General features: G+C 40.7%; 3 protein-coding genes and 2 pseudogenes across 4 annotated transcripts; 4 read left to right on the top strand and 1 right to left on the bottom strand.

The window, feature by feature from the left end:
* Positions 1 to 13,550: 13,550 nt before the first annotated feature.
* On the top strand, positions 13,551 to 15,143 carry LOC129525239 (steroid transmembrane transporter SLC22A24-like; annotated as a pseudogene).
* A 7,036-nt stretch (positions 15,144 to 22,179) lies between these two features.
* On the top strand, positions 22,180 to 24,580 carry LOC109025037 (casein kinase I-like). Its single transcript, XM_055354351.2, has one exon. The coding sequence runs from the start codon at positions 22,653 to 22,655 to the stop codon at positions 23,898 to 23,900; it is 1,248 nt and encodes a 415-aa protein (XP_055210326.1). The 5' UTR covers positions 22,180 to 22,652; the 3' UTR covers positions 23,901 to 24,580.
* A 14,120-nt stretch (positions 24,581 to 38,700) lies between these two features.
* LOC109028718 (G1/S-specific cyclin-D2-like) lies at positions 38,701 to 39,639 on the bottom strand (annotated as a pseudogene).
* SLC22A25 (solute carrier family 22 member 25) lies at positions 39,139 to 109,815 on the top strand. 2 transcript variants are annotated; one of them, XM_063710669.1, is made up of 10 exons: positions 39,139 to 39,304; positions 43,692 to 43,999; positions 44,707 to 44,839; positions 52,614 to 53,459; positions 54,145 to 54,248; positions 64,959 to 65,113; positions 65,212 to 65,380; positions 98,561 to 98,684; positions 101,662 to 101,777; positions 108,242 to 109,815. In XM_063710669.1, the coding sequence occupies exons 4-10, from the start codon at positions 53,058 to 53,060 to the stop codon at positions 108,372 to 108,374; spliced, it is 1,203 nt and encodes a 400-aa protein (XP_063566739.1). In that variant the 5' UTR covers positions 39,139 to 39,304; positions 43,692 to 43,999; positions 44,707 to 44,839; positions 52,614 to 53,057; the 3' UTR covers positions 108,375 to 109,815. The 2 variants fall into 2 exon arrangements, with proteins under 2 accessions (XP_063566739.1, XP_063566738.1); XM_063710668.1 differs by having other exon boundaries at positions 43,581 to 43,999.
* On the top strand, positions 108,806 to 113,470 carry LOC134756503 (solute carrier family 22 member 25-like). The gene is made up of 4 exons (XM_063693707.1): positions 108,806 to 108,871; positions 110,006 to 110,264; positions 111,671 to 111,779; positions 112,232 to 113,470. The coding sequence occupies exons 1-4, from the start codon at positions 108,806 to 108,808 to the stop codon at positions 112,437 to 112,439; spliced, it is 642 nt and encodes a 213-aa protein (XP_063549777.1). The 3' UTR covers positions 112,440 to 113,470.
* Positions 113,471 to 115,579: the final 2,109 nt, after the last annotated feature.

Below are 115,579 nucleotides of genomic sequence, written 5' to 3'. Positions count from 1 at the left end.
TACCAATCACACTTTTGGACCTCAGTGGAATAAAGTTTAAAAATCATACCAAGAAGCTCTCTCAAAACCACACAATTACATAAAAATTAAACAACTTGCTCCTGAATGGCTTCTGGGTAAACAACAAAATTAAGGCTGAAATTTAAAAATATATTTGAAATAAATAATAACAAGGACACAGCATACCAAATCTGGGACACAGCTAAAGCAGTAGTAAGAAGAAAGATTACAGTGCTAAGCATCTACATCAAGAAGTCATAAATATCCCAAGCAAAGAATATCACACGTAGAGGAACCAGAAAAACAAGAATGAACTAACCTCAAATTGAGCAGAAGAAAATAAATACCAAAATCAGAGTGAAAATGAATGCAATTCGGACCCAAAATTTCATACACAGGATCAAAAAAACGAAAAGCAGATTCTTTGAAAGAATCAATAAGATTGAAAGACCACTAGCTAGACCAATAAAAAAGAGAAAATCCAAATAAACACAATCAGAAACGATAAGGGTGACATTACAACTGATCCCACTGAAATACAAAAAATCTTCAGAGACTATTATGAACAGCTCTATGCACACAAACTACAAAATCTAAAGGAAGCGGATAAACTCCTGGAAACATACAACCTCCCTAGACTAAATCAGGAAGATATCAGAACCCTAAACAGATCAATTTTTTTTTTTTTAAGATGAAGTCTCCCTCTGTCACCCAGGCTGGAGTGCAATAGCACCGTCTTGGCTCAGTGCAACCTCCACCTCCTGGGTTCAAGCAATTCTCCTGCCTCAGCCTCCCCAGTAACTGGGATTACAGGTGCATGCTACAACTTTGGATGTTTTGACTCCACCAAATACTGTTGTAGCTCTACAGCAATGGTCTCCAGCTAAAATGGGGGCACAGAGATGACAGATGCAGTAGAGACGGTGTTTCACCATGTTGGCCAGGCTGGTCTTGAACTCCTGACCTCAAGTGGTCCACCCACCTCAGCCTCCCAAAGTGTAGGGATTACAGGCATGAGCCACCATGCCTGGCGAAGTTCTGAAATTGAATCAGTAATTAAAAACCTAGCAACAGAAAAGACCCCGGGACCAGAGAGATTCACAGCAAAATTCAACCACATTCACAAAGAAGAACTAGAACCAATCCTGCTAACACTATTCCAAAACATCAAGGAGGCATGTTAAAGGAAAATAAATCTCAGGACCAACCCCAAAATCACTAAGCCAAAGGGAAAAGTCAAGCTTGGAACCATGGCAGGCAAACCTGCCTCCCATTCTATTCCTAAATAAAATAGCGATTAAAAAAAAAAAAAAAAGGCTACATACCTACCACACAATTTGCCCACAAGGAAATTCCTGTGGACAAAGAACAGACAGAACTCAAAGTCATCCCTCTGCTTGTGTGAGACAAATGCGTATCTGATTCCTTCTTTTGCCCTATTGTTTCACGAACCCAGACTAAGACAAGAGTGACTGTGCCTGTAAATTGTGCATTCAGTGAAAGCCTAATCAGAAAAATGCAACCATTAGTCTCTTATCTATCCATGACCTGGACTCCCCCTCCCTGCTTCGAGTTGTCTTGCCTTTCTGGAGTAAACCAATGTACATCTTATACCTATTAATTGATGTCCCATGTCTCCCTAAAATGTATAAAACCAAGCTGTGCCTATGTTGTCAGGACCTCCTCAGGCCATGTCATGGGCACCTCCTTAACCCTGGCAGAATCAACTTCCTAAATTGATTGAAACCTGTCTCAGAAACTTTTTGATTTCCAGAAGGGACTCCTCCAAAACAAATTCTATGAAGCCAGCATCAGTCTGATATAAAAATCAGTTAAAGACAACAAAAATAGGAAACATCAGGCCAATATCCCTGATGATAATAGATACAAAAATCCTCAACAAAACACTTGAAAACTGAATCTAGCAGCACATGAAAAAGCTAATCCACCATGATCAAGTAGGCTTTATTCCTAGGATGCAAGATTGTCTCCACATGCACAAATCAATAAATGTAATCCATCACATAAACAATTTTTTTTAAAAAAATTTCAATTATCATCTAAATAAACACACAAATAGCTTTTGATAAAATCCCTTTTTCTTTCATGATAAGAGCCCTCAACAGACTAGGCATCAAAGGAATATGCCTCAAAATAATAAGAGCCATCTGTGAAAAGCCCACAGTAAACATAATATAGAATAGTCGAAAACTAGAAGCTTTCCCATTGAGAACTGGAATAAGACAACTATACTCACTCTCACCACTCCTATTCAGCATAGTACACAAGTCCTAACCAGAGCAATCAGGCAAGAGAAATAAATAAAAGGCATCCAAATAGAAAAAGAAAATTTATCTCTCTTCACTGATGATATGATTCTATACTTAGAAGACCCTAAAGCTGCCACCAAAAGGCTATTAGAGATGATAAATGACTTCAGTAAAGTTTCAGAATACAAATTCAATGTACACAATTTACTAGCATTTCTATACACCAATAACATTTAAGCTGAGAGTAACATCAAGAATGCAATTCCATTTAAAGTAGTTGGGAAAAAAACTAGCTTGGAATACATCTAACCAAGGAGGTGAAAGATCTCTACAATGAGAATTACAAAACACTCCTGAAAGAAATCATAGATGGTACAAACAAATGAAAAAATCCCATGCTCATGGATCAAAAGAGTCAATATCATTAAAATGGCCACAAGTCCCAAAGCAATCTACAGACTCAACCCTACTCCCATCAAACTACCAAGGTCACTTTTCCCAGAATTAGAAAAAAAAAAACTATTCTAAAATTCATATAGAACCAAAATAGAGCCTGAATAGCAAAAGCAATTCTAAACAAAAAAGAACAAAGTTGAAGGCATTACACTACCCAACTTCAAACCACATTGTAAGGTTACAGGTACAAAAACAGACACAGACCAATGGAATAGGATAGAGAATCCAGAAATAAACCTGCACCAACCAAATCCAGCAGTACATCAAAAAGCTAATCTACCATGATCAAGTAGGCTTTATCCCTGGAATGCAAGGTTGGTTTAAGATACAGAAATCAATAAATGTATTCACCACATAAACAGAACTAAAAACAAACACCACTTGATCTTTCCAGAAATTATGGGTCCAACTGGCTGCAAGTCCATAGATATCCCCAGGACCTGTTGTTCAATCAGAGAATAGCAGATTTCAGCACCCTTCCATAGTTGTGACCAAAATCCTAGGGGAACTGCTTTCCCATGCTGGACTTTCCAGAGGTCCCAACTGGTTCCCTTAGGGCTTATAGTTACATCCAAAGACTTTGGTATCCCCAAAGAAACTATCAAAAGAGTAAACAGACAACCTGCAGAATGGGAGAAAAATATTCACAAACTATACATCTGACCAAGGTCTGATCTCCAGGATCTATAAGGAACTTGTACCCCAAAGGGGGTAGCCTAAGGCTTGTGCCTGAGCCCCTAGTATTTTAGCCTTCTCTAATGCCTCATCTTGCTCCTTATGCAGTACCAACTAGTTCCATTTTTCACTAGTCTGTATAGGGGACACAAAGAGCTAAATATGGACAAAAAGCCTACAAATATCCCAAAAGACCTAAGCAACTTTGTAACTGATTTTTTAAGTGTGGGAAATTGTTGTATTTCATTAATGGCTACACCTGGGATAAGGCATGTCTTACCAACCAAGTGACCCTGAGGAACTTTACAAGAAATCCTGGGCCTTGTATCTTTTGGGAATTAATGGCTCATCCTCTGGATTGCAGAACGGTGTACAATGAGTCAAGGTGTTGCTGTAGCACTGACAAGTCTTCAGAGGTTAGCACAAATCATCAATGTAATGAAACCATTTAATGGTAGGTGGCAGTGGGCATAAAGTTAAATATCTAGAAGTAATTCCATGACAAATAGTGAGGCTATGTAGAAAACCCTGGGACAACACATGGAATCTCCATTATTGACCATTCCAAGTAAAAGGGAATTGATCCCACGTGTCAGGGTATAAAGCAATAATGAAGAAAGCATTGGCCAAGTCTAATATAGCATGGCAAGTGCCTAGAGTTTGTATTAGTTGTTCTGTCACTTGAGCTATATTAGGAATACCAGCATGTATCTCAGGAATCACCTTATTTAATTTCTGGAAGCCTACTCTCATGTGCCAGGTGCCGTCAAGTTTCCTTACCTGTCACATAAGACTGAAAGAACTCAGCTGGCCATATAATATTAACTTCAACAAGCTTCTGTACCATGGCTGTAATCTCTTCCATCCCACCAGGAAGATGGTAGGTATCATACTGATAATGCACCCTAGGGGAGGGATGTATATAGGTTCCCATTTTGATTCCCTTCTCAAAATAGCTTTTACTGCCCAAACTTGTATGGAATTGTCCCAAAGATATTTGTAAAGTTGAAGCCAAAGTCTAATCTTTTTAGTCACTTGCTTCTTATTGATTTTTTTAACCCACACAGCTGAAAGCCATACTGCTAAATGCTATAACTTGGTCTTCACTAGCTTCCTTATAGATAACACCTCTGATGTATATGTCACCATGGTAACAATTGTTTGCTTTTTCAGGAACTTAGGGGCAGCCTTTGTCCAGCTTCAACGGGTTGAGACCACCAACCCTTCAACTGAGTCTGTTCAAATGCCCAAGTGACCTTTTAATGTCATAGGGCCAAAAACTTCTCCCTCAGATCCTGCTAATACTGCCATTTTCTGAATATGTGTCCTATGAAGATCTGTGAACTCTGAATGTGTTTGCACAGATTACCAATTACCTCATTTACCTCCATTGCCAATCACCTTTTCCCACACCTGAGACCATTCTGCTTTTTTATCCCATAAATATTCCAAGCCCTATCTACAGAAAGGCAGATTTGAGAGCTATTATCTCATCTCCTGACTGGGTGGCCCTGTGAATAATTCTTTTCTGTATTGCAAAACTCACTAATCAGTGATTGGCTTTCCATGCAACTGGCAGAATGGGCCTAGTTTTGTATCAAAGTTCATCCTAAAAGGATGTCCATACCAAAGATATTTTCTGGAATAGGTGAGATTAAAACAGTATACTAACCAGGAGGGACTCCACTCAACACCGAGGAGAGGAGTTTGTTTTACTCAGATTGTTCACCCCTGTAATAATCTATAGCTTCCCAATTACCAGGGTATATCTCTGCATTTCCATGAATTAAGATACAGTCTACATCTGTGTCTACTAACGTTAAGGTTCTTTGCTTTTTTTTGAAGTCCACTAGATTTTGAGCTTCATGTGGCACCTCTAGTTGCCCCCTGTTGCTCACAAATGGAAGCAACCTTAGCACCACCCCTAGTCTCTAGGCTGGGGAGGCTTCCACCTCTGTAACATGGTAATTGAAGTAATTTTATGTAAAGTTTCTTTTCTTTTGGTGGGGCACTAAGAAGGAGTCTAAACTAATGATCAGGAGGAGGTCTTTCCAAAGGCCCACTAATATGGCATTGGGCTGCTGGTCTATGTTTTTCTTTGTCTAGCACAGGTGAGATCAGATCATAGCACATTTGTTTCCTGGTAATCCGATCTGGGCCTTTTAGACCTCCTTTTTTCAGGCTGACAGGTTTGGCTTCTCCATTTTTTCCTTTTTGTTTAGTAACCAGTTGGACCTTATCTCTTCACTTTTCAGTTTCTCCAGGATCAGCTATAGCTTCCTCCATATTATATACATCTTGTCTCACAAGGGAGCTCAAGAAGGATATGAAAGAACCATGGCAATCATAAAGGGCACTTTGCAATGACTGACTTTTATGCCCATGGCAAACACAACTTTATCTGGTCCTAAAGTTGTTAGGCATATATGACCTGATGCTTGTCAAACTCCCATAAATTGCCTTGTGCTTTCTCCAGATATTTTCATGCTGAAATCTGACCCAGGAAGTCATTTGGCCAAGCCTCCATCATAGCCAAGATAATCCAGTCCGTAAGACTATGATTGCCCTCAAGAGTTCTAGCATTATGCAAATGCCTCCTCAAAGGAGGATAAGAGGTTATATTACTAATTTTTTCAGCTTCACTCCCTGCTAGGGAAATGCCATCCACACCAGTATCCCATACTGCACCATCCATGTGGCTATGCCTTCTCTCAGCAACTATGCAAACATTTTTCCTATGTACAATAATTCTGCCAAGATGTACTCTCAGACAGTTAAGTTTTCTGAAAAGGCTGTCTGATATTGCCCAGCTGCATGTGTTAGGCATTTGCTTTCTGCTGTATGAGCCGTCTTGCTCTCAAAAAGGGAGGTTGATTATCCTCTCCCTCCCTGAAAGAACCTATGTGTCTTCATCTGACTCACCAATTGGTCCCCACAAATTTCAGGTCTTAACATACCAGTCCATAGACCTTAAAACCATAAAAACCCTAGAAGAAAACCTAGGCAATACCATTCAGGAAATAGGCATGGGCAAGGACTTCATGTCTAAAACACCAAAGCAATGACAACAAAAGCCAAAATTGACAAATGAGATCTAATTAAACTAAAGAGCTTCTGCACAGCAAAAGAAACTACCATCAGAGTGAACAGGCAACCTACACAATGGGAGAAAATGTTTGCAACCTACTCATCTGACCAAGGGCTAATATCCAGAATCTACAATGAACTCAAACAAATTTACAAGAAAAAAACAAACAACCCCATCAAAAAGTGGGCGAAGGATACGAACAGACACTTCTCAAAAGAAAACATTTATGCAGCCAAAAAACACATGAGAAAATGCTCATCATTACTGGCCATCAGAGAAATGCAAATCAAAACCACAATGATATACCATCTCACACCAGTTAGAATGGCCATCATTAAAAAGTCAGGAAACAACAGGTGCTGGAGAGGATGTGGAGAAATAGGAACACTTTTACACTGTTGGTGGGACTGTAAACTAGTTCAACCATTGTGGAAGTCAGTGTGGTGATTCCTCAGGGATCTAGAACTAGAAATACCATTTGACCCAGCCATCCCATTACTGGGTATATACCCAAAGGATTATAAATCATGCTGCTATAAAGACACATGCACATATATGTTTATTGCGGCACTATTCACAATAGCAAAGACTTGGAACCAACCTAAATGTCCAACAATGATAGGCTGGATTAAGAAAATGTGGCACATATACACCATGGAATACTATGCAGCCACAAAAAATGATGAGTTCATGTCCTTTGTAGGGACATGGATGAAACTGGAAACCATCATTTTCAGCAAACTATCGCAAGGACGAAAAACCAAACACCACATATTCTCACTCATAGGTGAGAATTGAACAATGAGAACACATGGACACAGGAAGGGAAACATCACACACTGGGGACTGTTGTGGGGTGGGGTGAGGGGGGAGGGATAGCATTAGGAGATATACTTAATGTTAAATGATGAGTTAATGGGTGCAGCACACCAGCATGGCACATGTATACATATGTAACAAACCTGCACGTTGTGCACATGTACCCTAAAACTTAAAGTATAATAATAATAAAATTTAAAAAAAAAACAAAAAAAATTCCAGTCCAGTTTAGCAAGGACCACTCACACATTTGGCCAGTGCAGCTTCCTTCCTCCCTGGAAAACACAGCAGCAGGCTAGGATTTCCAATTGTGACTTTGAGTTTCGAGCTTATCCATCAGGTTAGATGCTAACATAGATGTGAAATTTCTCATTTTTTTTCTAATTGTAATACTTCCTCTAGCTTTTGTACCTTCATTTCAGCTGGTAACTACACTTCTGTGGCCACTTGCAAATCTGTAACAGTGGCCAACCTACTGTTGACACCACCTAGCAACCTTCATTACCCCAGTGGTCAGACAGCTTTCCACTAGCAAGCGTTCTAGACCCGTTGGCACTTTTGAGGTGTTTCCCTACTCACACAGTGGTCTATAGGCATCTAGTAAACAGAAAACATCATTCCATATAGATGAAGAGGACCACTCTGGAATTTCTTCTACTGATGTGTCCTTACTCTTGCCCAAACTTTGGTTCCTAGTCTCCTCCTGCATGGATTTCCAATTATTTTGTGAAAGGAACATATATGCAAAATGACCCCCCAAATGGGGAAGGAGCCATAAAACCAAAGAACAAGGGAGACAAATCCAGTTTGTTGGCAGAAGATGATTTACCGGGAAACTTATGGACAGACATATGGTCTTCAGTGGCAGCAAGACAGACAGATCGTCACATGGTTATCCCCAGGGCTTATAGACAATAGAGAAAGACTGTATGTGCTCTATACAGACAATTAAAGGTGATGCTCCAGAACAGACAAGAATGCTATGTCTGTCATGGCCTATCATTCGTGTGATGACATTAAAATTGCTTTGATCTGGCCGGGTGCAGTGGCTCATGCCTGTAATCCTAGCACTTTGGGAGGTCAAGGCGGGTGGATCATGAGGTCAGGAGATCGAGATCATCCTGGCTAACACAGTGAACCCCATCTCTACTAAAAATACAAAAAATTAGCCTGGCATGGTGGGACACGCTTGTAGTCCCAGTTACTTGGGAGGCTGAGGCAGGAGAATCACTTGAACCTGGGAGGCATAGGTTGCAGTAAGCTGAGATCATGCCACTGCACTCCAGCCTGGGCAACACAGCAAGATTCCATCTAAAAAAAAATTGCTTTGATCTAAGGGCAGGATACATGATGAGTACATGTTCTTACACGAGAGATGGTAAATAAAGTAGAAATCAAGAGACATACCCAGGATTGGGGTTAATCAGCAGTCAACATGGCAGATTAGCATCCAAGATGAAGTCACTTTTATTTCCACAAGTTGGGAGACATCTCTGTCTGTCTGTATGTCACGAGTTTGGTGATCCTTGGATGAAGCTTATCTTACAATACAGAATTCTTTTGCCTGTGTCCTGGGTTATCTTGCCTCCCTAGAAGGTAAAGAAGGTTCTGATTCAACTTATTTACTGGGAGGTATATTCAGATTTGAGGGCAGCATCTTCCTAGGGCATCTTTCTATGCAGACTTGTTGAAGAGGCCTCAGTTTTTACAGCAGTATTGCCCTACCAAAATTTCTCCAGTGATTCAGTATACAGTTTGCTTCCACTAAGCAAATAGAGATGTGAATACTAGTTTTGCCCCCTTGCAATATTGAAAGGTATCAATGAGATCAAAGGAAAGAACTGAGCACAGTAACAAATCAATTCAAACATCTTACAGAACTTAAATCAAGTCAGCAAAACAACTAGTAATGCTGGAAGGAAAGAAAATAATAGATGAAAATCAGAGCCCATAGGCACAAAAAACAGGGATAGCAGTGGTGGTGCCCAGTGGGAATTTGACTTCAACAAGAAAGTGAGCAGCTTTCCTCTTTCTTCCACTGAAAGAGTGAAAGTGTGAAAACTCTCATTACAGTACCTGGGCTTCTTTTGTCCAATTAATTCTAGAATCTGTGAAACAGAAGAAGCCTGGGTGCCATGAGGGTGGAATGAGAATTTTACAGGTGAGTGTTTGTATCATTACTCATAGTTTCCTAATTGCCACCAGCCTGATCCTCCACTGTGTACCCAACACTGGACTCCCTGCCAGATTTTGTTAGTCTTTATACAGTGTTCACATCTTACTATCCCAGTCAACTTAATGGGGCATATTACAAGATTTCTCCATGTTACATTTCCCTGTAAACCAAGGAGGGTAATATCCATCTCACCGGGTTGTTGTGAGGAATTAATAACGCATGCACAGAAATCACCCACCCCAGTATGTGGCACATAGGAAATGTCAATATATTACTAGTGATCATTATTATCTTTACTAATGCTTTTTTCTCTGCATGCTTCTTTACATCCTTATTACTCTAGGGATACATCACTATTTTGATCTATAGAGCATTCATTCTCTTTCCTTTTTGTATCTATACTTGGTCATCATGGTACTTACTAATTTCCTCTCCTTTGGATTTTCTGTGTTTCATGGGAGATTTAGGGGATGGGGCACAATGGTTTCAGCTTCTTCTCTTCCAGCCATCTTGACTCTAGATATGCCATCATTGTTTCTGAGCATAAAAACAATCATTTAATTAATGAGATGAAAATAAGTCATTTATTAAAGTGAGTAAGACGCTTTTCTTTGGAGTTAGACTACCCTGGGTCCATATTTTGGCTCTACCACTTACACTCCGTATATCCTTTGACAAATTATTTAGTGTTCCTAGGCCTCTGTTTTCCCAGGGGTAAAATTTAGATAATTTAGTGAGAACTGAAGGAAAGAATACATTAAAAGTGCTTACAACAGAATTGAATACTCAGTGAATTCACAACTGTAATCATCATTTTTTTTTTTTTATCATTTTACTCATGTGGCTCTGAATGGTTTGCTTTGCTGGAACATTGACTTCTCACTATTTTTAGTGGTCGGTAATTTTAGTAAAATAGAAACCTGATTTGTGCCCCTTCAAAATTCCTATGTTGGAATCCCGACCCCTAATACCTTAAAATATAACCATATTTGGTGATAAGTTAAAAGGAGGCCCATATGGTGGGGCCCTAATCAATACAACTGTTCTTCTTATAAGAAGAGGAAGAGAGCCAGGTGCGGTGGCTCACACCTGTAATCCCAGCACTTTGGGAAGCTAAGGCAGGCGGATCACCTGAGGTCAGGAATTTAAGACCAGCCTGCCCAACATGGTGAAACCCCATCTCTACTAAAAATTAAAAAAATTAGCCAGGCGTGGTGGCACATGCCTGTAGTTCCAGTGACTCAGGAGGCTGAGGCAAGAGAATCCCTCGAACCCAGGAGGCAGAAGTTGCAGTGAGCCAAGATTGCGCCATTGTACTCCAGCCTTGGCGACAAGAGTGAGACTCCATCTCAAAAAAAAAAAAAAAAAAAAAAAAACCCAGAAGAAGAAGAAAGAAGAAGGAGAAGGAGAAGAAGAAGAAAAAGAGACACCAGGTATGCACATGCATAAAGGAAAGAACATATGAGGACACAGAAAGAAGGCAGCTATCCACAAACCAAAGAGAGAGGCTCAGAAGAAATCCACAAACCAAAGAGAGAGGCTCAGAAGAAATCAAATCTGTTGATACCTTGCTCTTAGACTTCCAGCCACCAGAACTGTGAGAAAATAAATTTTTGTTGTTTAAGTCACCGAGTCTGTGGTATTCTGTTATGCAGCCCAAGCAAACTAAGACATTTCTAACAATTTACAACAGCATCTCACGATTCCTTAGATTTAATCTTTAGAATGAATCCATCAAAATCGTTTCCTGAAAGAGAATCCTTGCAGGCTGGGCAGAAATCTGCATTTTAAGATGTTTCATGGATGATCATTTTGAAATTCAAGGATAAGAACCTCTAGTTAGTCAGCCTCCCCGCCCGGCCAGCCACCCCGTCCGGGAGGGAGGTCGGGGGGTCAGCCTCCCTGCCCGGCCAGCCGCCCCGTCCGGGAGGGAGGTGGGGGGTCAGCCCCCGCCCGGCCAGCCACCCCGTCCGGGAGGTGAGGGGCGCCTCTGCCCGGCCGCCCCTACTGGGAAGTAAGGAGCCCCTCTGCCCGGCCACCACCCCGTCTGGGAGGTGTACCCAACAGCTCATTGAGAACGGGCCATGATGACAATGGCAGTTTTGTGGAATAGAAAAGGGGGAAAGGTGGGGAAAAGATTGAGAAATCGGATGGTTGCTGTGTCTGTGTAGAAAGAAGTAGATATGGGAGGCTTTTCATTTTGTTCTGTACTAAGAAAAATTCTTCTGCCTTGGGATCCTGTTGATCTATGACCTTACCCCCAACCCTGTGCTCTCTGAAACGTGTGCTGTGTCCACTCAGGGTTAAATGGATTAAGGGCGGTGCAAGATGTGCTTTGTTAAACAGATGCTTGAAGGCAGCATGCTCCTTAAGAGTCATCTCCACTCCCTAATCTCAAGTACCCAGGGACACAAACACTGCAGAAGGCCGCAGGGTCCTCTGCCTAGGAAAACCGGAGACCTTTGTTCACTTGTTTATCTGCTGACCTTCCCTCCACTATTGTCCTATGACCCTGCCAAATCCCCCTCTGCGAGAAACACCCAAGAATGATCAATTAAAAAAAAAAAAAAGAAAAGAAAATTTTCTTTTTCATTTTTAGCCTCAAAAATAACAATTTTGGCTGGGCATAGTGGCTCACGCCTCTAATCCCAACATTTTTGGGAGGGTGAGGCAAGAGGATTGCTTGAGGCCAGGAGTTTGAGACCAGCCTGGGCAACATAGCAAGACCCTATCGCTATTATTAAATAAATGAATAAATAACACTTTTATGCAAGAAAAAAAAAAGAACCTCTACTTAGTCTGCAGAATAAATTCTACAGGCTTTGCTTGTTTGGTTTGGCTCTTCATTCAATCAACCTACCTTCTCTCATTAATACCCTTCATGTTTTGCAGCTTCCAGCTTTTCAATATCCTATAGGTGCACAGTTATACCACACCATTTTGTTATAACTGTACACTTATTCCCTCATTTAGAAATTGGCTTTTTTTCATTCACTGTTTCATTGTCTCAAGAATCTTCCCCTAAGAATAGGTAAAAGTTAATTTCTACAGTGACGACTCCTTTGTCCCATGGCACCTACCCAGGAATCATTGAACAGTTTCTCTTTAATTCTTCCATAGGACACTGTCTATTTTCTTTATAGTTATGACATTACAGTATAATTATTTATGTACCTGTCACTTATTAACTGGAATATGAAACTTTATAACATTGATATATTTTACTTATAAACATATAAACATTTTACTTATAAACATATAAACAGATTAAGTGTATAAATAAATACCATTGCTTTACAGCAATAGCAGCAGAAAGTTCAAAATGCTATTCGAAAAAATCAACAAATTTGGTGAAATAAACTATCACATAAAGACACTATTCCCTTCCTGTCTACCTCTTATCTTTATTTCCCTATTTCAAAAATCTTAACATCACTGTCACTGGTATGATTTGAACTGAAGCAGAACTTCAGTTACCAAAAGTCAATGTTTATACTTAGCATTCCACCTGCTTTAATTAGACAAGAGCAAGACTCTTGTGTTCATTAGTGTTCACTAACTTTTAGTCAAAAGTCAGTCCTCAGCAAGAAAAAGCCATTCTCTTTGCACAAAGCATAATAAAGCAGTACACTTTTAAGTATCCAATATCCCTTTTCTGAAAAGAATGGCATACCATTGATCAGGTATAATTTTAGGTGTATTTTAGGTTGTGTGGAAATTATATCCACCTGAAAGTCCACTGTTGACTTCTCAGAAAGCTCAGAGATCAGGATCTTTCACAGAGTAGTCCTTTAAGAATATTCAGTTGTCAAAAGATAGATGTATCTTTGCCAAATAATTATATCTGTGACTTCGCTGAAACTATCTAGCTGCCTAAACTCAAAGGACTTGAGGAAAGTCCTTCCATTGCTCTTCTGCAGTGGTGTAACAGGGCCCACTGAGAAGAAAATGGTGTAAGGATCCACATGGCACTACTGTGACTTTGTGAAAGGGAACACTTTCTTCTTCTGAACTTATCTCTACAAAGTCATTGTGCTTCCTCTTGGGGATCACCTGTTCTGTCTCGATGGGTTTTGATATGCTTCTGGATCAAGTGGGTGGCCTGGGGAGATTCCAAATCTTTCATCTGATTTTCCTTACAATCTCCATCATTATACATTATCCTCATCTTCTATTGGAGAATTTCATTGCATTCATCCCTGGTCATCACTACTGGGTCCACATCCTGGACAATGACACCGTCTCTGACAATGACACTGGGACTCTCAGCCAGGTTGCCCTCCTGAGGATTTCCATCCCACTGGACTCAAACCTGAGGCCAGAGAAGTGTCATTGCTTCATCCATCCCCAGTAGCATCTCCTTCACTTGAATGTGACCTTCTTAAACATGAGTGAGCCAAACACGGAGCCCTGTGTTGGTGGCTGGGTATACCACCAAAGCTCCTTCCTCTCCACCATTGTGACTGATGTAAAGGGACATGTTTAGATCTTCTGTTTATATGATCAAGATGTTTGGAGGTAACACAAAGAACAGACTTGCTTTATACCCTTAGTCCTCAGATGGTTACTGTTATCAGCTCTTTCTTCATTCCTTCAGCAGGTAGCAGCAATTGCTCACCAACTCTACAATACAGTCAAGTGCATTAGTATTGAGTGAATGGACCGAAAAAACTAAACATGAACCTGCTATTATATCATCTAATTTAGTGAGAAAGACCTACAGTGTTTAAAGTAATTGAAATACTGTTTGGCAAACATTATGCTAGGTTAGTGTTCTCAATACTCATTGCAAAACTGATACCCACAGCAAGTAACCTCTGAGTACAGAATCCAGGGATCAGTATTTTTGAAGCACTTCAAGCAATTCAATGTGTGGCCAAAAAAAAGATAGTTATTATAGTAGTTGAATTATAAACTGCTAAGTGAAGTCAATGGCAAGGCCCTCATGTGGCCTACATGATGAAAAAAAGCCTTCCTGTAAAATTATGGGTTTCTAATATATTTTTTAAATTTAGGTAACTGAAGTTTTTTTTAAAAAATTGTGTCCTTATATGTTTTTAATTATAATACCCAAAGAATGTGTATAACAACACAATAAAAGGTGGTCTGAGGGGAAAATGAATAAAGACATGTAGACACACGAATACAGACTGTTGGAAGGCTGGGAATTGAGAGGGAGAGGCAGCTGCATTTGAAAGCCTGAAATAAGTTTAGTTTTAGAATTTGGGCTACTAGAGCATAGTGTCTATAGATGAATCTAGAGAGGGAGGCAGGACCCGCATAGCTGAAGACTGTGTACATATGTCGGTGTTTGGAGTCAGTTTCCATTAAAGAGCTGAAACTCTTCTCAAGCTCTGCTATGCTGATTTCCTTCTCTTCTAGTGGTACCTGGTATGTGAATCTCAGTGACTAAAATTAATCGGGTGGTAGTGGCACACTCCTGTAATCCCAGCTACTTGGGAGGCTGAGGCAGGAGAATTGCTTGAGCCTGGGAGGTGGAAGTTGCAGTGAGCTGAGATCGCACCACTGCACTCCAGTCTGGGTGACAGAGTGAGACCCAGTCTCAAAAAAAAAAAAAAAAAAATTAATGATTCAATCCCTACTTAGGGCTGGGTCACTGCTGGGAGGTCTAATATATGGCCATCTTTCAGACAGGTGAGTGTCATTTAACTTTCTCTGGGGCTATTTTTCAGGTGATATATTCATTTCTTTATTTTATAAATATTTAGTAAGCGCTAACTGTATACATTGCATTGTGCTATGTGCTGATCTCTCTTTCTGACTTCAGGAAGCTACAGCTGATTAAGAATACTTGGTGTTTGAATTAGAAATTATAGTTGGATATGATCTGTTCATTGTACTGCATCAACAAGGACAGAAAAAGACATTTAATAGGATTCAAAGAAGTTTCAGGAAGGGATTTTTAGAGTAGTTTACAGGATTTTACGTTTACATATAGAAGTTAGCTCAATACAGGGAGAGGAAAGGGGTTTGAGGCAGAAGGTCCCTTCCTGTTTGAAAGCACAAATTTGTGAAACAGTGTTATTGGCCTTGAAAATATTCTTAGCCACCTAGATCCTGTGAGATAAATTATTACAGACACTTTTAGACTGGCCATATTTTCCTACCTGCAGTGTAAGTGCTTATGTGCAGTGGATAGTCATTATAAAATCTGAGGGTTGTGCAAGCACTGTGGCACTCACAGGATTGGAAGACATTGCATCTCTAACCTGGATGCTGATCCTGTGGAATAGCTTTAATAGGTAATTTTTGCAAAGTAAGAACCCAGGATGACTTGGCTTAAGGATGAGATATTTAGGGCTTTCTGTGTCCTGGCAGAGCTCCTTCTGGAGGAGGCAGTCAACCATGGCTGTCACTGAAGCATGTCACCCACAAGGACACTGAGAGGAGTTTAGATGCTCAATGCCATCTAATAGTCTCAGTTAAAACTTCTGACCTTTGAGTCTATCTCACATATTACCTATATATATTTCTGGGTTAGAGAGGTCATTTTCCCCTTGTGTTCAGACTTAGGCCTCTGTGCCATTAATTCAAATAGCAGAATTAATTAATTAATTAAACATTCAAATTTAAAAAGTGAATAAATAAGGTTTCTCAGGTCATAGGTCCAAGTTAATATCCATTAACAGTAAAAAGAAGGGCAGAGGGGGCCAAGATGGCCTATTAGAAGCAGCTGCAGTTGGTGGCGCCCACCAAGAAGAGCAAAAATGGTGAGTGGATCCTGTGCCTTCAACTGAGGTATCCAGGTTCTCTCATTGGGACTGACTAGGTGGTTGGCATGATCCACTGAGAGTAAGAAAAAGCAAGATGGAACGAAGGCCCACCCAGGAGCTGCATGGAGTAAGGGGAGCCCCACTCCCAGCCAAGGGAGGGAGTGAGTGAGTGTGTTACCCTGCCTGAGAAACCACGCTCTTTCCACGGATCTGTGCAACCCATGGATCAAGAGATCCCTCGTGAGCCCACACCACCAGGGCCTTGGGACCCAAGCACAGAGCTGTGCAAACTCTCGGTGGCTGCTTAGGTTGCAGCCAGTGGCAGCAGGACAGAGACTGCCTAAGAAGACAACCATCACTGTGGCTCCAGTCTGCTGTTCTCCCCTGCTGGTGCCAGGAAGACTGGGCAGTTTGGACCAGCAGGAATTCTCCACAGCACGGAACAGCAGCTGTGGCAGATTGTGGCCAGACCCTCTGGTCCCAAATGATTCCATCCCTCTGATGTGCTACATTATCATGTGTGAAATGTCCAGAAAAGTATTATTTCATTATAGCCTACGCTCAAAGTCCAGAATCTTAACATTTAAATGAGGTTCAAGTGTAAGTGAGACTACTTACATGGAGTTCTCTGGCTTTTATCTTTGTATTTGTTAATCTGTGAAACTGAAGAGACAAGACACTTGTCTCCAAAACACCCAACACACAATAATAATACAAGCATCCAGTTACTACTGTAGACATTCCCGTTCAAAATGGAGGAGATGTGAGACACAAGGAGTTCAGAGCAATTATGAAGTGCACTTAGGCAAATATTAGAAGTTCCTTGAATAGGTCTGGAGGCATGAAAAATGAAAGCAATTTGGCTCTCAGCCACAACCTCGTGCCACTTGGATCCAACATTTTTTTTGAAAGACAGAACATGCCTCTAAGTGAACCGTATTCTCAGCTACCTTCCCACCCAGAGCATTTTGAGGACTACACAGCCTTTTTATTTTTGTACTGTCTTTGCCCCTTGCAGTCAAATTGGCAGCATTTTTCTGATAAAGATTTCTTTAAAAAGTTGTGGATGTTCTGTGAATCTCTTTGTGGTTTATCTTATTAGAGAAAATCTACCCCAATAAATATCTTCGAGATAAACTTTTCACCTTGGGCTTCTGCTGAGATGGTGAAGAAACAATGCACCTAAGTATCCTAGAGCCTCTGTTGTTTGATTGAGGGGCATGTCCTTAATCTTTTTAAAGGCTCTTTGTTTCTCAGTAATACACGGAACCTTTGACCTTTCTGGGACCTTAAGAAATGTTGTACCGGGCAGACCTGGCAAGACGGCCAAATAGGAACAGCTCCGGTCTGCAGCTCCCGGTGAGATTAACATAGAAGGCAGGTGATTTCTGCATTTCCAACTGAGGTACCTGGCTCGTCTCATTGGGACTGGTTAGACAGTGGGTGTAGCCCATGGAGGGTGAGCCGAAGCAGGGTGGGGCATTGCCTCACCCCGGAAGTGCAAGGGGTCAAGGAACTCCCTCCTCTAGCCAAGGGAGGCCTTGAGGGACTGTGCCATGAGGAACAGTCCCAGCCCAGATACTATGCTTTTCCCATGGTCTTCCCAACCCACAGACCAGGAGATTCCCCAGGGTGCCTACACCACCAGAGCCCTGAGTTTCAAGCACAAAACTGGGTGGCCGTTTGGGCAGACACCAAGCTAGCTGCAGGAATTTCTTTTCATATCCCAGTGGTGCCTGGAATGCCAGCGAGACAGAACCATTCACTCCCCTGGAAAGGGGGCTGAAGCCAGGGAGCAAGTGGTCTAGCTCAGTGGATCCCACCCCCCATAGAGCCCCGCAAGCTAAGATCCACTGGCTTGAAATTCTCCCTGCCAGCACAGCAGTCTGAAGTCGACCTGGGAACTAAGCTTGAGCTTAGTGCGGGGAGGGGCATCTGCCATTACTGAGGCTTGAGTAGTTGGTTTTCCCCTTACAGTGTAAAAAAGCCACAGTGAAGTTCCAACTGGGCAGAGCCCTCCACAGCTCAGCAAAGCCACTATAGCCAGACTGCCTCTCTAGATTCCTCCTCTCCAGGCAGGTCATCTCTGAAAAAAAGGCAGCAGCCCCAGTCAGGGGCTTATAGATAAAATTCCCATCTCCCTGGGACAGAGCACCTGGGGGAAGGAGTGGCTGTTGGCGCAGCTTCAGCAGACTTAAACGCCACTGCCTGCAGGCTCTGAAGAGAGCAGCAGATCTCCCAGCACAGTGCACTAGCTCTGCTAAGGGTCAGACTGCCTCCTCAAGTGGGTCCCTGACACCCATGTCTCCTGAATGGGAGACACCTCCCAGCAGGGGCTACAGACACCTCATACAGGAGAGCTCCGCCTGGCATCTGGTATGTGCCCCTCTGGGATGAAGCTTCCAGAGGAAGGAACAGGCAGCAATCTTTGCTGTTCTGCAGCCTCCACTGGTGATACCCAGTCAAACAGTGTCTGGAGTGGACCTCCAGCAAACTCCAGCAGACCTGCAGCAGAGGGGCCTGACTGTTAGAAGGAGAACTAACAAACAGAAAAAAATAGCATCAACATCAACAAAAAGGATGTCCATTCAGAAACCAATGCCAAAGATCAAAGGTAGATATACCTATGAAGATGGGGAGAAACCAGCACAAAAAGGCTGAAAATTCCAAAAACCAGAATGCCTCTTCTTCCCCAAAGGATCACAACTCCTCACCAGCAAGGAAACAAAACTGGATGGAGAATGAGTTTGACAAATTGACAGAAGTAGACTTCAGAATGTGGGTAATAATAAACTCCTCCAAGCTAAAGGAGCATGTTCTAACCCAATGCAAGGAAGCTAAGAACCTTGAAAAAGATTACTGGAACTGCTAACTAGAATAACCAGTTTAGAGAAGAACATAAGTGAGCTGATGGAGTGAAAAACACAGCACGAGAACTTCGTGAAGTATACACAAGTATCAATAGCCAAATCAATCAAACAGAAGAAGGGATATCAGAGATTGAAGATCAACTTAATGAAATAAAGTGTGAAGACAAGATTAGAGAAAAAATAATGAAAAGGAACCAACAAAGCCTCCAAGAAATATGGGACTATGTGAAAAGACCAAACATGCATTTGATTGCTATACCTGAAAGAGACAAGGAGAATGCAACCAAGTTGGAAAACACTCTTCAGGATATTATCCAGGAGAACTTTCCCAACCTAGCAAGGCAGGCCAACATTCAACTTCAGGAAATACAGAGAACACCATAAAGATACTCCTTGAAAAGAACAACCCCAAGACACACAATTGTCAGATTCACCAAGGTTGAAATGAAGGAAAAAATGTTAATGGCAGCCAGAGAGAAAGGTCGGGTTACCCACGAAGGGAAGCCCATCAGACTAACAGCGGATCTCTCTGCAAAAACCCTGCAAGCCAGAAGACAGTGGGGACCAATATCCAACATTATTAAGCAAAGAATTTTCAACCCAGAATTGCATATCCAGCCAAACTAAGCTTCATAAATGAAGGAGAAATAAAATCCTTTACAGACAAGCAAATGCTGAGAGATTTTGTCTATGCCAGGCCTATCTTAACACGAGCTCCTGAAGGAAGCACTAAACATGGAAAGGAACAACTGGTACCAGCCACTGCAAAAACATGCTAAATTGTAAAGACCATCGATCTACGAAGAAACTGCATCAACTAATGGACAAAATAACCAGCTAACACCATAATGACAGAATCAAATTCATACATAAAAATATTAATCTTAAATGTAAATGGGCTAAATGCCCCAATTAAAAGACACAGACTGGCAAATTAGATAAAGAGTCAAGACCCATCAGTGTCCTGTATTCAGGAGACCCATCTCACATACTGAGACACACATAGGCTCAAAATAAAGGGATGGAGGAATATTTACCAAGCAAATGGAAAGAAAGAAAAAAAAAGCAGGGGTTGCAATCCTAGTCTCTGATAAGACAGACTTTAAACTAACACAGATCAAAAGAGACAAAGAAGGGCATTACATAATGGCAAAGGGATCAACGCAACAAGAACAGCTAACTATCCTAAATATATATATGCATCCAGTACAGGAGCACCCAGATTCATAAAGCAAGTTCTTAGAGATCTACAAAGAGACTCAGACTCCCAAAAATAATAGTGGGAGATTTGAACACCCCACTGTCAATATTAGATGGATCAATGAGACAGGAAATTAACAAGAATATTCAGAAATTGAACTCAGCTCTGGACCAAGCAGACCTAATAGACATCTACAGAACTCTTCAGCCAAAATCAACAGAATATACATTCTTCTCAGCACCACATCACACTTATTCTAAAACTGACTACATAATTGGAAGTAAAATACTCCTCAGAAAATACAAAAAAAAACAGAAATCATAACAAACAGTCTCTCAGACCACAGTACAATCAAATTAGAACTCAAGATTAAGAAACTCACTCAAAACCACACAGCTACATGGAAACTGAAAAAAAAAAAAAACTGCTCCTGAATGACTACTGGGTAAATAATGAAATTAAGGCAGAAACAAATAAGTTATTTGAAACCATTGAGAACAAAGGCACAATGTACCAGAATCTCTGGGACACAACTAAAGCACTCTTTAGAGGGAAATTTATAGCACTAAATGCCCACAAGAGAAAGCAGGAAAAATCTAAAATCGACACCCTAACATCACGGTTGATAAAACTAGAGAAGCAAGAGCCAACAAATTCAAAAGCTAGCAGAAGACAAAAAATAACTAAGATCAGAGCAGAACTGAAGGAGATAGAGACATGAAAAACCCTTCAAAAAAATCAATAAATCCTGGAGCAGGTTTTTAGAAAAGATCACTGAAATAGATAGACTGCTAGCAAGACTAATCAAGAAGAAAGGAGAGAAGAATAAAATAGACACAATAAAAAAGTGATAAAAGGAATATCACCAGTGATCCCACAGAAATACAAACTACCATCAGAGAATATTATAAACACCTCTATACAAATAAACTAGAAAATCTAAAAGAAATGGATAAATTCCTGAACAAATATACCCTACCAAGTCTAAACCAGGAAGAAGTCCAATCTCTGAATAGACCAATAACAAGTTCTGAAATTGAGGCAGTAATTAATAGCCTACCAATCAAAAAATGTCCAGGACCAGATGGAGTCACAGCTGAATTCTACTAGAGTTACAAAGAGGAGCTGCTATCATTCCTTCTGAAATTATTCCAAACAATAGAAAAAGAGGGAATCCTCCCTAATTCATTTTATGAGGACAGCATCATCCTGATACCAAGACCTGGCAGAGACACAACAAAAACAACAACGAAATTTCAGGCCAATATCCCTGATGAACATCTAGATGAAAATCCTCAATAAAATACTGGCCAACTGAATCCAGCAGCACATCAAAAAGCTTATCCACCATGATCAAGTTGGCTTCATCTCTGGGATGCAAGGCTGGTTCAACACGTGCAAATCAATAAACGTAATCCATCACATAAACAGGACCAAAGACAAAAACCGCATGATTACCTCAACAGATGCAGAAAAGGCCTGCAATAAAATTCAACACCATTCCATGCTAAAAAAAAAAAAAACACTCTCAATAAACTAGGTATTGATGGAACATATCTCAAAATAATAAGAGCTATTTCTGACAAACCCACAGCCAATATCATACTGAATGGGCAAAAACTGGAAGCATTCCTTTGAAAACTGGCACAAGACAAGGATGCCCTCTCTCATCACTCCTATTCAAAATAGTATTGGAAATTCTGGCCAGGGCAATCAGACAAGAGAAGGAAGGGAAGGGGAGGGGGAGGGGAGGGGGAGGGGAGGGGGAGGGGAGGGGGAGGGGAGGGGGAGGGGAGGGGAAGGGAGGGGAAGGGGAGGGAAGGGAAAGGAATGGAAGGGGGCTGGCAGCGTAAGGCGCGCGGGCCCCGGAGCGGGCGCGGCGGAGCGCGCGCGGCGGAGCGCGGCGAGCCCGGCGCCTCCCGTCCCGAACATGCGGAGGCCGGCCCAGGCGGCGCGGGAGCCGGAGCGGGGGCCCAAGCGGGCACCAGAGCCGGAGCGCTAGCGGGCACGGGGCCCGGAGCGGGGGTCCGCGCTGCGCTGCTGAGGCCGGGCCGGCCGCCCAGACGCTGCCCGCGGGCCCGGCCATGGCGGAGCCAAGCTGTGAGCCGTGAGCTTTGAGGCGGTGGGACGTGTCAGCAGAATGTCTCCTGCCCCCGAGAGCGACCCCGAGGCCACTGAGATGAGCACCGCGGCCTGGCCGGCCGGAACGCCTGCGTCTCAGTAGCTGGGAGCCACGGGCCCACGCCTGCCCACTGGCCGCGGTGATGTTCTAGCCACAGAGGAGCCAAGACCTCAGGTTTCCAGAGACTTGGGATTTGCACGGCAGCAGAGTCACCGTGGAGAGGCCAGGGTATCACAAACTTATGGATTTTGACAAGAAAGGAGGGAAAGGGGAGACGGAGGAGGGCCGGAGAATGTCCAAGGCCGGCGGGGGCCGGAGCAGCCACGGAATCCGGAGCTCGGGGACCAGCTCGGGGGTCCTGATGGTGGGCCCCAACTGCCGCGTCGGCAAGAAGATCGGCTGCGGCAACTTCGGGGAGCTCCGCCTAGGAAAGAATCTCTATACAAATGAATACGTGGCTATCAAATTGGAGCCGATCAAGTCCCGGGCCCCGCAGCTGCACCTGGAGTACCGGTTCTACAAGCAGCTCAGCGCCACAGAGGGCGTCCCTCAGGTCTACTACTTCGGTCCGTGCGGGAAGTACAACGCCATGGTGCTGGAGCTGCTGGGGCCCAGACTGGAGGACCTGTTCAACCTGTGCGACCGGACCTTCACGCTCAAGACGGTGCTGATGATCGCCATCCAGCTGATCACGCGCATGGAGTATGTGCACACCAAGAGCCTAATCTACCAGGACGTGAAGCCCGAGAACTTCCTGGTGGGCCGCCCAGGGACCAAGCGGCAGCACGCCATCCACATCATCGACTTCGGGCTGGCCAAGGAGTACATCGACCCCGAGACCAAGAAGCACATCCCGTACCGCGAGCACAAGAGCCTGACGGGCACGGCGCGCTACATGAGCATCAACACGCACCTGGGCAAGGAGCAGAGCCGCCGCGACGACCTGGAGGCGCTGGGCCACATGTTCACGTACTTCCTGCGCGGCAGCCTCCCCTGGCAGGGGCTCAAGGCCGACACGCTCAAGGAGCGGTACCAGAAGATCTGGGACACCAAACGCGCCACGCCCATCGAGGTGCTCTGCGAGAACTTCCCAGAGGAGATGGCCACGTACCTGCGCTATGTGCGGCGCCTGGACTTCTTCGAGAAGCCCGACTATGACTACCTGCGGAAGCTCTTCACCGACCTCTTCGACCGCAGTGGCTTCGTGTTCGACTATGAGTACGACTGGGCCGGGAAGCCCCTGCCGACCGCCATCGGCACCGTCCACACCGACCTGCCCTCCCAGCCTCAGCTCCGGGACAAAGCCCAGCCACACGGCAAAAACCAGGCGCTGAACTCCACCAACGGGGAGCTGAATGCGGACGACCCCACGGCCGGCCACTCCAACGCCCCCATCACAGCGCCTGCAGAGGTGGAGGTGGCCGATGAAACCAAATGCTGCTGTTTCTTCAAGAGGAGAAAGAGAAAATCGCTGCAGCGACACAAGTGACCCTGGGCACGTGCAGCCCCCTGAATCTTCTCCGTGCAGCCCCTTGGGGCCCGACCTTGTGCGAGGCCCTCGGGGCCCACCCACAGCGGCCCAGGGCCAGACCCTGGCTGGAAGCCAGAACGCAGACTGCAGGGGCCGCGCCTGGCTCAGGCGGCCCCACCCCAGGGACGTGGGGTCACTTCCTTCATGTAAGACTTTGGCCGAAATTTCTACACCTGTGTCTAGTCCTCCCCTCCAAGAGCATTAACTATTTAAAACAAGGAAAAGAGGAAAAAAAAAAACAGAGGCCCGCCCTACCCCACTCCTGCCCCTCCGTTTCTTTGCTGAAGTGAGTAGTGTGATCCTGGAGGCCCCCTGGCCCGGCCCCGCCAGCCGCCCCCGTTAGCGTCATAAAGTCCAGCTTGTCTCCCTCGATCCAAAGGCCGTTTCCTCGAGGGGAGGGCAGGCCCGGCCTGGAGGGGTGCTGTGGAGCTGTCTTGCCCAGGCCCTCCTGAGAGGGGGACAGGCATTGCTGCCAGGGGTGAGGCCGTGCCCCAGGCCTCCCCGAAACCAAAGGGGAAGGCAGGGGTGGGGCCGTGGCTGAAGCCGGCTCCCCAACGAAAATGCTGCACCAAAGCTCAGGCGCCGTGGGCACGGCCACTGCAGTCTCTTCCCAGCCTGGCCCTGGCAAGGGGCGGGTGGGCGCTGCCAAGCGGGTGCTTCTCGACGCACTTGCTCCCGGAGGCTGCCCCCCGGCGCCTGGAACCCGAGGTGGGAGGACTGGCTGGTGTCACCCTGCTCGGCCCTGGGCCCTGCTGCGTGGGGCGCGTGGGGCGCGTGGGCACGGAGCTTCCTGCCTCTCTGCTCCGACACCCGGCAAGCAGCCGGAGACAAAACGCCTTAAAGCCCCAGGCCCAGCCCAGCAGGTGTATTGCAGGGGCCTGGGGGCGGCCCTGGACTGGCGGGCGGTTCCCCAGTGGGGTGCCCTGGAGGCTGCCAGGCAGAGTGGAGCAGCTTGGGGCCGTGCCCAGGACGGTGGCTGTGAGTCTAGTTTTTGCTTTACCAAGTGTACAGAAATGGCATTTACGTTTCTCTGATGCTCCCTTGAAGCTATAGAATTTAGGGGCTTTTTTAAAAAAATAAAAGAAAAATGAAACCAAAAAAAAAAAAAAAAAGGAATGGAAGGGAAGGGGAGACAAAGGAAGAAAGAAGGAAAGAAAAAGAAAGAGAGAGAGAGAGAGAGAGAGAGAGAAAGAAAGACAGAAAGAAAGAAAGAAAAAGAAAAGAAAGAAAGAGAAAGAAAGGAAGGAAGGGAGAAGGGAGGGAGGGAGGGAATCAAATTTTCTCTGTTTGCAGTTATCATAATTGTATATTTAGAAAACATCATCATCTCAGCCCAAAATCTCCTTAAGCTGATAAGCAACTTCAGCAAAGTCTCAGGATACAAAATCAATGTGCAAAAATCACAAGCATTCCTATACACTAATAATAGACAAACAGAGAGCCAAATAATGAATGAACTCCCATTCACAATTGCTAAAAAAGAATTAAATACCTAGTAATACAACTTATGAGGGATGTGAAGGATCTCTTCAAGGAGAACTGCAAACCACTGCTCAAGGAAATAAGAGAGGACAGAAACAAACAGAAAAACATTCCATGCTCATGGATAGGAGGAATCAATATCATAAAAATGGCCATACTACCCAAAGTAATTTATAGATTCAATGCTATCCCAATCAAGCTACCATTAATTTTTTTCACAGAATTAGAAAAAACTACTTTGAATTTCATATGGAACCAAAAAAGAGCCCGCATAGCCAAGACAATCCTAAGCAAAAAGAACAAAGCTGGAAACATCATGCTACCTGACTTCAAACTACACTACAAGGTTACAGTAACAAAAACAGCATGGCACTTGTACCAAAACAGATATACAGACTAATGAGACAGAATAGAGGCCTCAGAAATAACACCACACATGTACAACCATCTGATCTTCGACAAACCTGACAAAAAAGCAATGGGGAAAGGATTTCCTATTTAATAAATCATGCTGGGAAAACTGGCTAGCCATATGTAGCAAACCCAAAACTAGACCCCTTCCTTACACCTAATACAAAAATTAACTCACGATAGATTAAAGACTTAAACATAAGACATAAAACTATAAAAATCCTAGAAGAAAACCTAGGCAATACCATTCAGGACATAGCAATGGGCAAAGTCTTCATGACTAAAACACCAAAAGTAATGACAACAAAAGCCAAAATCGACTAATGGAATCTAATTAAACTAAAGAGCTTCTGCATAGCAAAAGAAACTATCATCAGAGTGAACAGGTAACCTAAAAAATGGGAGAAAATTTTTGCAATCTATCCATCTGACAAAGAGCTAATATCCAGAACCTACAAAGAACTTAAATAGGTTTTGAAGAAAAAAAACAAACAGACCAGGCATGGTGGCTCATGCCTGTAATGCCAGCACTTTGGGAGGCCAAGGTGGGTGGATCACCTGAGGTCAGGAGTTCAAGACCAGCCTGATCAATATGAAGAAACCCCATCTCTACTAAAAATACAAAATTAGCCAGGCATGGTGGCACATGCCTGTAATCCCAGCTACTCAGGAGGGTGAGGCAGGAGAATCACTTGAACCCAGGAGGCAGAGGTTACAGTGAGCCAAGATCACACCATTGCACTCCAGCCTGGGCAACTAGAGTGAAACTTCATCTCAAAAAAAAAAAAATCAGAAAGTGGGCAAAGAATATGAACAGACACTTCTCAAAAGAAGACATTATGCGGCCAATAAACATGAAAAAAGCTCATCATCACTGGTCATTAGAGAAATGCAAATCAAAACCACAATGAGATACCATCTTGTGCTTGTTAGAAAGATGATCATTAAAAAGTCAGGAAACAACAGGTGCTGGAGAGGATGTGGAGAAATAGGAACACTTTTACACTGTTGGTGGGATGGTAAACTAGTTCAACCATTGTGGAAGTCAGTGTGGCAATTCCTCAAGGTTCTAGAACTAGAAATACCATTTGACCCAGCCATCCTATTACTGGGTATGTACCCAAAGGATTATAAATCATGCTGCCATAAAGACACATGCACACGTATGTTTATTGTGGCACTATTCACAATAGCAAAGACTTGGAACCAACCCAAATGTCCATGAATCATAGACCAGATTAAGAAAATGTGGCACATATACACCATGGAATACTATGCAGCCATAAAAAATGATGGGCTCATGTCCTTTGCAGGGACATAGATGAAGCTGGAAACCATCATTCTCAGCAAACTATCACAAGGACAAAAAACCAAACACCGCATGTTCTCACTCATAGGTGGGAATTGAACAATGAGAACACATGGACACAGGAAGGGGAACATCACACTGGGGTCTGTTGTGGGGTGGGGGGATGGGGGAGGGATAGCATTAGGAGAAATACCTAATGTTAAATGATGAGTTAATGGGTGCAGCACACCAACATGGCACATGTATACATATGTAACTAACCTGCACGTTGTGCACATGTACCCTAAAACTGAAAGTATAATAATAAAAAGAATCCTTGTGATTTTTGCACATTGATTTTGTATCCTGAGACTTTGCTGAAGTTGCTTATCAGCTTAAGGAGATTTTGGGCTGAGATGATGGGGTTTTCTAAATATACAATTATGTCATCTGCAAGCAGAGACAATTTGACTTCCTCTCTTCCTATTTAAATATCCTTTATTTCTTTTCTTGTCATATTGACCTGACCAGAACTTCCAACACTATGTTGAATAGGAGTGGTGAGAGAGGGCATCCTTGTTTTGTGCCAGTTTTCAGAGGAATGCTTCCAGTTTTTGCCCATTCAATATGATATTGGTGAGGGGTTTGTCAAAAATAGCTCTTAGTATTTTGAGATATGTTCCATCAATATCTAGTTTATGGAAAGTTTTTAGCATGAAGCAGTGTTGAATTTTATCAAAGGCCTTTTCTGCATCTATTGAGATAATCATGTGGTTTTTGTCATTGTTTTTGTTTATGCAATGGATTACGTTCTGATTTGCTTATGTTGAACTAGCCTTGCATCCCAGGGATGAAGCTGACTTGATCATGGTGAATAAACTTTTTGATGTGCTGCTGAATTCAGTTTTCCAGTATTGTATTGAGGATTTTAGCATCGATGTTCATCAGGGTTATTGGCCTGAAGTCTTCTTTTTTTGTTGTGTCCCTGCCAGGTTTTCATATCGGGATGATGCTGGCCTCACAAAATTAGTTAGGGAAGAGTCCCACTTTTTCTATCATTTGGAATAGTTTCAGAAGGAATTGTACCAGCACTTCCTTGTACCTCTGGTAGAATTTGGCTGTGAATCCATCTGGTCCTGGACTTTTTTTGGTTGGTAGGCTAGTAATTACTGCCTCAATTTCAGAACTTGTTATTGGTCTATTCAGGGATTCAACTTCTTCCTAGTTTAGTCTTGGGAGAGTGTATGTGTCCAGGAATTTATCCATTTCTTCTAGATTTTCTAGTTTATTTGTGTAGAGGTGTTTATAGTATTCTCTGATGGTGGTTGTCTTTCTGTGAGATCACCGGTGATATTCCCTTTAGCATTTTTTATTGTGTCTATTTGATTTTTCTCTTTTTTCTTCTGTATTAGTCTGGCTAATGGTCTATCTATTTTGTTGATCTTTTCAGAAAACCAACTCCTGGATTCACTGATTTTTTTAAAGGGTTTTTCATGTCTCTCTCTCCTTCATTTCTGCTGTGATATTAGTGGGTTTTTTGTTTGTTTGTTTTTTGTCTTCTGTTAGCTTTTGAATTTGTTTCCTCTTCTCTAGTTCTTTTCATTGTGATTTTAGGGTGTCAATTTTAGATCTTTCCTGTTTTCTCTTGTATGCATTTAGTGCTATAAATTTCCCTCTAAAGAGTGCTTTAGTTGTGTCCCAGAGATTCTGGTACATTGTGCCTTTGTTCTCATTGGTTTCAGAGAACTTATTTGTTTCTGCCTTAATTTTGTTATTTACCCAGTAGTCATTCAGGAGCAGGTTGTTCAGTTTCCTTGTAGTTGTGAGGTTCTGAGTGAGTTTCTTAATCCTGAGTTCTAATTTGATTGCATTGTGGTCTGAGAGACTGTTTGTTATGATTTCTGTTCTTTTGCATTTGCTGAGGAGTGTTTTACTTCCAATTATGTGGTCAATTTTAGAATAAGTGTGATGTGGTGCTGAGAAGAATGTATATTCTGTTGATTTGGGGTGGACAGTTCTGTAGATGTCTATTAGGTCTGCTTGGTCTAGAGCTGAGTTCAAGTCATGAATATCCTTGTTAATTTTCTGTCTAGTTGATCTAATACTGACAGCAGGGTGTTAAATTCTTCTATTAATGTTGTTTGGGAGTCTAAATCTCTTTGTAGGTCTCTAAGAACTTGCTTTATGAGTCTGGGTGCTCCTGTATTGAGTGAACATATATTTAGGATAGTTAGCTCTTCTTGCTGCATTGATCCCTTTACCATTATGTAATGCCCTTCTTTGTCTTTTTTGATCTTTGCTGGTTTAAAGTCTGTTTTATCAGAGCCTGGGATTGCAACCCCATTTTGTTTGGGTTTTTTTGTTTGTTTGTTTGTTTGGCTTTCCATTTGCTTGGTAAATATTCCTCCATCCCTTTATTTTGAGCCTATGTGTGTCTTTGCATGTGAGATGGGTCTCCTGAATACAGAACACTGATGGGTCTTGACTCTTTATCCAATTTGCCAGTCTGTGTCTTTTAATTGGAACATTTAGCCTTTTTACATTTAAGGTTAATATTGTTATGTGTGAATTTGATCCTGTCATTATGATGCTAGCTGTTTAGTTTGCACATTAGTTGATGCAGTTTCTTAATAGTGTCATTGGTCTTTATATTTTGCTGTGTTTTTGCAGTGCTGGTACCAGTTTTTCTTTTCCATATTTAGTGCTTCCTTCAGGAGCTCTTGTAAGGCAGGCCTAGTGGTGACAAAATTCCTCAGCATTTGCTTGTCTGTAAAGGATTTTATTTCTCCTTTACTTATGAAGCTTAGTTTGGCTGTATATGTAATTCTGGGTTGAAAATTCTTTTTTAAAAAAGAATGTTGCATATTGGCATTCACTCTCTTCTGGCTTATAGGGTTTCTGCAGACAGATCCACTGTTAGCCTGATGGGCTTGCCAATTATTCCAGCACCCTTTGTTGAACAGGGTGTCCTTTCCCAACTTTATGTTTTTATTTGCTTTGTCAAAAATCAGTTGACTGTAAGTATTTGGCTTTATTTCTAGGTTCTCCTTTTTTAGTTTATTTTTTGAGACAGAGTCTTGCTCTGTTGCCCAGGCTGTAGTGCCGTGGCATGATCTCAGCTCACTGCAACCTACACCTCCCAGGATCAAGCAATTCTCCTGCCTCAGCCTCCCAAGTATCTGGAACTACAGGTTTGTGCCACCATGCCCTTTTGTATTTTTAATAGAGACAGGGTTTCACCATGTTGGCCAGGCTGGTCTCAAACTCCTGACCACAAGTAATCCATCCACCTCAGCCTCCCAAAGTGCTGGGATTACAGACATAAGCCACTGCACCCAGCCTATTTCTGGGTTCTGTATTCTGTTCCATTTGTCTATGTGCCAGTACCATGCTGTTTTGGTGACTATGGCCTCATAGTATAGTTTGAAGTCAGATAATGGGATGCCTCCAGATTAGTTCTTTTTCCTTAGTCTGCCTTTGGCTATGTGGGCTCCTTTTTGGTTCCATGTTAATTTTAGGATATTTTTTCTAGTTCTGTGAAGAATGTTGGTGGCATTTTGATGGGAACCATATTGAATTTGTAGATTGCTTTTGGCAGTACGGTCATTTTCACAATATGATTCTACCCACCCATGAGCATGGGATGTGTTTCCATTTGTTTGTGTCATCTATGACTTCTTTCATCAGTGTTTTGTAATTTTCCTTGTACAGGTCTTTTACCTCCTTGGTTAGGTATATACCTAAGTTTTGCTTCTAGTTTTGCAGATATTGTAAAAAGGGTTGAGTTCTTGATTTGATTATCAACTTGATCGCTGTTTGAGTATCTATGAGGCAAGACATTCCTAGAGGGTTTTTTAATTCTGAAGAATATAATTTTTAGGTAATGGCTCATTAGTTGATAATTAATGTGAAAATAGGATCATTTGTTCACCAGGGCATCTGGTGCTGAAACAACTGCCTAAAATTTGGCCAAATTTGTTGTTTTGGGGTGTCATTCTTTATTAAGGACATCCTGGCTGAGAAGTGGAAAACAGTCACATTGCACAAAGTTCCATGATGCAAGATGCTTACAGTGCCATTTACGCAGTCTACAAACTCCCATTACTATTTACTCAGTTAATCCCATGAACATTTCCAGGCAGTCAAAGGGTCTAGGGGTGATATGGTTTAGCTGTGTCACCCGAATCTCATCTCGAATTATAGCTCCCATAATCCCATGTGTCACAGCAGGGACCCAGCAAGGTGTAATTGAATCATGGGGTCATGTTTTTTCATGCTGTTTTCATGATAGTGAATAAGTCCCATGATATCTGATGGTTTTATAAAGGGCAGTTCCCCTGCACACGCTCTCTTGCCTGCCATGATGTAAGACATGCCTTTGCTCCTCCTTCACCTTCTGCTGTGATTGTGAGGCCTCCCAGCCATGTGAAACTGTGAGTCCATTGAGCCTCTTTTTCTTTATAAATTAACCAGTCTGGGGTATTTCTTCATAGCATATGAAAAATAGACTAATATAGTGGAATGGATGACCTCCTCCAGTACACTAGCACCTGGCAAAACACTGAGGACAGAGAAGGCCACCGTCTCCCACAGGTGGAATGTACCAGAGACCCAGGTTTGGCTTTGTACTGTCTTAGGGAGCCCTCGGTAGCCTTGCCAAGTTTGTGGGGTGCTGTTTCCCAAACCATAATTGGAGCTGGGTATGGAGAAGCACAGGTTCAGGATCTGTGAGAGCCTCTGCTTCCAGGAGGTCCCAGCAGATAGTCAATCATTTGTTGTTTTAATAGTGAGTGACACAGGCCAAGAAGGGCAGTTCTTTGTTTATTTTATTTTGTTTTTTGTTTCATCAGAAGCTGTGAGGCAATTGATGACCATCATAAGTGGTTTAGAAACTCCAGAAGATGTATGAAGAAGTTGTCAAAGCCTTTACAGTGAAGATGTTTCTGACTTCACTCACAGAAGTGCCTGCTGATTTCAATTTGTAAGTAAATTTTGTAAATGAGGATGTGTTACCATCAGAACCCAAAAAGTGCTAAGAGATACTAGACTTCTATGTCTTTAAGGAGTGTGTCACATTGAGTCTCCTTGGAGGAGGATGTACTCAAAGTAATGTCACACCTGTGTTCCTGGAGAAAGGTGAATATCCTCAAAATCTTGTCTGCAAAGATTTCTTGGAATGACAAAGTTATGGAGATACCCCATGGGTATCCTGGAAAAGGTGTCCCTTTAGAGGTCAAGGCAAACTTTGACCTGAGAGGATGTTGAAATAGGAACTGAACAGTACATGAAAGGCAGTCAATAAGAGCAAATATTTACTGGTTATTGCTTAAATAGAAGCAGTCAGTTTAATGAAATTGGACATTAAATATGAAAGCCTTGATGGATAGGATCATGACATTAAGCCTGTGTTAATCCATAGTGAGAGATCTTTTATTTTATGTTTTCAGATTTAAGAACAGGCAAAATTGGGCTGCCAAGTGGAGAAGCAGAGGAGAAAATCAGTCTTTTATTAATTAGCTTTTATATAATAAATTTGAATCCTTGAGGCCCTGTATTAATTTACATTGGGTCAGATTAACTATTTTAACTGGGGATTGAAGGGGTCCCCTTTTATCAAGCCAATTTATGTCAAAGGCTAACTTTAATTTATTATTTATTATGTTAGAGTATTTATGTTGAATATGGAATATTTTAAGGCAGTGGATTCTATGACTATGAGAAATTTAAACAAGGATACAGGTTTTTTCTAACTTTTAAGTTCGGGGGTACAAGTGCTGGTTTATTACATAGATAAACTTGTATCATGGGACTATATTGGACAGATTATTTCATCACCTAGGTATTAAGCCTAGTACTCATTAGTTTTTTTTCTTGATTCTCTTCCACCTTTGGCCCTCCATCCTCCAAAAGGCCCCAGTGTGTGTAATTCCCCTCTACACATCCATGTGTTCCATCATTTAGCTCCCATTTATAAGTGAGAACATGCAGCATTTGGTTTTCTTTTCCTGTGTTAGTATGCTAAGGATAATGGCCTCCAGCTCCATCCATGTCCCTCAAAAGGACATAATCTCATTCTTTTTTATGGCTGCTTAGTATTCCATGGTGTATATGTACCACATTTTCTTTATCCAGCCCACCATTAGTGAACATTTAGGTTGATTCCATGTCTTTGCTATTGTGAATAGTGCTGCAATGAACATACACATGCATGTGTCTTTTTAATTGAATGATTTATATTCCTTTGGGTATATACCCAGTAATGGGATTGCTGGGTTGAATGGCATTTCTTTCTTTAGATCTTTGAGGAATTGCCACACTGTCTTTCACACTGGCTGAACTAATTTACACTCCCACCGATACAGTATGAGCATTCGTTTTTCTCCACAACCTCACCAGCATCTGTTTGTTTGTTTTTACTTTTTAATAATAGCTGTTCTGACTGGCATGAGATGGTATCTCATTGTGGTTTTGGTTTGCATTTCTCTAACAACCAGTAATGTGGGGCTTTTTTTCATATGATTGTTGGCTGCACCTATGGCTTCTTTTCAAAAGAGTCTGTTCATGTCCTTTGCCCACTTTTCTATGGGGTTATTTATTTGTTTCTTGTAAACTTGTTAAGTTCCTTGTATAAGCTGGATATTAGACCTTTGTCAGATGCATACTTTGCATAATTTTCCTCCCAGCCTGTTTACTCTGTTGATAGTTTGTGTTGCTGTGCAGCAGCTCTTTAGTATAATTTGATTCCATTTGTCAATTTTTGTCTTGTTTAAATTGCTTTTGGCATCATCATGAAATCTTTGCCCATGCCTACGTCTTGAGTGGTATTTCCTAGGTTTTCTTCCAGGGTTTTTACAGTTTTGAGTTTTACACCTAAGTCTTTAATCCATCTTGAGTTAATTTTTGTATATGGTGTAAGGAAAGGGTCCAGTTTCAGTCTTCTGCATATGGCTAGCCAATTCTGCCAGCAACATTTTTTGAATATGGAATCCTTTCCCCACTGCTAAAGTGAGGCAAACTCATTTTTCTTTATATATATTTAAGTATCTTCTCAAGATTATAGGAGCAGACTGTTTAAATTTAGTGGAATCCTGGTGTATCATTGTAATTTGAGTCCCAGAGTTGATTAAGCTTGTGAAGTTCTGCCAATTGATGCATTTTAACAAATGTTAAAGTTAAGTTAAAGTCTACGTTATAGAGGCACAAAAGCCAATCAGTGTCTTTTTTAAATCATTTTGTTATATAAGTCCTTTAGTATAGAAATTTAGTATATAAATTTTGGATTTCTAATTGAGTCAAATTATGGAAGTTTGTTTTAACTTATTATATAAAATATACACATATACTTCATTTATCTATTTATTATATTATGTATGTATATGTAATTTATTTAATTAGCTTTTATTTCCCCCCTGTATCTAGGGGCTTGTTTCTAAATCAGTAAGTAATATAGGGCTAATATCATGTTTGGTAGACCTGGTGTTTACTCAGGACTTAAGTTTAAAGTTCTTTTACTTATTTTTCAGATTCGTAGCCACCTACAGCTTTTCCCTTTTGTGCTGTAGTTTTGTTTGTTGTTTTTGTTTTTAGACTTTTAGTCTTCTGAAGTCGTGGCTCTTAGTTTTAATTTCTGATTAAAAAAAAGAGAGAGAGAGAGGGTGCTGGTCCATCTAAGCAGTAGTCTCTCTCTTGAATCACCCCAGACTGCAAGATAATCATTACCTCCCTCCCACATAGAGACCTTGCTTTTTCTTTTAAGTAAATATTTAGAATGACTAGGCGCTAAAAAGTTTGTTTTTTTTTTTTGAGACAGAATTTATTTTACTCTGTTGGCCAGGCTGGAGTGCAATGGCATGATCTTGGCTCACTGCAAACTCCACCTCCCAGGTTCAAGCAATTCTCATGCCTCAGCCTCACAAGCACTTGGGATTACAGGCATGTGCCACCACACCTGGCTAGTTTTTGTATTTTTAGTAGAGACAGGGTTTCACCATGTTGGTCAGGCTGGTCTCAAACTCCCGACCTCAGGTGATCCACCCACCTCGGCCTCCTAAAGTGCTTGGGATTACAGGCAGGAGCCACCGCACCCAGCCTAAAAAGAATGCGTTCCCTCGCTCTCTCAATGTTTACGTGACAAGCTTCTGGTGGCTGTGAGTGGCCTCCCTTGTGAGCCTTGGCCTTCATTAGTGGTTCTCTTCAGCCCCATTTACTGACAGCCACCTCTTTCTTTTTTTTTTTTTTTTAGGTCATGAGTTTATTGTCCAGTAGTCGGGCAGGCTTGTGCCTTTCCTTATTTGTCAGATTCTTTCATTTGCTGATTCTGTTTAAGCTCAAGGGTCAGTCACTGTGAAATGAATTTGCACCTCATTTTCTCTTTAGGCTCCAAGACTCCCAAGAACTCCAGGGCTCCCACTTTCCCCATTCTGTGGGACTCCTTAGGGCCCAGAAGAGTGTGCTGTGCAAAGTTGGCTTTTAGAAAACTGGCTAGCTAGCTTGCTGGCTCCTCCACTTTCCTCTCCAAAACTTTAGAATTCACCACTCGCTGTCCTACCAGAAATCCCCTAGAATTTTAAGGTCATGCTTACTCACAAAGTCTTGAACGCTTCTAAACACACTTCCCAAGAGACTGACTTATCTGGAATCTCATCTCTATAGAGAAGCAGCCTCTTCATCTCCCTTCAACTATCATCCCATACTTCTCCGAACGATTTTTCTTGTCCTGCCAATTCAGTGTGATTGAAAACCTGAAAACCACTTAGCAGAGAATCTGGGCTTACATAGTGCTTGCCTGTGCAGTTGGAGACAGAGGAGGGAGAAGGAAGCACCGCAAATACTGCATGCTGCAGATTCATCTACTCACAGATTCAGACCTAGGAAAACTGTAGAGATGATCCTCAACTCAGCGTCCATTCCAGAGAAGGGGGAAAATGGAGGAAAATGTTTCAAGATGAAAGGGCCCAATGCAGATGATGCCCTGCTTTTGAAAAAGCTACAAGATGAGGATCCACATATAGCCTGCTGGAATTCCTTTTAGTCTGTTTCCTGATACCTGGTACCCAAGTGCAAATTATGACGTCCTAGTCCACTGCATAAATGTCTGTACTGAACATCTTCCTTGTAGGGGAGGAGGGATCCCTTGGTTCAATGTACTTTTTCCATCATAATGAGCATACCAGAGTCAAAATGGGAGCCCAATGCCCTTCATGACCAAAAAGGTCCCTGGGATTGAGACCACCCTGCCTTCCACCTGAGAAGGAGTTTAGCCCTGTTCACCCTGCTTCTCTGTTCCTCACACTAATAGACTCCCAAGCAGAAACTGTATGGTTGTGAGTTATTGTGAAAACAAAAGTGTGAATCATTGTCTTTTATAGTTATTGATTTTGTCCAGTAAACCCGAGGTAAAGAACACTCTGTCTCTGATGAATGTGATCAGAGGAAAAAGAAAAAAGAAAAAACAACAACAACCATGAATATGCAACCAGAAGAAGACAAACTACAGAAGAGTTTTTCCAGTATGAAGAACTCTTATCTCAACCATCTATTTCAGGACTTGGAGTTTAAGCAATAAAATAATATACTATAAAAATGTTTACAAAATAGCAGTACACTCCGTGAAACACATGAATAAAACAAAATGAAAAATAAGAGACTCTTAAATTTTTTTCCATCTTCAACCTTCGCACTCTGAAACAAGAAATAATCTGTGTATAAAATAATTCTTCAAAGTAGCCCCATTCTGATTTTTCTTTTTTACTTAAAAAGGCAAATATTTTAACAAATGGCTTCATTACCTGTTCAATTACAATTGTGAAAAAAAAAAAAAAGAGTTGTTGCTCCAACCTCTTTACTAACTGAATGCCTCTATCGCAAGGACAAAAAACCAAACACCGCATGCTCCCTCGCATAGGTGGGAACTGAACAATGAGAACACATGGACACAGGAAGGGGAACATCACACACTGGGGCCAGTTGTGGGGTGGGGGGAGGGGGGAGGGATAGCATTAGGAGATCTAACTAATGTTAAATGACAAGTTAATGAGTGCAGCACACCACCATGGCACATGTATACATATGTAACAAACCTGCATGTTGTGCACATGTACCCTAAAACTTAAATTATAATAAAATAAATAAGTAAATAACAATAAAAAAGAAAAAAAGAACAGAAGAGGGAAAAAAATTCATGTACACTGAATACAACTTTGCAATAAAATTACCAAAAACAAAAAAGGAAAAGGAAACAAAATGCCACCCCCTGATGTTCAGCCATCTGTCTTTGCACCCGCAATAACTTTTCTTTCCCTGTCCAAAGAAGTATAAAGATGTAAAATTAGGTATTTAAAGAAATAAAATGAAGATCCTCTGTGTCATCAGAATGGTAACAGATCTTTGTTTTTAGGCTTTTCTGAGGAATGTTGTGATGGGGATGTCAGCAGAAAGAGGTGTCTCTTGTGTCCTGGTAGGAACACCAGAACTGTGTACCCAAGAATGTCAGATACCAGAGGTGAAGAGTAACCCAGATGGAGGCAGGGAGGGAGGGGGCAAGAGAGAAGAGGGGAGGAGTATTCAGCATGACTTGCATAAACCATGCCATCTATTGCTAGGGAAAAATTTTTCAAAGTGCTTTTCGAATGGAATGGTTTAGAACAATGCTAACCTGTGGAGCAGACATGCCAATCAGCACCAAAAATTAGTTTTTCCTAAGAAGGAATGCCAAGGTCACGTTACCCTTTTTAATACAATAAGAGAAAAGATTCCATTCTGGATGCCACCCCAGGTCTCCATCTGCCTCCATTTCATGTGAGTTTTGGTTACAGCCCATAGCTACATTTCCCCCATTAGATAGCAATACTGTGGTGTCCGCAATGAACTGCATTTGGAAGAAGCAAGATGTCACAGGACAAGAAATCCAGAAGCCAATCACCTGTGTCCAACTGGCAAAATAAAACATCTTATTTAGGTAGCAGCTAATGTAGACAGCAAGAGTACCTAACATAGAGATCCAACCACACTCCTGACTTAGTAACAGGTGGCTGAGAGTAAAGGTGCTTCTCCACCCCAAATGGTTCAATCATGTTGAGAGATTGTTTTGTACTCCTTCCCCATCAAGTCCCTCCTTATTTCCAATTCCCTCTTGAGTTCATTGCTTTATAATCTAATCATGCCATAAATGGCATACACAGTTCCTTGAAATTATACTACAAGGGGGTGTATGTGCTAGCTCACAACATGAAAAAAAAAAGTCTCCTCTAATTTGTTTCCATATTGCAGACATACATATTCTCTAACTACCCTGCAGGTTTTCCTGCAAGCATTTTACCATTACTTTTACATAATCAAACAATAACTGTTCGAATATACGAGGGATTCCCTTATGCTGTACTTCAAATAAGCACCAAATGCTTTTTCTTATTCTGTTTTTATAGGACTATTTTCTGTCACTTCTAAAAGATCTTTAAACATGAACTATGTGGGGGCAGAGGTTTTTTTTTTAAGTTTCGCCCTAAGATTCAAAGAACAAAACATAACCAGAAAGGAGACAGCAGATTATGAATGTGCCTCTCAGCTGGACTGCCATCCTCACAGGTCGGTATCTCACAGGTCTATAGGGGTGCTGGCTTGGCCCAGTTCATCCTCTGACTTGGATCTGTCCTGCGGGTCCTGATGGCACTGCTGCAGGCTGTTGAGGAAGACCACCTCAATATGCTCCTGGTTGGCTTTTGAGACAATCCACATCTGTGTTGGTGATCTTCACCAGCAGCTCAGTCAGGGCATTGCAAGGGAGTGAGCTCACTTCCTCATGTTGCTGAAGTCCACAGATAGCTGCTCCTACACTTCCAGTTACAATCATTGATGGCGGGTACATTGCATACAGAGCATTGAAGGTCTGGGCGTGCTTGCAGATTGGAGACAGCTTCTCCCGCTGCTGGGGCAGCTTGTGCAAGATGTACTAAATGAAGTCATGAGGCGTGACAGCTGCCAGGTTCCACTTCAACTTTCCCAAAACCACCAGTTCCCACTCCAGCAGCTCCTGAGGCTTGATGGAGTTGTCGGTGTAAATGCACAGCTTTTTGGCAGTCAGCGGGCTGGACTCTTTGAGCCTGGAGGCCAGGAACATGCAGATAGCACCCAGGAGTTGCAGATGGGACTTTGGAGTTGGGATCCTGGTGAAGAAACAGTCCAGGTAAATCACGGCCAGAGGGAAAACCTCTTCTTCACACTTCTGTTCCTCACAGACCTCCAGCATTAGTAACAGGTGGCTGAGAGTAAAGGTGCTTTTCCATCCCAAATGGTTCAATCATGTTGGCCACCATCAGAAGTGGCCACCATCCTGTGCATGTGCGGCTGGATGGCCTTCTGCACACACTTGAAGTAGGAGCATTACTGAAGGTAGCGCTTCTCGATAGCGAGCAGGTTCTGCAGGACACGGTCAACTTGGAGTAGGTTGCAGTCCCTCATGGCTCTGAGGACCGGGTCTACCTCACAGCACAGCCGTTCCGTGGCCAGCTCTGTGACCCCTCACTCCCCTGCTTTCTCTGGACTGGAAAAGTGTTTTTTGTTTTTGTTTTTGTTTTGGAGGGGGAAGGCAAAAGCGTTCCCCTTATCTCCTTCCTTTGGCTAAACGGGGTTTTCAGAGGAGAGGTGAGGGCAGAGACAGAAGGTGGAGGAGAAGAGAGGTGAGGATTGGGCAGTGGGTGAGCAGAGCTTCCCTGGCTGCCTCTCTCACATCTCTCCTCCCCTTCGAACTCCACCTCCTTCTTTAGTGTGTCCCAAGGAACCTTATTTGGGTTGGGGCCAAACAGCAATAGAAACAAGGGAAGGCAGCAACATAGGGATCACAGTCTATGAGGGTTAATATTGAGTGTCAACTTGATCAGATTGAAGGATGCACAAAGTATTGTACCTGGGTGTGTCTGTGAGGGTGTTGCCAAAGGAGATTAACATTTGAGTCAGTGGACTGGGAGAGGCAGACCCACCCTCCAGCTGTCTATATCACAATCACACAGGAAGAGGAAGTTTTAACTAGGCTGAAGTGATGGGGTATAGCTGAGTTTCAAATAACTTATGTCAGACCTAAAAAGGCATGCCAAGGAAGCAATGATATTAAACAAGTCTATTAAATATGACACTATTCTTAGATGGGAAAACAGGAGTCATGCAAGTGTTATTGCTGTATAGCAGTTCCGAAATCCAGCTGGGCAAATATTGAGTGCCCCTTGATAAAGACGCTATCCTACTCCTGCCAATGAGTTATTCTATACAGTTGTTGGTTCTGACATCTGGTCTCTGGGTTCTGCCTAAAAGACATCCTTCCTTTCATATTAAAGTTAGTATGTGGTTTTCGGTGTGTGGTTTTTTCCACCTGCTCTCTGAAAGTAGAATCCAGGGGTGGAGGGGGAAGTAAATAGCACCATTTCATTTTGTACATTCTCTGTTAGTTTCTGTCCCAACTAGCAGTGTTTCTGCCCATGTAATTCTATTAAACTTTTTCTTGGTCTCTTGTGACTCTTACTGGAATCTGCTCCATTAGACAAAAGCCACACCCAAAATATCTCCATTCATATAGATGGACTATGATATTCTGCTGAGAGGTAATGACATTAAGATTCTTAGAAACCTCATTTCTGTTTGACAGAGTTTGAATGTAATATCCTTAACCATCTTTAGAGAGCTTTTTGTCTGGGCTACAATCTCAGTTCATTGTCAGTACTTAACAAAAGGCCATTTAAGCTGCACAATCTGGTGGTTCAGAGACCCTGTTGCCCACCAATGTTGTGCCTCACCTCAGTGCATACCCTCAGCTGCTTGGGTGTCTGTTGTGATCAGATGACAGAAGAAAATAGCCTTTCTAGGTTCAGATATAGAATGACTTGGTATGTGGGAAAAGTAAAACTTAGTGAAGTAATGCTTCTCTCTGGGGGCCTTGATAGTCACTGATGACTGTTAACCCTCTCAATGCATTGAGCTTCAAGTAATACAACTGATTATCTATTTTGTGTATAAATAAGATAATCCTGAGGTAAGAATACAGAGACTAGGAGCTCCAGATGACTTTGTTTGATGGACTGGACCTATAAACAGAAAGATTGGATAATAGGAAGGAAAGAGGTCTGGGAAAGAGGCATGGGGATGCACCTGTGGAGTGGGCATGAGGTGTGAAGGTCTTTGTATTACATGGAACACCGTGGAAGAAGGAGAGAAGCACTAACCAATCAAATATCCATAATGACAGAGTTGAAGTCCACCAGGCTCTGTCATTAGCCTCTCCAATGCAAGCAAACAGGGTTCCTTCTGTGGCTCAATTCCAGACTTTTCTAAAGGGCCATTCCAGGTTCACGTCTCCCCATGGAATGGCTTCAGGCCTGTTTTGCAACTATATTATGGTTCAACAATTAGCTCCAATCAATCATATTTCATCATGCACTTACATAAGAGCATGCCTTAATAAACCCCCTGCATACACATTTCTGCCTCAGAATTTCTTTCCCAACCAAGACAAATACTAATATTTTCATGTGCGTGCAGTTAAACATGACAAGACAGCATGAATGTTGTTTCTGCATTTTTAGCTAAAGCCATATCAAGTCAGTCAATGCTACAAATTTTTTTTTATGGTCTCATTGTGTAAGTTAGTAGAATTGACTAGATTTGTGCTGGCTTGTTTGGAATGAGTAAAAGTAAATAGTCAAAGGATAAAGTGCTAATTTATTAGTTGCATAACAGGTTGGATGGGAGTACCATTTACACAGACAGACCTTGCTGTCACAGGAGATGACAACCCCATGCATGTTACTGCTCCAGAAGACCTTCTAGTGAGACAAGATGTGAAGATGGAAAATGGTGATATTGATGATTATGACCTTGTGTAGGCTTAGGCCAATGTGAGAGTTTGGTCTTTATTTTTAACAAAAAAAGTTTAAAAAGCAAAAAATAAACTTAATAGAAAAGCTTATAGAATGAACAAGGATATAAAAAAAATTCTTGTACAGCTGTGCAACATGTTTATATTTTAAGTTAAGTGTTATTACAAAAGAGTCAAAAGTTTTTAAAAACTAAAAAGTTTATAAAGTTACAAAATTACAGTAAGCCTAGGTTAATTTATTATTGAAGAAAGGAAAATATTTGTTTATATATTTAGTGCAGCCCAAGTGTACAGTGTTTATAAGGTATATCTTATGATTTAAACTTGAAACAGATTTCATTATAATCTGTTGGAATTAACACAACAAAAACATTTTTCTTTGACTCTAATGAAAATGACTAACCTCCAGATCCCCAAAAGTGCCTTCACATTCACTCACCACTCACACACTGACTCACCCAGAGCAACTTCCAGTCCTGCAAGATCCATGCTTGGCAAAACCCTATAAAGGTGTAATTTTTTTATCTTTTATACTTTATTTTTACTGTAACTTTTCTATGTTTAGATATGTTTAGGTACACAAGCACCAATGTATTATAATTGCCTACAGTATTCAGTGAAGTAACATACTGTACAGGTTTGCAGGATATGAGCAATAGGCTATACCATATAGCCTAGGTGTGCATTAGACTATACCATGTAGGTTTGTGTAAGTACACTCCATGATGTTCACACAACAAAATCACATAATAATGCATTTCTCAGAGCATATTCCTGTTGTTTTGAGATGCATGACTGTGAACATTTTATATCAGAGTGTGACTATTTAAGTACCTATCCCTTACTCACTATAAGAACCTTGAAGACCTTATCTTGCACTTATTGTATCCCTGGAACGAGCCCAGAAAAGTTTCTCACAAATGCAGTGTGAATAAATCAACAAGCCTAGAAAAATGAGCTTGCCATGGCTTACTCTGCCCTCCTTCACTACCCTGACTCTGCCCTTTCTCAAAAACTTATGTTTGAAATGAGTTTCTGCTGTGATTTCACCTGAAGCAGAGAGTTGTTAAAGGGGAAGGACTGTACCTGTTTAAATTGCTCTAATTAGCTCACACTAACTCTTTAAGCCCAAATTCAATACTGAACAAGAAAAGCACTTACTTTCAGTACTTTTCACAGGAAGATTTCTAAAAGTGCATCCCTTTTGATTGTCACAAATTACACATTCTGGAAAAGACTGCTAACAATATAGCATGTTTATTTTACTCTATTTACAGAAAATGTGGAGATCAAAGGTTGATGCTTTTGTGAGGTGCTGCTGATAACATAAATTTTCACAAAGTAGAACTTTAAACAGATTTCATTGACAACTGTTGGAGTATCCAAGCAAAATATTTTTCTTTGGCTTTAATAAAAATTGCTAACTATCTAATCCCCAAATGATAATAAGATGTGTAACCTTCCATGGCCCTGCTGCAAATGTGATGCAGGGCCTATTAAAAGAAAGTGGATCAACATACACTCAATGGGCCTTCAGGAAAGGAAACATTTTTTCTCTTTGAACTTATCTGAATACAATCATTTTGCCTCCTTTTAGGGATAATCTCTTCAGCCTCAATGGTATTTCAGGACTTCTTGGATCAAGTTGGTGGCTTGGGGAGATTTCAGATCCTTCAGATGGTTTTTCTTATCATCTCCACCTTTATAGTTTGCCCTCGTGTTGTATGGAGAATTTCACTGCATTCATCCTGGTCACCACTGCTGGGTGCACATCATAGACAATGTCATCGTCTTGGACGAAGAGACTGTGATCCTCAGCCAAGATGCCCTCCTGAGAATCTCTATCTCACTGGACTCAAACCTGAGGCCACAGAAACGTTGTCACTTCATCCATCCCCAGTGGCAGCTCCTTCACCTGAATGGGACATTCCTCAATATGAATGAACCAGACATGGAACGGTGTGTGGACAGCGGGGTGTACAACAGAAGCTCCTTCCTCTCCACCATCGTGACTGGGTAAGAGGCCCCGATTTCCTCCTACATACACAACTACAGTGTTTACAAATAACACAAGTAATTAACATGCTACCAGCATTTTGTCACATGTAGGTGCTTATTCTTCATTCTTTCAGCAAATATTAATTGCTCCTCTGTTAAATACCAGACCCCTATGCATTTTATAAGTCTAGTGATTTCAAAAGTAGACATGTACGCTGCTATCATAGTGCTTTCATTCTTGGGAAGACCAAAGTTTAGGCAAGTATTTCATGTATTTTGTTATAAATTGTATGCTGAATCAGTAAGGCTCAGCCTGTGGTTGCAATTAAAAATACCTGGGAGGTTGATCAAAACCCCCATGCCCAGACTGTACACCCAGAGTGATCATAGGAGAAGGTCTGCAGTGATAATCACGAATCATTAAATTTTTTAAGGTTCACAAATGATTTCACTCTATGGCAAAATTTGAGAACCACACTTAGTATGGAGCAAAAGTGGTTGTTAATATAACCTACAGTTTTAGAGGCAGCTTCCTAGAGAAACTTATGTTTAAGCTGAGACCTGAATGATAAAGGTCAAATAGTAAAGAAAAGGGAGGCTACAGAGGAAGATAGAGGCCTGCTGTAATGAAACATTCAGGTCATGTTCAGGAGTTTTGATCAGGTTCCTCTGAGGGGTTTTAAGTTGCTGTAAAACTCTACTATGCTGGTTTTTATTTCTTCTAGTGGGACCTGGTATGTGGATCTCAGTCACTGAATTTAGTGGCTACATTCTTATTCATGGAGTGGTGGTGAAAGGCATCCAATATGGCCATTTATCAGACAGATGAGCATCTCTGTTTCAAAGATCACTATACTAGTGAGTATTTCCATCCACTGATTAAATATTTATTCATTGAGAAATATTTATTGCAAATCACACTGTCCTGGGGCTACCTTGGTCTTCAGGGATCTAGAAACACAAATGGAGAACTACAATCTGTGTGGTGAGGGCTATCCTGTCAGCACTGAGTTTTGTGTACAAGACACAGAAATGACATCTCCATTAAGCCTGACAGGTCAGGGTTTGGAAATCTGGTGCCACAACATGTGATTTAGAAATATGAGAACAGTTACTGTCTTAGTCCATGTTCTGCTGCTATAACAGAAGGTCACAGAATAGGTAATTTATTCACAATAGAAGTTTATTTGGTTCATGGTTATGGAGGCTGGGAGGTCCAAGAGTTTGGCATCAGCATCTGATGAGTAACTTTGTGCTGTATCATCTCACAGCAGAAGGTGGAAGGGCAAGCAAGGTCACAAGACAGAGAATGGGGGCTGGATTTCATCCTATCATCAGGATCCCCTCCTGCAATAACCCACCTCCGCGATATCCACATGAACCTATTCACCTCTTAAAGGTCTCGTCTCTTTTTTTATTTCAACTTATATTTTATATACAGAGGGTACATGTGCAGGTTTGTTATGGGTATATTGTACCCAGGCAGTGAGCACAGTACCCAACAGTGGGGTTTTTCAACCTATACCTTTCCTCCCTCCTTCCTCCCTCTAGTAGTCCACAGTGTCTATTGATCCCATGTTTATGTCCATGTGTGCTCAATGTTTAGCTCTGACTTAAAAGTAAGAACATGCAGTATTTGGTTTTCTGTTCCTGCACCACCTTTTAATAGAATCACAATAGCAATTAAATTTCCACATGAGTTTTGGAGCAGACATTGAAACCATAGCAGTTACCTATGAGAACTGAAAGAGAGATATTTCATGACATGGAATTCAGCCTGTTTGAAGATGAAGATATGGAGAACAGTCTTCTATGCTGGATACAAGGGAGCCACAGCCCAGACAGGGGAACCAGTAGATAGTTAGAAGATGAAAGCATTAGGTAAGCTAAGTGTGAAGAAATAGAGATGCATATAGTTAATAAAAAGAAGAAAGGGGTGGAGCCAAGATGGCCAAATAGAAAAAGCTCCAGTCTACAGCTCCCAGGGTGAGCGACACAGAAGATGGGTGATTTTTGCATTTCCAACTGAGGTACTGGGCTCATCTCACTGGGGAGTGCCGGACAGTGGGTGCAGGACAGTGGGTGCAGCACACCATGTGTGAGCCAAAGCAGGGCGAGGCATCACCTCACCCAGGAAGTGCAAGGGGTCAGGGAATTCCCTTTCCTAGTCAAAGAAAGGGGTGACAGATGGCACCTGGAAAATTGGGTCACTCCCACCCTAATACTGCGCTTTTCCAATGGGCTTCACAAACGGCACACCAGGAGATTATATCCCGCACATGGCTTGGAGGGTCCTATGCCCATGGAGCCTCACTCATTGCTAGCACAGCAGTCTGAGATCAAACTGCAAGGTGGCAGCAAGGCTGGGGGAGGGGTGCCTGCCATTGCTCAGGCTTGAGTAGGTAAACAAAGCTGCTGGGAAGCTCGAACTGGGTGGAGCCCACCACATCTCAAGGAGGCCTGCCTGCCTCTGTAGGCTCCACCTCTGGGGGCAGGGCACAGACAAACAAAAGACAGCAATAACCTCTGCAGACTTAAATGTCCCTGTCTGACAGCTTTGAAGAGAGTAGTGGTTCTCCCAGCACGCAGCTTGAGATCTGAGAACAGGCAGACTGCCTCCTCAAGTGGGTCCCTGAACACCAAGTAGCCTAACTGGGAGGCACCCCCCAGTAGGGGTGGACTGACACCTCACACAGCTGGGTACTCCTCTGAGACAAAACTCCCAGAGGAACGATCAGGCAGCAGCATTTGCGGTTCACCAATATCCGCTGTTCTGCAGCCACTGCTGCTGATACCCAGGCAAACAGGCTCTGGGGTAGACCTCCAGTAAACTCCAACAGACCTGCAGCTGAGGGTCCTGACTGTTAGAAGGAAAACTAACAAACAGAAAGGACATCCGCACCAAAAACCCATCTGTACGTCACCATCATCAAAGACCAAAAGTAGATAAAACCACAAAGATGGGGAAAAAACAGAGCAGAAAAACCAGAAACTCTAAAAATCCGAGCACCTCTCCTCCTCTAAAGGAACGCAGCTCCTCACCAGCAACAGAACAAAGCTGGACGGAGAATGACTTTGATGACTTGAGAGAGGAAGTCTTCAGAAGATCAAACTACTCCAAGCTAAAGGAGGAAGTTCAAACCAATGGCAAAGAAGTTGAAAACTTTGAAAAAAAATTAGATGAATGGATAACTAGAATAACAAATACAGAGAAGTCCTTAAAGGACCCGATGGAGCTGAAAACAATGGCACAAGAACTACGTGATGAATGCACAAGTCTCAGTAAACAATGTAATCAACTGGAAGAAAAGGTATCAGTGATGGAAGATCAAATGAATGAAATGAAGCGTGAAGAGAAGTTTAGAGAAAAAAAGAATAAAAACAAATGAACAAAGCCTCCAAGAAATATGGGACTATGTGAAAAGAACAAATCTACGTCTAACTGGTGTACCTGAAAGTGACGGGGAGAATGGAACCAAGTTGGAAAACACTCTGCAGGATATTATCCAGGAGAACTTCCCCAATCTAGCAAGGCAGGCCAACATCCAAACTCAGGAAATACAGAGAATGCCACAAAGATACTCCTTGAGAAGAGCAACTCCAAGACACATAATTATCAGATTCACCAAAGATGAAATGAAGAAATGAAGGAAAAAATGTTAAGGGCAGCCAGAGAGAAAGGTCAGGTTACCCACAAAGGGAAGGCCATCAGACTAACAGCTGATCTCTCAGCAGAAACTCTACAAGCCAGAAGAGAGGGGGGGCCAATATTTGACATTCTTCAAGAAAAGAATTTTCAACCCAGAATTTCATATCCAGCCAAACTAAGCTTCATTAGTGAAGGAGAAATGAAATAATTTACACACAAGCAAATGCTGAGAGATTTTGTCACCACCAGGCATGCCCTAAAAGTGCTCCTGAAGGAAGCACTAAACATGGAAAGGAACAACCAGTACCAGCCACTGCAAAAACATGCCAAATTGTAAAGACCATCAAGGCTAGGAAGAAACAGCATCAACTAACAAGCAAAATAACCAGCTAACATCATAATGACAGGATCAAATTCACACATAACAATACTAACCTTAAATGTAAATGGGCTAAATGCTCCAATTAAAAGGCACAGACTGGCAAATTGGATAAAGAGTCAAGACCCATCAGTGTGCTGTATTCAGGAAACCCATCTCATGTGCAGAGACACACATAGGCTCAAAATAAAGGGATGGAGGAAGATCTACCAAGCAAATGGAAAACAAAAAAAGGCAGGGGTTGCAATTCTAGTCTCTGATACAACAGACTTTAAACCAACAAAGATCAAAAGGGACAAAGAAGGCCATTACATAATGGTAAAGGGATCAATTCAACAAGAAGAGCTAACTATCCTAAATATATATGTGCCCAATAAAGGAGCACCCAGATTCATAAAGCTAGTCCTTAGAGACCTAGAAAGAGACTTAGACTCCCACACAATAATAATGGGAGACTTTAACACCCCACTGTCAACATTAGACAGATCAATGAGACAGAAAGTTAACAAGGATATCCAGGAACTAAACTCAGCTCTGCACCAAGCGGACCTAATAGACATCTACAGAACTCTCCACCCCAAATCAACAGAATATACATTCTTTTCAGCACCACACCACTCCTATTCCAAAATTGACCACATAGTTGGAAGTAAAGCACTCCTCAGCAAATGTAAAAGAACAGAAATTATAACAAACTGTCTCTCAGACCACAGTGCAATCAAACTAGAACTCAGGATTAAGAAACTCACTCAAAACCACTCAACTACATGGAAACTGAACAACCTCCTCCTGAATGACTACTGGGTACATTACGAAATGAAGGCAGAAATAAAGATGTTCTTTGAAACCAATGAGAACAAAGACACAACATACCAGAATCTCTGGGACACATTCAAAGCAGTGTGTAGAGGGAAATTTATAGCACTAAATGCCTACAAGAGAAAGCAGGAAAGATCTAACATTGACACCCTAACATCACAATTAAAAGAACTAGAAAAGCAAGAGCAAACACATTCAAAAGCTAGCAGAAGGCAAGAAATAACTAAGATCAGAGCAGAACTGAAGGAGATAGAGACACAAAAAACTCTTCAAAAAATCAATGAATCCAGGAGCTGGTTTTTTGAAAAGATCAACAAAATTGATAGACTGCTAGCAGGACTGATAAAGAACAAAAGAGAGAAGAATCAAGTAGATGGAATAAAAAATGACAAAGGGGATATCACCACCAATTCCACAGAAATACAAACTACCATCAGACAATACTATAAACACCTCTATGCAAATAAACTAGAAAATGTAGAAGAAATGGATAAATTCCTCGACACATACACTCTCCCAAGACTAAACCAGGAAGAAGTTGAATCTCTGAATAGACCAATAACAGGCTCTGAAATTGAGGCAATAATTAATAGCTTACCAACCAAAATAAGTCCAGGACCAGATGGGTTCACAGCCGAATTCTACCAGAGGTAAAAGGAGGAGCTGGTACCATTCCTTCTGAAACTATTCCAATCAATAGAAAAAGAGGGAATCCTCCCTAACTCATTTTATGAGGCCAGCATCATCCTGATACCAAAGCCTGGCAGAGACACAACCAAAAAAGAGAATTTTAGACCAATATCCTTGATGAACATTGATGCAAAAATCCTCAATAAAATACTGGCAAACTGAATCCAGCAGCACATCAAAAAGCTTATCCACCATGATCAAGTGGGCTTCATCCCTGGGATGCAAGGCTGGTTCAACATATGAAAATCAATAAACGTAATCCAGCATATAAACAGAACCAAAGACAAAAACCACATGATTATCTCAATAGATACAGAAAAGGCCTTTGACAAAATTCAACAATGCTTCATGCTAAAAACTCTCAATAAATTAGGTATTGATGGGATGAATCTCAAAATAATAAGAGCTATTTATGACAAACCCACTGCGAATATCACACTGAATGGGCAAAAACTGGAAGCATACCCTTTGAAAACTGGCACAAGACAGGGATGCGCTCTCTCATCACTCCTATTCAACATAGTGTTGGAAGTTCTGGCCAGGGCAATCAGGCAGGAGAAGGGAATAAAGGGCATTCAATTAGGAAAAGAGGAAGTCAAATTGTCCCTCTTTGCAGATGACATGATTGTATATCTAGAAAATCCCATGGTCTCAGCCCAAAATCTCCTTAAGCTGATAACCAATTTCAGCAAAGTCTCAGGATACAAAATCAATGTGCAAAAATCACAAGCATTCTTATACACCAATAACAGAAAAACAGAGAGCCGAATCATGTGTGAATTCCCATTCACAATTGCTTCAAAGAGAATAAAATACCTAGGAATCCAACTTAAAAGGGATGTGAAGGACCTCTTCAAGGAGAACAACAAACCACTGCTCAACCAAATAAAAGAGGATACAAACAAATGGAACAACATTCCATGCTCATGGGTAGGAAGAATCAATATAGTGAAAATGGCCATACTGCCCAAGGTCATTTATAGATTCAATGCCATCCCCATCAAGCTACCAATGACTTTCTTCACACAATTGGAAAAAACTACTTTAAAGTTCATATGGAACCAAAAAAGAGCCTGCATTGCCAAGTCAATCCTAAGCCAAAAGAACAAAGCTGGAAGCATCACGCCTCCTGACTTCAAACTATATACTACAAGGCTACAGTCACCAAAACAGCATGGTACTGGTACCAAAACAGAGATATAGACCAATGGAACAGAACAGAGCCCTCAGAAATAATGCCACATATCTACAACTATCTGATCTTTGACAAACCTGACAAAAAGAAGAAATGGGGAAAGGATTCCCTATTTAATAAATGGTGCTGGGAAAACTGGCTAGCCATATGTAGAAAGCTGAAACTGGATCCCTTCCTTATACCTTACACAAAAATTAATTCAAGATGGATTAAAGACTTAAATCTTTGACCTAAAACCATAAAAACCCTAGAAGAAAAACTAGGCAATACCATTCAGGACATAGGCATGGGCAAGAACTTCATGTCTAAAACACCAAAAGCCAAAATTGACAAATGGGGTCCAATTAAACTAGAGAGATTGTGCACAGCAAAAGAAACTACCATCAGAGTGAACAGGCAACCTACAGAATGGGAGAAAAATTTTGCAATCTACTCATCTGACAAAGGGCTAATATCCAGAATCTACAATGAACTCAAACAAATTTACAAGAAAAAAAGAACCCCATCAAAAAGTGGGCAAAGTATATGAACAGACACTTTTCAAAAGAAGACATTTATGCAGCCAAAAGACACATGAAAAAATGCTCATCATCACTGGCCATCAGAGAAATGCAAATCAAACCCACAATGAGATACCATCTCACACCAGTTTGAATGGCAATCATTAAAAAGTCAGGAAACAACAGGTGCTGGAGAGGATGTGGAGAAATAGGAACACTTTTACACTGTTGGTGGGACTGTAAACTAGTTCAACCATTGTGGAACACAGTGTGGTGATTCCTCAAGGATCCAGAACTAGAAATACCATTTGACCCAGCCATCCTATTACTGAGTATATACCCAAAGGATTATAATTCATGCTGCTATAAAGACACATGCACACGTATGTTTATTGTGGCACTATTCACAATAGCAAAGACTTGGAACCAACCCAAATGTCCACCAATGATAGACTGGATTAAGAAAATGTGGCACATATACACCATGGAATACTATGCAGCCATAAAAAATGATGAGTTCATGTCCTTTGTAGGGACATGGATGAAGCTGGAAACCATCCTTCTCAACCAACTATCTCAAGGACAAAAAAACCAAACACCACATGTCCTCACTTATAGGTGGGAATTGAATAATGAGAACACTTGGACACAGGAAGGGGAACATCACGCACTGGGGCCTGTCTTGGGGTTGGGGGATGGGGGAGGGATAGCATTAGGAGATATACCTAATGTAAATGACTTGTTAATGGGTGCAGCGCACCAACATGGCACATGTATACATGTGTAACAAATCTGCACGTTGTGTACATGTACCCTAGAACTTAAAGTATAATAAAAATAAATAAATAAATAAAATTTTTTTAAAAAGGGTGAACTGTATGGTAAATGAATTATACCTCAATGAGGTATACATTTTAAAGAATTTTAGTCCTAATCAAGGTGAAATTTTCTCCTATAATTTGTCTGCAATTCTTCCATAGCACATAGTGCATCTCACGTAATATTTACAGTATCAGATTACAATTGTTTATGTACTCTATCTTACTCACTGAACTATAAGATTTTTGAACCTTGTTGTACACATTATTCAAGATACTGACACAGAAAATGTCCCCACAAATAATATCTGAAAGAATCAATAAGCCAGTAAAAGTAAACCTCCATGTGAGCTTAGCACTGGCTTACTCCTCTGGTTCTTATCACTACCCACTCTCCCCACATTTGAAGTAATTTACTTCCAGTGTGAGTTTGTGGTATGATTTGGCATGAAGCAGAACATCAGTCAACAAAATGGAAGTATTGCACCATATTACTCATTTTAATTCAACTCAGATTGTGTTTATCAACCCTTAATCAAAAATTGGTACTTAACAAGAAAGACATTTGCTTTCATTTCACAGAGAAAAGAAAAAGCACTTTGCCTTTGAGTCCCACAGATTACACTTTCTGGAAAGACTGCATACCAAGTAGCAGATTTATTTTAGTTTGTTTACAAAAAAATGTGCAGACCAAAGTTCAATGCTGCTATTGGGGAGCTACTAAAGACATCAATAAGTAGATGTCTAATGTTTAAACACATTTCATTGAAAATGGTTGGAAGTATCTGAGCCAATTATTTCTTATGTGACCCTAAAGAAAACAGATACCTACCTGACCCCAAAACTACTTGAGGAAATTGCTTCTGTGACCTTGCTGCAGAGGGGAGAGAGGTCCCATTAAGAAGAGAGTGGGGTCAGGATCAACACACACACTTAGTGTGATTTAAGGAAAGGAAATATTTTCTCTTTGAACTTATCTAGATACAGTCATTTTGTCTCCTCTTGGGGATCACTTGTCCAGCCTCAATGGCCTTTCAGGACCTCCTAGATCAAGTTGGAGGCCTGGGGAGATTCCAGATCCTTCAGATGGTTTTCCTTATAATGTTCAACGTCATAGTATACCATCAAACTCGGCTGGAGAACTTCGCTGCATTCATACCTGATCATCGCTGCTGGGTTCACATACTGGACAATGACACTATCCCTGACAATGACCCTGGGACCCTCAGCCAGGATGCCCTCCTGAGAATCTCCATCCCATTCGACTCAAATCTGAGGCCAGAGAAGTGTCGTCGCTTTGTCCATCCCCAATGGGAACTCCTTCATCTGAATGGGACCTTCCCCAACACGAGTGAGCCAGATACAGAGCCCTGTGTGGATGGCTGGGTATATGACCAAAGCTCCTTCCCTTCCACCATTGTGACTAAGGTAAGAGGCCTCATTTTCCTCTCTTGCATACATGACCTGGGTGTTTAGAATAACACAAGAAATGATTGTGCTTCCAGCCTTTAGTCACATGTAGGTGCTTATTCTTCATTCTTTCAGCAAACATTAATTGCTTCTCTATTGAATGCCAGATACCTGCACATTTAATGAGTCTAATGAATTCAAAAGTAGATGTGACCCTGCTATCATAGTGCTTTTATTCTTGGTAAAACCAAAATTTAAGCAAGCATTTATGAATAATGTGTTAAAAATATTCTGCTAAGTCAGGAATGCTCAGCCTGTGGTTGAAAATTATAAACCTCTGGGAAATTACTGAAAACCTCCATGTCCAGAGTATATCTTACAACAGTCATATGAGAAAGTCTAGGGGTGAAATTTAGGCATCCAAAAATATTTAAAGGTTCTCAGATGATTTCACTGTGGGGCCAAGGTTGAGAACCATTTAGTATGGAATAAAACTGGGCACTAATAATACCTAAAAGTTTAGGAATAGCTTCCAAGAGAAAGTTGTGTTTAAGTTGAGACCTGAACAGTGAATATCGGGTAATGCAGAAAAGGGAAGCTAGGGAGGAAGATAGAATGAAACTTGCAGGCTATTTTAAGACATTTTGATAAGGTTACACTGAGGGGCTATAAGCATTGATATGAGGGTTTCCTTTTCTTCCAGTGGGATCTGGTATGTGAATCTCAACCACTGAATTCAGTAGCTAAATTTCTATTCATGGCTGGAATGATGGTGGGAGGCAACCTATATGGCCATTTGTCAGACAGGTGAGTGTCTATGGAGCATAGCTCTCTTCAAGGGTATTTTCATCAATTCATGAAACATTTTTCATCTAGAAATATTTTTGGAAATCACACTATCCTGTTGCTCCCTTGGTCCCCAGGGATTTGTAGACACAAAAGGAAAATTATGGTGAGTGTGGTGAGTGCTATTTTTAAAAATGTGTGTGCTGTGCACAAGACACAGAAATTTCATCTCCATCTGATCTGAGGGTGTTTCAAAATAGGGTTTGGATAAATCCCAGGGGAGGCAGAGCAAGATGACAGAACAGAAGCTTCCACTGATTGTCCTCCCCACAGGAATACCAAACTTGAAAACTATCTACACAAAAATGCACCTTCATAAGAACCAAAAATCAAGTGAATGATCATAGTACCTGATTTTAAGTTCATTGAAGGGGGTAGGAAAGACAGTCTTGAATTGCTGACAACACTCCATCTCCATCCCCCAGCACTGGCCATGTGGCACAGAGAATCTGTGCACTTGGGGGAGGAAGAGCACAGCAATTATGGGATTTTGCATTGGGACTCAGTGCTGCCAACACAGGGCAGAACTCAGCCAGCACTCATGAAGGAAGTATTTAGACCAGCCATAGCCACAGAGGTGAATCACCCATCCCAGCGTCCAGAATATGAGTTTTGGTAAGCCTTGCCATCACAGGCTAAAGTGCTCTCGTCCTAAACAAACTTGAAAGACTGTCTAGGCCACAAGGACTGCAACTTCTAGGCAAGTTCTACTGCTGAGCTGGGCTAAGAGCCAGTGGACATGGGGAGCACAGGATCTAATGAGAAAACAGCTTGGGTGGCTAATGGAGTGCTTACATCACTCCCTCCCCAACCACAGACAATGCACCTTGCACCTCCAAAAGAGACTCCTTCATTCCATTTGGGGAGAGGAGAGGGAAAAGTAAAGATGACTTTTTTTCACAACTTGGATACCAGCTCAGCCACAGTAGGAGAGGGCACTGGGCAGAGTCATGATCCCTTCATTCCAGGACCTAACTCCTGGATGACATTTCTAGACACACCCTGAGCCAGAAGGGAATCTGCTGCCTTAAAGAGAAGGGCCCAGTCCTGGCAGGAAATAGTACCTGCTAACTAAATATCCCTTGGCTCCTAAATAATCAGCAGTGGTAACCATGTCATTGACCTTGGGAGAGACTCCGAGATATGCTGACTTCAGGTGTGGCCCAGCATATTCACATCTGTGGGGGCTACAAGGAGAGACTCCTTCTGCTTGAGAAAAGGAGAGGGAAGAATAAAGGGGACTTTGTCTTGCACCTTAGGTACCAGCTCAGCCGCAGTGGGGAAGACCACCAAGTAGGCCTTTGGGGTTCCCAATTCTAGGTCTTAGCTCTTGGGCAGCATTTCTAGACCTACTCTGGGCCAGATGGGAGCCCACTGCCCTAAAGGGTGAGTCCCAGGTCTGGCAGCATTCACCACAAGCTGACCAAAGAGCCCTTGGACCATAAGTTAATAATCACCCTGGAAGTACTCCACATGGGCCTGTGGTGGTATTGGACACACAGACAGATTCCTCTTCTGGTGGAAAGGGGAGACAAGAGTGGAAAGGATTTTGTCTTGTGGTTTTGGTGGCAGCTTAGCTGCAGTAGAATAGAATGATGGGTAGATTTATAAGGTTTCCAACTCCAAGCCCTGGCTCCTGTACAGCATCTCTGGATTTGCCTGGGGCCCAGGGGAACTTGCCACCCTGAAAGGAAGGACACAAGGTTGGCTGGTTTCACCACCTCCTGATTGTAGAACCCTAGGACCTTTAGCAAATATAGGTGGTAACAAGGAAATTCTTACCTTGGGCCTTGGCCAAGACCCAGTGCTATGCTGTCTTCAGGTCTGACCCAGGACAGTCCTAGTGGTAGTGGCCTCAGGAGTTTTTGCCATCCCATCGCTAGCTACAAGCAGCTCAGAACAGAGAGAAAGACTCCATTTGTTTGGGAGAAAATAAAGAAAAAAAACAAGAGTCTCTGCCTGCTGGTCCAAATAATTTTTCCAGATCTTATCCAAGACCACCAAGGCAGTCTGCAAGAACTACAGCATTACTATGTTTGGAGGCCCCCTAATGCAGATGTGGTTGCAGTGATCAAAAACTTAGATCACAACACTCAAGCCCCTTTGAATACCTGAAAAGTCTACCCAAGAAGGATGAGTATGAGCAAAGCCTAGACTGTGAAAACCACAATGAATATCTAACATTTCAATGCCCAGGCACCAAAAAGCATCCACAAACATCAAGACCATCTAGGAAATCATGACTTCACTAAACAAACTAAATAAGGTACCAGGGACCAATATTGGAGAGACAGATATGTGACCTTTCAGATAGAAAATTCAAAATAATGGTATTGAGAAAAAATGAAGAAATTCAAGATAACACAGAGAAGGAATTCAGAATCCTATTAGATTAATTTACCAAACACATTGAAATAATTAAAAAGAATCAAGAAGCAGAAATTCTGGAGTTGAAGAAATGTAATTGACATGGAAGAATGCATCAGAATCTCTTAACAGCAGAATTGATCAAGCAGAAGAAAGAATTAGTGAGCTTGAAAACAGGCTATTTAAAAACACAGAGTCAGAGGAGACAAAAGTGAAAAGAATTAAAAAGAATGAAGCACTCCCACAACATCTAGAAAATCATCTCAAAAGGATAAATCTAAGAGTTATTGGCCTTCAAGAAGACAGAGAGAGAGAGAGAGACAAGGGTAGACAATTTATTCAAAGAGCTATTAGGAGAGAACTTCACAAATACAGAGAAAGATATCAATATTCAAGTACAAGAAAATCATAGGGTATCGAGCAGATTTAACCCAAAGAAGATTACCTCAAGGTATTAATAATCCAACTCCCTAGGTCAAGGATAAATAAAAAATCCTAAACACGCAAGAGAAAAGAAACAAATAACATCCAATGGAGACCCAATATGTCTGGCAGCAGACTTTTCCATGCAAACCTTACAGGCCAGGACAGAGTGGCATGATATACTTAAAGTGCTGAAGAAGAAAAAAAAAACTTTTACCCTATAATAGTATATTTGGCAAAAATATCCTTCAAATATGAATGAGAAATTTAGACTTTCCCAGACAAAGGCTGAGAGGTTTCATCAACACCAGACCTGTCCTACAAGAAATGCTAAAGGAAATTATTCAATCTGAAAGTAAAGAACAGTAATGAGCCATAAGAAATTATCTGAATGTATAAAACTCCCTGCTAGTAGTAAGTACACAGAAAATCACAGGATATTATGACACTGTAATTGTGGCATATAAACTAACTAAAACAAATTTATTTTATTTTATTTTTATTTATGTATTTATTTATTTATTTTGAGATGGAGTCTTGCTCTGTCACCCAGGCTGGAGTGCAGTGGCACAATCTCGGCTCACTGCAAGCTCCACTTCCTGGGTTCACGTCATTCTCCTGCCTCAGCCTGCCGAGTAGCTGGGACTACAGGCGCCTGCCACCATACCTGGCTAATTTTTTGTATTTTTAGTAGAGACAGGGTTTCACTGTGTTAGCCAGGATGGTCTCCATCTCCTGACCTCAAGATCCACCCACCTCTGCCTCCCAAAGTGCTGGGATTCCAGGCGTGAGCCACTGCACCCAGCCTACAACAACTTTTCAAGACATAGATAGTACAATAAAATATAAACAGAAACAAAGGTTAAAAAGCAGAGAGATCGAGGTAAAGTATGCAGTTGTATTAGCTTTCTTTTTGCCTGTTTGTTTTTCATGTTTATGCAATCTCTATTAACTATCAGTTTAAAATAATGAGTTATAAGATATTAATTGCAGGCCTCTCATGGTAACCTCAAATCTAAAAACATACAATGGATACACAAAAAATAAAAAGCAAGAAACCAAAACATATCACCAGAGAGAATCACCTTCACTAAAAGGAAGACAGGAAGGAAAAAAAGAAGAGAAGACCACAAAACAACCAGAAAATAAATAACACAATGGCAGGAGTAAGTCCTTACTTATCAATAATATTATTGAATGTAAATGGACTAATCTCTGCAATCAAAAGACATAGAGAGGCTGAATAGTAAAAACAAAAACAATGATCTGTTGCCTACAAGAAATGCATCTTATCTATACACACATAGACTGAAAATAAAGGGATGGAAAAAGATATTCCATGCCAATGAAAACCAAAAAAGAGCAAGATTAGCTATGCTTATATCAGACAAAATAGATTACAAGACAAAAAAATGTAAAAAGAGATGATAAAGGGGTCAATTCAGCAAGAGGACCTAAAAATTATAAATATATACACACAACATTGGTGCACTCAGATATATAAAGAAAATATTACATATCTAAGAGAGAGATAGGGCCCAATATAATAATAGCTAGAGATTTCAACACCCCACTTTCAATATTGAACAGATCTTCCAGACAGAATATCAACAAAGAAACATTGGACTTAACCTGAAATAATTTCAGGTATCTTCTCTGACCACACTGGAATAACAGAAATCAATAAGACAGATTCTGGAAACTATAAAAATACATAAAAATTAAAGAGTATGCTCCTGAATGACTAGTGGGTATGAATAGATTAAGAAGGAAATTGAGAAATATATTGAAACAAATGATAATGGAAACACAATATACCAAAATCAATGGAATACAGCAAAAGCGGTACCAAGAGGGAAGTTTAGAGCTATAAGTGCCTACATCAAAAAGGAAAAAATGAATTTCAAACGAACAACATAATGATGAATCTTAAAGAACTAGAAAAGCAAGAGCATATTAAATCAAAAATTAACAGAAGAAAATAAATAAAGATCAGAGCAATAATAAAGGAATTTAAAATGAAGAAAAGAATACAAAACAGCAACAAAACAAAACTTGGTTTTCTGGAAAGATAAACAAAATTGGCAAACCTTTAGCTAGACTAAGAAAAAGGAGAGAAACCCTATATAAATAAAATCAGAGATGGAAAAAAGAGACATTACAACTGATACCACAGAAATTCAAAGGGTCATTAGAGGCTACTATTAGCAATTATGTGCCAATAAATTGGAAAATATACAAGAAATGGGTAAATTCCTAGATACATACAACCTACCAAGATTGAGCCCTAAAGAAATCCAAAACCAGAACAGACCAATAACAAGTAATGAGATTGAAGCTGTAATAAAAAGTCTCCAGGTAAGGAAAAGCCTGGGACCTGATGACTTCACTGCTGAATTCTACCAAACATTTAAAGAAGTCATACGAATCCCAATCAAACTATTCCAAAAAATAGAAACAGAGGAAATATATTAAACTCATAATACAAGGTTAGTATTACACAGATACCAAAACCAGACAAAGACACCTCAAAAAAAGAAAACTACAGGCCAATATCCCTGAAGAACATTGATGAAAAAATTCTCCACAAAGTACTAGCAAATTGAATTCAGCAACACATTAAAAAGGTTTTTCATCATGACCAAGTAGGATTTTGAACCAGGGATGCAAAGATGGTTCAAAATACAAAAATCAATTGATGTGATACATTATATCAATAGAATGAAGGACAGAAACCAGATGATCATCTCAATACTGAATAAACATTTGATAAAATTAAACATTGCTTCATGATAAAAAAAAAACTCTCAAAAAAAACTGGGTATAGAAGGAACATACTTCAACATAATAAAAGCCATATATGACAGACTCATAGCTAGTATCATACAAAATGGGGAAAAATTGAAAGCCTTTTCTCTAAGATCTGAAACACAACAAGGATGCCCACATTCACCCTTGCCATTTAAAATAGTACAGGAAGTCCTAACTAGAGCAATCAGACAAGAGAAAAATATAAATAGCACCCAACTGGAAAGGAAGAAGTCAAATTACCCTTGTTTGCAGACTATATGATCTTCTATTTGGAAAAACATAAAGACTCCACCAAAAAACTATTCAAATTGATACCCAAATTCTGTAAAGTTGCAGGATAAAAAATCAACATACAAAGATCAGTAGCATTTCTATATGCCAACAGTGAACAACCTGGAAAACAAATCAAGAAAGTAACCCCATTTACAATAGTGACAAATAAAATTAAACACCTAGAAATTAACCTAAGAAGTGAAAGATCCCTACAATGAAAACCCTAAAATGTTGGCGAAATAAATTGAATGGGACACCAAAAATGGAAAGATATTCATGTCCGTGGATTGGAATGATCAATATTGTTAAAATGTCCATACTACCCAACACAATCACAGATTCAATGCAATCTCTATCAAAATACCAATTACATTATTCTCAGATGTAGAAAACATTGTTCTAAACTATATATGAAACCACAAAAGACCCAGAATAGCCAAAGCTATCATGAGCAAAAAGAACAAAACTGGAAGAGTCACATTACCTTTCAATTATACTACAGAGCTATAGTAACCAAAACAAGATGTACTGGCATAAAAACACACACATAGACCAATGGAACAGAATGGAGAATCCAGAAAAAAATCCATACATCTACAGTGAACTCATCATCAACAAAGGTGCCAAAAACATACATTGGGGAAAAGGACAGTCTCTTTAATACGCAGTGCTGGGAAACTGGATATCCACATGCAAAAGAATAAAATTAGACCCCTATCTTTTACCATATATAAAAATTAAATCAAAATGAATTAAAAGTTTAAATCTAAGACCTCAAACTATGAAACTAATGCAAGAAAACTTTGGGTAAACTCTCCAGGACATTGGACTGGGCAAAGATTTCTGCAGTAATACGCAACAAGCACAGGCAAACGAAGCAAAAATGGAGAAACTGGATCATATCAAGTTCAAAAAACCTCTGTACAACAAAGGAAACAATCAACAAAGGGAAGAGACAACCCACAGAATGGGAGGAATTTTGCAAGTTACCCATCTGATAAGGGATTAATAACCAGAATATATAAGGAGTGTGCACAACTCTGTAGGAAAAAAAATCTAACAATTTAATTTTTAAATGGGTGAAATATCTGAAGAGACATTTCTCAAAAGAAGACACACAAAAAACAAACAGGTATATGAAAATGTGCTCAACATCATTGGTCATCAGAAAAAACGCAAATCAAAACTACAGTGAGATATCATCTCACCCCAGTTAAAATCGCTTGTATCCAAAAGGCAGGCAATGATAAATGCTGGTGAGGATGTGGAGAAAAGGGAACCCTCATGCACTGTTGGTGGGAATATAACTTAGTACAACTCCCATGGAAAACAATTTGGAGGTTCCTCAAAAAGTTAAACGTAGAGCTACCATATGATTCAGCAATCCCACTGCTAGGTACACACCCAAAAAGGAAATCAGTGTATCAAAAGGAAAGGATATCTGCTCTCCATGTTTATTGCAGCACTATTCACAATAGCCAAGATTTGGAAGCAACCTAAGTGTCCACAACAGATGAATGGATAAAGAAAATATGGTACATATACAAAGTAGAGTATTATTCAGCCATAAAAAAAGAATGAGATCTTGTCATTTGCAACAACATGAATGAAACTGTAGATCATTATGTTGAGTGAAATAAGCCAGGCAAAGAAAGACAAACTTCACATGTTCTCACTTATCTGCAGATCTAAAAACTAAAACAATTAAACTCACAGACATAGAGAGTAAAATGATAATTACCAGAGACTGGGAAGGGCAGTAGTGGGTGTGTCAGGGGGAAAGTGGGCATGGTTAATGGGTACACAAAAAAATGGAAAGAATGAATAAGACCTAGTATTTGATCGCACAACACGGTGACTGCAGTCAGTAATAATTTAATTGTACACTTTAAAATAACTAAAAGAGTATAATTGGATTGTTTGTAACACAAAGGATAAATGCTTGAGGTGATGGATGCCCCATTTACCCTGATGTGATTATAACACATTGCATGCCTGTTTCAAAATCTCTCATTTACTCCCTAAGTATACACACCTACTATGTACCCACAAAAACTAAAAATTTAAAATTTTTCCAAAGACAGAGTTTGGAAAGAAAGTGCCACAACATTTGGTTTAGAAAGATGAAACAGAGTTATCTATGGGAACAGAGAGGAACATGTTTCACGACATGGAATTCAGCCTCAGCAAGGGGTACCATGTGCAGTCCCTCCTGGACATTGTGTGCTGATGGCTTGTGCCCGGAGCATGATCATTAGATCATAGTTCCAAGCGTGATGGGGCAGACATTTTTCTAAAATCTGCAGGGTACATTTCAAGGTGTCAATAATGGTGTCTTGAGAAATCATGCCTGGATTCTTGATTTTTTTGTCTTTGCAAAAACAGCTTTTTAGAGGTATTACAACCTCTACCTTACAACAAAAGGTAAGTAATCTAAGGACAATATTGTCACAGTCTGTGACATGAGAAATTTGGGGTACCCTCTAACTTACCGTATGTCTTCTGAAATGGCAGGAAAACATTATCATCGCCCAACCATGTCTCCACTGATTGTGACGAGGGACTTGAGGTGCCCATTGCCATCCACCAGCATCATGTCTTCTGGTATCTCTCCTGAAACCTTGAATGTATGACAGTAAAAGTACACTTAAAAGAGTTGAGAGTCAGAGGGTTGATTTCCAACAGTCCAGTAACCCAGCCCTCTGGGACAGTGCCATGAGAAAATGCAGATAAACCAATTTTAATGGATCATAGGGTGGTGCAAGATAAGGTAGTGGTACCAGGCAGGAGATGACAGTGGAGAACCAGCTGAAGTTGACGGGGCAAGGTAATCTAAGGATCTGGAGCTTTATCACAAACCTGGGGGGAAATATTAAATGATCATATGCAGAGACAGCCATGATCAAATTGATACTTTGGATATAACACACTCAACTGTTCATGATATGCCCAAACTAGAAATACTCTAGAATTTCATTAATAATAGAATGAATAAATAAGATGCAGGATATTCACATAGTGGATTTTTATACAGAAAAAGGAATGAAGAACTTACTCTGTACCATAACATGGATGAATACCAAAATCATTTTGTTTGCCACAAGAACAACCAAAAATGATTGCATACGATACCACTTCCCTTATGTAAATGTCAAAGAAAAGCAATGATGGTGCTGGGAGTCAAAAAGGTGATTCTCTTTAGGATTTGACTGGGACTGCATTAAATCTATATAGCAGTTTGGTAAAATTGCCATTTTAAAATATTGAATTTTATAGGCTGTGAATGTAATATCACTCTCCATTAATTTTGATTTTCTTAAATTCCCTTTGCAATATTTTACGGTTTATAGAAAAAAGTCATGCATTTTTCCATTAAATTTATTCTAATTAACTTAGTTTTTGAGGCCATAAAGTTGTTCATCATAATTTTAATTTCTAATTATTCATAGCTACTATATATGAAGGTAATTGTCTTTTTCTATATTAAGCTTACATCCTTCCAACTTGATAATTAGTTCGAGTAGCATTTTGTGGATTCCCTAAAATTTTCCACTACAAAATCATGCCATCTGCAAGAACATGTGAGTGCATGTGTGTTTTTGGTAGAACAATTATTTTTCTATCTTTTGCTTTTTATTATCTTTCTGGCAGTAGCTAGGACCTTCAATACAATAACAAATGACAATTGGCAAGAGCTGAAATTCTGCCTCACCACATGCCACATTGTCCAAGTTGTCTACAGAGAGGTCCTCTTTCCCAGAAAATAATAAAACACAGAATTTCCTTTTTATTTTTTTAACCCTCCCCTGAAAATCTTAACCCACTTTGATGTATTGTTTCATGGATGTTCCTTTCACATCCGTTTACCTATGGCCTGCACAGTCCTAGAATTTCATGTATAGAATTAGATCTCTTGCCTCCCAGCCACTATACAGACTCTCTAGTATGCTAAAGTACATAGGAGAGAACTTGTGTTCATGGTGCACTGTATGTTAATACAGGAGATATTTCTCTTTTTTTAATTTCAACTTTTATTTTAGATTCGAGGTGTGCATGTGCAGGTTTGTTACATGAATATATTGCATGATGCTGAGGCTAGGGGTATGAATGAACCCATCACCCAGGTAGTTAGCATAGTACCCAATTGGTAGTTTCTCAAACCCTTTTCCCCTCCCTCCCTGCCAACTCTTGTAGTCCCCAGCATCTATTGTTCCCTTCATGTCCCTGTGTACTTAACATTTAGCTCCCACTTATAAGTTGAGGACATCGTAATGTTTGGTTTTCTGTTCCTACATTAATTCACTTAGGAAAATGGCCTCCATCTGCATCCATGTTGCTGCAGAAGACATGATTTCATTCTTTTTTGTGGCTACATAGTACTCCAGTCTACCATTGGTGGGCACTGAGGTTATTCCATGCCTTTGCTACTGTGGATAGTGCTTCAATGAACATGTGAGTGCATGTATCTTTTTGGTAGAACAATTTGTCTTCACAAGGGACATTTCTGGTGTGTTAACATTTCAACATCCCAGCCTGTCTTACATGTTTTGAATTTGTATCAATGATCTACTGGCAACAGATTGGAGAAGAAACTTTTATACACTCAGTATCTATTTACAAACAGAGAACATTCCTTCTGAGAAGACCTGCCATTGATTAACTGTTGATTCTTTAACGTTTTAAGTGTAAAGTTTCACTTGTTAAACATCCTTTAAGTTTCAAAGTGTGCTTTCCCTTTGCTAACATTTCCCAAAGGTTGTTATTGTTCCCATTATCTAATGTGCCCCTGTTTCTCAGGTTTGGGAGAAAGTTCGTGCTCAGATGGTCTTACCTCCAGCTCGCCATTGTAGGCACCTGTGCGGCCTTTGCTCCCACCATCCTCGTATACTGCTCCCTGCGCTTCTTGGCTGGGGCTGCTACATTTAGCATCATTGTAAATACTGTTTTGTTAAGTAAGTCAATATTTTCGATCCACATTTTCCAAGCCTTGGCTTTGACATTGAAGCTCCACCTGTATTTGAAGCTAAATCTTGTTTGTGTTTTCTTTCAGTTGTAGAGTGGATAACTCACCAATTCTGTGCCATGGCATTGACATTGACTCTTTGTGCTGCTAGTATTGGACATATAACCCTAGGAGGCCTGGCTTTTGTCATTCGAGACCAGTGCATCCTCCAGCTGGTGATGTCTGCACCATGCTTTGTCTTCTTTCTGTTCTCAAGGTATTGAGCTTGCATTCTTCTTTTGCCATATGACATCCTTGAATGCAGATGTACGTGGAATTAGGACATGAATTCCATTTGATCCTCTGTCTAGCCTTGAGTACATTCTCCTAATCTGTGCTAAATGTGCAATTCAAGAAGCAAAACACAAAGGGTTTCCTGATGAAATTAAGGACAGTTAATTAAATTTGAATATAAGATAATCAACAAATACTTCTGAAAAATATCCAAATATTGCAAGAGATGCAATAAAACTCAAAATTATTCACTGTTCATAGGAAATTTTATTTCACCCAAATATTCAGTATTTTATTTAACTGAATAAAACATAGGAGGTTCCATTTAATTCAAATCTCAGATAAAGAACAAATAATTTTTAGTGTAATGATATCCAAAATATCTCATGGGACATGCTTATACTAAAAAAATCATTGCTGCTCATTAGAAATTTAAATTTATCCATACCACTTTTTTTACAAGAAAATCTTTTTTAACTTTTATTTTAAGTTCAGGGGTACATGTGCAGGCTTGTTACACAGGCAAACTTGCATAATGAGGATTCGTTGTACAGATTATTTTATCACCTGGGTATTAAGCCTAATACCCATTTGTAATTTTTCCTGATCCTCTCCCTCCTCCCACCTTTAGCTCCCACTTATAAATGGGAACATGTGGTATTTGGTTTTCTGTTCCAGCATTTAGTTTGCTAAGTATAATGGCCTTCAGCTCCATCCATGTCCCTGCAAAGGACACAATCTTGTTCTTTTTTATGGCTGCATAGTATTCCATGGTGTATATATGTACCAATTTTCTTGGTCCAGTCTATCACTGATGGGCATTTAGGTTGATTCCATGTATTTGTTATTGTGAATAGTGCTGCCATGAACATATGTGTGCATATGTCTTTATAATAGAAGAGTTTCTAGTCCTTTGGGTATATACCCAGTAATGGGACTACTGGGTTGAAAGGTATTTCTTTCTTTAGGTCTTTGAGGAATCACCACACTGTATTCCACAATGGTCGAATGAATTTACACTCCCACCAACAGTGTAAAAGCATTCCTTTTTCTCCACAACCTAGCCAGCATCTGTTACTTTTTGACTTGTTATTAATAGCCATTCTGATTAGTGTGAGATGGCATCTCATTGTGGTTTGATTTGCATTTCTCTAATGACCAGTGATATTGAGCATTTTTTCATAATAGTCGGTCATATGTGTGTCTTCTTTTGAAAAGTGTCAGTTGCAAATGTTCATTACAGCTCTATCAACAATAACAAAAACATGGAATCAACCTGAATGCCCATCAATGACAGATTAATGAAAATGTGGTACTCACACACCATGGATTATTATGCAGCTATAAAAAAGAATGAGAGTATGTCTTTTGCAGGAACATGGATGGAGCTGGAGGGTATCATCCTTAGCAAACTAACACAAGAACACGAAACCAAATACATGGTCTCACTTATAAATGGGAGCTAAATGATTAGAACTTATGAACACAAAGAAGAAAACAATAAACACTGGGATCCACTTGAGAGGGGAGGTTGGAAAGAGAGAGAGAAGCAGAAAAGATAACTATGGGTACTGGGATTAATACCTGGGTGATGAAAAAATATGTACAACAAACTTCCATAATACATGTTTACCTATGTAACAAACCTTCACACGTGCCCCAAATCTAAAATAAGTTAAAAAAAGAAAAGTGTCTGTCCATGTCCTATGCCCACTTTTATTTTATTATACTCTAAGTTCTGGAATACATGTGCAAAACGTGCAGGTTTGTTACACAGATATACATGTGCCATTGTGGTTTGCTACACCCATCAACCCATCATCGACATTAGGTATTTCTCCTAATGCTATCCCTCCCCTAGTCTCCCATCCCACAACAGGCCCCAGCATGTGATATTCCCCTCCCTGTGTCCATGTGTCCTCATTGTTCAACTCCCACTTATGAGCGAGAATATGTGGTGTTTGGTTTTCTGTTCCTGTATTAGTTTGCTGAGAATGATGGTTTCCAGCTTAATCCATGTCCCTGCAAAGGACATGAACTCATCCTTTTTTATGGCTGCATAATATTCTATGGTGTATATGTGCCACATTTTCTTTATCCAGTCTATCACTGATGGGCATTTGTGTTGGTTCTAAGTCTTTGCTATTGTGAATAGTTCTGCAATAAACATATGTGTGCATGTGTCTTTATAGTAGAATGATTTATAATCCTTTGGGTATATACCCAATAATAGGATTGCTGGGTCAAATGGTATTTATGGTTCTAGATCTTTGAAGAATCACCACACTGTCTTCCACAATGGTTGAACTAATTTACACTTTTACCAACAGTGTAAAAGTGTTCCTATTTGTCCACATCCTCTCCAGCATCTGTTGTTTCCGACTTTTTAATGATCGCCATTCTAACTGATGTGAGACTGTTGTGGGATTGTTAAGGAATCAGAGAGACTGATGGGGTTCAGGAGGATATTTATTATTTAGGTGCACTGGCCCAGTCAGATTAACATCCAAAGGACTGAGCCCTGAACAAAGACTTAAGTTACCTTTTAAACATTTCGTGGGGTCGGGGGAGATCTGTGCAGGGGGAAGCATATTACAGAAGTGAGAAACAAAGACAGTTATTCAATTAATTGAGACATGCATTACATCATTTCTTACTTTTCAAGGAAACACATGTTTTACAACTTGAGTTTATCTGTCTAGTGACCTTGCAGCTGCACAGCTAGAGAAACAGAGTCTTCACAATGCTTGGGAAAGGAGGAGAGATAACGCTCACTAGCAACAGAAAAACAGGCAGTTAATTTTTAAAAGACTCCAGCTCTTTCTGTTTCTCAGGGGGAATTGGGTTTTCTTACATGCAACTGAGTTTCTGCTTACACATTCTTTAATTTCTTTTAATTCCTGTTCCATTCCTTCCTTTGGTGCTTTTTATAACAAAGGTGTTAATAGAAAGCACCACTGTTTGCCACCTCTTCACGGAGCTGCGCTTCTTCTACTGGCAGCGGCTGCTATTTTGTTAATGCTGTCAACTGCGCAGTAGTGTGTCAGGTTACTATTGCCTCTATAGTTGACTGTATACTCCTAACAAACTGTGGTAAAAGGCAAGGGAGGATGAGGCAGATACCAAGAATAAGCAAGAACCCATCAGAGGGTTTTGAATCCTCCAAAAGCTAAGAACCATCCTCCAAACAAGGAATCCGGGGACCACCCGGACCAAATCTGAACTGGAACATGGACCAACTTGTTCATTCTAGCTGTGATTTCCATGACAGCTAAGCCATTATCGTCAATTTCTTGGCAACAGTTGGTTAAATTAAATTTTCCACGTACTCCTCCTTCTGAGGCTTTTAATTCAGCCTTCTGAGTGGAAGTCCCAGAAGGTAAGGCTTGAGCCTCGACTACCGAGTGTTGGATCGCTACTACATACCTTGCATATTGCACCCCATCTGTTATGAAACTGCTACCATCAGTGAAGTATTCAACATCTGGGCTCTCCAAGGGGGTATCTCTGAGATCTTCCCGGCTCGAGAACACTTCGTCCACCGTATTTATGCAACAGTGGAGAAGGTCCTGCCAGCAGTGAGGCAACCCACCACCCTTCCAATCGGGTTTCTCCACAGACAGCAGGGTAGCTGGGTTCAAGGTATTTACAGTCTCTAGTGTTATCTGGGGATTTTCATACAGAAGTCCTTGATACTTTAGCATTCTAGAATTGGACAGCCAACGATGTCCTCTTGGCTCCATTAAGGTGACTACAGTGTGTGGCACCCGAACTATTAACTTCTGACCTAGGGCTAGCTTGTTGGCATCTTCTATAAGGATTGTGGTAGCTGCCAATGCCCTGAGGCATTGGGCCAACCTAAGGCCACGAAGTCCAGTAAGCTACCAGCCGATGCCAACAGCCCAACAACCGAGTTAAGACTCCAACTGCCATTCCCTTTCATTCATCCACATACAAAAAGAAGGGCTTTTTTACATCTGGCAACCCAAGTGCTGGGGCCTGGATGAGAGCTTCCTTTATATCCTTAAAGGCCTTTTCCTGTTCCTTTTCCCATAGGAGGGGCTCTCTTTCCTTTCCTTTGGTAGCCTCATATAAGGGAGGAGCCTTGCTATAAGGGAGAAGTTTGGAATCCAGATTGGGCAGAATCCTGCCGCACCTAGAAATTCCCTGACCTGCCACTTGTAACTGGGGTGGGAAATACACATACAGCCTCCTTGCGTGCACTTCCAAGCCTGGGCTGGCCTTGGGATACCATGAATCGTAGATATCTAACCTCTCAAAAACAGACTTTTGCCTTGTCCTTGGACACTTTATAACCAGCTTCACACAGCAGGTGAAGAAGCCTCTCTGTTCCTTCGAGGCATTCCTCCCTCATGGGGACAGTGAATAACAAATCATCAATGTATTGTAATAGCACATAATTGTCACTAGGTAGCGCAAAAGCCTCAAGATCTGTAGCCAAGGCCGCCTCAAAAATGGTAGTTTGTTTTTTTTTTATACTTTAAGTTTTAGGGTACATGTGCACAACGTGAAGGTTTGTTACATATGTATACATGTGCCATGTTGGTGTGCTGCACCCATTAACTCGTCATTTAACATTAGTTATATCTCCTAATGCTATCACTCCCCCTTCCCCCACCCCACAACAGGCTGCAGTGTGTGATGTTCCCCTCCCTGTGTCCAAGTGTTCTCATTGTTCAATTCCCACCTATAAGTGAGAACATGTGGTGTTTGGTTTTTTGTCCTTGCAATAGTTTGCTGAGAATGATGGTTTCCAGTTTCATCCATGTTCCTACAAAGGACATGAACTCATCATTTTTTATGGCTGCATAGTATTCCATGGTGTATATGTGCCACATTTTCTTAATCCAGTCTATCATTATTGGACATTTGGGTTGGTTCCAAGTCTTTGCTATTGTGAATAGTGCCGCAATAAACATACGTGTGCATGTGTCTTTATAGCAGCATGTTTTATAATCCTTTGAGTATATACCCAGTAATGGGATGGCTGGGTCAAATGGTATTTCTAGTTCTAGATCCCTGAGGAATCGCCACACTGACTTCCACAATGGTTGAACTAGTTTACAGTCCCACCAACAGTGTAAAAGTGTTCCTATTTCTCCACATCCTCTCCAGCACCTGTTGTTTCCTGACCTTTTAATGATTGCCATTCTAACTGGTGTGAGATGGTATCTCATTGTGGGTTTGATTTGCATTTCTCTGATGGCCAGTGATGATGAGCATTTTTTCATGTGTCTGTTGGCTGCATAAATGTCTTCTTTTGAGAAGTGTCTATTCATATCCTTTGCCCACTTTTTGATGGGGTTGTTTGTTTTTTTCTTGTAAATTTGTTTGAGTTCATTGTAGATTCTGGATATTAGCCCTTTGTCAGATGAGTAGATTGCAAACGTTTTCTCCCATTCCGTAGGTTGCCTTTTCACTCTGATGGTAGTTTCTTTTGCTGTGCAGAAGCTCTTTAGTTTAATTAGATCCCATTTGTCAATTTTGGCTTTTGTTGCCATTGCTTTTGGTGTTTTAGACATGAAGTCCTTGCCCATGCCTATGTCCTGAATGGTATTGCCTAGGTTTTCTTCTAGGGTTTTTAAGGTTTTAGGTCTAAAATTTAAGTCTTTAATCCATCTTGAATTAATTTTTGTATAAGGTGTAAGGAAGGGATCCAGTTTCAGCTTTCTACATATGGCTAGCCAGTTTTCCCAGCACCAAAAATGGTAGGAGAATTCTTAAACCCTTGCAGCAGCCTTGTCCAGGCATATTGCGATTGCCCCCACTGGAAGGCAAATATAGGCTGACTTTGGAGAGCAGGCTTCAAACAAAAGGCATCCTTTAAGTCCACATATGTGAACCACGTGGCCTCAGCAGGAATCTGTCCCAACATTGTGTATGGGTTGGGTACTATGGCATGGATAGTCACAGTGGCCTTGTTTACTGCCTGGAGATCCTGCACTGGCCTGTATTCACCATTTGGCTTGCTCATGGGCAGCAGAGGAGTATTCCAGGAGGATTTGCATTTCACTATAATCCCATGTTCATAGAGCTGATTTAGATGTTTTGTTATTCCTTCAATTTCCTCTCTAGATAGTGGGTATTGACGGACTCATACCGGGGCAGCATGAGGGTTAAGCTCTACCACCACCCAGGGGTCTGTTTGCAGCAAGTCCAGGGGGGTTTTCCTCAGCCTATACACGTGGTACCTTGAAAAGCATCCCCCACATATTGTGTAGGTCTGGCTCCAGTGGCCTTCTGGCACACAGTTCATAGAGCTGCCACTCCTCAGCCCTTGGGACAGTCAGGGTCAATACCCATTGCCTTTAGCACCTCTATCTCCAGGGTCATATTCCCTTTAGGTATAAAGGAAATTTGTGCCTGCAGTTTCTGGAGTAAGTCTCTCCCTAAAAAGAGCACCGGACAATTTGGCATATATAGAAACTCATGCTGTACTTTTTGTGCCCCAATAACACATCCCCTGGATTTGCATAAAGGTTTCTTTTCTTTGGCCCCAGTAGACCCTACGATAGTAGCACAGTTCTTTGTGGGGGGGCTAATTGGGTGAGTTACCACAGAGTAATCAGCACCAGTATCAACCAAAAAATCCATTAATCGGCCCCCTACTTCCATAGACACCATAGGCTCCCCATGGCCTAAAAATATGGAGCCCAGTCTGTCTCAGTCCTCAAAATTCTCAGCCCCCGCTAAGCCAATCAGATCAGGATCTGCCTTTGAGACATGAATAGCAACAGAATGCCACACTCAGGTGTTAGACAATTGACCGTCATCTCCATCCTTTTCCTTTTCGGGGCACTCGTCTTTCCAGTGGTCCATTTGCCTGCACCTTGCACATTGGTTCCTGTCCAACCAAGACTGGCTTTCCTCTCCTGGTCTTGTCTTCCCCCTTCCTCAGCCTCTGCCTCAGCCATGCCCTCTAGCAAATCCAGGGTTAATTTCTGCTAGTGCAGCAGCTATAAATCGAGCTGTCTCTTTGTTTCTATTTCTGGTTTTTCTTTCTTCCTTTCTTCCCGGTTTATGTATACTTTGTTTGCTATTTCCAGGAGTTCACTAATGTGTTTCCCTGCAAAGCCTTCTGGCTTCTGAAGGTTTCATCTTATGTCTCCCTGAGCTTGCCTGACAAAGGTCATTTTTATCATATTTTGGTTTTCAGGAGCCTCTGGAATAATTGGAGAGTACAGCCTATATGCCTCGCAAAGCCTTTCATAGAATGCACTTTGGCTTTCATCAGGCTTTTGGCACACTTCTGATATTTTACTCATATTCATTGCCTTCCTTCCTCCTGCTTTTTTCCCATTTGGGAGTGCCTTTGTATATAGCTGCAGCCATTCCATGTCCCTTGCCTCATTTGGGTATTGCTCCGCAGTGAACTGGCATGGGTTAGGGGTGGCCTCTGGGGCTTCCCCTTCTAACCAGCTGAGAGCTGCCTGATTAACTCTCCTATACTCCTCTGTATTAAATAAAGTTAGCAAAAGTTGTTGACAATCTGGCCAGGTTGGGTTGTGTGTCATAATAATAGAATTCACCAAATCAATGAGAGCCTGAGGCTTTTCTGTATAGGAAGGGGTGTGCTGTTTCCAATTTAAGAGATCAGTAGTGGAGAAAGGCTGAGAAACGTAAACCCTAGAGCCACCTTGTGTCTGCCCCTGGTCATCATAAACTTGTATCCTGGTCTCTCAAAGTGGCATCTGCAAAGCCTGTGGTTGGCCTGAGCAGAGGTGCCCAGCTGCCTCGCCCTGTCCATTTTCCCTGTTTTTTTCTAACGGGGGCTTCTGTTACTCTTTGAGGGGAGACTGAGCCTCACTTTCCTCCAAGCCTGGCTCTCTGGACACTCCTGACTCTGCCTCCTGCCTTATTCTGGCCAAAGACGGGTAGACTGGCACATACGGGGGCCGACATTCCCTTTCTTCTGGTGGGGCCTGAAGAACTGGTTTTGGCTGAGGCTTCAGGGATTCCTTTTCCTGGGAGATGCTAGGGGCTTTAGGTTCCTCTACTTTCTTTGGTTGGGTGCCCGAGCCACTAATGCCTTGCAATATCCCTCTAGGCAGGGCTGTAAACAATTGGGGCGAGTTTGTGCCACACTGAGCCAAGAGTCTATATAGGGAAACTGGTCTGGGTATCCTGGTTGTCCTCCAACTTCAGTGACCTCCTTAAACACACGGCCAATCAATTCCCTGTCTTTTTTACCTTCAGAGGGCCACCCCACATTGAAAGCAGGCCAATCTATCTCACAATATGTCCTTAATTTTTGAGCATCCAGTTTCATGCCATAATCACCTCTAAATCCTTTTTTTAAATACTTTATCATGCACTCCAAAGGAGTTGGTTTTGACGCTTTCCCTCCCATTTCCTCCCTTGTGGCACACTTGCACTCTCAGGTCCACCAAACCGGGTCCTATTATGGGAGTTTTGGATGCTGCTTAGCCAGGAACGTGCCTTCCCCTGTCACAGCCTGCTACAGCCATGAAGCTGGCCATGAAGCTGGTCCTATCAGCCATATGCAGCGTCCTAGTTCTGATTTCCCCCACACTCACCTCGAAGAACACAGCCCACGCTAAGGGATCTGTGTCTCCCCACGTCACTCCCCACATTGGCCTCTCCCAACACTGTCTCTTTCACACACTTTCACACATCTCCCCTGCCCCAGGACTCCTCATCAGATGAAACAAGCCTCTCTCATGTCCCAGGTGAGCCTAGTTAGGCTCCCACATTCTCACACATACACACACCACTCCTACCCCAGGACTTCTCATCAGATGAAATGAGCCTCTCTCGTGTCCCGGGTAGGTTTACACGCACCCACACACTCCCAGTTCCTGTCTCCAGATCCAGTGAACCACTTTCACTTTGTTAGTGGGGACATGAGGTTCATCCAAATTGGCAAGAGACTCCTGCCACCCCCAGCCATTCTGGGTTGGATTAGTGGTTGTTCCCTGGGAGGTGATCAAGCTCCCCTTTGTCCTTATGGGATGGGCTTCCCTGACTTGGGCCCTTGCTCCTTACCATGGTTCCTGAAGTGCTGGTATCACACTGCAGCCCCACCCCTGGCTCCATTGCACTGCCAGGCAGGCTGCCAGGATGGAGGAAGAGCTGGTCTCCATCCAGGTGAAGCTCCCCCATGGTATGCCTTGGATGCCGGGTCTCCCATGGCCACAGGGCTGTAGTCCCACAGGCAAAGGAGACAGTAAATCTGTCATCTCCAATCCTGGATGAGTCCCCAGAAATGTTGCAGGATTGTTAAGGAATCAGAGAGACCAATGGGGTTCAGGAGGATAGTTATTATTTAGGTGCACTGGCCCAGTCAGATTAGCATCCAAAGGACTGAGCCCTGAACAAAGACTTAAGTTACCTTTTAAGCATTTCATGGGGTGGGGGGAGATCTGTGCAGGGGGAAGCATATTACAGAAGTGAGAAACAAAGACAGTTATTCAATTAATTAAGACATGCATTACATCATTTCTTACTTTCCAAAACAAACATGTTTTACGACTTGAGTTTATCTGTCTAGTGACCTTGTAGCTACACATCTAGAGAAACAGGGTCTTCACAATGCCTAGGAAAGAAGGAGAGATAAGGCTCACTAGCCACAGAAAAATAGGCAGTTAATTTTTAAAGGACTCCAGCTCTTTCTTTTTCTCAGGGGGAATTGGGTTTTCTTACATACAACTGAGTTTCTGCTTACACATTCTTTCATTTCTCTTAATTCCTGTTCCTAGATGGTATCACATTGTGGTTTTGATTTGCATTTCTCTAACGACCAGTGATGATGAGCTTTTTTTCATATGTTTGTTGACTGCATAACTGTCTTATTTTGTGAAGTGTCTGGTCATGTCCTTCACTCACTTTTTGATGGAGTTTTTTTCTTGTAAATTTAAAGGTCCTTGTAGATTCTGGATATTAGCCCTTTGCCAGATGAATAGATTGCAAAAATTTTCTCCCCTTCTGAAGGTTGCCTGTTCACTCTGATGATAGTTACCAATGCTGTGCAGAAGCTCTTTAGCTTAATTAGATCCCATTTATCAATTTTGGCTTTTGTTGCCATTGCTTTTTGTGTTTTAGTCATAAAATCTTTGTCCATGCCTATGTCCTGAATGGTAATGCCTAGGTTTTCTTCTAGGGTTTTTATGCCTTTAGGTCTTACATTTAAGTCTTTAATTCATCCTGAGTTAATTTTTGTATAAGGTGGACCCCTCAGTTTTCTGCATATGGCTAGCCAGTTTTCCCAGCACCATTTATTAAATAGGGAATCCCTTCCCCATTGCTTGTTTTTGTCAGGTTTATCAAAGATCAGATGGTTGTGGATGTGTGACATTATTTCTGAGGGCTCTGTTCTGTTCAATTGGTCTATGTATCTGTTTTGGTACCACTACCATGCTGTTTTGGTTACTGTAGCCTTGTAATATAGTTTGAAGTCAGGTAACATGATGCCTCCAGCTTTGTTCTTTTTGCTTAACATTGCCTTGGCTATGCAGGCTCTTTTGTAGTTCCATATGAAATTTCAAGTAGTTTTTCTAATTCTGTGAAAAAGTCATTTGTAGCTTGTTGGGGATAGCATTGAATCTTTAAATTACTTTGGGCAGTATGGCCATTTTTATGATATTGATTCTTTCTATCCACGAGCACAGAATATTTTTCCATTGTTTGTATTTTCTCTTATTTCCTTGAGCAGTGGTTTGCAATTCTCCTTGAAGACATCCTTCACATCCCTTGTGAGTTCTATTCCTAGGTATTTTATTCTCTTTGTAGCAACTGTGAATGAGAGTTCACTCATGATTTGGCTCTCTGTTTTTCTATTATTTGTGTATAGGAATGCTTGTGATTTTTGCACATTGATTTTGTATCCTGAGACTTTGCTGAAGTTGCTTATCAGCTTAAGAAGATTTTGGACTGAGACGATGGGGTTTTCTAAATAAACAATCATACTGTCTGGAAACAGAGAGATTTTGACTTCCTCTCTTCCTGTTTGAATACCCTTTATTTCTTTCTCTTGCCTGATTGGCCTGGCCAGAACTTCCAATACTATGTTGAATAGGAGTAGTGAGAGACACCACCCTCATCTTGTGCTGGTTTTCAAAGGGAATGCTTCTAGCTTTTGCCCATTTAGTATGATATTGGCTATAGGTTCGTAATAAATAGCTCCTATTATTTTGAGATACGTTCCATCAATAACTAGTTTATTGAGAGTTTTTAGCATGAAGTGGTGTTCAATTTAATTGAAGGCCTTTTCTGCATCTATTGAGATAATCATGTGGTTTTTGTCATTTGTTCTGTTTATGTGATGGATTTGCTTATGTGGAACCAGCCTTGCATCCCAGGGATGAAGCTGACTTGATGGTGGTGGATAAGCTTTTTGATGTGCTGCTGGATTCAGTTTGCCAGTATTTTATTGAGGATTTTTGCACTGATGTTCATCAGGAATATTGGCCTGAATTTTTTTTGTTGTGTTTCCAACGGGTTTTGGTATCGGGATGGTGCTGGCCTCATAAAATGAGTTTGGGAAGAGTCCCTTTTATTCTATTGTTTGGAATAGTTTCAGAAGGAAGGGTACCCACTTCTCTTTGTACCTCTGGTAGAATCTGGCTGTAAATCTTTCTGGTCCTGGCCTTTGGTTGGTTGGTAGGCTATTAATTACTGCCTCAATTTCAGAACTTGTTATTGGTCTATTCAAGGATTCAACTTCTTCCTGGTTTAGTCTTGGGAGAGTATATATGTCCAGGAATTTATCCATTTCATCTAGATTTTCTACTTCATTTGCATAGGGGTGTTTATAATATTCTGTGATGGCAGTTTGTATTTCTATGGGATCAGCAGTGATATCCCCTTTATCATTTTTTATTGTGCCAATTTGATTCTTCTCTCTTTTCTTCTGTATTAGTCCTGCTAGCGGTCTATTTTGTTTTTTTTTTTTCAAAAAACAGCTGCTGGATTCATTGATTTTTTGAAGGGTTTTCATGGTTCTATCTCTCAGTTCTGCTCTGATCTTAGTTATTTCTTCTGCTAGCTTTTGAATTTGTTTACTCTTACTTCTCTAGTTCTGTTCATTGTGGTGTTAGGATGGTAATTACAGATGTTTCCCACTTTCCTCTGTGGGCATTTAGTGCTATAAATTTCCCTCTAAACACTGTTTTAAATGTGTCCCAGAGACTCTGGTACATTGTGTCTTTGTTCCCATTGGGTTCAGAAAGCGTATTTTTTTCCTGCCTTAATTTTGTTATTTACCCAATAGTCATTCAGGAGCAGGTTGTTCAGTTTCCATGTAGTTGTGTGGGTTTGAGTGAGTTTCTTAATCCTGAGTTCTAATTTGATTGCACTGTGGTCTGAGAGACTGTTTGTTATGATTTCCATACTTTTGCATTTGCAGAGGAATGTTTTACTTCCAATTATGTGGTCTATTTTAGAGTAAGGGTGATGTGGTGCTGAGAAGAATGTATATTCTGTTTATTTTGGCTGAAGAGTTCTGTAGATGTCTATTAGGTTGGCTTGGTGCAGAGCTGAGTTCAAGTCCTGAATATCCTTGTTAATTTTCTGTCTCATTGATCTGTCTAATATTGACAGTGGGGTGTTAAAGTCTCCCACTATTATAGTGTGGGAGTCTAAGTCTCTTTGTAGGTCTCTAAGAACTTGCTTTATGAATGTGGGTGCTCCTGTATTGGGTGCATTTATATTTAGGATACTTAGCTCTTCTTGTTGCATTGATCCCTTTACCATTATGTAATGCCTTTCTTTGACTTTTTTGATCTTTGTTGGTTCAAAGTCTAAAGTCTGTTTTATCAGAGACTGGGATTACAACCCCTGCTTTTCTTTCTATTTGCTTGGTAAATATTCTTCCATCCCTTTATTATGAGCCTATGTGTGTTCTTGCATGTGAGATGGATCTCCTGAATACAGCACACCAATGGGTCTTGACTCTTTATCCAATTTGCCCATCTGTGTATTTTATCTGGGGCATTTAGCTCATTTACATTTAAGGTTAATATGGTTATATGTGAATTTCATAGTGTCATTATGATGCTAGCTGGTTATTTTGCCCATTAGTTGATGCCGTTTCTTCATATTGTCAATGGTCTTTACAATTTGGTATGTTTCTGCAGTGGCTGCTACCAGTTTTTCCTTTTTATATTTAGTGCTTCCTTCAGGAGCTCTTGTAAGGCAGGCCTGGTGGTGGCAAAATCTCTTAGCATTTGCTTGTCTGCAAAGGATTTTATTTCTCCTTCACTTATGAAGCTTAGTTTGGCTGGATATGAAATTCTGGGTTGAAAATTCTTTTCTTTAAGAGTGTTGATTATTGGCTCCCACTCTCTTCTGGTTTGTAGGGTTTCTGCAGAGTGATCCACTGTTAGTCTGATGGGCTTCCCTTTGTAGGTAACCTCACCTTTCTCTCTGGCTACCCCTAACATTTTTTCCTTCATTTCAACCTTGCTCAATCTGATGCTTATCTGTCTTGGGGTTGCTCTTCTCGAGGAGTATCTTTGTGGTGTTCTCTGTATTTCGTGAATTTGAATGTTGGCCTGTCTTGCTAGATTGGGGAAGTTCTCCTGGATAATAGCCTGAAGAGTATTTTCCAACTGGGTTTCATTCTCCCCGTCACTTTCATGTACACCAGTCAATCGTAGGTTTGGTCTTTTCACATAGTCCTATATTTCTTGGGGACTTTGTTCATTCCTTTTCATTCTTTTTTCTGTAATCTTGTCTTCACACTTTCTTTCATTAAGTTGATCTTCAATCTCTGATATACTTTCTTGTGCTTGATCAATTTTGCTATTGATACTTGTGTATGATTCATGAAGTTCTCATGCTGTGTTTTGCAGCTCCATCAGGTCATTTATGTTCTTCTCTAAACTGGTTATTCTAGTTAGCCATTCATCTATCCTTTTTTCAAGGTTCTTGGCTTCCTTGCATTGGGTTAGAACATGCTCCTTTAGCTCAGAGAAGTTTGTTATTACCCACCTTCTGAAGCCTACTTCTGTCAATTTGTCAAGCTCATTCTGTGTCCAGTTTTGTTCCCTTGCTGCCAAGGAGTTGTGATCCTTTGGAGAAGAGGCATTCTTGGTTTTGGAATTTTCAGCCTTTTTGCACTGGTTTTTCTTCATCTTTGTGGATTTATCTACTTCTGGTCTTTGATGTCGGTGACCTTCAGATGGGGTTTTTGTGTGATTGTACTTTTTGTTGATGTTGATGCTATTCCTTTCTGTTTGTTAGTTTGACTTCTAATAATCAGGCCCCTCTGCTGCAGGTCTGCTGGAGTTTGCTGGAGGTCCACTCCAGACCCTGTTTCCCTGGGTATCACCAGCAGAGGCTGCAGAACAGCAAAGATTGCTGCCTGCTCCTTCCTCTGGAAGTTTCATCCCAGAGGGGCACCTGCCAGATGCCAGCTGGAGCTCTCCTGTATGAGGTGTCTGTCAACCCCTGCTGGGAAGTGTCTCCCTGTCAGAAGGCACGGGGGTCAGGGACCCACTTGAGGAGTCAGTCTGTCCCTTAGCAGAGCTCAAGCGCTGTGCTGGGAGATCCACTGCTCTCTTCAGAGCCAGCAAACAGGAACGTTTAAGTCTGCTGAAGCTGCGCCCACAGCCGCCCCTTCCCCCAGGTGCCCTGTCCCAGGGATATGTGAATTTTATCTATAAGCCCCTGACTGGGGCTGCTTCCTTTCTTTTAGAGACACCCTGCCCAGAGAGAAGGAATCTAGAGAGGCAGTCTGGCTACAGCAGCTTAGGCACTGACCTGTGGTGGGCTCCGCCCAATTCAAATTTCCTTGTGTCTTTGTTCACACTGTGAGGGGAAAACCGCCTACTCAAGCCTCAGTAATGTTGGACACCCTTCCCCTCACCAAGCTCTAGTGTCCCAAGTCGACTTCAGCCTGCTGTGCTGGCAATGATAATTTCAAGCCAGTGGATCTTAGCTTACTTGGCTCCATGGGGGTGGGATCTACTGAGCTAGACCACTTAACTCCCTGGCTTCAGTGCCCCCTTTACAGGGGAATGAATGGTTCTGTCTCACTGGCATTCCAGGCACCACTGGGGTATTAAAAAAAAAAAACTCCTGCAGCTAGCTCAGTGTCTGCCCAAATGACCACCCAGCTTTGTGCTTGAAACCCAGGTCCCTGGTGGTATAGGCACCCAAGGGAATCTCCTGGTCTGTGGGCTGTGAAGACCATGTGAGAAGCATAGTATCTGGGCCCAGATGCACCGTCCCTCACAGCACAGTCCCTCATGGCTTCCCTTGGCTAGGGGAGTGAGTTCCCCAACCCCTTGCACTTCCCAGGCAAGGTGATGTCCCAACCTGCTTCTGCTCACCCTCTGTGAGCTGCACCCACTGTCTACCCAGTCCCAGTAAGATGAGCCAGGTACCTCAGTTGGAAATGCAGAAATCACCCACCTTCTGCATTGATCTCGCTGGGGGCTGCAGACCAGAGCTGTTCCTCTTCAGCCATCTTGCCAGCCACCCCCCTTTGCCCACTTTTAATGGGTTTGTTTTTTTATTGAAATTTTGTCTAACTTCCTTATAGATTCTGAATATCAGACCTTTATTGGATGCATAGTTTGCAAAAAGTTTCTCGCATTCTGTAGGTTGTCTGTTTACTCTGTTGATAGTTTCTTTTACTGTGCAAAAGCTCTTTAGTTTAGTTAGATGCCATTTGTCAACTTTTGCTTTGGTTGCAATTGCTTTGGGTGTTTTTATCATGAAATCTTTGCCTGTGCCTATGTCCTGAATGGTATTGCCTAGGTTGTCTTCCAGGGTTTTTATAGTTTGGGATTTTACGTTTAAGTTTTCAATTTATATTGAGTTAATTTTTGTACATGGTGTAAGTAAGGAGTTCAGTTTTAGTCTTCTGAATACGGCTAGCCAGTTATCATAGCACCATTTATTGAATAGGGAATTATTTCCCCCATTGCTTGTTTTTGTCAGTTTTGTTGAAGATCAGAGAGTTATAGGTGTTTGGTCTTATTTCTGTGTTCTCTATTCTGTTCCATTGGTCTATGTGTTTGTTTTTGTTCCAGTACCATGCTGTTTTGGTCACTGAAGCCCTGTAGTAAAGTTTGAAGTTGGGTAGCATGATGGATGCCTCCAGCTTTGTTTCGTTTGCTTAGGATTGTCTTGGCTATTCAGGCTCCTTTTTGGTTTCATATGTATTTTAAAATAGTTTTTCCTAGCTCTGTGAAGAATCTCAGTGGTAGCTGAATAGGAATAGCATTGAATCTATAAATTGCTTTGGGCAGTATGGCCACTTTAATAATATTGGTTCTTCCTATCCATGAGCATGCAATTTTTTCTGTTTGTATCATCTCTGATTTCTTTGAGCAGTGGTTTGTAGTTCTCCTTGTAGAGATCTTTCACCTCCTTAGTTAGCTGTATTCCTAGGTATTTTATTCTTTTTGTGGCAATTGTGAATGGGTGTTCATTCATTATTTGGCTCTTGGCTTGGCTGTTGCTGGTGTACAGGAATGCTAGTGATTTTTGCACATTGATTTTGTACCCTGAGGCTTTGCTGAAGTTGTCTATCAGCTTAAGAAGCTTTTGGTCTGAGACTATGGGGTTTTCTTGATATAAGACCTGTCATCTATGAACAGGGATAGTTTGACTTCCTCTCTTCCTATTTGGATGCCCTTTATTTCTTTCTGTTGCCTGATTGCCCTGGCCAGGAATTCCAATACTATGTTGAATAGGAGTGGTGAGAGAGGGCAACCTCGTCTTGTGCCAGTTTTCAAGTGGAAAGCTTCCAGCTTTTGCCCATTCAGTATTACGTTGTTTGTGGGTTTGTCATAGATGGCACTTACTATTTTGAGGTATGTTTTGTCAATACCTAGTTTATTGACAGTTTTTTTTAACATTAATGGATGTTGAATTTTATTGAAAGCCTTTTCTGTATCTCTTGAGACAACCATGTGTTTTTGTCTTTAGTTCTGTTTATGTGATTAATCAAATTTATTGATTTGTTTATGTTGAGCCATCCTTACATCCCAGGGATAAAGCCTACTAGATCATGCTGGATAAGCTTTTCAATGTGCTGCTGGATTCTGTTTACAAGTAATTTTTTAAGGATTTTTGCATTGATGTTCATCAAGGATATTGGCCTCAAGTTTTCTATTTTTGTTGTATCTCTGCCAGGTTTTGGCATCAGGATGATGCTGCCCTCATAGAATGAGTTAGGGAGGGGTTTCTACTCCTCAATTTTTTGGAATAGTTTTGGTAGGAATAGTACCACCTCTTCTCTGTACATCTGGTGGAATTCAGCCGTGAAACCATCAGGTCCTGGGCTTTTTTTGGTTGTTATGTGTGAGAAACAAACTCACTTGTCCAAACCCAAAGAATGGACTCAGAGACACAGAGAACAGCGGAAGTGAGACTTTCAATGGTGATCTTGCAAGATTGGGTGTCTGGCACGCAGGCACATCCAGCACAGTATCAACAAGCAATTTATCCCATAGTGCGCAAGTCCCTCCCCTGGTTCCTCATAGGCGAGTACTATGAGGTTACAATCTTCTCAGACGTCGCCTATTGATTGTTGGGTAGTGGCTTCAGGTGTTTTTTTAGGGTTGTCTTGCTGCATTTTTTTGCAACCCACAATGCCTTGCAATCCTAATGAGCTCAGGGGCTTTTTACGTATTTGACTTATGACCTAAGTAGCTGGGCAGGCTGATAAGAACACACAAAGTGAGCTACTTTGGAGACTAGTAAATTTTATCTTAGACTAAATTTCTTTGGTTCAAGTGAGGGCAGCTAAGTGAGGAGGAAGGTGGGAGGGAGAGGCTGAGAAGTAGGCATCAGCTATTCAAGCAGGGTCTTAGTATATCCTGTCTCTTCTGTAGTTTGCTGACCTAAGCCAATTCAAGGCACTTTGTCTTGGAAATGGACCACTGTACACATTATTTCCTTCAGTAGGTTATTTATTACTGCCTCAATTTCAGAGCTTGTTATTGGTCTGTTCGGGGATTCAAATTCTTCCTGGTTCAGTCTTGGGAGGGTTTATATGTCCAGGAATTTATCCATTTCTTCTAGATTTTCTAGTTTATGTGCATAGAGGTGTTCATAATATTCTCTGATTATTGTTTATATTTCTGTGAGATCAATGGTAATATCATCCTTGATGTTTCTGATTGTGTTTATTTGAGTCTTCTCTCTTTTCTTCTTTATTAGTCTAGCTAGGGGTCTATACATATTATTAAATTTTTTCAAAAAATGAATCTCCTTTATTAGTTCATCTTTTGAATGGCTTTCTGTGTCTCAATCTCCTTAAGTGCAGCTTTAATTTTGATTATTTCTTGTCTTCTAGTTTTGGGATTTATTTGCTCTTTGTTCTCTAGTTCTTTCAGTTGTGATGTCAGGTTGTTAACTTGAGGTCTTTCTAACTTTTCGATGTGAGCATTTAGTACTATAAATTTCCACCTTAACACTGCCTTAGCTGTGTCCCAGAGATGCTGGTATGTTGTATCTTTGTTCTCATTAAGTTTCAAAGAATTCCTTGATTTCTGCCATAATTTCCTTACTTATCCAAAAGTCATTCAGGAGCAGGTTATTGAATTTTCATGTAATTGTATGATTTTGAATAAATTTCTTGTCTTGATTTCTTTTTTCTTTTTTTTATTATACTTAAAGTACTAGGGTACATGTGCACAATATGCAGATTTGTTACATATGTATACATGTGCCATTTTGGTGTGCTGGACCCATTAACTCATCATTTACGTTAGGTATTTCTCCTAATGCTATCCCTCCCCCCTCCCCCCACCCCATGACAGGCCCTGGTGTGATGTTCCCCACTCTGTGTCCAAGTGTTCTCATTGTTTGATTACCACCTATGAGTGAGACCATGTGGTGTTTGGTTTTCTGTCCTTGTGACAGTTTGCTCAGAATGATGGTTTCCACCTTCATCTATGTTCCTACAAAGGATATGAAGTCATCCTTATGGCTGCATAGTATTCCATGGTTTATATGTGTCATATTTTCTTAATCCAGTCTATCATTGATCGACATTTGGGTTGGTTCCAAGTCTTTGCTATTGTGAATACTGCCGCAATAAACATACGTGTGCATGTGTCTTTATAGCAGCATGATTTATAATCCTTTGGATATATACCCAGTAATGGGATCGCTGGGTCAAATGGTATTTCTAGGTCTAGATCCTTCAGGAATCACCACACTGTCTTCCACAATGGTTGAACTAGTTTACAGTCCCACCAACAGTGTAAAAGTGTTCCTATTTCTCCACATTCTCTCCAGCACCTGTGGTTTCCTGACTTTTTAATGATCGCCATTCTAACGCCGTGAGATGGTATCTCATTGTGGTTTTGATTTGCATTTCTCTGATGGCCAGTGATGATGAGCACGTTTTCTTGTGTTTTTTGGCTGCAGAAATGTTTTCTTTTGAGAAGTGTTTGCTCATATCCTTCACCCACTTTTTGACGGGGTTGTTTCATTTTTCCTTGTAAATTTATTTAAGTTCTTTGTAGATTCTGGATATTAGCCCTTTGTCAGATGAGTAGATTGCAAAAATTTTCTCCCATTCCGTAGGTTGCCTGATCACTCTGATGGTAGCATCTTTTGCTGTGCAGAAGCTCTTTAGTTTACTTAGATGCCATTTGTCAATTATGGCTTTTGTTGCCATTGCTTTTGGTGTTTTAGTCATGAAGTCCTTGCCCATGCCTAGGTCCTGAATGGTACTGCCTAGGTCTTCTTCTAGGGTTTTTATGGTTTTAGGTCTAACATTTAAGTCTTTAATCCATCTTGAATTAATTTTTGTATAAGGTGTAAGGAAGGGATCCAGTTTTAGCTTTCTACATATGGCTAGCCAGTTTCTTCCATTTCTTGTTTTTGTCAGGTTTGTCAAAGATCAGATGGTTGTAGATGTGTGGTATTATATCTGGGGACTCCGTTCTTTTCCATTGGTCTATATCTCTGTTTTGGTACCAGTACCATGCTGTTTTGGTGACTGTAGCCTTGTAGTATAGTTTGAAGTCAGGTAGCGTGATGCCTCCAGCTTTGTTCTTTTGGCTTAGGATTGTCTTGGCAATGTGGGCTATTTTTGGTTCCATATGAGCTTTAAAGTTGTTTTTTCTGATTGTTTGAAGAAAGTCATTGGTAGCTTGAGGGGGATGGTATTGAATCTATAAATTATCTTGGGCAGTATGGCCATTTTCACGATATTGATTCTTCCTATCCAGAAGCATGGAATGGTGTTCCATTTGTTTGTGTCCTCTTTTATTTCGTTGAGTAGTGGTTTGTAGTTCTCCTTGAAAAGGTCCTTCACATCTCTTGTAAGTTGGATTCCTAGGTATTTTATTCTCTTTGAAGTAATTGTGAATGGGAGTTCACTCATGATTTGGCTGTCTGTTTGTCTGTTATTGCTGTATAGGAATGCTTGTGATTTTTGTGCATTGATTTTGTATCCTGAGACTTTGCTGAGTTGCTTATCAGCTTAAGGAGATTTTGGGCTGAGATGATGGGGTTTTCTAAATATACAATCATGTCATCTGCAAACAGGGACAATTTGACTTCCTTTTTTCCTAATTGAATACCCTTTATTTCTTTCTCCTGCCTGATTGCCCTGGCCAGAACTTCCAACACTATGTTGAATAGGAGCGGTGAGAGAGGGCATCCCTGTCTTGTGCCGGTTTTCAAAGGGAATGCTTCCAGTTTTTGCCCATTCAGTATGATATTGGATGTGGGTTTGTCATAAATAGCTCTTATTATTTTGAGATACATCCCATCAATACCTAATTTATTGAGAGTTTTCAGCATGAAGGGCTGTTGAATTTTGTCAAAGGCCTTTTCTGCATCTATTGAGATAATCGTGGTTTTTGTCACTGGTTCTGTTTATATGCTGAATTATGTTTATTGATTTGCATAGGTTGAACCAGTCTTGCATCCCAGGGATGAAGTCAACTTGATCGTGGCAGATAAGGTTTTTGATGTGCTGCTGGATTCGGTTTGCAGTACTTTACTGAGGATTTTTGCATCGATGCTCATCAGGGATATTGGTCTAAAATTCTCTTTTTTTGTTGTGTCTCTGCCAGGCTTTGGTATCAGGATGATGCTGGCCTCATAAAATCAGTTAGGGAGGATTCCCTCTTTGTCTATTGATTGGAATAGTTTCAGAAGAAATGGTACCAGCTCCTCTTTGTACCTCTGGTAGAATTCGGCTGTGAATCAGTCTGGTCCTGGACTTTTTTTGTTGGAAGGCTATTATTCGTTACCTCAATTTCAGAGCCTCTTATCGGTCTATTCTGGGATTCAACTTTTTCGTGGTTTAGTCTTGGGAGGGTGTATGTGTCCAGGAATTTATCCATTTCTTCTAGATTTTCTAGTTTATTTGCATAGAGGTGTTTATAGTATTCTCTGATGATAGTTTGTATTTCTGTGGGATCGGTGGTGATATCCCCTTTGTCATTTTTTATTGCGTCTATTTGATTCTTCTCTCTTTTCTTCTTTATTAGTCTAGCTAGTGGTCTATCAATTTTGTTGATCTTTTCAGAAAACCAGCTCCTGGATTCATTGATTTTTTGAAGAGTTTTTTGTGTCTCTATCTCCTTCAGTTCTGCTCTGATCTTAGTTATTTCTTGCCTTCTGCTAGCTTTTGAATGTGTTTGCTCTTGTTTCTCTAGTTCTTTTAATTGTGATGTTAGGCTGTCAATTTTGGATCTTTCCTGCTTTCTCTTGTGGGCGTTTAGTGCTATAAATTTCCCTCTACACACTGCTTTGAATGTGTCCCAGAGATTCTGGTATGTTGTGTCTTTGTTCTCGTTGGCTTCAAAGAACATCTTTATTTCTGCCTTCATGTTGTTATGTACTCAGTAGTCATTCAGGAGCAGGTTGTTCAGTTTCCATGTAGTTGAGTGGTTTTGAGTGAGTTTCTTAATCCTGAGTTCTAGTTTGATTGCACTGTGGTCTGAGAGACAGTTTGTTATAATTTCTGTTCTTTTACATTCGCTGAGGAGTGCTTTACTTCCAACTATGTGGTCAATTTTGGAATAAGTGCGGTGTGGTGCTGAGAAGAATGTATATTCTGTTGATTTGGGGTGGAGAGTTCTGTAGATGTCTATTAGGTCCACTTGGTGCAGAGCTGAGTTTAGTTCCTGTATATCTTTGTTAACGTTCTGTCTCGTCGATCTGTGTAATGTTGAGGGTGGGGTGTTAAAGTCTCCCATTATTATTGTGTGGGAGTCTAAGTGTCTTTGTAGGTCTCTAAGGACTAGCTTTACGAATCTGGGTGCTCTTGTATTGGGTGCATATATATATTTAGGATAGTTAGTTCTTCTTGTTGCATTGATCCCTTTACCATTATGTAATGGCCTTCTTTGTCTCTTTTGATCATTGTTGGTTTAAAGTCTGTTTTGTCAGAGACTAGGATGGCAACCCCTGCTTTTTTTTTTTTTTTTTTTTTTTTTTGCTTTCCATTTGCTTGGTAGATCTTCCTCCATCCCTTTATTTTGAGCCTATGTGTGTCTCTGCACATGAGATGGGTCTCCTGAATACAGCACATGGATGGGTCTTGACTCTTTATACAATTTGCCAGTCTCTGTCTTTTAACTGGAGCATTTAGCCTATTTACATTTAAGGGTAATATTGTTATGTGTGAATTTGATCCTGTCATTATGATGTTAGCTGGTTATTCTGCTCATTAGTTGATGCAGTTTCTTCCTAGCATCGATGGTCTTTACATTTGGCATGTTTCTGCAGTGGCTGATACCGGTTGTTCCTTTCCATGTTTAGTGCTTCCTTCAGGAGCTCTTTTAGGGCAGGCCTGATGGTGACAAAATCTCTCAGCATTTGCTTGTGTGTAAAGGATTTTATTTCTCCTTCACTTATGAAGCTTAGTTTGGCTGGATATGAAATTCTGGGTTGAAAATTCTTTTCTTTAAGAATGTTGAATATTGGCCCCCACTCTCTTCTGGCTTGTAGAGTTTCTGCCAACAGATCAGCTGTTAGTCTGATGGACTTCCCTTTGTGGGTAAGCCGACCTTTCCCTCTGGCTGCCCTTAACATTTTTTCCTTCATTTCAACTTTGGTGAATGTAACAATTATGTGTCTTGGGGTTGCTCTTCTTGAGGACTATCTTTGTGGCGTTCTCTGTATTTCCTGAAATTGAAGGTTGGCCTGCTTTGCTAGGTTGGGGAAGTTCTCCTGGATAATATCCTGAGGAGTGTTTTCCAACTTGGTTCCATTCTCCCCATCACTTTCAGGTAAATCAATCAAACATAGATTTGGTCTTTTCACACAGTCACATATTTCTTGGAGGCTTTGTTCATTTCTTTTTACTCTCTTTTCTCTAAACTTCTCTTCTCACTTCATTTCATTCATTTGGTCTTCAATCACTGATACCCTTTCTTCCACTTGATCGAATCAGCTACTGAAGCATGTGCATGCATCTCGTAGTTCTCATGCCATGGTTTTCAGCTCCATCAGGTCATTTAAGGTTTTCTCTACACTGTTTATTCTAGTTAGCCATTTGTCGAATCTTTTTTCAAGGTTTTTAGCTTCCTTGTAATGGGTTTGAACATCCCCCTTTAGCTCAGAGAAATTTGTTATTACCGATCTTCTGAAGCCTACTTCTGTCAACTCATCAAAGTCATCTCCGTCCAGCTTTGTTCCATTGCTGGCAGGGAGCTGCAATCCTTTGGAGGAGAAGAGGCACTCTGGTTATTAGAATTTTCAGCTTTTCTGCTCTTGTTTCTCCCAATCTTTGTGGTTTTATCTACCTTTGATCTTTGATGATGGTGACATACAGATGGGGTTTTGGTGTGGATGTCCTTTTTGTTGATGTTGGTGCTATTCCTTTCTATTTGTTAGTTTTCCTTCTAACAGTCAGGACCCTCAGCTGCAGGTCTGTTGGAGTTTGCTGGAGGTCCACTCCAGACCCTGTTTGCCTGGGTGTCACCAGCAGAGGCTGCAGAACAGCAAACATTGCAGAACAGCAAATGTTGCTTCCTGATCCTTCCTCTGGAGCTTCGTCTCAGAGGGGCACCCAGTTGTATGAGGTGTCAGTCGGCCCCTACTGGGAGATGTCTCCCAGTTAGGCTACTCGGGGTTCAGGGACGCACTTTAGGAGGCAGACTGTCTGTTCTCAGATCTCAAACTCCATGGTAGGAGGACCACTGCTCTCTTAAAAACTCAGTTGGAAATGCAGAAATCACCCATCTTCTTCATCACTCATGCTGGGAGGTGTAGACTGGAGCTGTCCCTATTCAGTTATCTTGGAACAATCTCTTGTCTTGATTTCTAATTGGATTGTGCTGTGGTCTGAGAGACTGTTTGTTATGATTTCAGTTATTTTGCATTTGCTGAGGGGTGTTTTGCTTCTGATTAAGTGACTGATTTTAGAATATGTGACACGTGGCAATGAGAAGAATGTACATTCTATTGGTTTGGGTGGAGAGTTCTTCAGATATATGTGAGGATCATTTGATCCAGTGCTGATGTCAGCTCCTGAATATCTTTGTTAATTTTCTGTCTTGATGATCTGTCTAATATTGTCAGTAGAGTGGTAAAGTCTCCCACTATTATTGTGTGGGAATCTTTCTTGTTGAAGGTCTCTAAGAGCTTGCTTTATGAATTTGGGTGCTCCTGCGTTGGATGCATATATATTTAAGACAGTTAGATCTTCTTGTTGAATTCAACCCTTTGCCATTATGTAATGCCTTCTTTCTCTTTTTCATCTTTGTTGGTTTAAAGTCTGTTTTGTCAGAAAGTAGGATTGCAACCCCTGGTTTTTCTGCCTTTTTATTTTATTGGTTGATTTTTCTACATCCCTTAACTTTGAGCCTGTGTGTGCTATTGCATGTGAGATGGATCTCTTAAAGACAGCACACCGATGGGTCTTGTTTTTTTATCCAGATTTCCACTCTGTGTTTTTTAACTGGGGCATTTAGCTTATTCACATCTAAGGTTAGTATTGATACTTGTGGATTTGATCCTGTCATCATGATGCTAACTGATCATTTTTCAGACTTGTTCATGAGTCTGCTTTATAGTGTCTCTGTCCTGTGTACTTCAGTGTGTTTTTGTAATGGCTGGTAATGGACTTTCTTTTCCATGTTTAGTGCTTCTTTCAGGAGCTCTTGTAAGACAGGTCTGGTGGTATTGAACTCCCTCAACACTTGCTTGTCTGAAAAGGGATCTTATTTCTCCTTCACTTCTGAAGCTTAGTTTGACCAAATATGAAATTCTGGATTAGAATTTCTTCTCTTAAGAATGTTGAATATTCATCCCCAATCTCTTCTGGCTTGTAGGGGGTTTCATCTGAGAGGCCCCCTATTAGTCCAATGGGCTTCCTTTTGTAGGTGACCTGGCCTGTCTTTCTAGCTGCATTTAACATTTTTTCTATCATTTCAACCTTGGAGAACCTGATTATTATGTGTTTTGAAGATGATCTTCTTGTGAAGTATCTTACTGGAATTCTGTGCATTTCCTGCATTTCCTGAATTTGAATGTTTGCCTCTCTAGCTAAGTTGGGAAACTTCTCATGGAAGATATCCTGAAATATGATCTCCAAGTTGGTTCCATTCTTCCAATCCCTTTCAGGTACATCAATCAGTTGTAGATTCAGTCTCTTCTGTTGCTTTTATTCCTTTTCATTCTTTTTTCTCTATTCTTGTCTGACTGTCTTATTTCACAAAGGCAGTCTGCCAGCTCTGAGATTATTTCTTCTTCTTAGTTTATTCTGCTTTTAATACTTGTGATTGGGGGGGTGGAGCCAAGATGGCCAAATAGGAACAGCTCCAGTCTACAGTTCCCAGTGTGAGCAACACAGAAGACAGGAGATTTCTGCATTTCCAACTGAGGTACCAGGTTCATCTCAATGGGGAGTGTCAGACAGTGGGTGCAGGACAGTGGGTACAGTGCACCGAGTGTGAGCTGAAGCAGGGCGAGGCATCACCTCACCCAGGAAGCAAAAGGGGTCAGGGAATTCCCTTTCCTAATCAAAGAAAGGGGTGACAGACGGCACCCAGAAAATCGGGTCACTCCCACCCTAATACTGTGCTTTTCCATTGGTGTTAGCAAACGGCATACCAGGAGATTATATCCCACGCCTGACTCAGAAGGTCCTATGCCCACAGAGCCTCACTCATTGCTAGCACAGCAGTCTGAGTTCAAACTGCAAGGTGGCAGCGACGCTGGGGGAGGGGCGCCCACCATTGCCAAGGTTTGAGTAGGTAAACAAAGAAGCTGGGAAGCTCCAACTGGGTGGAGCCCACCGCAGCTTGAGGAGGCCTGCCTGCCTTTGTAGACGCCACCTCTCAGGGCAGGGTATAGCCAAACAAAAGGCAGCAGAAAACTCTGCAGACTTAAATGTCCCTGTCTAACAGCTTTGAAGAGAGTAGTGGTTCTCCCAGCACATAGCTGGAGATCTGAGAATGGGCAGACTGTCTCCTCAAGTGGGTCCCTGAACCCTGAGTAGCCTAACTGGGAGACAGCCCCCAGTAGGGGCAGACTGACACCTCACACGGCTGGGTACTCCTCTGAGACAAAACTTCCAGAGGAACGATCAGGCAGCAACATTTGTGGTTCACCAATATCCGCTGTTCTGCAGCCTCTGCTGCTGATACCCAGGCAAACAGGGTCTGGAGTAGACCTCCAGCAAACTCCAACAGACCTGCAGCTGAAGGTCCTGACTGTTAGAAGGAAAACTAACAAACAGAAAGGACATCCACACCAAAACTCCATCTGTGCGTCACCATCATCAAAGACCAAAGGTAGATAAAACCAAAGATGGGGAAAAAACAGAGTAAAAAAAACTGGAAACTCTAAAAATCAGAGTGCCTCTCCTCCTCCAAAGGAATGCAGCTCCTCAACAGCAATGGAACAAAGCTGGACAGACAATGACTTTGATGAGCTGAGAGAAGAAGGCTTCAGATGATCAAACTACTCCGAGCCAAAGGAGGAAGTTCGAACCCACGGCAAAGAAGTTAAAAACCTTGAAAAAAAAAATTAGACGAATGGCTAACTAGAATAACCAATGCAGAGAAGTCCTTAAAGGACTTAATGGAGCTGAAAACCACGGCACGAGAACTACGTGATGAATGCACAAGCCTCAGTAGCCGATTCAATCAACTGGAAGAAAGGGTATCAGTGATGGAAGATCAAATGAATGAAATGAAGACAGAAAAGAAGTTTAGAGAAAAAAGAGTAAAAAGAAACAAAAAAAGTATCCAGGAAATATGGGACAATCTGAAAAGACCAAATCTACATCTGATTGGTGTACCTGAAAGTGATGGGCAGAATGCAATGAAGTTGGAAAACACTCTGCAGGATATTATGCAGGAGAACTTCCCCAATCTAGCAAGGCAGGCCAACATTCAAATTCAGGAAATACAGAGAACGCCACAAAGATACTCCTCAAGAAGAGCAACTCCAAGACACATAATTGTCAGATTCACCAAAGTTGAAATGAAGGAAAAAATGTTAAGGGCAGCCAGAGAGAAAGGTCGGGTTACCCACAAAAGGAAGCCCATCAGACTAACAGCTGATCTGTTGGCAGAAACTCTACAAGCCAGAAGAGAGTGGGGGCCAATATTCAACATTCTTAAAGAAAAGAATTTTCAACCCAGAATTTCATATCCAGCCAAACTAAGCTTCATAAGTGAAGGAGAAATAAAATCCTTTACACACAAGCAAATGCTGAGAGATTTTGTCACCATCAGGCCTGCCCTAAAAGAGCTCCTGAAGAAAGCACTAAACATGGAAAGGAACAACCGGTATCAGCCACTGCAGAAACATGCCAAATGTAAAGACCATTGATGCTAGGAAGAAACTGCATCAACTAATGAGCAGAATAACCAGCTAACATCATAATGACAGGATCAAATTCACACATAACAATATTACCCTTAAATGTAAATAGGCTAAATGCTCCAGTTAAAAGACAGAGACTGGCAAATTGTATAAAGAGTCAAGACCCATCCATGTGCTGTATTCAGGAGACCCATCTCATGTGCAGAGACACACATAGGCTCAAAATAAAGGGATGGAAGAAGATCTACCAAGCAAATGGAAACAAAAAAAGGCAGGGGTTGCCATCCTAGTCTCTGATAAAACAGCCTTTAAACCAACAATGATCAAAAGAGACAAAGAAGGCCATTACATAATGGTAAAGGGATCAATTCAACAAGAAGAGCTGACTATCCTAAATATATATGTGCCCAATACAGGAGTACCCAGATTCATAAAACTAGTCCTTAGAGACCTAGGAAGAGACTTAGACTCCCACACATTAATAATGGGAGACTTTAACACCCCACTGTCAACATTAGACAGATCAACGAGACAGAAAGTTAACAAGGATATACAGGAACTAAACTCAGCTCTGCACCAAGTGGACCTAATAGACATCTACAGAACTCTCCACCCCAAATCAACAGAATATACATTTTTTTCAGCACCACACCACACCTATTCCAAAATTGACCACATAGTTGGAAGTAAAGCACTCCTCAGCAAATGTAAAAGAACAGAAATTATAACAAACTGTCTCTCAGACCACAGTGCAATCAAACTAGAACTCAGGATTAAGAAACTCACTCAAAACCACTCAACTACATGGAAACTGAACAACCTGCTCCTGAATGACTACTGAGTACATAACAACATGAAGGCAGAAATAAAGATGTTCTTTGAAGCCAACGAGAACAAAGACACAACATACCAGAATCTCTGGGACACATTCAAAGCAGTGTGTAGAGGGAAATTTATAGCACTAAACGCCCACAAGAGAAAGCAGGAAAGATCCAAAATTGACAGCCTAACATCACAATTAAAAGAACTAGAGAAACAAGAGCAAACACATTCAAAAGCTAGCAGAAGGCAAGAAATAACTAAGATCAGAGCAGAACTGAAGGAGATAGAGACATAAAAAACTCTTCAAAAAATCAATGAATCCAGGAGCTGGTTTTTTGAAAAGATCAACAAAATTGATAGACCGCTAGCAGGACTAATACAGAAGAAAAGAGAGAAGAATCAAATAGATGCAATAAAAAATGACAAAGGGGATATCACCACCGATCCCACAGAAATACAAACTACCATCAGACAATATTATAAACACCTCTATGCAAATAAACTAGAAAATCTAGAAGAAATGGATAAATTCCTGGACACATACACCCTCCCAAGACTAAACCAGGAAGAAGTTGAATCTCTGAATAGACCAATAACAGGCTCTGAAATTGAGGCAATAATTAATAGCTTACCAACCAAAAAAAGTCCAGGACCAGATGGATTCACAGCCGAATTCTACCAGAGGTACAAAGAGGAGCTTCTATCATTCCTTCTGAAACTATTCCAATCAGTAGAAAAAAAGGGAATCCTCCCTAACTGATTTTATGAGGCCAGCATCATCCTGATACCAAAGCCTGGCAGAGACACAATAAAAAAAGAGAATTTTAGACCAATATCCCTGATGAACATTGATGCAAAAATCCTCAATAAAATACTGGCAAACCAAATCCAGCAACACATAAAAAAGCTTATCCACTGTGATCAAGTGGGCTACATCCCTGGGATGCAAGACTGGTTCAGCCTATGCAAATCAATAAATGTAATCCAGCATATAAACAGAACCAGTGACAAAAACCACGATTATCTCAATAGATGCAGAAAAGGCCTTTGATAAAATTCAACAATTCTTCATCCTAAAAATTCTCAATAAATTAGTTATTAATGAGAGGTATCTCAAAATAATAAGAGCTATCTATGACAAACCCACAGCCAACATCATACTGAATGGGCAAAACTGGAAGCATTCCCTTTGAAAACCGGCACAAGACAGGGATGCCCTCTCTCACCACTCCTATTCAACATAGTGTTGGAAGTTCTGGCCAGGGCAATCAGGCAGGAGAAGAAAATAAAGGGGATTCAATTAGGAAAAAAGGAAGTCAAATTGTCCCTCTTTGCAGATGACATGATTGTATATCTAGAAAACCCCATTGTCTCAGCCCAAAATCTCCTTAAGCTGATAAGCAACTTCAGCAAAGTCTCAGGATATAAAATCAATGCACAAAAATCACAAGCATTCTTATACACCAATAACAGACAAACAGAGAGCCAAATCATGAGTGAACTCCCATTCGCAATTGCTTCAAAGAGAATAAAATACACAGGAATCCAACTTACAAGAGATGTGAAGGACCTCTTCAAGGAGAACTACAAACCACTGCTCAAGGAAATAAAAGAGGATAAAAACAAATGGTAGAACATTCCATGCTCATGGGTAGGAAGAATCAATATTGTGAAAATGGCCATACTGCCCAAGGTAATTGATAGATTCAATGACATCCCCATCAAGCTACCAATGACTTTCTTCACAGAATTGGAAAGAACTACTTTAAAGTTCATATGGAAGCAAAAAAGAGCCCACATTGCCAAGTCAATCCTAAGCCAAAAGAACAAAGCTGGAGGCATCACGCTACCTGACTTCAAACTATACTACAAGGCTACAGTCACCAAAACAGCATGGTACTGGTACCAAAACAGAGATATAGACCAATGGAACAGAACAGAGCCCTCAGAAATAATGCCACATATCTACAACTATCTGATCTTTGACAAACCTGACAAAAAAACAAGAAATAGGGAAAGGATTCCCTATTTAATAAATGGCGCTGGGGAAACTGGCTAGCCATATGTAGAAAGCTGAAACTGGATCCCTTCCTTACACCTTATACAAAAATTAATTCAAGATGGATTAAAGACTTAAATGTTAGACCTAAAAGCATAAAAACCCTAGAAGATAACCTAGGCGATACCATTCAGGACATAGGCATGGGCAAGGACTTCATGTCTAAAACACCAAAAGCAATGGCAACAAAAGCCAAAATTGACAAATGGGATCTAATTAAACTAAAGAGCTTCTGCACAGCAAAAGAAACTACCACCAGAGTGAACAGGCAACCTACAGAATGGGAGAAAATTTTTGCAATCTACTCACCTGACAAAGGGCTAATATCCGGAATCTACAATGAACTCAAACAGATTTACAAGAAAAAAACAAACAACCCAATCAAAAAGTGGGCAAAAGATATGAACAGACACTTCTCAAAAGAAGACATTTATGCAGCCAACAGACACATGAAAAAATGCTCATCATCACTGGCCATCAGAGAAATGCAAATCAAACCCACAATGAGATACCATCTCACACCAGTTAGAATGGCGATCATTAAAAAGTCAGGAAACAACAGGTGCTGGAGAGGATGTGGAGAAATAGGAACACTTTTACACTGCTGGTGGGACTGTAAACTAGTTCAACCATTGTGGAAGACTGTGTGGCGATTCCTCAGGGATCTAGAACTAGAAATACCATTTGACCCAGCCATCCCATTACTGGGTATATACCCAAAGGATTATAAATCATGCTACTATAAAGACACATGCACACGTATGTTTACTGTGGCACTATTCACAATAGCAAAGACTTGGAACCAACCCAAATGTCCAACAATGATAGACTGGATTAAGAAAATGTGGCACATATACACCATGGAATACTATGCAGCCATAAAAAAGGATGAGTTCATGTCCTTTTTAGGGACATGGATGAAGCTGGAAACCATCATTCTCAGCAAACTATCGCAAGGACAGAAAACCAAACACGGCATGTTCTCACTCATAGGTGGGAATTGAACAATGAGAACACATGGACGCAGGAAGGGGAACATCACACACCAGGGCCTGCTGTGGGGTGAGGGGAGGGGGAAGGGATAGCATTAGGAGATATAACTAATGTTAAATGGCGAGTTAATGGGTGCAGCACACCAACATGGCACATGTATACATATGTAACTAACCTGCACGTTGTGCACATGTACCCTAAAACCTAAAGTATAATAAAAAAAAAATAAAATACTTGTGATTGCATTATGAAATTCTTGTAGCGTGTGTTTCAGCTTTATCAGGTCAGCTACGTTCTACTCTATGACATTTTGTCTGTCAGCTCCCGCAATGTGTTACATGATTTTTAGCTTCCTTGCATTGGGTTACAATGTACTCCTGTAGCTCAATGAACTTCATTCCTATCCATATTCTGAATTCTGCTTCTGTCATGTCAGCCATCACTACTGAGTTTTCATTTGCTAAACCAATAACCCTTAAGACAGGACATAGCAATAAATCATTGCCTGGGAGTTATTCATGTTCCTGACCATCCTTTCCTTAACAAGTATTGTAGAAACAGAATTATTACAAAAATGTTTTCCCCAATAGAGGAAAATATTTGAGTAGATATCCTTAATTGTGATCTATGTTTATATGTACATCCCTAGAAAGAAATTTGTGATAAAGTTTGAGATGCTTTTAATTGTTGTAGGTGATATTGGATGATAGGAAGGGACAGCAAATTTACCCGTATATATTTCTAAGAACTGCATAGTTGCTCCAGTTAAAAACATAAAGGCAAAATGAACAATTTACATCTTGTCCTGTGCTCTCTCTTCCTTCTATTTACTTTACAAACCCTAATGTATGATTAACTATACCCCTTCCCTTAACAAAATCAGTTCAGTGGAGGAAGCCTATTTGGTCTTTACCTCAGAGAGATAATTACAGATTTAATACAGAGAGAAAGTTCAGATAGAGAGAAAGTGTACTCCCTGTCAGGCTCATCCATTAGTTCATCTTATCTCTGTAACAATCATACATGGTAACATTGTTCCATTTACATAGATGAGCAAACTGAGGAAGATTTAGGTAAATGACTTGCTAATATATCCAGTTTTCGTCATAGATGGTATGGCCAGAAATGAGTCTAGTCTCTATGAGGCCTCAAGCATACATCAATTATTTCAGGGTCTTTACTTTAGGAAAAAGAACACATTATGAATAGACATTTGTTATGCCCTTACTAGGACCTTGGCAGGCATCTGTACAAGTGATGATTCCTCATGCTTCAGCATCAGGAGGTCCATGACAAATTTGCTGAATAAGAGGGATGCCAATATGACTCAAGTGTTTATCCCAACAGTGAATGTGTACTGCACAGAGAGTCACCCTTACATTTTCCTGGTGATGGCACAAGAGAATGTAGGCTTTTATTTCCTGGTATAACCAAACAAGAGGTGTGTATTAGCTTGGAGGGGAAAGGCATCTCAGGATAAATGTTATGTGAAAAAATGAGTAAGTAGTGGTTGGCTGCACCTCTGTCCTATTCTTTGCTCAGGTGGCTGGCAGAGTCTGCTCGGTGGCTCATTATCAACAACAAACCAGAAGAGGGCTTAAAGGAACTTAGAAAAGCTGCACACAGGAATGGAATGAAGAATGCTGAAGACATCCTAACCATGGAGGTAAGCGAGACGGGAGCTGGATATGGGATGTTGGGAAGACATAAATTGTCATCTATACTTGTTGATGTTCATAAGGTGAATAAAGGAGAGAAACACAGGTATAGTTATGGGTCATCTCACCTCACGATCATTCTCAATGGGTGTGAACATTGGATTAACATTGAAAGAGAATATCCTGTTGCTGAAAGGATGGGACACAGATATTTTACTCAACAGAGGCAGAGGCACAGAGTGTTAACAATGCAAATTTTGCACTGGACTCACTCCAACTCCGTAATAGAAAGTAACCTAAACTAGTTCATTACTTCCCAGTTATTGTTCTGTGGCCTTCTTTCAGGGTAATAAGGACAGAGGAAGGAAGGATTAGGGAGCAAACAGAATAGAACATAAGGAGGTTCACTTATTTGTTCACTCTGTCATATATTCTTTCATTCAAGATATATTTAGTGAGTGCCTACCTGTTCCAGATTTCATTCTTTCTTGGAAATATGACAGTACCAACACCAGTCCAAATCTATATTTCTATGGAGTTTCTTCTACTTACTATAAGTTTTAAAGCATGACTGAGTGGAAATGCCTGGGGGAAGTCTTTATCTTTTTTTCCACCCCATGGATTATTAAGTAAATGTAAAGTATTTATCAAAAAATTATAGTATGCCACAAATGGTACTAGGTCATGAATGACAGAGGAAGTCAGGGTCACAGCCTGAATGGAGCTTTTACTTTAATATGAGAGAGGAGAACTAATGGACATGTTTAAATCTAAGTGTTGGAAATTATAAAAGTATAGAAAGAATGTTAATGAAGACAAGAAAAATACATTTTACCTTATTTTACTGAACCAGGAGAGGACTAGGAGCTAGTTAATCAGAGAGAATGAATAAAACATCTCTTAAGACATGGTCAATGACATATCTGATGGAACTTAGTCCCAGAAGGAAGCAGAGGTCCTTCAAAAGGAGATTTGAAATAAGAAGCCTGAAAATCCTCCTGTGAGTCAACGTTCAACGGAAGGTGGCAGGAAGAAATAAATATTTCCCACAGAGACGAACCCATTGCAGAGACAATAGCACAGGCATCCCAATAGAATAGTGAAAATATTGCCATAGCTTTTTTTTAAAAAGGAAATGTTGAAATTCAGATGGAACTGAATGTCATTTCTAGACTGTATCTAAATATATATAAAGAATATATATAGAGAGAATATATATATAGTGTAATTCTTTTGGGTCAACTGAATTCTCAGGTGCTATCTGTGGTTTCACACACACACACCTAGCATGTGACCTACAAGTTTGGCCCAATAAGAAAATAAAAGCTACTCTTACAGAAGTTCAGGGAGATTTAAAACAACAACAAAAACGACAACAATTAAGTGTTACAAAACACAGTAGAATCAAAAAAATAGCAATGCATTATCTCAAAGCGAATAGCAACTGACTGTCCCCTCAGCACCCAGAGGAAGGACAGTGTTGCTCAAAAAGAGCAATTGGTTTAGGATGTGGATTCTAAGCATGAATGGGTACCTAATATTGTGTTAACTTGATTTTTTTATTTTGTAAATATAATCCATATGTGTGTGGTCTTATTCCTGTTTCAACCTCCATCTGACAGACTGCTTAACACACCTACTCTAGGAAGCCCTTATAGCTTAAAGCAAATCCACTTTATATCAACATCAATCCGTTCGTTGATCAGTCTAATTTTAGTGGTCAGCGAGTTCAGGACGTAACATTCATCTCCTATGCCCAAACCACACATAACTGAGAGATAGTTAAAGGGTTCAGAAACATGGAGATCAAAATTTTTAGCATTTGTACTACTGAGAAAACTGGAATAGAATACATGACTTCACGTACCTTGCCTCAACAGGATTTCTAACACTTCATCCCAGAATTAAGCTTACTCACCAGTCACAGGTTTTCCCAGAGGTGCAGAGCCTAACCTGATAAATATAGGATGTGGCCCAGAAAGCAGACTTGAATGCAATCTCTTTCTAAAGGTGTTCTGGGCACTACAGCATGCCTGTCTCATTCTCCCACACTCACCAACAATACCATAGTCCTCCACAGGCAGCTTAGGGTATGTGGAGAGGGACCAAGATTATCCCTGTTGAAACTTGTTCCTCATAGAAACATAAGGGTTAGTTTCCAGCTTCATCCATCATTCTCAGCAAACTATCGCAAGGACAAAAAACCAAACACCACATGTTCTCACTCATAGGTGGGAATTGAACAATGAGAACAGATGGACACAGGAAGGGGAACATCACACACCGGGACTGTTGTGGGGTGGGAGAAGGGGGGAGGGATAGCATTAGGAGATATACCTAATGCTAAATGATGAGTTAACGGGTGCAGCACACCAGCATGGCACATGTATACATATGTAACAAACCTGCACATTGTGCACATGTACCCTAAAACTTAAAGTATAATAATAATAATAATAATAATAATAATAATAATAATAAAAAAACATAAGAGTTAGGAAGAAAGTACCCCACTCCCAAACCTCCAGTATTTCTGAAACAAGAACCAAAATAAACTCTCTCAGGAAATTTATCTCTTTCCTGAGGCAGACAAACTGTTTTTCACCAAAGGCAGTTCAGCTGAGAACCAGGTCTTTAGGGCCCATCTGGTATAAATGGAGCTTTGGAGCTTAATCCAAGTAACTCTTCATTTTTTTCCCCATCCTGATCTGAATCTCTAACCTACATATTCTTTTCAATGCTCTGCAGCCAATTAAATCTCTTGTCTAAAATAGCCTTGATAAATAATTTCTCTGAGGCTTCTTTAACTCTCTATCCTAACTTCCATACCACTTTTATATTTGCCATTGCATTTTTAAGGCATGTATTTTCTGCTAGACAGAAAGGGATGTCATCTATCTTGTCATCTGTTGGTTGACAAGTCCTCTTACAATGCCTACCATTTTGTGACAACTGAACAGTTTGTTGCTTCTGTTGTTGTTGAAGGTTTTGAAATCCACCATGAAGCAAGAACTGGAGGCAGCACAGAAAAAGCATTCTCTCTGTGAATTGCTCCGCATACCCAATATATGTAAAAGAATCTGTTTCCTGTCCTTTGTGAGGTAAGTTTCAGGCAGTGTGTGAGGAATGTTAAAAGGAGGAGACATAAATCCATTTCTTATTTCAAATGATACAACATGTTGAAGGAAAATATTTGGGGGATAAAAGATGATAAATCCATAAAGAGAATTGCTATTTTTAAAAGTGGTAAAAGGGTTATGAAAAGGCTGACACAAAATTAATTACACAACAATTTCTGTTTATAACATCATTCTACCAGGCTCATCACTGGAGACTTAGGCTGAGAACTTCAATTATAGTATAGGTTTAGACTCAACATTTCTTCATTTGTTTCCATTTTAATTGAGCTAATTTATAAATAGCAAATTATATGAATGTATACAGATCAATGAATATTACCAGTTATTAATATCTAGCTACCACTCCGATCAAGGTATAGAAAAAATTCTAAAACACTGGGAAATGATCACAAGTTCAGCAAGATGACATAACAGAAAATCCTACCCCTCAACCGCACACAGAAACACTGATTAAATAATGACTGGACAAAAATACTTCTATGAGAATTTCAAAACTGAGACAAGACATTGTAATGCCCCAGATGAGCATGAAACCAAAAACAGTTGCACTGAAATGGGCAAGAAGAGTAATGTCAGTTTATACATGACAACCCTTTCCCAAAGTTGTTACAGCTCATGCCAAGAGAGGACACCCTGGGCTATGAGTTTTCCCTCACAGGGAAGGAAAGAGTAGAGCATTCAGCCACACCTTGGCCTTTGGACACACTGTGTGAGGAACTGGTGTCTGTCTCCCCTCACTCAGAGCACTGATGGAACTGGCATATTTGGAAGCCTGGGATCACTGAGGACAAAGTGAGTACAAAAGAAAGCTGTGACTCACACAGCTCAGTGCAATGAAAAGAATATGCACAACTTGAGATTTCTCCCTCAGGAGGGAAAGGAGCTCAGTATGTGTCTGATATACTGATTTTCCAGGGAGATGCCCAAGAAATTAGTTTCTTTCTAGCCCAACCATTATGCCAGTAGGACCCTACACACACTCTAGATGCCTCAGAACTACTGAGAACAAAGACAGCTGGGTGTTAAGCTGCTGCATCAGAGGACTCATGGTATGGCAGACAGACACCACAGAAAGTAAGAGATTGCCAGTTCCTGAAAAAACAGAAACCAGGAAATCCCTCTAATTAGGAATCTACATGCACAAATACAGAGAAGACACTTTCACAGAGTAGAATTGAAGGTCCCCAGAATCTCTATCTGGGCTGATTGTAAAAGCCAGTCTGGGAAGACAGGAAGAGGTGGCTATTTCTTCAAATGTATAGATACCAATGCAAAGCTACAAAGAACATGAAGAAACAGAGAAATATGACACAAAAGGGAACAAAATAAATCTTAAGAAACTGATCATAAAGAAATGGAGAGATATAGACCAGGCACAGTGGCTCATGCCTGTAATTCCAGCATTTTGAGAGCCTGAGGCAGGCGGATCACCTGAGGTCAGGAGTTCAAGACCAGCCTAGCCAAACATGGTGAAACCCCATCTCTACTAAAATTACAAAAATTAGCCAGGCATCATGGCCCTGTAATCCCAGCTACTCAGGAGGCTGAAGCACCAGAATTGCTTCAACCCAGGAAGTGGAGGTTGCAGTGAGCCAAGATTGCACCACTGCACTCCAGCCTGGGTGACAGAGTGAAACCCCATTTCAAAAAAAAAAAATTACAGACTTAAATGTAAGACCTAAAACTATGATAATACTAGAAGAAAGCATTGAGGAAATCCTTTAGGACATTGCTATTAGCAAAGTTTTCTTGAGTAAAAACTCAAAAGCAGAGGCAAACAAAGCAAAAAAATGACAAATGGAATTACGTCAAGCTAAAAATCTTCTGCACAACAAAGGAAAACAATCAACAAAGTGGAGAAACAACCTACAGAATAGAAAAAAAATTGCAAACTATTCAACTGACAAGGGATTAATAAATCAAACCTATAAGGAACACAAACAACTCAGTAGCAAAAAAAACAAATAACCCTATTTTTAAATGGGCAAGATACCTGAATAGACATTTCTTAAAATAAGATATACAAATGACCAAGAAGTATAAAAAATGCTCAATACAGTTAATCACCAGAAAAACGTAAATTAAAACCACAATAAGATATTATCTACCCCAGTTAAAATATTATCAAAAAGACAAAAAAAAAATGCTGGGGAAGATGCACATAGAAGGGGATGTTTGCACACTGTTGGTGGGAATATAAATCAGTACAGCCACTATGCAAAACAATATAAAATTTTGTGAAAAGATTAAAAATGGAAATACCATATTATCCAGCAGTCTCACTTTTGGATATATATGCAAAGGTAGAAAATCAGCATATTGAAGAGATATCTGCACTTCTATGTTTTTTGCAGCAGTATTCCCAATAGCCAAGATATGGTATCAACCTAAATGTTTATCAATGGCTGTACAAAGAAAATGGGGTATATTGGCAGGGCATGGTGGCTCACACCTGTAATCCCAGAATTTTGGGAGGCCAAGGTGGATGGATTGCTTGAGTCCAGAAGTTCAGATCAGCCTGAGTAACATGGCAAAACCCTGACTCTGCAAAAAAAATAAATAAATAAAAATACAAAAAATTAGCCAGGCATGGTGGCACATATGTGTAGTCCCAGTTACTCTGGAGGCTGAGATGGGAGGATAGCTTGAGCCCAAGGAGGTGGAGTGTCACTTTTAAGACAGAGTGAGACCCTGTCAAAAAAAAAGAAAATGGGATATACATTATATATATATATACACACACACATTATATATATATATATATATATACACACATTATATATATATACATTATATATATGTATTTGGATATATATATAATCGGATATGTAGAGAGAAATAGATATAATGGAATATTATTCAGCCATAAAAATAATACATTCCTGTCATTTACAGCAACATGGATGGAATTGGAGGACATTATTTTAAGTTAAATTATCCAGGCACCAAAAGACAAATATTGCATGTTCTCACTCATATGTGAGAGCTAAAAAATTTATCTCCTGGTGCTAATAAGTGAAATGGTGGCTACCAGAAGCTGGGAAAGGTACTGGGGAAAGGGTATTAAGAAGGATGGGCTAATGGGTACAAAAATACAGTTATATAGAAAAAATAAGATCTAGTTTTCAGTAGCACAATAGTTATAGTTGACTATAGGTGACTATAGTTAACAATAGAGTTATTGTATATTTCAAAATAGCCAGAAGAGTATATTTAAAATGTTCTTGACACACACACACACACACACACACACACACACTCAAATGACGAATGTGTGAGATAATGGATATCCCAATTACCCAGGTTTTATCATTATATACTGTATGATTATATCAAAATATCACAGTGCCTCATAAATATGTATAATTATCATGTATCCATAAACATTAAAAATTTAAAAAAATTCACATCTAGACATTTTATAATAAAATTATCAAAAGAAAAGAATTTTGAAAGCAGCAAGAGAAGTGACTTGTCTTGTACTAAGAGAACCTCCATAAGACTTTGGTTTGTTTTCCCACAGAAAGTTTACAGGCCAACAGAAAGTATGATGATATATTTAGAGATGAAAACTGCCAACAAAAAGTATTATATCCAGCAAACTGGCCTTCAAAAATGAAGAGAAATAAAGACTTTCCCAGACAAACAAAAACTGAGTGAATCTGTCAACACTAGATCTGCATTATAAGAAACGTTAAAGGGAACCCTTCATGTTTAAACAAAGAACCCTAATGAGCAACATGAGAGCATATTAAAGTATAAGGCTTACTGGTAAAGGAAACTATGAGAAGTCCAGAGCTAACATCATACTTGATGAAAAACTGAAAGCTCTTCCTTTAACATCAAGAATGAGTCACCACTTCTATTTAATATAGTACTTAAAGTGCTAACCAGAGCTGTTAGGGAAGAAAAACAGATTAAAAGCATCTAAATAGGAAAGGTAGAAGTAAACTAAGCTCTACTCACTGGTTATATGATCTTAGAAGGAAAAATCCTAAAGATTACACACACAAAAATTTTAGAGCTAATAAACAAATGCAATCTAGTTGAAGGATACAAAATGCACATAAAAATCAGTTGTGTTTTTATACACTAACAACAAACTATCCAAAAATGAGATTAAGAAGCGATCTCATTTATAATACCATAAAAAGGAAGAAAATACTTATGAATAAACTTAACCAAGGAGGCAAAAGACTCGTACACTGAAAACTACAAAACATTGATGAAATAAACAAAACAAAGATGAATGAAAAGATATATGCATGAATGACAAAGCTTTGTATTATTAAATGTTCATGCTACTCAAAGTAATCTGAAGATTCAATGCAATCCCTATCAAAATCTCAGTGGCATTATTTTACAGAAATAGAAAAAAATCCTAAAATCCTATGGGAACCACACAAATTTTAGAATAGCCAAAACTACCTTGAGAAAGAAGAACAATGCTAAAGGCCACAACCACCTGATTTCAAAACATATTGCAAAGCAACAGTAGTTTAAAACACTATGGTACTTGCATAAAGATGGACATTTAGACCAATGGAACAGAATGGAGAATGCAGAAATCAATCCATGCGTATACAGTCAACTGATCTTTGTGGGGGTGACAAAGATACACAATAGAAAAAGATAGTTTCTTCAGCAAATGGTGCTAAGCAACTACATATCCACATACATGTGCCATAAGGAAAGGATTCAATTTCATTTTACTGTGCTATCAGGAAAGGGTTATGTGCTATAAGGAAAGGGTTTCACTTTATTAAAATGTATGTGTGTGTGTATATATATATATATATATATATATATATATATACATACATACACCCAATTTTCTTTATTAAATGAAATTGAACCCTTTCCTTATAGCACACACAAAAATCAACTGAAAATGGATTCAAGACTTAACATGAGACCTGAAACTATCAAAATCCTAGAAGAAAACATAGGTGAAAAGCTTCAGAGAATAGGATTGCAATCCCTGCTTTTTTTTCTTTCTCTTTGCTTGGTAAATATTTCTTTATCCCTTTATTTTGAACCTATGTGTGTCTTTGCACATGAGATAGGTCTCCTGAATACAGCACACCAATGGGTCTTGACTCTATGCAATTTGCCAGTCTGCGTCTTTTAATTCGGGCATTTAGCCCATTTACATTTAAGGTTAACATTGTTATGTTTAATTTGATCCTGTCATCATGATGTTAGCTGCTTAGTTTGCACATTAGTTGATGCAGTTTCTACATAGCATCATCGGTCTTTATATTTTGGTATGTTTTTGCAGTGGTTGGTACCAGTATTTCCTTCCCATATTTAGTGCTTCCTTCAGGAGCTCTTGTAAGGCAGGCCTGCTGGTGACAAAATCCCTCAGCATTTGCTTGTCTGGAAAGAATTTTATTTCTCCTTTGCTTATGAAGCTTAGTTTGGCTGTATATGAAATTCTGGGTTGAAAATTCTTTTATTTTAAGAATGTTGAATATTGGCATTCACTCTCTTCTGGCTTGTAGGGTTTCTGCAGAGAGATCCACTGTTAGTCTGATGGCCTTTCCTTCGTAGGTAACCTGACCTTCCTCTGTGGCTGCCCTTAACATTTTTTTCCTTCATTTCAATCTTGGAGAATCTGACAATCATGTGTCTTGGTGTTGCTCTTCTCAAGGAGTATCTAAGTGGTGTTCTCTGTATATCCTGAAATTGTATGTTGGCCTGTCTTGCTAGGTTGGGGAAGTTCTCCTGTATAATGTCCTGACATGTGATTTCCAACTTGCTTTTATTCTCCCTGTCACTTTCAGGTACACCAATCCATCATAGATTTGGTCTTTTCACAGAGTCCCATATTTCTTGGAGGCTTGGTTTGTTCCTTTTATTCTTGTTTCTCTAGTCTTTCCTTCACACTTTATTTCATTTAGTTGATCTTCAATCTCTCATATCCTTTTCTCCACTTCATTGATTCAGCTATTGATACTTGTGTATGCTTCACAAAGTTCTCGTGCTGTGTTTTTCAGCTCCATCAGGTCATTTATGTTCTTCTCTAAACTGGTTAACTAGTTAGCAGTTCCTGCAACCTTCTATTAAGGTTCTTAACTTCCTTGCATTGGGTTAGAACATGCTTCTTTAGCTCAGGGGAGTTTGTTATTACCCACCTTCTGAAGCCTACTTCTGTCAATTTGTCAAACTCATTCTCCATCCAGTTTAATGCCCTTCCTGGAGAGAAATGTCATCATTTGGAGGAGAAGACGCATTCTGGTTTCTGGAATTTTCAGCATTTTTGCACTGGTTTTTCCTCATCTTTGTGGATTTATCTACCTTTGATCTTTGATGCTGATGGCCTTTGGATGGGGTTTTTGTGGGGGCATCCTTTTTGTTGATGTTGATGTTACTTCTTTCTGTTTGTAAGTTTTCTTTCTAACAGTCAGGTCCCTCTTCCGCAGGTCTGCTGGAGTTTGCTGGAGTTCCACTCCAGATCCTGTTTGCTTGGGTATCACCAGCGGAGGTTGCAGAACAGCAAAGATTCCTGCCTGCTCCTTCCTCTGGAAGCTTCATTTTAGAGGGGCACCTGCCTGATGCCAGCCAGAGCTCTCCTGTATGAAGTGTCTGTTGACCCCTGCTGGGAAGTGTCTCCCAGTCAGGAGGCACAGGTGTTAGCGACCCACTTAAGGAGGCAGTCTATCCCTTAGCAGAGCTCAAGCACTGTGCTGAGAGATCCACTGCTCTCTTCAGAGCTGGCAAGCAAGAATGTTTAAGTCCACTGAAGCTGCACCCACAGCCACCCCTTCCCCAAAGTGCTCTGTCCCAGGCGATGGGAGTTTTATCTATAAGCCCTTGACTGGGGCTGCTGCCTTTCTCTCAGAGATGCCCTGCCCAGTGAGGAGGAATCTAGAGAGGCAGTCTGGCCACAGTTGCTTTGTAGCGCTGCAGTAAGTTCCACACAGTTTGAACTTCCCAATGGCTTCCTTAACACTGTGAGGGGAAAACTGCCTACACAAGCCTCAGTAATGGTGGACATTCCTCCCCCACCAAGGTTGATCATCCCAGTTCGACCTCAGACTGCTGTGCTGGCAGTGAGAATTTCAAGCCAGTGGTTCTTAGCTTGGTGGGCTCCATGGGAGTGAGACCTGCTGAGCGAGAACACTTGGCTTTCTGGCATCAGCCCCTTTTCCAGGAGAGTGAATGGTTCTGTCTCACTGAGGTTCCAGGTCCCACTGGGGGAAAAAAAAAAAAAACTCCTGCAGCTAGCTCAGTGTCTCCCCAAACAGCCACCTAGTTTTGCGCTTGAAACCCAGGGCCCTGGTAGCATTGGCACACAAGGGAATCTCCTAGTCTGCGTGTTGCAAAAACTATGGGAAAAGCATAGTTTCTGGGCTGGATAGCACAGTCCCTATGGCTTCCTTGGGTAGGTGAGGAAGTTCCCTGGCCCTTTGGACTTCCTGGGTGAGGTGATGCCCCACCCTGCTTCGGCTCACCCTCCGTGGGCTGCACCCACCCACTGTCTAACCAGTCCCAGTGAGATGAACCGGGTACCTCAGTTGGAAATGCAGAAATCACTCACCTTCCGCATTGCTCTCACTGGGATCTGCAGACCAGAGCTCTTCCTATTCGGCCATCTTTCCAGCTGTCTCTATCGACTACCTCTTATTCCAAAAAATAAAACCATAATGAAGTTAGATAGACACCATTAAATATGCATAATATAAAAATAGGTTTTCTTATTCTAATCTAGATTTGCTACACAAGACCATCTACAGAATGAATGCCATGAATATACAATCTGTACCCAATAAGTTGTACATTTTAGTAAACATTCCTGATTGTAAGGGTGGCAAATGGAAATTTTGGCTTCTTAGATCTTTACTGTGAGTTTGACTGATATCAGTACATTTTTATTTTTAACTGTATATTTTCATTACTGTGAATTTTTTTGCAGTGATTTTTGATGCCATGTGGCTACATTGGTTTTAGAATACTAATAAAATCCATTGTTTATAAAATAAATAAATAAACCCCATAGCACATCCTCCATACAACATCTGTTGTCCCTCAAGATACAATTGTTACCACTATCATCTAACCATTATTTTATGATAACTTTAAAATATCAACTTGCAAGAAAATATTCCACAAAACACACTCTGCCTTTTTACTTTAAAGAGTCCTTGGCTACCTGGGCCAATATTATTCTCATTTGTAGGATTTAGGTTCCACAGATTATAATATGTGCCTTTTTCTGTGTTCACTGCAGATTTGCAAGTACCATCCCCTTTTGGGGCCTTACTTTGCACCTCCAGCATCTGGGAAGCAATGTTTTCCTGTTGCAGACTCTCTTTGGTGCAGTCACCCTCCTGGCCAATTGTGTTGCACCTTGGGCACTGAATCACATGAGCCGTCGACTAAGCCAGATGCTTCTCATGTTCCTACTGGCAACCTGCCTTCTGGCCATCATATTTGTGCCTCAAGGTGAGAAAAGTTCACAGGTGGAAGAAAGAAAATGTCTTTCCCTCTTTTCTCAGGGATTGCCCTGGTTACACCTATCTGAGGCCAGAAGGAAAGGGAGAATTGAGTTCTCAGGATTCCCTGATAGAAATCTGGGGCTTTAGGACAGATTTTGCCACACGGAAGTTGCTGGGAAATGAGTCAAAGATGAGTAAGATTGGCTCGGATATATGGTTGTCTTCAGCACATTTGAGAAGTAGTAAGAAATTGGTGCCATTTATTCCTGATAGTTTCTCTAGGACAGCAATTGATCACTTGCCCTTTGGCCAATCAAACTCTTAGTAAGTATTGAGGTGCTGGGCCTTTGTATCCCAATATGAGAACACAATACTGCTATTTCCTCTGTCTGGGCTCTTTCTTACCACTATAGCTTCTGTGACAAAGTACTCCCTAATCCCTACATATCCACTGTGTGCCTTGTATTAGGTCACCATAACTGCAGTCCTGGTTTAGGGGAGTCATCTTGACTTCAAAGAAACAAAAGTCCCGTATCTTTATGTACAGAAATGTCCAGTAGGAAGGAGGCAATTGTCAATTGCCTTCTCTTAGAATCTTAGAATTCATAAATTAAATGATCACATGCAATAAATAAGGGAACCCAAGTTGTCATCAGGCTTCACCTCACTCCCGGTCTAGTAATGTACTTAAGAGAATACCAGGTTGGTGTGCTCCAGTTCTCCTCTTGAATGTCAGCAGTGATACGAGTCTGGTGCAATGCAACAGAACCCATTCCAATGACATGAGGCAATTATGACCTTTTTGTTTTAATTGGATAGAATCCTGCCTCTGAAACTTCACTTCATTTGTTTCCAAAGTCTGATTTTTTTCTCCAATAAATGTCCTTATTCTTCATCCTTGAAACATTAATACTGTCCAATCTGTCCTTTAACATAGGAACCCTGTCCTTTTATGACTGCCTTTTGCAAACATAGCCCCATGTCAATATTGTGTATATATCTGGGTTTTAAAATCTATGAGGACATGGATGAGTCTTACGCTCCCTACTATTGCCCACATGACACACCTATTTTCTGCAAGGAGGGCAGAGGTGTTCCCAGACAGAATAAGTGAGACAAAAAAAAACCTCTTTAGCTCTAATGTTCCCTTTTCTGCTATGGCATACCCCTGATATATAGTGAGAATTGAAGCATCAACTCAGATCCTTTTATTCACTATTTAAGTCACAATATGTAGGCCAATCACATTTCTCAGCTATTAGCCACTGCACATTCTTTGCCTCTATGCAGTTTTCCTACAGTACATTTTACCCCTGGAAACACCTCCAAAGCAGTCCTTTTCACTTCTACCTTGGGAGATGCTGATTCCTTCAGCTCAGATTTCCTGAGGCCCTGTGGTCTTCCTTTCTCCAGAAATGCAGACCCTGCGTGTGGTTTTGGCAACCCTGGGTGTGGGAGCTGCTTCTCTTGCCATTACCTGTTCTGCTGCCCAAGAAAATGAACTGATTCCTTCCATAATCAGGTACAAAAGTTTATGTGTGCTCTGTCATTCTCAAAATGGACCTGTCTCAACCAATTGACACTTAACAAGGGAAAAAAATCTAAGACAAGTTAGTTAAAAAACAATCAAATGTAATAGTCATAAAAACAACAAATTACAGCCCAAGTTTATATCAAGCTGACCTTGTTCCAGACACTGCATTAAGTCTTTTAATGCAGTATCCCATGTACCTTCTGAACCACCTGAAAGGTTGGTGTTAAGGAAAATAGCATTTTGTAAATGATAAAAATGTGTCTAATTCACTTGTGAATCTAAAATAAATTGCTAGCAAATAAGAGAAAATTTCAAAAGCAAGAGCATGTTATCACCTCCATGTGTTTAAGTGCTCGTCCATAATCACAGCAAAATGATAAATCACAAATTATATGTATGATTTTTAACAACTTTTCCTCTGTTGCTGTTTTTACTCCAAGGGGAAGAGCTACTGGAATCACTGGAACCTTTGCTAATATTGGGGGAGCCCTGGCTTCCCTCGTGATGATCCTAAGCATATATTCTCCACCCCTGCCCTGGATCATCTATGGAGTCTTTGCCATCCTCTCTGGCCTTGTTGTCCTCCTCCTTCCTGAAACCAGGAACCAGCCTCTTCTTGACAGCATCCAGGATGTGGAAAATGAGTGAGTAAATAGCCTAGCTGCCCCTCAGAGGAGCTCTGTGCTATAGGTCTGTGCTGAGGAAAGCAAAACACCATTTAGGACTACCATCCCCCAAAAAGGCTTAGATCTGGGCTATTCCCATGTAGTCAGTGCCTTTGCCTTTGGTGTATCCTCATCCCTTCCACAGTGACCTCATACATCCCCTGAGCCTCACCAGATCACACAGACCATCTCTGCCCAGCCTGTCCAGGAGGTTAATTTGTGGTGAAAAGACCAAAATTAGGTGACCTCTGCCCTTCCTGCCCTAGTATGACATGCATACTCTTGAAGGTATTCTACAAACACGCAGAGATCCAAACACCATCTTCTCATCCCTGGGGAGCCCTCAGCCCAGTGAGTGTACCTGTTAGCTGTCTGGCATTGCCAGTGCTTACAGGCCTGACTCCCAGGACACTGAAGAATTTGTGAGAGACTGTATAGAAAATAAGAGCCCCTCCCACAGATGAGAAGTCCTTTTGTTTCACATGTGAGATTCAGTCTATCTAATTTTCACGGGGGAAAAAAAGTGTTGGAAAAGAGGAAAAGAAGTAATAAGTAAAGGAATTTTTTAAGTAATGAAGAATGAGAAAAGGTTCTAAAACTTTTCTGTGCTTCTCTTGCCTTTTCCAAAATCGCTTCGGTCAATGCCATGGTGTCCAAGTGTGAGAGTTGAAGCTATTCAAGCTGCCTTCCCAGATCCTAGGCTGGGAGCTTGGTTTTTTACTTCACAAGGTTTACACAAATACTTGGGGGCAGAGGCACGTTTTTTATTAAAGCTAGTGGGCAAAGAATCAGTATGTCCTAAAGAATGCAGGACTTATATGTTTAGTCCACGTCTTTCATTTTTGTGCTTTTTTGTTTGTTGGTTTCATTATATCTGCACCAGGAGAAGATGCTCCAGAAAAGCAGGGCAGGAAGATACCTGCAGCAAAGTGACACAATTTTAAGGAATTCCAGGTGCTGATTGCTGATTAAACAGCAAGATAAAGGAAAAATCGAGACCATTTCTAGATACTACTAAAATTTAGAAAATAAATAAATAACAAGATATAATGGATAAATACATTCCATTTACAACTGTGATTCTAAATAATTAAATATAAAATATCTACAAATAATCCTAAGAAGTTTGAAGAAAATCATAACACTTTAAAAGGAATCATAATAGAACATTTGTATAATTATATACACCTCACATGTTTCTGGATATGAAGATGGAATAATATTTAAAACAATGATTCTTCCTTAATTATTTAATAGAGTAATTGCTCAAATAATTACAATGTAAAAAATGAAAAAAGTGGAAAAACTCCATTTTCAAGCTGCATACTTTTACAAGAACATAAAAAATAGTTCCAAAACTGGATATCCATATGCAGAAGAATAAAACTAGAACTCTCTCACCATATACAAAAATCAAATCAAAATGCATTAAAAACTTGAATCTAAGACCTCAAACTATGAAACTGCTACAAGAAAACATTGGAGAAATTTTCCAGTACATTAGACTGGCCAAAGATTTCTTGAGTAATACCCCACAAGTACAGGAAAACAAAGCAAATGTGGACAAATGGGATCACAGCAAGTTAAAAAGCTTCTGCAAAGCAAAGGATACATTCAACAAAGTAAAGAGGCAACCCACAGAATGGGAGAAAATACTTGCAAACTACCCCTCTGACAAAGGACTAATCACCAGAATATATAAGGAGCTCAAACAACTCTATAGGAAAAATCAAATAATCCATCAAACAATGGGCGACGTGAATAGGTATTTCTCAAAAGAAGACATACAGATGTCAAACAGACATAGGAAAAAGTGCTGAACATCATTGATCCTCAGAGAAATGCAAATCAAAACTACAATGAGATCTCATCTTACCCCAGTTAAAATGGCTGATATCCAAAAGACAGGCAAGAACAAATGCTGGTGAGAATGTGGAGAAAAGGGAACCCTCATACACTGTTGGTGGGAATGTAAATTAGTACAACCACTATGGAGAACAGTTTGGAGATTCCTCAAAAAAATTAAAAATAGAGCTAACATTTGACCCAGCAATTCCACTGCATCATTGTATTAGTCCATTTTCAAGCTGCTGTTAAAAACATACCTGAGACTGGATAATTTACAAAGGAAAGAGGTTTAATGGACTCACAGTTCCACATAGCTGCTGAAGCCTCACAATCCTGGTGGAGGGCAAAAGGCACGTCTTACATGGCAGCAGGCAAAAAGATAATTTTTGCAGGGAAACTCCCTTTTATAAAACCATCAGATCATGTGACATTTATTCACTATCATAGGAAGAGCATGGGAAACACTCACCCCCATGATTCAGTTACCTCCCACTGGATCCCTCCCATGATGTGTGGGAATTGTGGGAGCTACAATTCAAGATGAGATTGGGTAGGCGGACACAGTCAAACCATATCATTCTGCCCCTGGCCCCTCCCAAATCTCATGTCCTCATATTTCAAAACTAATCATGACTTCCCAACAGTCCCCCAAAGTTTTAACTCATTTCAGCATTAACTCAAAAGTCTACAGTCCAAAGTCTCATCTGAGACAAGGCAAGTCCCTTCCACCTATGACCTTGTAAAACCAAAAGAAATTGGTTACTTCCTAGATACAATGGGGGTACAGGCATTGGATAAATACATCCATTCCAAATGGGAGAAATTGACCAAAACAAAAGGATGAGGCTGTACCTAGATAAAAGGCACTGACTACATGGGAATCGCCTTCCACCATGATTGTGAGGCCTCACCAGCTGCATGGAGCTGTGAGTCCATTAAACTTTTTTTCTTTATAAATTATCCAGTCTCAGGTATGTCTTTATCAGCAGCTTGAAAATGGACTAATACAATGGTGCAGTGGAACTGTTGGGTCAAATGTTAGCTTTACTTTTAATTTTTTTGAGGAACCTCCAAACTGTTCTCCATAGCAGTTTTACTAAAGGCCCCATACAATTCCGAAATCCAGCAGGGAAGTCCAATCTTAAAGCTCCAAAGTTATCTCCTTTGACTGCATGTCTCACATTTGGGTCACACTGATGCAAAAGGTGGGTTCCATGCTCTTGGGCAGCTCTGCTTCTGTGGCTTTGCAGGGTACAGCCTCCCTCCTGGCTGCTT

This window comes from Gorilla gorilla, chromosome 9 (genome assembly GCF_029281585.2).
Source record: "Gorilla gorilla gorilla isolate KB3781 chromosome 9, NHGRI_mGorGor1-v2.1_pri, whole genome shotgun sequence".
Taxonomy (NCBI): Eukaryota; Metazoa; Chordata; class Mammalia; order Primates; family Hominidae; genus Gorilla; species Gorilla gorilla.
Note: the sequence above shows the minus strand (reverse complement) of the source record. Positions and strands in the feature narration are given on the sequence as shown.

What these genes read in the sequence shown, in the direction of transcription:
- LOC109025037 (XM_055354351.2), top strand. Translation starts at nt 22,653, where the DNA reads ATGGATTTTGACAAGAAAGGAGGGAAAGGGGAGACGGAGGAGGGCCGG.
- LOC134756503 (XM_063693707.1), top strand. Translation starts at nt 108,806, where the DNA reads ATGGTGGACATTCCTCCCCCACCAAGGTTGATCATCCCAGTTCGACCT. An exon ending in CATCATATTTGTGCCTCAAG is followed by an intron (nt 110,265 to 111,670) that starts GTGAGAAAAGTT and finishes TCCTTTCTCCAG; the next exon opens with AAATGCAGACCCTGCGTGTG. An exon ending in CTGATTCCTTCCATAATCAG is followed by an intron (nt 111,780 to 112,231) that starts GTACAAAAGTTT and finishes TTTTACTCCAAG; the next exon opens with GGGAAGAGCTACTGGAATCA.
- SLC22A25 (XM_063710669.1), top strand. Translation starts at nt 53,058, where the DNA reads ATGGCCTTTCAGGACCTCCTAGATCAAGTTGGAGGCCTGGGGAGATTC. An exon ending in TATGGCCATTTGTCAGACAG is followed by an intron (nt 54,249 to 64,958) that starts GTGAGTGTCTAT and finishes CCTGTTTCTCAG; the next exon opens with GTTTGGGAGAAAGTTCGTGC. An exon ending in GTCTTCTTTCTGTTCTCAAG is followed by an intron (nt 65,381 to 98,560) that starts GTATTGAGCTTG and finishes TTCTTTGCTCAG; the next exon opens with GTGGCTGGCAGAGTCTGCTC.